Source organism: Oncorhynchus keta, chromosome 36, assembly GCF_023373465.1.
Source record: "Oncorhynchus keta strain PuntledgeMale-10-30-2019 chromosome 36, Oket_V2, whole genome shotgun sequence".
NCBI classification, from domain to species: domain Eukaryota; kingdom Metazoa; phylum Chordata; class Actinopteri; order Salmoniformes; family Salmonidae; genus Oncorhynchus; species Oncorhynchus keta.
The window spans coordinates 6,051,421-6,173,316 of NC_068456.1; the positions used below are offsets into that span (position 1 = coordinate 6,051,421).

Here is a 121,896-nt window from a genome sequence, read left to right on the forward strand (position 1 = left end):
TTGGTGCATTGGTACCACTTGCCGTAGCAGAGAGAACAGTCTGTGACTTGGGGGACTGGAGTCTTTGACAATTTTTTGGGCCTTCCAACACCTCCTAGTATAGAAGTCCTGGATGGCAGGGAGCTCGGCCCCAGTGATGTATTGGGGGTACACACTACCCTGTGTAAAGCATTGCGGTCGGATGCCAAGCAGTTGCCATACCACACAGTGATGCAGCCAGTCAAGATGCTCTTGATGGTGCAGCTGTAGGACTTTTTGAGGGCCCATGCCAAATCGTTTCAGCCTCCTTAAGAGTAAGAGGCGTTGTCTTCAGGACTGTGTTGGCGTGTTTGGACCGTGATAGATCCTTGTGATGTGGACATCAAGTAACTTGAAGCACTCGACAGCCCCATCGAAGGGGGGCGTGCTCAGCCCTCCATTTCCTGTAGTCCACGATCAGCTCCTTTGTCCTACTGACATTGAGGGAGAGGTTGTTGTCCTGGCTCCACACCTCCTCCCTATAGGCTGTCTCATCGTCATCGGTGATCAGGCCTACCAGCTTTTGTGTCGTCGGCAAACTTAATGACGGTGTTGGAGTCGTGCGCGACCACACAGCCGTGTCTGAACGGGGAGTACAGGATTCAGTTGCAGGGGGAGGTGTTCAGTCCCAGGGACCTTAGCTTGGTGGTGAGCTTCGAGGGCACTATGGTGTTGAACGCTGGACTGTAGTCAATTAACAGCATTCTCACGTTCTACCCTGCATTCTACCCTGTATGATAAGTACTTTTTTGTATCCGACACCAAGCTAACATTCTAGGAAACTGACATTCAAGGAAAATGTAAATATTACTATATTAGCTCAGACTGGTTCATACTAACCTGACTTTAATTTCATAATCAGTTCACAAAGTACATTTCCAAAACAAAGCAGTTCTGATCTCATTAGGACGTGTCTTCCATTAACTCTCATTAATCTCTCTACATAGGTCTCGTCTGTGTTTTTCTAGTAGGACAATAAAAACAATGACTGATGGCAACAGCGAAAAAAGGATCAGTGCGGACACAGCTTTCTTAGTTGACGTGTTTTCAAAAGCGCAATCATGCGGTAGAACACATTCTGTGGCTGGGCTCCCATTCTTCCCAAAGTACCAGGAGTTCAACCGGTTTCCACATACTTGCGACAAAGGTTTTTCCTCCAGTAAAACAAAAGTCTGCACGCCAATTCAGAATTCAGGGGTAAAATGCCCTTTTAGTGTGAGGATGGAGGGAGACGCCTTCACGGGCTGCTGACTACGCTTTGGCAAGGGCCTCAGGAACAGTTGGCCAGACACAAAAAAAAAAGACCACGCAGATAGAGGTACCTCTGTTAATCTGCAAAATCATTAGGATACTTCGAGCACTCATTAGCATCGTTCTCTTTTCATTAACTTGGGTAAAAATCTGGATTTATAGTCTTCTGGGAAGCTTTGAGGGCGAGCGGGGGTGTTGTGAGGGACTTTGACATGGAGTCACAGGGGTCATTCAGTCGTAATGAGGGGCCGCCGAGCGGGTGGCTTGGCCACCGACTCGTCCCAAGACTAACCTCATCTCGAATTGGAAAACAATTAACAGGATGGGCAAACCCACTTTGAAGACTGGGGCAAAAATAGAGGCAAGAGAAAGAGAGGAGCAGTTGTAGTTGCTCTGTGTGTTACAATATGAGCCTTTACATCTCCGATAACAGTGAAATGGCCTTCCAATAAGTGTGTAATTTTAACAAGCCAACATGAGTAGAAAAGTACAAAGTAAACCACGTGCAATGACGTCAGAAGTAGTTATAACTTGGTTAGATTGCTTGAGTAGGTACAGAAACACATGCATTCAACGGTGATATAGGCTACCCTAAAGGTGTATGGGAAATTCCATGAACATGAATGCAGAACATTCCTACAAGGTAATCAAGGGGGGGGGGGACATTGTTGGACATCCTTTTCCTTTTCAATGGAGCATGTGTCAAACTTCAATACAATGCCACCCCAGGTTTAAACAGCAGCATGGGGAGCTCTGCCCAACACATACGGGTTCAGAGTCCAAAACTAAATCACGTGTCAGCCTGGTCAAGACTGTTATTAAATAATCAAACCAACAAAGATACAGGTTCTGGTGCAGATCCGAGGGAAGCACTAACTAACATGTCAACGTAAGTTTCATCGCATCCATACACAGAGACATTTAACAATACCGTCAAGCTTAGCCGGCACTTACCAGACCCACGGCAAACACTTCCAGTACCTTTCCCCGGGTGGCTGCACCTTAAAACCCCCAAAAGCACCGCGTTTAAAGGAAACAGTCAGCCAAGTGAGGATTCTGAATCAATCATTCAACTAACAATGCAGAAGCGTGCACGATAAGCAATTGAGGCTTTTGTCACACCGGTGACACATGCACCAAGGAGAACATCCGCTGGGGAGAACCCCAGGGGCATCCGTTGCCTAACATTCAGGAGCCATGACATGGTCAAGCAAAAACCAATGAATCCTGTAAGCAACATCTAGCAACCTTGTCAAGAGGTTTAGATCTCTTGGTGTAATGGCTAAGGTGCTGGGTTGACAGTCGCTGGACCCAGATTCGAGTCCCGGTCCGGTTGCCCCTGAATTCGCTACAATATGTTTGCCAGTTTAGTGGGGAATGATATATACTGTATTTCATTATTTCTCACCAATAAATATTGATTGTATTCCTTAAGGCCATGTCGGCTATCCCATGCCTATTTCAACTTGCCTAAAGTGCAGGCTTTTTCAATTGCTGAGAGTAAGCCTACGACATAAGAGTATTTCGCCATGACCAGTCTCGCCAACGCAGTTGCTCAAAAGGATACAATGGCATTGTATTAACCCTGACAACTGCTGACAACGTAGCCGACCTAGCAGCAGTGTGTTTTAGGGAGGTTGTCAGCGTCGTTTCCCTTTCAGTAGACACCCCCATGATGAACTGCATGTGCGTGACAGCTCCACGGCTGTCCCCTCTGCTCTCGTCCCCCCCCCCCCCAGAAGTTCACCGCGTCGATTGAGAGATGAAGATAAGCCTTCTCTAAAGCACGGTAAAAGTGCACACCTCCCTTTCTAGGGTGCGTGTACACTTCCACTAATTACTCACATAAAATCAAAGTTAGGGCCCTTTTCTGTATTTTATTTACTAATCATGTATCTTGCTCTCTGATTCAATATAGGCTAGACCGACACCAAAACAGATTTTTATTTTGTGTGTGTGACATAAGTGACACAAGCCTATAACAAAAGCCAAGCACCTGAATATATTAACTGTATGAGATATTGACTTTTTAACCTTGTAACTTGAGGTCTTCCAGCTTAGTGTGGGTCTTGTCATTGCTTGCAGTTCCTCTGAATTCCAAGCACTCCCTCACACGCAATCTCAGCAATTGAAAGAGCGAGAAGAAGAAAAATGGACTGTCCTGCATCTGGTGACCTAGTCAGGGTGCGGGTGCTCCTTTAATGAAATGCTGACAAAAGTCAAAACAATTCCTCATAGGCATTCCTAGAGAGATCAGTCAATTTCATTTAAAGGGGCAATCTGCAGTTCAAACAATAACAAAAGTGCTGACCTGCCTCTGTTTTGGTACAGAGCTGAGAGATGGGACTGGAGAAATGCAACCGCTCTCAAATTCATAGACAGAGCTATGGATGCAAGGGAGATCGCAATTATTTAAACCATGGTTTGGGCCTATACAGCGTTTGTTTTCAATTACATCGTTTTGAAAACGATGGAGTAAAACAACCTTACATTTTGGGTTCTGATGGAGTACGACAGTTGAATAAGCTCATGAGGCATTTCTAAGATGTATTCTTGAAGAATCAATGGGTATATACTGCATATCAAAGTCAAAAAAATGGATTTAGACCCTTTGGCAATTTGTCTCTTTAATTTCAAAAGTTCTTATGTGCATTTTGTGTGTTTTGACACAAAATAAATGACCATGATAAATGATTATGAACTCACCTTCTCGTTCTATCCCAAATGAGCAGATATTAATTTGGCTTTCAAGTATGTGCAGTGAATATGAGCAGTTTTTTCTTTCAAAAAGTCACTGTCTTTGTAACAGTGTGTTAGACCGCCTGTGTATCTCTGCAGTGATTGATGTGTTCGTGTGAACACGTGGATGAGGGAAATCCTCACATGTCGTGTTGATTTACTGATGTTGATATGAAAAAGTGGAAGTCTGACTGATCTTCAAAGCCTTTCCCTAGTAGATCAGCTCAGCACCTGTGTGAAGCAGTCTGTCCGTCTGCAGTCACAAGGGGAGGGACAGACTAGCCAGCCCAGGTATGGGCCAGAGGAACCACTCAAACCGAATATCAGCTCTGCATCCGGTTCCTCTGGTCCTCTCCTCTCCCATCTCACTATCGCTTCACCAAAGGCCCGACTGTAAGTGTACCTGGTCAGTGGATTACCTGCACTTAAAGGGCAATTATGCCACTTTTCAACCTCATATTCATAATCTACAGCAGCAAAACCAGTTAAACTGCAGTACTGAAGAAAAACTGTCGAAGAGCAGTCGAAACCGTGCCTCTAGACTGCAAGCCTAGCCCCTTGATGCAGCTACCCCACTGAGGTATAATAAGAACTGGAGACTGCGTCCAAGATGTCCAACCGTTGTTTTCAAGGTTATATATACTCATGTTCACATGCGTCGATTCACGGACAGTCTACGATGCCTTCCGAAAGTATTCGGACCCCTTGACTTTTTCCTGATTTTTGAACGTTACAGCCTTATTCTAAAATGGATAAACATGTTTCAAATCCTCAGCAATCTACCTACACACAATACCCCATAATGACAAAGTAAAAACGTGTTCTTACACATTTTTGCAAATTTATAAAAGATTTTAAAAAACAGAAATACTTTATTTACATAAGTATTCAGACCATTTGCAAAGAGACATGAAATTAAGGTCAGGTGCATCCTGTTTCCATTGATCATCCTTGAGATGTTTCTACAACTTGATTGGAGTCCACCTGTGGTAAATTCAATTGATTAGACATGCTTTGGAAAGGAACACAAAAACCAAGTCACGCGGTCGAAGGAATTGTCCTTAGAGCTCCGAGACAGGATTGGGGGGAGGGTACCAAAAAACATCTGCAGCATTGAAGGTCCCCAAGGACATAGTGGCCTCCATCATTCTTAAATGGAAGAAGTTTGGAACTACCAAGACTCTTCCTAGAGCTGGCCAGGATTCTAAACAATGATATGGATTTAGCTAACGTTAGAAGCTCAGCTACACCCAAATCCAGCACCAAGAGGGCAGATGACAAATATGGTGCCTAGCAAAGGAAGTTATTTTTCCTGCAAGCAACCTAGCAAACTTTAGTTTATCTACTGAAACCCATATTGTGTGTTGCTGGAAAACAATCTACTGCGTTACAGTGGGGGGAATCTAATAAGCTTTCTGTTTGCTAATTTAGCTAGCTAGGTAACTATGTCAGCTAGCTTCACAACTACCATTATATTTTGTATCTCAATTGTAAAATCTCTTCTCTTTTTAGTCGGAGATCTGGCTAGCTACTAAACAGCAAACTACAACGTTACAACCAGCCACCTAAAGCTAGGTTTACCAGCAAATTTTAGCACATGTGTGGAGTTGGCTGGCTCATTAGCCTGGCACCTGCTAAATTGTTATGTGCCACGCCTCACATTTGTAACTTGCTAGCAAATGTGTCGCATTAGCAACTGTAAATAATTTACTAGCTAGCTATGTAACGTAATTGACGAGGGTTGACATCGGTTATGATTATGACCTAGGATGCATTTCAATCACAAAATCATAGACATGATGCAATATAGGATTCTAAACAGATGTAAATAACAAGTATTGCATAGCCAGCAAGCTAGCTAGATACAATAATACAACAATTTACTGTTGTAAATCTCTAAAACTGAACCTGGTTTTACTATACAAATATTTGCCTAAGCATGCCTGTAGGTAGATACTGTCTGCTTACCTACTTATGCTCGTTTGTACAGTCTGGTCACTGTGCAAAGGTTGAGGGTTATGCCCTATTTCTTTCTATATAGATAATCTATGTGCCTGTGCACATGCATGCATGTTCAACTAGTCTATCCTAATGTTGATGTTATGCTGGCATGGTTTAACTGTTGTTCAAACAGTACAACAGAATATTATGTTGTTTATTTTTTGGCTAACAGACAATACCATGGGTGCCTGGGCTTCTTCCTGGAGTGGATTCCAGATCCAGACACTGAATTCCTTTGCCTGTGAGTGTCATTGTAGTAGAACTGTATCCCTTAAACTGTATCCCTTTCATGGGATTAGACATTATGCTCGATTTCAAGCAGATGACTCATGTGGAACTGAATGGCTGTATGATCATAACACTTCTCCCACAGCTCCCAAGTACTCCCTGAACTGTCTTTGGAATGGCAGTTTCATCATGACCACCTCTCCCATCATCTGCTGATCACCATATTTTTGGTATCTATTACTGGGAGTTACAGGATATGTACTGTTTGGTGTAGCACAGATCATTTTTAATCATGGTGTTACATGTTTTGTTTTTTCCATTTATATTTTGAGGTTGCATTTTAGCACGTTAGCATGTAGGGCGCACCGATTGGTGTCACCTCATTAGTCAGTATGTGTTATACCTGTGCTGGTTGCCATCTCGTAAGTTCTAGAAAACCCAGAGTAGAGGAGCTCTGGGTCTTATGCCAGGGTTTCCAAACTTGGTCCTGGGGACCCCAAGGGGTGCACATTTTGGTTTTTGCCCTAGCACTACACAGCAGATTCAAATAAACAATTAATCAAGCTTTGATTTTTTTTTTAATCAGCTGTGTAGTGCTAGGGCAAAAATCTAAATGTGCACCCCCTGGGTATTTTTTATCTGTGTTTTCTGTCTGTCTGTGCCAGTTTGTCTTGTTTTGTCAAGTCAAATCCGTGATCCTGCTTTTTCCTTTTCTATGTTTTTTGCAAGTCCTCCCGGTTTTGACCCTTGCCTGCCTTGACTCCGAACCTGCCTGCCTGACCATACTGCCTGCCACTCTGTATCAGGATTCGCTATGAATTTTGTGGTTCACTATGAGCAGACGAATACACAGGGAGTCGACACTTCCCGATTCTACCAGTGAAATGAAAATGTGCTAGTTCTAGCCTGTGGTTTGGAAAATTGTGATGTTTATGATAAAAAAAACGTAATATTGTTAATATATATGCTGTGGCAGAGCCAGAGTGAAATTCCACTTTAAACTGTTAGAGTTTTACGGGGCATTTTTTATTGTGCTAATTAGATTTCCGCGGGGCGCAGAAATCGACTCTTGGGGTGTCTCCTACTCTTCATCTGCACTGACTGAAGTGGATTTAACAGGTGACATCAATAAGGGATCGTAACTTTCACCTGGATTCACCTGGTCAGTCTATGTCATGGAAAGAGCAGGTGTTCCTAATATTTTGTACACTCAGTGTATATCGGCATAATATTTTTAAGGTGGTTTGGCCTTTTGACATATTCACTAACATTGGTATGGCAGAAGCTCACTTTTGAGAACAGCCATAATGATGACACAACGCTGTCATTGTAATTATGCATGCATTGAGATAAATATGAGCTCTTGCATAGAATGACATGAATGCGCTATAGATATGTTATGGATACATTTCATTAACCTTTAATAATGTGGTTGGGACCGTTATAAATGCTTATAGATGTGTAATACATTATTTATGGATATGTAGTCAAAGTAAATCCTTAGTGAACTGGTGAACTTTCTTTTTTTTTCTACAAAACTTTTTTCACATATGTTGACATTGGTTTTGTGCTGGAGATGTTGAAAATGCGGTTGAAAATTAGTTGCCCTTTAACTTTTTCGCAACACAAGCTCCAAAGAAGATGCCATCCCTCTCAACAATAGAGATATGACATGGCTGGCCGTTTTAATTATGGCATGTGGGGCCGTTTGTGCTGCTGTCTGTAGATTTATGGAGTTTAATTATGACGTATGGTTTATATTGACGTATGTTAGCTGTCAGTCAAACTGCGTAAAAGTGAAACAGATATTTACCTTGATTGTTAAGTTTACATTTTTGTAAAATGTTGTTAACAGGGTTAACCTTAGGAATTTATTCCAAATGGTTATGATAAGGGTTCATGTTTAGGGATTCAACTGGGATTCAACCCGCGATCCTCAGAGCTGTAGCTAGCGGGTCGCATAGTACTGCGATTGAACCCGCGATCCCATTTTATGGTGTGTGGGGCCGTCTGTGGTGCTGTCTGTAGATTATGGACTTTGTGGCCGTTTTAATTACGCATATTTTGATATATGTTAGCTGTCAGTCAAACTGTGCAAAACTGAAACTGAAACAGTTTTTGGTTAAATTTAGGCAACAGGGCATTAATTCTGAGTGGTTAAGGTAAGGGTTTGGGATAGGGTTAAAAAACAACAAGTGCCTAGCACTGCTATTGAATCAGCAATCCTCTGAGTCGTAGCTCATGGTAATAGGTGCTCGCGATGCGGCTTGTGGACGGTAGGAAATTGTGTTGGAAATAAAATGACTCAAGAGGCCATCATTTTACCATTGAGAATTTGACTAGAGTTTGGCCTGCTATTTCACCTATTCAGAACTACTCAGCTCATAGCAGTCAGTTCACTAAATCAATGACATAATGATGATGACATAAATTGGTTGAGTTCATTGAGTTTGAGTCCTTGAGTTTACTCAGTTAAAGGTCAATAAGATCAGGGGGGGGGTTCTGGGTTGTTGTATTTTACCTTGTGAATAGATTCTACTTCACCTCATGCAGCCCTCTCTGAAGCTCCGGCTTTCCACCCCTCTCACCAATTACACAGAATAACCGTAAATATCCCAAGCCTGTTAGAATAGACACACGCACACTGTTTCTCATGACCAGGGATATTCAGGATCACCAGTTTGACCGCTGACTGGGCTTTGCGGGCTCAGTAGTCTCAGCAGTCACACACCTCTCTGAGCCAAACACACACACACACTCACACACACACACACACGCACACACACACACACACACACACACACACACACACACACACACACACACACACACACACACACACACACACACACACACACACACACACACACACACACACACACACACACACACACACACACACACGCTTCTGTCATGGTACAGCTCACTTCCTGAATCTGGATATTTTATTTTCTGACGATGAGATATTTGCCTTTGAGCGTATCATTAATGTTTCATATGAATCATCATCTGAAGTACCACTTGTACCTTGCTAAGAAGAATTCCACAAAAACAGGAGAACAGAAGAACTGGAAGATCCTAATTCAGTAAGTGTTATAATTCAGTAATTATTGTTCATTCAGGATTCCCTACTAATTCAACAGAGCTCTCAAACAGCGTGTAGCAGCTGTTTACATGTAAATTGTACGTTGGGCCTAGACTTGGTGCTCTGGTACCGCTTGCCATGCGGTAGCAGAGAAAACAGTCTTTAACTTTGGTGACTGGAGTCTGAATTTTATGGGCTTTAGTCTGACACCGCCTATTATATAGGTTGTGGATGGCATGAAACTTGGCCCCAGTGAGATACTGGGCCATTCGCACTACACTCTGTAGCGCCTTACGGTCAGATGCCAAGCAGTTGTTATACCAGGAGGTGATGCAACCGGTCAGGATACTCTCAATGGTGCAGCTGTAAAATCTTTTGAGGATCTGATGACCCATGCCAAATCTTTTCAGTCTCCTGGGGGGGAAAGGTTTTGTTGTGCCCTCTTCACGACTGTCTTGGTATGTTTGGACCACGATAGTTCGTTGGTGATGTAGACACCAAGGAACTTGAAACTCCCGACCCGCTCCACTACAGCCCCGTCGATGTTAATGGCGGCCTGTTCGGCCCGCCTTTTCCCGTAGTCCACGATCAGCTCCTTTGTCTTGCTCACATTGAAGGAGAGGTTGTTGTCCTGGCACCACACTGCCAGTTCTCTGACCTCCTCCCTATAGGCCGTCTCATCGTTGTCGGTGATCAGGCCTACCACTGTTGTGTCGCCAGCAAACTTAATGATGGTGTTGGAGTCGTGTTTGGCCACGCAGTCGTGGGTGAACAGGGAATACAGGAGGGAACTAAGTACACACCTCTGTGGGGCCCCAGTGTTAAGGATTAGCGTGGCAGACATGTTGTTGACTACTCTTACCACCTGGGGGTGGCCCGTCAGGAAGTCCAGGATCCAGTTGCAGAGGGAGGTGTTTAGTCCCAGAGTTCTTAGCTTAGTGATGAGCTTCGTCGGCACTATGGTGTTGAATGCTGAGCTGTAGTCAATGAACAGCATTCTCACATAGCTGTTCCTTTTGTCCAAGTGGGAAAGGGCAGTGTGGAATGCGATTGGGATTGCGTCATCTGTGGATTTGTTGGGGCGGTATGCAAATTGGAGTGGGTCTAGAGGATAGAAGGAGGATCCGGAAGGATGCTGTGATGTGAGCCATGACCAGCTTTTCAAAGCACTTCATGGCTACCGGCGTGAGTTCCACGGGCGGTAATCATTTAGGCAGGTTACCTTTGAAAATGTGAGTGAAGAAACTTGACAATTGGTCCGTGCATGCTTTAAGTACACGTCCTTGGTAATCCGTCTGGCCCAGCGGCTTTGTGAATGTAAACCTGTTAAAAGGTTTTGTTCACACCGGCTACCGAGAGCGTTATCACACAGTCACCCAGTGTTGCTTGTCTCGAAGCGAGCATAAAAGGTATCGTCGTTTCCCTTTGTAGTCCGTAATAGTTTTCAAGCCCTGCCACATCCGACGAGCGTCAGAGCCGGTGTAGTAGGATTCAATATTAATCCTGCATTGACGCTTTGCTTGTTTGATGGTTTGTCTGAGGGCATAGCGGGATTTCTTCTAAGCATCCGGATTAGCCTCCCGCTCCTTGAAAGTGGCAGCTCTAGTCTTTAGCTCGATGTGGATGTTGCCTGTAATCCATGGCTTCTGGTTGGGATATGTACGTACAGTCACTGTGGGGACGACATCGTCAGCAATGCACTTATTGATGAAGCTGATGACTGAGGTGGTGTATTCTTCAATGCCTTTGGATGAATCCCGGAACATATTACAGTCTGTGCTAGAAAAACAGTCCTGTAGTGTAGCATCCGCGTCATCTTACCACTTCCATATTGAGCGAGTCACTGGTAATCCTGCTTTAGTTTTAGCTTGTAAACAGGAATCAGGAGGATAGAATAATGGTCAGATTTGCCAAATGGAGGGTGGGGGAGAGATTTGTATGCATCTCTGTGCGTGGAGTAAAGGTGGTCTAGGATTTTTTTCCCTGGTTGCACATGTGACATGCTGGTAAAAATGTGGTAAAACTGATTTGAATTTGCCTGCATTAAAGTCCACTAGGAGCGCCGCTTCTGGGTGAGCATTTTCTTCTTTGCTTATGCCTTATAGAGTTGGTTGAGAGCAGTCTTTGTGCCAGCTTCGCTTTGTGGTGGTAAATAGACGGCTACAAATAATACAGATGACAACTCTCTTGGTACATAGTGCGGTTATCATAAGGTACTCTACCTCAGGCGAGCGATACCTCGAGACTTCCTTAATATTAGACATCGCGCACCAGCTGTTATTGACAAAAAGACACACAGCCCCACCCTTCGTCTTACCAGAGGTAGCGTCTCTGTTCTGCAGGTGCGTGGAAAATCCCTCCACCTCTATATTGTCCGCTTCTTCGTTCAGCCATGTCTCGGTGAAACATAAGATGTTACAGTTGTTAATGTCCCGTTGGTAGGATAATCTAAATAGTAGGTAGGCATTGGGAGTTTGCTCGCTCGTCTCAAAATTATCCCCGATCTGCGTCCCCATGTCTGGCTTCTTTTTTTCACGGAAAAGGCTTGGATCTGGGCCTGTTCCAGTGAAAGCAGGATATCCTTCTCGTCAGACTCAGTAACTTATTATGGCTTTGGGCAGTATTGAGTAGCTTGGATGAATAAGGTGCCCAGAGGTGCCCAGAGTAAACTGCCTGCTACTCAGTCCCAGTTGCTAATATATGCATATTATTAGTATATGTTGATAGAAAACACTCGGAAGTTTATAAAACTGTTTGAATGATGTCTGTGAGTATAACATTACTCATATGGCAGGCAGAAACCTGAGACAAAATCCAACCAGGAAGTGGGAAATCTGAGGTTGGTCATTTTTCAACTCATTCCCTATTGAAGATACAGTGGGATATTGGTCATGTTGCACTTCCTAAGGCTTCCACTAGATGTCAACAGTCTTTAGAACATTGTTTCAGGCTTCTACTGTAAAGGAGGGGCTCAGAAGGGCTCTTTGACTCAGTCGTCTGGCAGAGCTCGTGACGCTCGTGACGCTCGTTCACGTGAGAGTTAGCTCGCGTTCCATTGCATTTCTGAAGACAAAGGAATTCTCCGATTGGAACATTATTGAAGATTTATGTTAAAAACATCCTAAAGATTGATTCTGTACATCGTGACATGTTTCTACGGACTGTAACGGAACTTTTTAACATTTTGTCTGCTCCAAGTGAACGTGCTTCGTGAGTTTGGATTTGTTTACAAAACGTGCTAACAAAAGTAGCTATTTGGACATAAATGATGGACATCATCGAACAAATCAAACATTTATTGTGGACCTGGGATTCCTGGGAGTGCATTCTGATGAAGATCATCAAAGGTAAGTGAATATTTATAATGTTATTTCTGACTTCTGTTGACTGCACAATATGGCGGTTATCTTTTTGGCTTGTTTGGGCTCTGACCTAACATAATCGTTTGTGGTGCATTCGCTGTAAAGCCTATTTGAAATCGGACACTGTGGTGGGATTAACAAGAAGTGTATTTTTAAAATGGTGTGAAATACTTCTATGTTTGAAGAATTTTAATTATGGGATTTCTGTTGTTTTGAATTTGGCGCCCTGCACTTTCACTGGCTGTTGTCATATCGATGCCGTTAGCGGGATCTCAGCCCTAAGAAGTTTTAAAGGAAAAGGTTTCTTCCAGTCCGGGGTGAGTAAACACTTTTCTGATGTCAGAAGATATTTTTGTCCATAACAGACGGTAGCAGCAACATTACGTACACAATAAGTTAAAAAATAAGTTACCACAAAATGCCCCCCCCACACAAAAAAAATGCACAATTGGTTGGGGGAATGTAAAACGTCAGCCATGTCCTTCGGCGCCATCTTCAAAGTGTGCAAACTATTTAATATAAATTGATGGAAAATGTGCTGACCATTGAATATTTAATATATGTTTCATATTTATTTTATTTATCAGCATTTAATAACAGGTGTTGACATTTAGGTAAAGAGTCAATTTTGAGAGTAAAATTATGTAGGCATGTTAAAATAAAAAATAGAAAGATATTTTCTAGAAGGAGATACAGTACATGGCCAAAAGTATGTGGACACGTGCTTGTCGAACATCTCATTCCAAAATCATGGGCATTAATATGGAGTTGGTCCCCCCTTTGCTTCCATAACACCCTGCACTCTTCTGGGAAGGCTTTCCATTAGATGTTGGAACTTTGCTGTGGGGACTTGCTTTTGTGAGGTTCGGCAATGATGCTGGGCGATTAGACCTGGCCTGCAGTTGGCGTTCCAATTCATCCAAATGGTGTTCGATGGGGTTGAGGTGAGGGCTCTGTGCAGGCCAGTCAAGTTCTTCCACACCGATCTCAAAAAAAAAAATTCTGCATGGACGTCACTTTGTGCAAGGGTGCATTGTCATGCTGAAATAGGAAAGGCCTTCCCCAAACTGTTGCCACAAAGTTGGAAGCACAGAATTGTCTATAATGGCATTGCATGCTGTAGCGTTAAGATCTCCCTTCACTGGAACTAAGGGGCCTATCCCAAACCATGAAAAACAGCCCCAGACCATTATTCCACTTCCACCAAACTTTACAGTTGGCACTATGCATTCGGGCAGGAAGCGTTCTCCTGGCTACTGTCAACCCCAGATTCGTCCGTCGGACTGCCAGATGGTGAAGCACGATCCATCACTCCAGAGACAGCATTTCCATTGCTCCAGAGTCCAATGGCGGCGAGCTTTACACCACTCCAGCCGAAGCTTGGCATTGTGCATGGTGATTTTAGGCTTATGTGTGGCTGTTCGGCCATCGAAACCCATTTCATGAAGCTCCCCGAGGAGCAGTTCTTGTGCTGATGTTGTTCCCCGAGGCAGTTTGGAACTCGGTAGTGAGTGTTGCAATGATTTTTACACACATCCTATGACGGAACCACGTTGAAAGTCACTGAGCTCTTCAGTACAGGCCATGCTACTGCCAGTATTTGTCTATGAAGATTGCATGGCTGTGTTCTAGATTGTATACACCTGGCAGCAACGGGTGTGGTTGAAATAGCCGAATCCACTCATTAGAAGGGGTGTCCACATATTTTTGGTCATGTAGTGTATATTGAATAGTGAATGTATGCTTTGTATGGTATTTCAAGTGAGTGCTCATGAACAGTTATGAGAATGAAATGAAACTACCCATTTAAGTTTTCGATTGCAAACTCAAAAGCATTAGGTTATATAATTGAAATATTAGCTGTCGCAAATAAACACGGCGTTATCTTGTATGCGCTGTCCGTGGTACTGAAGTCTTAAAACTATAGACAAAGGTCCTGCACGTCACGCATCGATTATAACAGCAAGAAACAACAGACAATGCCAGCAACTTCATGTCAAAAACATGTTTTGCTCCAATAAAACAAAAAAACAAAACAAGTGACAAATCTCTTCGTTCTGACTAACACGATTGTGCTGTGTGATTTGTGAACGGTGCTGTGAGATGAGATGCTCAACAGTGAGTAGAATGGACATAAATCCACAGAAATGTAGTGATCTGTGTCATGCACTTCCCCTGGCGCCGAATACGTGGATGCCGATTATTGCAGCCCCCCCGCACCTCTCTGATTCAGAGGGGTTGGGTTAAATTCGTGAAATTAAAAAATAAAATAGGGACAGTCTCCTCCTGGTGGTATACATTGGACAAGCAGCCTAATCTATTTGTCTAATGAACAACGTTTGACAGGCCTATCATAATTGCATATGCTTTGACAAAAAATGACCAATAACCCATTAAAAAATATTAAATATATCAAACGTCAAATGTTTCTTAAGATTAAATGGACGCAAGACATGTGGGGAAACAAAAATGCCATGGAACAACTTGATATTTACATACAGTTTACTCTGTGTCCTGCCAGAATTCATGCAGATCTGCGCAATAGCCTAAATGACAAATGATATATAAATTAAGCACCTCTGTTTTACGATATAAAATGTACTTCATCAACAGTTAGTACGTGATTGCAGGTATGCTTGAAAACCCAGCTCCTGTCACGTATATCAGGCCTCGATAACGGAATAAAGCATCAGCTAATAATGAGAATAATAAGTCAAATATTTTTTATAGACCTCTCATAATTAACAATTCTTTATAATTATAAATTAAAACGGACACATTTTACTTGTTGGAAACTGTATCCCGTTAAATAAGAAATACAACTATACCAGAAACACTCGGTCAGTGTACAAAAACGTTTATTTCTATTGATGTGTATGATCCGCAGTAGCCTTTACGTAAACACATTAAAGGACATTAAAAAATGCATGTTGTTAGATCCATTTGGGGAATAATTCACGAAATATAGCATAGCACCACATAATTCTGGAAAACGTGTCCCCTACACACACATTCGTATGAATCCTTCATAAATTGCCATATCAAATCATTTGACAGTATGAATGGGTAAACACACGATTTATTTGCGTAAAAGGAACAGGAGTCGAATATAGTTCAAATGAAACAAGGCCTCTCTCATTTGCTGCATGATAAGACCCACTATATTGCATTTTAATAAACCATAGGCCTACATTTCCGCAGACACTGATCATAATTAATTAATTAAATTCAATACAATACTATATCTTGTACTTTCAAGCTGTAACCGATAATAAATTCATAGTATAATAGTATACAATTTCTAATGATAATTCGAATAATATTAGGTCAAACAAATAATAAATACAAAAAACTACTACTACTACTAATAATGTTACATTAATAGTAGTATGGTAGTTCTATCTTCTAGTATTAGGCTGCTAAAATCATATGATATTTCATTTTTGTTGATATTTCATCATGGTTGTAGTTATTGTTAGGCTATTAGCATTAAATCTAAACATATAACCATCTACATATGAGGCTAAAGCCTAGGCCCAAATCCTAGGCCCAAATAGAGGCATATTTGGTGAATGGTAACCAATTAAATAAAACAAATGAATACGTTGATTTGATTGGACATCCATAATCCCTTGACAAATCAAGCAAAGTATTGAGTTCCTAGTGGCTAGTGGTGATTGCATTCTGCCTCCAATTGCAACGAGGGAATGGACAACACAAACAGTTTGACAACAAAAAGTAGGCGCGCTACTTTTTGAGTAGGGGGAGAGGGGAGGAAGAGAGAGTGAGTGAGAGCGCGTGAGAATGTGTGTGTGTGTGTGTGTGTGTGTGTGTGTGTGTGTGTGTGTGTGTGTGTGTGTGTGTGTGTGTGTGTGTGTGTGTGTGTGTGTGTGTGTGTGTGTGTGTGTGTGTGTGTGTGTGTAAGTGTGTAAGTGTGTGAGGGGGAGGGAGGGAGGGGAGCAGACACCCCTTACAACAAACCAGGACTCAGACGCTGACGAGCTATGATGCTATTTGACACTTCTGTTTGTGATAAATCATTTAACTCAGGACAGCAGAAGGCTATTCGCATGTGGAGTGTGGAAGGTCTGCACCAAATGACAAATTAAGTTACTGGACGTATAATGGGTTACTTTCTTGTCTATTGTGCAGGTTATGAGGATTTTATTCTCCAATAATCCTTACTTTCAATCACTGGATCCGCTATATAAAGACGTGACCTATAATTACCGCGCTTCTTGCATTTATATTACAATGTAGTCTTTACCATCGGCATCGACGGGACAAAGGACAGAAGCTTATTCATCAAAACATCTATTAGTAACCGACAGACTGCAATTAACATAAGGCTGTTCTTTAGCAACGAATTGACTGCAAGGTGGTGTATTTCCATCCTCAATATTTGACCCGTTAACAATAGGATATGTTGTGCCATATTTTGTGCTGCAATAATATTACCACTATATTCTTAATTTTACTTGTGTGTTCCCCTAGAATGAGTTCATATTTTTTTCTCTCCCAGAAATAACTTATTGCTTTCTCTCAATATATTATAGGCTTCATAATGGACATGCACATTATATTCGAGGAGATGACCTGGCCATCGCCACGGAGTATATTGTTGGCGTCTTTGACTGTCGTCTTTGCCGTGCACCTGTGGCGCAGGATCAGGCGGAACTGGGACGTATGCAGCCCGCCTGGACCCTTCGCTTGGCCGGTCATTGGGAACGCAGTAGAGGTTGGCAAAACTCCTCACCTCTATTTCTCTCGCATGGCACGGAAATATGGGGACGTCTTTCGAATCAAACTTGGCTGCCGGGACGTTGTGGTGCTGAATGGCGACGCAATCAGGCAGGCACTCATCAAAAATGGATATGATTTCGCAGGCAGACCGGACTTTACTTCTTTTCAATACGTTTCCAATGGTGATGGCATTGCTTTTGGAAAATTCAGCGAATGGTGGAAAGTGCACCGAAAAGTAGCCCAATCTACTGTTCGGATGTTTTCCACCGGCAACATGAACTCCAAAAAGACCTTCGAAAACCACGTTGTCTGCGAAGTTAGGGAGCTGCTCCGTCTTTTCCTGGGAAAAACGCAAGAGCACAAATATTTCCAGCCGATGACATACTTGGTGGTATCAACAGCTAACATAATGACCGCCGTGTGCTTTGGAAAAAGGTATTCCTACGACGACGCAGAGTTTGCGCAAGTTGTGGGACGAAATGATCAATTCACCCAAACAGTAGGGGCTGGGAGCATCGTTGATGTGATGCCTTGGCTCCAGTATTTTCCCAACCCAATAAAAACAATTTTTGACAATTTTAAAGAGCTCAACCGGGAGTTCAGTCAATTTATAGTTACTAAGGTTGTCGAGCATCGAAAGACCATTCAGCCAAGCACAATCCGGGACATGACAGATGCTTTCATCATGGCATTGGACCATTCTCAGGACAGCTCGCCCGGAGTCTCACCAGGCAAAGATTATGTGCCACCTACTATTGGTGATATTTTTGGAGCAAGCCAAGACACATTGTCTACTGCACTCCAATGGATCATTCTGATACTTGTGAGGTAATAGTCTACGTCTTCATTTTGAATCAGCTAAAGTGTAATTCAAGTTCTCGTTTTCCCATAGGCTATAATATGTTCTATTAACAAGGCATTTTATATTTTACTCATTAAGCAGTCGCTCTTATCCAAAGCAACTTACACTAAGTGCATTCATCAATTCACAATAGCATATATGCTTTAAGTTGAGAAAACCTATGCTTTAAAACAGAAAAAGCAATTTTGCCTTGGGAAAATGATCCAACCTAATGTACTCGTATGCCACTGTCACACTATCAACATCAAACAACGAAAGAGAAATAAAAGTAACAAATAATTAAAAAGCAGCAGGAAAATAACAATAGCGAGGCTATATACAGGGGGGTACCGGAACAGAGTCAATGTGCGGGAGCACGGGTTAGTCAAATCAAATTGATTTTTTTTTGCTGGAAGCCTACTCCTCCTGTACGTGCTCCTGTGTCCCGCACGTCAGTAGCAGAACTAGGATGTTAGGTAATAGTTTTAAATAGCAGAAGTGCCCAGGCAGGTATTGGAAGCCTCTCATGAGGGCTCCGCTGTACTGAAATTTCGCTTGATAAAGTAATCTGAGCCGCAGAACATCATGATGTGAGTTGCCAGTTTGCGCGGGAGAAATCAAACAGGTTCGATAGTAAATTCATGTTTATTTTGTCCTGTATTTAGTATTTACTTAGGAATTCTTAGCATGTTGGCAACTGTAACCATGCTACCAAATCCCCAAATTACAAATTGCCAAATAACCTGTAGCCTATATCAACCTGCTGCTCATAGTTACCCATCAAAAAATATTAATGTATTGAGTATGCCCTCAGTGTTGAAATGGAGGTTAGCTTCCCAATAGGAAATTATTATCTCAATGAACAAAGATACCTGTGTTCTGAGTGTTCACTTTTGACCATGTCCTATATAGGTTTCCTCATATCCAGCTGCGTCTCCAAGAGGAAGTGGACAAAGTGGTCTACCGGAGCCGTCTGCCCACCATGGAAGACCAGTCTCAGTTGCCTTATGTGATGGCCTTTATCTACGAGGTGATGCGCTTCACCAGCTTTGTGCCTCTCACCATTCCCCACAGCACCATCACCGACACTACCATCATGGGCTACACCATCCTCAAGGACACAGTGATCTTCATCAACCAGTGGTCCAGCAACCACGACCCCGCCAAGTGGACACAACCAGAGACCTTTGACCCCCTGCGCTTCCTGGACCAGGACAGCTCTTTGAACAAGGACCTGGCCAGCAGGGTGCTCATCTTCTCCTTGGGAAAGAGACGGTGCATCGGAGAAGAGCTGTCCAAGATGCAGCTGTTCCTATTTACTGCATTGCTGGCACACCAGGCCCACTTTAGTCCCGACCCGGACAAGCTGCCCACCATTGACTACACCTATGGGCTGACCCTGAAGCCCAATAACTTCTCCATAGCAGTACATCTACGGGACACCATGGACGTCTTGGAGGAGGCTAGCCAAAAGCCCTTCTACGGGGAGACCCAGGAGGACACAGGCAACTCCAGATCAGACTGAGAATATAGTTGCCAAAAGCATTACAAAAACGGCAAATGAAGCTTTTAAGAAGTAGATTCATGAACTGAAATTCTTCCTCATGTGCTATCAGGTATCAGCTACTATATAGTTAAAAAATGTATTTATGAACTGAACACTCAGGCAAAATACCCTTCATATACATCTATATTTTCTTTGTTTTACAGGTAATCACTCAAATGACTATGGCTCACAAAAATGCAACTTTTAAAGATTGTTTTTAATAGGTTATTGCACTGATGTTTGTATATCTTTCACTGGAACACGCCAGAACATTTTTAAAAAGTGTGCAGTGTTCATCTTAGGGCGATGGCATGTTCTTTTACACTTGTTTGCCACTTAATTTGACTGTATTTACTGGAATATTGACCAATTGGAGTTGATTCAGTTATTTTACTTGCACCCACCACCTCAGAGAGTGTACCTTTTATGGCCCAAATGACCTCCCAACAAGGTCAATATGATCCAGGGAGAATCTTGATGTATAGGTAAGTAGGTAGATAGTAATACCAACCGTATTACTATTAAATACAATATATTTTTTTAAAGTGACATCGTGTTGGTAATTCTAATGAGCAGCCCTACCCTAAATTTGACATATACACTAAGGTTTTACAGAAAACTCAGATTGTTGTGCTTTTTTTTAAAATTGAGTCAACTTTAAAAAACAAAATATGGCAACCAGCTCTCATCAAGGCAAAGGGTGGCTACTTTGAAGAATCTCAAATCTAAAACACATTTAGATTTCTTTATCACTTTGTTTGATTACTACATGATTCCATGTGTGTTCTTTCATAGTTGCGATGTCTTCACTATTATTCTACAATGTAGACAATAGCCCTGGAATGAGTAGGGTGTGGACAAACGTTTGACTGGTACTGTACATTTGTTAAATTGACATGGTCATTTAAAAAAAATCTATATTAGAAAAGGGTTTTCTTTTTTATTGTATTTTTGTTCTCTTCGAGTGTGTGTTATGTATTCATGCGCTTGAACGTTCAAAAGGCTGCTCTGCAAAAGTTCTTCATACATACCATATCATTAAGATTCTTCATTTAAGATACCAGTTATCAAACGATTTATTCTCCATGTTGTATTGAATACAGAACATAATCATTGTGTTACTGCAACTGTGATGTTGCTCCGGTGAGAGTATGTTACGATATATATCTGAACGGATGACATTGAGTTGATGAGTAAAGGTAATATGTGTGATATTATACAGTAACACTAAATTAATAAAGGACATTTTAATTCTTGCTTGATTTGTAACTAGTGTATTTATTATACTGATATGAGTTGGAGGAACAAGAGATTGCGTTTTGTTTATTTTAACACATGCCTCAGAAAAGGAGGTATATCTAACCAGCTTTTGAGTAAGTAGGGGCTCATTCGAACCAACATAAAAAGTAACGTGGGCAGGTGGAATAAAAATAGAATGCTGATACTGCAATGTTTAGGAATACACAAAGGTTATATACAAAGTCACTCAACACTTCCATATCTCAAACTCACTATGGCTGAGATTCTCTATTTTTAAATGACCGGTTCAATTGTTCCCGAAAATAGAATAACCTTTGTGTATTTTCTGAAATGACAGAATTATTATTAGAAATACACTTTGTCTGGTTAATTTGATACAGTAGATGTCATTACTTTCTTATTTCAGCGAGCAAATGTATTGTACTGTATTACCGGCACATAGCTATGTCATGTTGCAACAAACGGGGAGAGTCCTTTCCCTGTAGTACGTTTTTATCTCGCTCACCCAGAACATCCTGTACTTCATCAGAGAGATACTTGCAGCCAGACAGCCAGCTTGGAGTGCGTGACCAATTCAGATAAAGCCAGATGATCACTGATAACGCTACTCCCTAATGCTCTCCCGTTTACCCAACAGAAAAGGAAGACAGTCAAAGAAAACGATTTGCCTCAGATCTCAGTGTGAAGGAAAAGCGTAGATAGACAAGACTCGGAAATTCGGCACGTGAAATAATGGCGGGGTTGTGAGGGTTTGATTTTTGGAAAGGCTTTTTCAAAACAAAACAAAAAACATATTCCAACGTAAAGGCAGAACTACGCATGACATGACCCTATGGATGGTCGGGGACATGTTGAAAGCACCTTCAACATCATATTTGGCATGTACATTTTAGTGGGACAAAAAAAAGGTGGTATGCATGCCTGCAAAGCCACTACACAACACAACACTAAACAATGCATTAATTGCACTATGACGGTGACAAACGGTGCCCACAAACTGTTAGGCCCTACATAAAGCTGTCCCAACAGCAGAGTCCCAACACCTTACCACTTTCAGCAGAGCCTTGTCTGTCAGCCAAACAATTTCATTTAGTGCCTTAAAAAAACAAAGCTGATATGGCAGACTTGCTTAAATAAGGGGACGACAAGCTGATAAGGGGCAATCAGTGATTTCAATTAACACATGAACGAGCAAGCGGCGACGGACTTAGTCAATATAACTATTTGTTCAGCACTTTTGAAATGTACTGTACAGCGACAGAATTCAGAACATGGGCCATTCTTAACACGGAACCCAAACCGGCTGCGCGCGTGCGCCATCGTGCGTAAATTAATTTTGTCGCCCTACACCAAACATTATCACGACAAGAAGGTTAAAATATCAAAACAAACTCTGAACCAATTACATTAATTTGGGAACAGGTCGAAAAGCATTAAACATTTATGACAAATTAGCTAGTTAGCTTGCTCTTGCTAGCTAATTCGTCCTATTTAGCTAGCTTGCTGTTGCTAGCTAATTTATCCAGGGATATAAACATTGAGTTGTTATTTTACCTGAAATGCACAAGGTCCTCTACTCCGACAATTAATCCACACATAAAAACGGTCAACCGAATCGTTTCTAGTCATCTCTCCTCCTTCCAGGCTTTTTCATCTTTGAACTTATATGGTGATTGCCATCTAAACTTTCATAGTATTACTACACCGACCGGCAACACAGTTCGTGTTTCAATCACCCACGTGGGTATAACCAATAAGGAGATGGCATGTGGGTACCTGCTTCTATAAACCTATGAGGAGATGGGAGAGGCAGGACTTGGAGCCCGATCTGCGTCAGAAATAGACAGGACTTCTATTTTAGCCATTGGCAACACGAGCGGTGTGGCCAGCCTATTACAGTGTACTCCATGTACAAGTCAGAACCGTGGGATAAATAAATGGGGCATTTAAAACATAATGAAAGCTCTTTACAATATTCGATGATTACATTTCTCTAACACAGGTTATAGGCTATTTGTGCATCCCCAAGTTAGAACAGTAGGCAAATTAAAAGGTGAAAATAGAGCAAATGATTAGGGTCAGGCACATTGGACGCCGTTTGGGTCGTTGCCTGTCAAAAAAAGATGCATGTCATATAACACTATTTGACATGTTAAATAAGCTTTTAATTTGACATGTCAAATAACACAGTTCTATTATAGAATGTTATGTGTGCTGAATTTGCACGTGCAAGCCAAGCACCACCACTACTAACCTTATGTGTTTACAATACCGCGTTGGTGAAAATAGACCAAATTATTAGGGTGAGGCACATGGGCTGCTAACAGCTTACTACACAACATACACTTAGTATTACTTTCTTGGCTACATTATACATTTATTCCTGGCATATTACATCATTAATGCAGCAGCATAAGATACATTTTTGGACCTACATTGTGAAGGTGGCGCAGGCGTCCTTTGTGGGCAAATTTTGTCATCAGACTTTGTCATCAAAGTCTAGCATTCTCTGGATTTATGGCCGGAACTCGTAAACAAAACACAGCCACTCCATTGAATAGCAGGCTAATATTAGTGGTTTCTTTGCCATCCTTGCAGTTAGCTACTGATTCCCTCCAAACAACTCATTGATGAATTTGCAACTTGTTGTGTAATCTTTATGTGCAATGGCCGATGAGCACCGATATGTTTTATCTATAATTTCTCTTCATTATTTCTCTTCATATGGCAAGGATTAAAAAGGATTTGCCAGCATATTGGCGGCTTAATGACAACTGATGGTGACTGCTTGCTAAGACTTTGAAAGTAAGATGTTGACATAATCAGTCAAATCAAAGCTACTGTAGATATAATGTGATTTGATGTCATTCTATCTATGGCCAATGACCTTGAGCCTTCTTGGATGGGCACTTCTAATAGAATTCTATGGCAGAATCCAAGGGGCAAAAATGTTCGAGCTCCAACCTTAGAATTGGGGATGATGTACTGTTCCATGAGTGACAGAAAACTGAGCCAATTATGACAGAAAACTGAGCCAATCAGGCGCAACGCTCTGTATTTTATGCTGGCTAGACCCACCACAGAAAGCACTGAGCTAGTGCTCTAAACAGTGCACAAAACAGGTGGGACTCAGCCCCACCTGCCCTGAATGATCGGTCGCTACTGTCCCTGACAATGTCAGCTTTCTGTGAGTAGGGTGGGAGTCATACAAATCACGAGAGCACATGCCTTAGGTGTGTGGGGGATAGGGCACATATGAAACAGAGTTCTACAACATGGTAAGTCCTCTCCTCCACTGCCCACCTCCAGAACAGCAGAACAGCGATTGATCATCTTAAGACTAATACTTACTTAAAGTGCTTTCATAAAGTATTCACACCCCTTGACTTTTTCCACATTTTGTTGTGTCCGGCCTGAAATTACAATGGATTAATTTGAGATTGTGTGTCACTGACCTACACACAATAACCTACGTCAAAGTGGAATTCTGTTTTTCAATGTTTGTAGAAATAAATTCAAAATGAAAAGCTGAAATGTCTTCATTCAATAAGTATTCAACCCCTTTGTTATATGGCAAGCCCAAATAAGTTCAGGAGTAAAAGTTTTGCAAAACAACTTACATAATAAGTTGCATGGACTCACTCTGTGTGCAATAATAGTGTTTAACATGATTTTTGAATGACTGCCTCATCTCTGTACCCCACACATACAAATGATCTGTAAAGTCCCTCAGTCGAGCAGTGAATTTCAAACACAGATTCAACCACAAAGACCAGAGAGGTTTTCCAAAGCCTTGCAAAAAAGGGTACCCATTGGTAGATTAGTAAAAAATAAAAAACTGACATCGAAAACCCCTTTGAGCATGGCGAAATGATTAAATACACATTGGATGGTGTATCAATACAGCAGGTCACTACAAATTGACAGGTGTCTTTCCTAACTCAGTTGCCTGAGAGAAAGGAAACAGCTCAAGGATTTCACCATGAGGCCAATGTCGACTTAAAAGAGTTACAGGGTTTAATGGGGCTGTGACAGGAAGGACCAACAACATTGTAGATATTCCACAATACCAACCTAAATGACAGAGTGAAAAGAAGGAAGCCTGTACAGAATAAAACAATTCCAAAACATCCATCCTGTTTGCATTAAGGCACTAAAGTAAAACTGCCAAAAATGTGGCAAAGAAATTCACTTTATGTCCTGAATGCAGTGTTATGTTTGGGGCAAATCCAACACAACAGATCACTAAGTACCACTCTTCATATTTTCAAACACGGTGGTGTCTGCATCATATTATGGGTATGCTTGTCATCGCAATGATTAGGGATTTTTTTTTTGCCCCAAAATAAAAGGAATAGAGCTAAGCATAGGAAAAATCCTAGTTCAGTCTGCTTTCCACTAGTCACTGGGAGACAAATTCACCTTTCAGCAGGACAATAACCTAAAACACAAAGCCCTACACTAGAGTTGCTTACCAAGACGAGGTTAAATGTTCCTGAGTGGCCTAGTTACAGTTTTTATGTAAATTGGCTTAAAAAAATATATGGCAAGACTTGAAAATGCCTGTCTAGCAATGATCAACTACCAACTTGGCAGAGCTTGACATTTTTTTAAAACAATAATGTGCAATTATTTTTCAATCCAGGTGTGGAAACCTCTTAGAGACTTACTCAGAGAAAAATCACAGCTGTCATCAAAGCCAAAGGTGATTCTAACATGTATTGCCCCAGGGGTGTGAATGCTTATGTAAATGTATATTTCTGTATTTCATTTTCAATAAATTAGCAAAAATGTCTAAAAACATGTTTTCACTTGATCATTATGGGGTATTGTGTGTAGAAGGGTGTGACAAACATAAAGGTCATCCATTTTGAATTGGCTGCAACACAACTAAATATGGAATAAATCAAAGGGTATGAATACTTTCTGAAGGCACTCACTGTATTTGCTATTTTATTCGGATAAATAATTTCATAAGGATGGATGTATATGGGTGGGGCTTTCTTGGAGCACTTGTCAAACCCTGATTTGTTTCACCTGTCCTTGTGCTTGTCTCCACCCCCCTCCATGTGTTGCCCATCTCCCCCATTATCCCCTGGGTATTTATACCTGTGTTTTCCAGGTAAACCAGCAGTTTTCTCAAAGCTCAAATTCTGTAGAATTAAAAAATATATATAACGACTGGTACCTGTACCAGACAGGGGGAGACAGGCCAGGACAGACCATGAACAGATCGGCAGGTGGAATCCAAGCAGCAGTGCAGCAGGCAGCGGGAGTAGATGTCTGACCCACTTGGGAGAAGCTTTTATTTCTGGAGGCAGCTTTCTTGTAAATAATGCCAGTGGAAGGCTTCAATGACTCCTGCCACTTGTTGGGCCCAAAGGCATTGAACACCTCTCACTTCACACCTCCGTGCCAATTGAAGTTGTATCTGGTCTGACCTAGCAAGCTCAGTTCCAGGTTGGATGGTGTCCTCAGGTCTCTGCTGTTTGTTGGCTAGAGCACACTCCATATAGCTTGGAAAAAGGAAAGCAGTAATCCCTCCAGTTAAGGCCATGCTGTGCAGGGTAGAATCCTGCAAATTTCCTTGCCAAAAAGTCTCTAGATCTAGATATATCCTTCTGTACAAAAACATATTGAAAAATGTGAGAGCTCACATGCAGCTGTGTCTCTCTCTCTGCTCCATCCCTGCAACTGAATATATAAATATTGAATTTGTACATTTAAATACATTGAAATTGAATTTTAAAACAGAATGCGATATTAATTCAACTCAATTTTAAATCATGAAATACAAGTTCAATTCATGAATTAAATTATTCCATTTGTGGATTACAAATGCAAAAATATTGACTTCAAATTCAATGTCTTAAAACATTTTTTTACATTCAAATAGTTTCTGTTGGCACTGATATCGGTCCATATAATGGCCTCAAACCCGCGCAATGACACTACAAGCTTGGCACACCTGCATTTGGGGAGTTTTATCCATTCTTCTCTACAGATCTTCTCAAGCTCTGTCAGGTTGGCTGCCCCATCTACACACAATTACCTCATAATGACAAAGTGAAAACATGTTTTTATATATTTTTGCTAATTTATTGAAAATGAAATACAGAAATATCTCATTTACATAAGTAATCACAACCCCAAGTCAATACATGTTAGAATCACCTTTGGCTGCGATTACAGCTGTGAGTCTTTCTGGGTAAGCCCCTAAGAGGTTTGCACACCTGGATTGTACAATATTTGCTCATTATTCTTTTCAAAATTCTTCAAGCTCTGTAAATTTTTTGTTGACCATTGCAAGACAACCACTCAGGAACATTCACTGTCTTCTTAGTAAGCAACTCCAGTGCACAGTAGATCTGGCCTTGTGTTTTCGGTTATTGTCCTGTTGAAAGGTGAATTAATCTCCCAGTGTCTGGTGGAAAGCAGACAACCAGGTTTTCCTCTAGGATTTTGCCTGTGCTGAGCTCCATTCTGTTTCTTTTTTATCCTCAAAAACCTCCCAGTTCTTAACGATTACAAGCATAACCATAACATGAAGCAGCCACCACTTTGCTTGAAAATATGGAGAGTGATACTCAGTAATGTGTTGTGTTGGATTTGCCTCGAACATAACATTTTGTATTCAGGACAAAAAGTTAGTTGCGTTGCCAAATATTTTGTAGTATGTCTTTAGTGCCTTGTTGCATACATGATGGATGTTTTGGATTTTTTAAATTCTGTACAGGATTCCTTCTTTTCACTCTGGCATTTAAGTTAGTATTGTGGAGTAACTACATTGTTGTTGATCCATCCTCAGTTTTCTCCTATCACAACCATTAAATTCTAACTGTTTTAAAGTCCCCCATTGGCCTCATGGTGAAATCCCTGCGCGGTTTCCTTCCTCTCCGGCAACTGAGTTAGGAAGGATGCGTTTCTTTGTAGTGACTGGGTGTATTGATACACCATCCAAAGTGTAATTAATAACTTCATAGATGTACCCATCTACCAATGTGTGCCCTTCTTTGCGAGGCATTGGAAAACCTCCCTGGTCTTTTTGGTAGAATCTGTTTGAAATTCACTGCTCGACTGAGGGACCTTACAGATACTTGTGTGTGGGGTACAGAGATGAGGTAGTCATTTAAAAATTATGTTAAACACTATTATTGCACACAGAGTGAGTCTTATGTGACTTTAAGAGCAAATGTTTACTCCTGAACTTATTTAGGCTTGCCATAACAAAGGGGTTGAATAATTATTGACTCAAGACATTTCAGCCATTAATTTTGTATTAATTTGTAAAAAAATAAATAATCTAAAAACAATTCCCACTTTGACATTATGGGGTATTGTGTGTAGGCCAGTGAGAAAAAAAATAAATGTAATCAATCTTAAGTTCAGGTTGTAAGTCAAGGGGTGTGAATACTTTCTGAAGGCACTATTTAAAAAAAAAAATGTTTACTTTCAGGCCCACAGGGAAGGGGTGGTATGGGAAAGGTTTTCTCTGGTCGCCGGGGGGGATTCATGTACGTTTTGAAAATTATAGACTGTTTGTTATTTGAACCTGTCACCCAAATAATTATAATAATAAAAAGTTGCTCACAAAATAAGAAAAATAACTGCGTGACTTTCAGATAGTTATTCCGGTTCTTCTGTTCTATTACTGTTACGGTTTTCTTCCGTTGAAGGAGAGTCGGACCAAAATGCAGCGTGGTTAGTTCGATACATCTTTAATGAAGAAAAACCACGAACAACACAAAAACAACAAACGGAATGCGAAAACCTATACAGCCTATCTGGTGACAACTAACACAGAGACAGGAACAGAATCACCCACCACAACAGGACCAAGCAGCGTGGTGACAGGCAGCGGCAGCAGGAGCTACGAAGTTTGGAGTATATGACTTGGGAGGAAATAGACAGGTGGGCGGTCGACCCAGAGAGAGTGCCAGAGCCCGCCTGGGATTCGCTGGAGCAGTGCGAAGCAGGTTATCGGAGAATGGAGTTGGCGAAGCAAGCATGGCGGCGCGGACAGAAGACCGAGAGTCAGCCCCAAAAATGTATTTGGGGGGTGGCTCACAGGGAGTATGGCTACGCCAGGTAGGAGACCTGCGCTAACTTCCTGTGCTTACCGGGGGGCTAAAGAGACCGGGCAGGCACCGTGTTATGCTATGGAACGCACGGTGTCTCCAGTGTGGGTGCATAGCCCGATGCGGTACATACCAGCTCTTCGTATTGGCCGGGCTAGAGTGGACATCGAGCCATGTAAGGTTGGGCAGGCTCGGTGCTCAAGAGCTCCAGTGCGCCTGAACGGTCCGGTCTATCCAGTGCCACCTCCACACACCAGTCCTCCGGTGGCAGCTCCTCGTACCAGGCTTCCTGTGCGTGTCCTCGGTCCAGTACCACCAGTGCCAGCACCACGCACCAGGCCTTCAGTGTGCCTCGCCTGTCTAGCGCTATCAGAGCCTTCCTCCTCTCCAGCGCTGCCGGAGTCTCCCGCCTGTTTAGCGCTGCCAGAGCCTTCCTTCTCTCCAGCGCTGCCGGAGTCTCCTGCCTGTTCAGCGCAGCCAGAGCTGCTAATCTCATGGAGAAGCCAGAGTTGCCAGTCTGCATGGAGCAGCCAGAGCCTCCACTCTGCATGGAGCAGCCAGAGCTGCCAGTCTGCATGGAGCAGCCAGAGCTGCCAGTCTGCATGGAGCAGCCAGAGCTGCCAGTCTGCATGGAGCTGCCAGAGCTGCCAGTCTGCATGGATCAGCCAGGGCTGTCAGTCTGCATGGAGCAGCCAGAGCAGCTAGAGCCGCCAGTCAGTCAGGATCCACCAGTCGGCCAGGATCCACCAGTCAGCCATGATCTTCCAGATCCGCCAGTCAGCCAGGATCTGCTAGTCAGCCAGGATCCGCCCGTCAGCCAGGATCTGCCAGAACCACCAGCTAGCCAGGATCTGCCAGAGCCAACTACCTGCCTGAGCTTCCTCTCAGTACTGGGCTTCCTCTCAGTGCTGGGCTTCCTCTCAGGGCTGAGCTTCCCCTCAGTTCCGAGCTTCCCCTCAGTTCCGAGCTTCCCATCAGTCCCGAGCTTCCCCTCAGTCCCGAGCTTCCCCTCAGTCCCGAGCTTCCCCTCAGTCCCGAGCTTCCCCTCATTCCCGAGCTTCTACCTCAGTCCCGAGCTTCTACCTCAGTCCCGAGCTGCCCCTCAGTCCAGTGGGGTCCTTGGCGAGGGTTATTAGGCCAAGGTCGGCGGCGAGGGTCGCCAATCATAGGACGCGTTACACGGGGACTAAGACTTGGTTGGAGTGGGGTCCACGTCCCGAGCCGGAGCCGCCACCGTGGACAGACACCCACCCGGACCCTCCCCTATGGGTTTAGGTGTGCGGCCGGGAGTCCAGACCTTAGGGGGGGGCTCTGTCACGCCTTGGTCTTAGTATTTTGTGTTTTCTTTATTTATTTGGTCAGGCCAGGGTGTGACATGGGTTTATTTTGTGGTGTGTTTTTGTATTGGGGTTTTAGTGGTATTGGGATTGTGGCTGAGTAGGGTTGTCTAGGAAAGTCTATGGTTGCCTGAGGCGGTTCTTTATCAGAGGCAGGTGATTTTCGTTGTCTCTGATTGGGAACCATATTTAGGCAGCCATATTCTTTGAGTATTTCATGGGTGATTGTTCCTGTCTCTGTGTTAGTTGTCACCAGATAGGCTGTATAGGTTTTCACGTTCTATTTGTTGTTTTTGTATTGTTCGTGTTTTTTCATCTATTAAAGATGTATCGATTTAACAATGCTGCATTTTGGTCCGACTCTCTTTCAACGGAAGAAAACCGTAACAATTACATTGCTAACAGTTTCGTAACTTTAATGAAGTTTACAAGAAAGCTAGAAAGCTTACGCAAATCCCAATGTTGGGAAAGTTACCACTTTGTAACAATATGTAAACAATTATGTAATTAGTAATACATTACAATATGTAATGAGTAAAAATGTTTTCATGACATTTTTTATTAGCAGGGTACCAATTTAATATGATGAGTAATAATGACATTTACTGTCACAGGTGGCAAAAAATAGCTATCTGAAAGCCACACCTACTGAAAATAACCTGTGGATTACATTAAAAAAAGACCTAACTGCTCGGTCAACTCAGTAGGAAAGTGAATATAAACCAATTGATGGTTAAATTAACCCAATATGTTGGGTTATTCATGCAACACTGGCTGGATCAAAATAACCAAACGTGTGTTCTGTCCAATATTTATCCAGCGCTGGGTTACCAAATTGTGTTGATTTTACCCAGCATTTTTTTGTGTAGGTGGTGAGGAAGATGACCTCATCCTTGATAGCATGACTGTGGGGGTCCAGTTAGATTACTTGTTGGTTATTACTGCATTGTCGGAACTAGAAGCACAAGCATTTCGCTACACTCGCATTAACATCTGCTAACCATGTGTATGTGACAAATAACATTTGATTTGAATTTGATTTGATTTGATGACAGTTCGGTTTTGTGACTCATTACGTCACATTTTCCCATTATCCAAAAAGACTGACAGTCGTGTCTGTGATGGCCAATCATAAATTCATGACAGTTCCTCAAAAGTAGGATATAGTTGACCAACCTCTCAGACAGGCAATGTGCACATTAGCAGAAGTTTTCCAGTAAACCTTACTTTCAAGATGATTAACTACCGCAAACAACATTTCCAGTTAGGACATTATGAGAAGAGAAAGGAGAACATTTCCCAATTATGTAACTATGTTGTTCAGAGAGATGTTAACCCTTAATGATTTCCCAGAGCCACTGGTATATTTGTTTGGCCTTTGAGGATCACGAGACAAGTTTTATTTATTTAATTATTATTTATTTCACCTATAACTAACCAGGTAGGCAAGTTGAGAACAAGTTCTCATTTACAACTGCGACCTGGCCAAGATAAAGCAAAGCAGTTCGACACATTAAACAACACAAAGTTACACATGGAGTAAAACAAACATACAGTCAATAATACAGTAGAAAAGTAAGTATACATACAATATGAGCAAATGAGGTGAGATAAGGGAGGTAAAGGCAATAAATAGGCCATGGTGGCGAAGTAAATACAATTTAGCAATTAAAAACACTGGAATGGTAGATTTGACAGTAGATGAGTGTGCAAAGTAGAAATACTGGGGTACAAAGGAGCAAAATAAATACATGAATACAGTAGGGGAAGAGGTAGTTTTTTGGGCTATTTATAGATGGGCTATGTACAGGTGCAGTGATCTGTGAGATGCTCTGACAGCTGGTGCTTAAAGCTAGTGAGGGAGATAAGAGTTTCAGAGATAAGAGCGTCAGAGATTTTTGTAGTTCGTTCCAGTCATTGGCAGCAGAGAACTGGAAGTAGAGGCAGCCAAAGGAGGAATTGGTTTTGGGGGTGGCAAGTGAGATATACCTGCTGGAACGCGTGCTACGGGTGGGTGCAGCTATGGTGACCAGCGAGCAGAGATAAGGTGGGACTCTACCTAGCAGGGTCTTGTAGATGACCTGGAGCCAGTGGGTTTGGCGGCGAGTATGAAGCGAGGACCAGCCAACGAGAGAGCACAGGTCGCAGTGGTGGGTAGAATATGGGGCTTTGGTGACAAAACAGGTGGCACTGTGATAGACTGCATCCAATTTGTTGAGTAGGGTGTTGGAGGCTATTTTGTAAATGACATGACCAAAGTCGAGGATCGGTAAGATGGTCAGTTTTCGGATGGTATGTTTGGCAGCATGAGTGAAGGATGCTTTGTTGCGAAATAGGAAGCCAATTCTAGATTTAACTTTGGATTGGAGATGTTTAATGTGAGTCTGGAGAGTTTACAGTCTAATCAGACACCTAGGTATTTGTAGTTGTCCACATATTCTAAGTCAGAACTGTCCAGAGTAGTGATGCTGGACGGACGGGCAGGTGCAGGCAGTGATCGTTTGAAGAGCATGCATTTAGTTTTACTTGTATTTAAGAGCAGTTGGAGGCCACGGAAGGAGAGTTGTATGGCATTGAAGCTCGTCTGGAGTGTTGTTAACACAGTGTTCAAAGAAGGGTCAGAAGTATACAGAATGGCCCTCAGACACACTGAACTCTGTCAGAGAAGTAGTTGGTGAACCAGGCGAGGCAATCATTTGAGAACCCAAGGCTGTTGAGTCTGTCGATGAGGATGTGGTGATTGACAGAGTCGAAAGCCTTGGCCAAGTCAATGAATACGGCTGCACAGTATTGTTTCTTATCGATGGCGGTTAAGATATCGTTGAGAACCTTGTGCGTGGCTGTGGTGGACCCATGACCAGCTTGGAAACCAGATTGCATAGCGGAGAAGGTACAGTAAGATTCGAAATAGTCGGTGAACTGTTTGTTAACTTGGCCTTCGAAGACCTTAGAAAGGCCGGGTAGGATAGATATAGGTCTGCAGCAGTTTGTGTCAAGAGTGTCCCCCCCTTTGAAGAGGGGGATGACCGCAGCTGCTTTCCAATATTTGGGAATCTCAGACGACACGAAAGAGAGGTTGAACAGGCTTGTAAATAGGGGTTGCAACAATTTCGGCAGATCATTTTAGAAATATAGGGTCCATATTGTCTAGCCCGGCTGATTTGTGGGGGTCCAGATTTTGCAGCTCTTTCAGAACATTAGCTGACTGGATTTGGGAGAAGGAGAAATTGGGAAGGCTTGGGCGAGTTGCTGTGGGGGGTTGCAGTGCTGTTGACCGGGGTAGGGGTGTCCAGGTGGAAAGCATGGCCAACCGTAGAAAAATGCTTATTGAAATTCTCAATTATAGTGGATTCATCGGTGGTGACAGAGTTTTCTATCCTCAGTGCAATGGGCAGCTGGGAGGAGGTGCTCTTATTCTGGATGGACTTTACATTGTCCCAGAACTTTTTAAAGTTTGTGTTGCAGGAAGCAAATTTTTGCTTGAAAAAGCTAGCCTTGGCTTTTCTAACTGCCTGTGTATATTGGTTTCTAACTTCTCTAAAAAGTTGCATTTCATGGGGGCTGTTCGATGCTAATGCAGAACGCCACGGGATGTTTTTGTGTTGGTTAAGGGCAGTCAGGTCTGGAGAGAACCAAGAGCTATATCTGTTCCTGGTTCTAAATTTCTTGAATGGAGCATGCTTATTTAAGATGGTGAGGAAAGTATTTAAAAAAAAAAAAAACAGGCATCCTCTGGCATCTTTCCAGGATACCAGGGCCAGGTCCATTAGAAAGGCCTACAAGCACAGTACGTTAGGGAGAGTTAGTGATTGTGTTATGCAGCAGGGTTGTGATTAAGACATTAACATGAACTTTTCAGTCCACTTTGGAAAATTAAGAGGTGAAACCAACTTACCAAGGATTTATTTTTGAGTTTTTTAATACTGAACAAACACCTGGAGGTAATTGAACGAGTCTATGCCATAACAATAACCTGAAACATGACCAGACTGGAGGGAAGTTGGACTGAATTTGATCCAGTGACAAATTTAAAATTGGCTCTGGAACAAACTATACAGTCTGCACAAAAAGGTGAATGGAAGGGTGGCTTACAAATAAAACACCACACTTCACCTTTGGTAATCAAGCAAGAACATTCTTTCATACCTTGCTATTCCATTACATTTGGACCCGAGACCAGGCAAAATATTTGGTTGATAATAGAATGAAAATGTCCCTATTAGATTTTAATCAAGTGTTGCGTACAAAAATAGTTGTGTGTGCATGTATTCCAGCAACACCCCCCCCATCACACACACACACACACACACACGATTCCACATATTTATTGAAAAATGGCAGACTCAAATAACATTGATCAGTAGTGTCTATAGAATAGTTTCCAGAGCCATGCATTTTAATTTCTAAATACATGGCTCGCGTAGTGTCTATAATATTTTATGTACTGTATTTAATTTACAAGATATTATAAACTGGGTGGTTAGAGCCCTGAATGCTGATTGGCTGACAGCCGTGGTATATCAGACCATATACCACAGGTATTAGAAAACACGTCTTTTTACTGCTCAAATTATTTTGGTAACCAGTTTATAATAGCAATTAGGCACCTCAGGATTTGTGGTACATGGCCAATATACCACAGCTAATGGGCAGTATCCAGGAAATCCGCATTGCGTTGTGTGTGTAAGAACAGTCCTTAGCCGTGGTATATTGGCCATATACCACACCCCCTCAGTCCTTTCACTTAAAATTTACTTCACTGCCCACTGGGCACAGACATCAATTCAACATATATTCCAAGTTGGTTCAACGTAATTTCATTTAAATGACGTGGAAATAACGATGATTCAACCAGTGTGCGCCCAGTGGGTACAATGTCTACAACCCTAGATACAACTAAAGCATACATTCATATTACTGGAACACAGACAAATCTGAGGCAAAATAAATGATACCATTCATGTATTTCACCTCTCAGATAAAGTATGCACCAGTTAATGGTTCCCAGAAGACTTGATAGGGAAGGAAACTGGACTCCTAGGGAGTATCTCAATTTCATACTCCTCGAGTCCTTCTCCCTCACCTCATTTTCAAAACCCATCGGATGAGAAAGCCAGAGGTCCCTTCCCTCTGACCTCTGCCAATTGAGAAGGAGAAGAGGACGCGATGAGTATGAAATTGAGATTCTGCCTAGGAGTCATGTTTCTTTCCCTATCAAGTCCTTCCTCCTATCTGATGGGACCATCATCTCAGTCTATGTACAGACAGTGACAGGAACACAAAACCTGCCAACCAGCAGAGCTACACTAGTGGTCCACTCAGTGCAGGTCAAAGAACACTTAAAGAAATATCCAAATCTCCATCTGAAATGGCACCATATTCCATATTTAGTGCACTACATCTGACCAGAGCCCCTATTCCCTATTTAGTGCACTACATCTGACCAGAGCCCCTATTCCATATTTAGTGGACTACGGCCCTGGTCAAATGTAGTGTACTTGATATGAAATAGGGTAACATATAGTTATAGTGCCTTCAGAAAGTAGTTAAACCCCTTGAATTGTTCCAATTAGTCATGTTATAGCCTTTTTATTTATTTATTTATTTAAATCATTTAAAAATAAAAAATGAAAATTGAAAAGCTGAAATGTCAATAACTATTCAACCCCTCCGTTATGCCAAGGCTAAATAAGTTCAGGAGTAAAAATGTGCTTAACAAGTCACATAAGACTCACTGTGGTCAATAATAGTGTTTAACATGATGTTTTGAATGACTACCTCATCTCTGTACCCCACACATACAATTATCTACAAGGTCCCTCAGTCGAACAGTGATTTTCAAACAGATTCAACCACAAAGACCACTGATGTTTTCCAATGCACTTACTGGTAGGTGGGTTAAAACAGGAAAAAAACAGGCATCAACATTTTTTTAAAGCAGTTCTTAGGCTAGGCTATTTCAGTGTAATAAAAAAAACAAATCAAGAATAATTATTGATACGTATGCAGTTTACAGGGAACCATATTCATTTCTGACACCAACAGGGTGAGTATAATTATTAAAACATTTTCTAGCTACAGTATTGCCTGGTCCTCCACACTCGACTGCAGATTGCTTCAAGATATGGGAGATAATATACATCCCATTGAACACCATTGATTGACTTACATCAAAGATGGGACCAGCCAATGAAATTGGATTCTGGGTGTGTAACTGCTTGCTGATAGGTCAAAACTGTCCCTTTTTACCACAATCTCTTTAGCAAACAGATGTCAAAGAATTTAGATATCTGCTTTTATAAGACATCAAGATGTGTCTGTGATAAACTTGTTCTCCAGAACAGTGTTCCCTAGCATGCACAGCCAATCCAGTAATCTCCAATCCCAGAGAGGATTAGCAAGAGTCCGGTATTTCAGAAATGTTGAAGCCCCCATTGAAGGTACTGTCCCATCGGTAATCAAAGAAGACATTGATTTGGATTCCATTCATAGTGTGGCTTCCAGTGAAGATGATCCTGGGTTTCTCCCTAGCGAGAGGACGTAACCATTTCGAAATGTCCTCAATAAACACCTAGCGCAGGGAGAAGGTAGTCAAGCTCCTTCTGTGCCTCCTCATCCTTGGAGAGAGAGAGAGAGAGAGAGAGAAATAAAAAGAGACAATCAATCTCTTTTTGAACCACAACAATGAGAAACGTGAGAGAACTAAGACTTTAGAGTACAAGAATAAGCCAGTGACAATACAGTCAGTACCCACCTCTTTGGAAACAGTTTCCATTGAGGCAGCAGCATCCCACATTTTCCTGGCCTGACCTTTCTGCCCCAGGTCTCTGTAACACTGACCAATCAAAAACACATTCCTCCTCCTCATCATCATCACCATCGGTGCACATACAGAGTCCGTTTGATTACGGGATATACTGTAGATTAATCTAAGACGCAAACATTACAACAACATGGGCAGTCCGACTTACCTTGGCTAAAAACACATAGTTTAATTTGGAGTACCTGGGACGGATCTCCTCCACCTGTGAAAGAGTGAAAATATTATAAAACACGAGAACACTGTACTTGCTGGTAATCAACTCTTTCTGGAGTTCAGCTTCCTGAGGCTGGAACAAAATGCCCTCTCCTTGTCCAGAATCTCTGTATTCTGAGTCATACTCTTGTGAGAAGGTAGCCCTGCATTGTAAGCACAAATCTCCCCCGCAAGCTTTGAGAATGTCTGAGTTAAGTGTTACCATAAGGCCAGAGGAGGCTGGTGGGAAGAGCTATAGGAGGAGTAGGCTCATTGCAATGGCTGGAATGGAATGAATGGAAGTGAGTCAAACGTGGTTTCCATACGTTTGATACCGTTCCATTGATTCCATTCCAGCCTTTACAATGAGCATGTCCTCCTATAGCACAATAACACGGCTGTATTCTTCCATTGGACCGGCACCAAAAACACAACCGCTGACAAAAACACTGCCTCACAGTTTACGATCTAATGGCATCAGATCAGTCCAGGACAGGTACGGGGGTTGGTACACGATTTGGGCAAATGACTGCAATTGAAACATAGAACCTGCTCAGCACACACAATTACAGAAAGGGCTAACCATAGCACTATTCTGCCTCTAGCCATAGACAATTCTATTTCACTTGACTCTACCTTAAATTCAGACCCTATATAGCCTGAGTATTAATAGTACAATTAGAAGAATACTAGGGCAACACCTGGGCACTAGGTAGTGTGTAGTTACTGTTCGTGTACTTGGTTATAGTGGCACAAGTTGTAGAACAGCAGGATGTGTTTGTTGAAGCTAAACAGCCTCTACCAGAGTCCTTGCGGCCAGAAGAAACAAGTTACAACAGAGACCACTTCAATTCTTTTGATGGGTGAGATACACAAGACGTGAGGAAGAGGCATGAAGCAAGAGAATCTTGGACAGGAGTCATTTCACATCTCTCTATATAAACATGTGAAATGTGGGAACACAGACTAAGCCTCGAAATACTTGTGGTTTGGTCTTCAAATCTTAAATCTAACAGCAAGTGCGCAGAACACAGGGAGGAGTTCTCCGAAGTTGAAATGTACAGTGATCAGAAAAGCTGAGTTAAAGAGAGAGAACTTGGGGAGGCAGGGTAGCCTTAGTGGTTAGAGAGTCGGACCAGTAACCGAAAGGTTGCTAGATCGAATCCCAGAACTGACAAGGTAAAAAGAAAAGGAAAAATCTGCTGTTCTGAACAAGGCAGGACGACTGTTCTCTGATAGGCCGTCATTGTAAATAAGAATTTGTTCTTAACTGACTTGACTAGTTAAATTAAAATAAAAAAAACTTGAAAGGACTGTATGATTCTAACAGGCTAAAGTATACAGTGCAGAACTATGAAAGTAACAGAAACAGAGTAGCTGTCCATATTCAAATCTAGCAGTCGGGCAAATGAGAAATGTACTGGTAAATTACATTTGCAAGGCCTGACATGCTTTACTCCACACTAACAGGTACTGCCAAACACACCACAATCTATGGTAGCAAGGAGAATCCCAATACCTTGAGGAAGTTCTTCAGCGCATCTTGGACCGTGGCACTTGGAGGCTCTCCAAACAATGTAGCAGCAATTTTCCTCTCGATCCAGGACAGCTGAGCCACCTGAACAGAACCAGTGTATAGAGCCCTTTCAGAACATGGTGAATCAGATAAACATTTAAAACGACATGGTGTGAATATGACTCTCATACTACAGTGCGTAAACAGTGCAAGTAGCATTTAAACAGGAGGGGGGTCATGGGAATAAAGGATCTGAAAATTACTCCCCCCATCTTAAAAAAAAAAGAAAAAAAAGAAGTCACTATGGAAAGACACTTTCAAAATAATTCCTAAAGCCCCGTCACTCAGGATGCGGTGACAATATAACCCGCTATGGAAGCAATTTCTAATCCTGACACAAACCAACCCATCATGATAAGCAGTCACACACACACATCTTTCCATAAAACTTGATTACAGGAATAAGATAATGGGCCTAATGTGATGGACTTGCTGGGTCAAACGCACGCAGTGTTCCTTCCCCGCCCCATTCATCTTAGAAATGTGCAATTGTAGGTGGAGCACTGCCTTGCCGTCCCCGTGGGCCCTTTCAAAGAGGGGCCGCTGCCTGAACGTAAACAGCGGATCAATGTTTAACATGAACACAGAGCAGAACGCCCTTTAAATTCACTCTCACAAATCATCAGGGGTGACTTTTTCTTCCTTCTTCGGAGAAATAGCCACTCATCTTTGACTGCAGCTAGCTACACATGGCAGGGTATGTGGAGGGTGCTTGTGTGTGTGTCTGTCAATGAGTGTGTGTCAATGAGTGTGTATTGCTAATGACTCCTTCTCAAAGCTCCTACATTGATCACTTTTCAGGGAGTGTTTTCCTCACTGTATGGTTGACTTGGGTTAATGTGTGTGTATGTCACATACAGCGTAGCACCAGCGGCCCAGCAGGTAGTAAGACATAGGATCCTGTGGCTTCAGCTCGATGGCCTTATCCAGATGATCCTGAACACAGAAGAGGACAGACAGCATTAAGTGTTGATTCATGATACCACACATTTCCCTCTGACCTGATCTGCTCTGCTCCACAGCTACCCACAACTATGCCACAAAAATCTCTCACACACGCACATGCATCACAAGCTCCTATTTGTCATGCAACCCTCTCCCTCCCACTGTTCTTTTCCACTCAAAAGCAAAATCCTCTCTCTCATATATATATATATATATATATGCTGCGTGCGGTTCAGCCATTATGCAACCCATGCATCTGGGTGTTTTATTTATTTAACCTTTATTTTAGCAGGTAAGTTGACTGAGAACACATTCTCATTTACAGCAACAACCTGGGGAATAGTTACAGGGGAGAGAAAACAACCAATTTTAAGCTGTGGATGATTAGGTGGCCATGATGGTATGAGGGCCAGATTGGGAATTTAGCACAGGACACCAGAGTTAACACCCCTACTCTTACTATAAGTGCCAGAGAGTCAAGACACCCGTTTAACGTCTCATCCGAAAGACAGCACCCGTCACATGGCAATGTCCCCAATCACTGCCTTGGTGCACTGGGATGTTTTTTTATAGACCAGATGAAAGAGTGCCTCCTCCGAAAGAGTGCCACTTCCAGCAGCATCTGGTCTCCCATCCAGGGACCAACCCTGTTTAGCTTCAGAGGCAAGCCAGCAGTGGGATGTAGGGTGGTATGCTGCTGGACAGTGAGGGGAGTGATCTGAATAGAGCCCACAGTCAATAAGGCTAACGCCTGTACAGCAGTCAGTGTATATAAGTACTGACAATAAACGTATGTATAGGGAAAAAAATTACATTGAATTTGAGGGATACCGGACCTAAATAAGACTGAGGGTGATTCTTCAGCTGTCAACATGTGGTTGTATGACAGGGAAGGACCCTCGACATAGCTGGGAATCAACACTGACTGAGCGAGACCACAGGGGAAGTTCTGGAAAAGCACACGCCCCGACCTCACCTCAGTTACCCTCTCTTATTATTGCTAAATTCCACCATTCCATCTGTGTGCCTGCCATCACCTCAGGTGCTGCTAATGTAGGTAAGGTCTGACATGCTTCAAGTACACACAAAACAAACACTTGAATCAGTGACTACATAAAGATATGGCTTTATGTGTAGACGGTCTGTCAAAAAAAAAATCACTTACTTTGAAGATGTAGCCATTCTTTATCCTGTTCTGCACAGTCTCGTACTCTGTCATGATTCCACACATTATAGCGTACCTAGAGAAACAGAGAATTGAGAGAATTGCTCGACAATGTTGCTTTGGCAATATGAATATATGTCATTTTTGTCATGCCAATAAAGCCTTTTGAAAGTGAGAGACACCCCTATTTCATTACTTTGTAGAAGAAGCACCTTTGGCAGCGATTACAGCTGTGGGTCTTTCTGGGTAAGTCTGTAAGAGCTTTCCACACCTGGATTGTGCAACATTTGCCTCTTTTTTTTCTCCCTGAAATTGCTTTAAGCTCTGTCAAATTGTTTGTTGATCATTGCTAGACAACCATTTTCATATAACTTGCCATAGATTTTCAAGCAGATTTAAGTTCAAACTGTAACTAAGCCACTGAGGAACATTCATGGTCTACTTGGTAAGCAGCTCCAATGTAGATTTGGCCTTGTGTTTAAGGTTATTGTTCTGATGAAAGGTGAATTAAACTCAGTGTCTGGTGGAAATCAGACTGAACCAGGTTTTCCTCAACGATTTTGTCTGTGTTTAGCTCCATTACGTTTATTTTTTATTCTGAAAAACTCCACAGTCCTTAACGATTACAAGCATACCCATAACATGATGCAGCCACCACTACGCTTGAAAATATGGAGAGTGCTACTCATGAATGTGTTGTAATGGATTTGCTCAAAACATAACACTTTGTATTCTAGACAAAAAGTGAATTGCTAAGCCAAATTTTTGGCAGTATTACTTTAGTGCCTTGTTCCAAACAGGATGCATGTTTTGGAATATTTGTATTCTGTACAGACTTCCTTCTATTCACTGTCATTTAGGTACGTATTGTGGAGTAACTACAATGCTGTTGATCCATCTTCAGTTTTCTACCATTAACTGTTTTAAAAAGTCACCATTGGCCTCATGGTGAAATCCTTGAGAAGTTTCCTTCCTCCGGCAACTGAGTTAGGAAGGACGCCTGTATCTTTTGTAGTGACTGGGTGTATTGATACTAGAGGTCGACCGATTATGATTTTTCAACGCCGATACCGATTATTGGAGGACCAAAAAAGCCGATACCGGTTAAAAAAATATACAGTGGGGCAAAAAATAATTTAGTCAGCCACCAATTGTGCAAGTTCACCCAATTAAAAAGATGAGAGAGGCCTGTAATTTTCATCATAGGTACCAGAAAATCACATTTTTAATGAATTTATTTGCAAATTATGGTGGAAAATAAGTATTTGGTCAATAACAAACTATGCTTACTTTTTTGTTCCACTGTATTTGTAATAGTGACAATTACAACAATACTGAATGAACACTTATTTTAACTTAATATAATACATCAATAAAATAAATTGAACCTCAAGTAAATAATGAAACATGTTCAATTTGGTTTAAATAATGCAAAAACAAAGTGTTGGAGAAGAAAGTAAAAGTGCAATATGTGCCATGTAAGAAAGCTAACATTTCAGTTCCTTGCTCAGATGAGAACATATGAAAGCTGGTGGTTCCTTTTAACATGAGTCTTATTCCCAGGTAAGAAGTTTTAGGTTGTAGTTATTATAGGAATTATAGGACTATTTCCCTCTATACCATTTGTATTTCATTAACCATTTGACTATTGGATGTTCTTATAGGCACTTTAGTATTGCCAGTGTAACAGTATAGCTGCCGTCCCTCTCGTTAGCGCGCGCTAACTAGCTAACCATTTCACTTCGGTTACACCAGCCTCATCTCGGGAGTTGATAGGCTTGAAGTCATAATCAGCGCAATGCTTGACGCACAACGAAGAGCTGCTGGCAAAACGCATGAAAGTGCTGTTTGAATGAATGTTTAGCGCGTGCTTCTGCCTACCACCGCTCAGTCAGATACTTGTATGCTCAGTCAGGCATTGGAAACCTCCCTGGTCTTTGTGGTTGAATCTGTGTTTGAAATTCCCTGCTGGACTGGGGGACCTTACAGATAATTGTATGTGTGGGGTACAGAGATGAGGTAGTCATTCAAAAAAATCATGTTAAACACTATTATTGCACACAGAGTGAGTCCATGCAACTTATTATGTGACTTGTTAAGCACATGTTTACTCCTGAACTAATTTAGGCTTTCCATAACAAAGAGAGAAATTTGGAGGTGCTTATATTTGTCCTGTTACACACAAGTGTGCAATTGAAATGCGTTTCTTTGCATATCTCAACTTGCCCTGAGACACCTGTAGGGAGTGGGGTCACGGCCAGTGTTGCCATTTTACAGCACCCATGGAGCAATTAGGGCAAAGTGCGTTGCTCAAATCAAAAATACCTATTTAAATGAAAAAATGTATAATAACAAATAAAGAGCAGCAGTAAAATAACAATATCGAGGCTATATACAGGGGGTACAGGTACAGAGTCAATGTGCGGGGGCACCGGTTAGTCGAGGTAATATGTACATGTAGCTAGAGTTTTTAAAGTGACTATGCATAGATAATAACAGAGTAGCAGCAGCGTAAGAGGGGGGCAGGGGCAATGCAAATAGTCTGGGTAGTCATTTGATTAGATGTTCAGGAGTCTTATGGTTTGGGGGCAGAAGCTGTTTAGAAGCCTCTTGGACCTAGACTTGGCGCTCCCGTACCGCTTGCTGTGCAGTAGCAGAGAGAACCGTCTATGACTAGGGTGGCTGGAGTCTTTGACCATTTTTAGGGCCTTCCTCTGACACTACCTGGTATAAAGGTCCTGGATGGCAGGAAGCTTGGCCCCAGTGACGTAATGGGCCGTACGCACTATTCTCTGTAGTACCTTGATGTAGGAGCACAAACAGTTGCCATACCAGGCAGAGATATAACCCATCAGGATGCTCCCGATGGTGCAGCTGTAGAACCTTGAGGATCTGAGGACCCATGCCAAATTTTAGTCTCCTGAAAATGTTTTGTCGTGCCCTCTTCACAACTATCTTGGTGTGCTTGGACCATGTTAGTTTGTTGGTGATGTGGACACCCCGTTGACAGCCCCGTTGATGAGAATGGGGGCCTGCTCGGTCCTCCTTTTCCTGTAGTACACAATCATCTCCTTTGTCTTGATCATGTTGAGGGAGAGGTTGTTTTCCTTGCACCACACGATCAGGTGTCTGATCTCCTCCCTATAGAGCAGGATTTTTTATAAGATTCCGGGTTAGAGTTTCACTCCTGGAAAGCGGCAGCTCTACCCTTTAGCTCAGTGTGAATGTTGCCTGTAATCCATGGCTTCTAGTTTGGGTATGTACGTACAGCCACTGTGGGGACGATGTCGTCAATGCACTTATTAATGAAGCCAGTGACTGATGTGTTGTACTCCTCAATGCAATCGGAGGAATCCTAGAATATCCATATCCAGTCTGTGCTAGCAAAACAGTTCTGTTTTGCTAGCACAGACTGGATATGGATCTGCTTCATCTGACCACTTTTTTTATTGACCGAGTCACTGGTGCTTCCTGCTTTAATTTTTGCTTGTATGCAGGAATCAAGAGGATAGAATTATGGTCAGATTTGCCAAATGGAGGGTGAGGGAGAGCTTTGTACACGTCTCTGTGTGTTGATTAAAGGTGGTCTAGAGTTTTTTTCCCCCTCTGGTTGCACATTTTGCGCAGCAGGAAATGAGGTCAAACGGATTTAAGTTTCCCTGCATTAAAGTCACCGGCCACTAGGAGCGCCACCTTTGGATGAGTGTTTCCTTATGGCTGTATACAACTCATTGAGTGCGGTCTGAGTGCCAGCATCGGTTTGTGGTGGTAAATAGACAGCTACGAAGAATATAGATGAAAACTCTCTCGGTAGATAGTGAGGTCTACAGCTTATCATGAGGTATTCTACCTCAGGCGAGCAAAACCTTGAGACTTCCTTGGATATCGTGCACCAGCTGTTGTTTACAAATATAAATAGACCGTCACCCCTTGTCTTACCAGAGGCTGCAGTTCTATCCTGCCGATACAGTGTATAACCCGCCAGCTGTATGTTATTCATTTCGTCATTCAGCCACGACTCAGTGAAACAAAATCCCTCTCATCACACCTTGTTGGCTCTGGTATTTGAACCAGCAACCTTTCGGTTACTGGCCCAACACTCTAAATTCGAGGCTACCTTCCACCCCTGACTCACACCACTCATTCCCTGGGTCACTAGCCACCACTCCACCCAGGAAGGGCTGGAAGCCAACCAATCAAATTGTACACATTCAGACAAGCTCCTCATTAAACAACTTGAGAAGGAGAGATAAGATCAGCTGCTTTCCCTCTTTTCCATTGTTCTCTATCCCAATTAAAGCTCCAATCTGTACTTTGGGAAGCTGTTCAATGTCATTTCAATTCTAGAATGGTTTCCAGGGTATAGCTCCAAAATATGGTCAGAATAATCTCTTGGATTGTTAGTCCAAAACAAGTAAAGTATTGTGTTTAGTTGTTTTTTGAATCCCAGAATGCAGATTTAATATACAAGGGATACTGGGAACAAGGAAGGGGCTAAATAAAACCATGGAAGATGGTGTGTGTTTTATCCCCAGCCTGTAGCTGTGGGTTCTGAGAAAAGTGTGTTGCACCAACTGCCAATGCTCAAATTCTGTTGCCTGATTAGCAGGAAAGTATTAGAATTGTGTGTATGCTCTGTGCATATGCTCCATGTGATTCATACGTGCTTTAAAATGTATACCACCTATACAGTGGGTGTTGCAAAATAAGACAGCGAGAAATCAAGTGCCACCCACACCACACTCACAAAAGCATCTTTATCTATTATCTGCCAAAGCATTGGCGGGTGAATTGTATATAACTGTAACAAAACGGTAATTGTTTATTTTCTTATGGCAGCGCGATGAGATAGCGGAGATGCTATCTGCAGCTTTTAGCCGACTGGCTTCCAATGAAAACATTGGTGTGTGATGATATGTTTTCTCAAGTCCTACACCACTGACCGACTTGCTACCTGTTAATGAATAAATACGGCCGGTGGATGGATGATAAAATGGTTTGCTTCTCCGCTATCTGAATAGATAGATAGATATTAGGCACATGTATACACTGAGTAAACCAAAGATTAGGAACACCTTCCTAATAGAGTGGCACGCCCCTTCTTTTGCTCTAATTCGTCAGGGCATGTGGACTCCACACTCCCCATGTTGACTGCAATGCTTCCCACAGTTGTGCCAAGTTGGCTGGATGTCCTTTGGGTGCTGTAGAGCGTGAAAAACCCAGCAGCGTTGCCGTTCTTGTCACAAACCGGTGTGCCTGGCACCTACTACCATACTCCATTCAAAAGGCACTTAAATCTTGCCACACATACACACAATGCATGTCTCAATTGTCTCAAGGATTAGAAACCCTTCTTTAAACTGGTCTACGCCCCTTCATTTACGCTGACTGAAGTAGACTTAACAAGTGACATCAATAAGGGATCACAGCTTTCACCTGGTCAGTCTGTCACAGACAGAGCAGGTGTTCTTGATGTTTTGTGGACTCAGTGTATGTATTGACATGTGGGTAACGGTCAGTGATGTGGGTAACTGTCAGTGATGTGGGTAACTGTCAGTAATGTGGGTAACTGTCAGTAATGTGGGTAACTGTCAGTGATGTGGGTAACTGTCAGTGATGTGGGTAACTGTCAGTGATGTGGGTAACTGTCAGTGATGTGGGTAACTGTCAGTGATGTGAGTCACTGTCAGTGATGTGGGTAACTGTCAGTGATGTGGGTAACTGTCAGTGATGTGAGTAACTGTCAGTGATGTGAGTAACTGTCAGTGATGTGGGTAACTGTCAGTGATGTGAGTAACTGTCAGTGATGTGAGTAACTGTCAGTGATGTGGGTAACTGTCAGTGATGTGGGTAACTGTCAGTGATGTGGGTAACTGTCAGTGATGTGGGTAACTGTCAGTGATGTGGGTAACTGTCAGTGATGTGAGTAACTGTCAGTGATGTGAGTAACTGTCAGTGAGTGATGTCAGTGGTAGTCACTGTCAGTAACTGTCAGTGATGTAGTCACTGTCAGTGATGTGGGTAACTGTCAGTGATGTGGGTAACTGTCAGTGATGTGGGTAACTGTCAGTGATGTGGGTAACTGTCAGTGATGTGACTGTCAGTGATGTGAGTCACTGTCAGTGATGTGGGTAACTGTCAGTGATGTGGGTAACTGTCAGTGAGTGTCAGTGATGTGAGTAACTGTCAGTGAGTAACTGTCAGTGATGTGAGTAACTGTCAGTGATGTGAGTAACTGTCAGTGATGTGGGTAACTGTCAGTGATGTGGGTAACTGTCAGTGATGTGGGTAACTGTCAGTGATGTGGGTAACTGTCAGTGATGTGAGTAACTGTCAGTGATGTGAGTAACTGTCAGTGATGTGGGTAACTGTAGGTAGGACTTTATTCTTATTTTAAATGTGTGCAGTTCTGTCTTTGAGACCTTGTCTATTGGTGTTCTGCATAATTTCATGTTTTATGTATTGTGTGGACCCCAGGAAGAGTAGCTGCTGCTTCTGCAACATCTAATCCAAAATAAAATACTGACTATTAAGGTTAAGGGAGGTAGTCTGCCAGATGACCTAAAAGGTCCCAACAGTTAGTATCTAGGGAGCCTTGAGGGTAACACCTTTCAGAGCCAACATGCCCCAAAACCCTATAACCCTATTTACCCATACTTAACACATTTATAACCACAACTTGAAGGAGTGACAGTGAATAACAAGCCTGTAAAGAAGCAGTGTCTAACCGCGTAGAATAAACTGTACAAATTATAGTTTTAGTCGAGGAACATTAGTGATTGTCAGGAGTGCAAACACTCTAGGGAAAAACAACAACTCTTTAATTTGTTTTTATGTAGTCCTATTCAATATAATATGATTAACAGCTATAAATCTAAAGTGAAGTCATGGGAGTGGAGTTGAGAAACACAGTAGCATAACAGAGGTGTGTACTAATCACAGTTCATATGGAACATCTCACAGGTGAGGGCTGTGAAGGAGCATGGTGGATTTCTCAATATTAACCGCAGGAATTTTTCCCGTCTCTCAGTGGTTAGGCCAAGTTAAGTATTATTATTCAGCATGTAACTCTGCTCTGGCATAGCCAACTAAACTCAACTCCATGATTTTCGATGGAGTAGCGACAAGCGTGGGCGGACTGGAGCTCTGACGTCACATAAAATGAAGTTAGCAAAAACTACTGATTTCACCTCCCGAGTGGCGCAGCGGTCTAAGGCACTGCATCGCAGTGCTAGAGGCGTCACTACAGATCCCGGGTTAGATCCTGGGCTGTGTCACAGCCGGCCGCGACCGGGAGACCCATGAGGTGGCGCACAATTGGCCCAGAGTCATCCGGGTTAGGGGAGGGTGTGGCCGGCCGGGATGCCCTTTGACCCATCGCGCACTAGCAACTCCTGTGGCGGGCGGTCGCCAGTGGGACAGTGTTTCCTTCGACACACTGGTACGGCTGGCTTACGGGTTAAGCGAGCAGTGTGTCAAGGAGCAGTGCGGCTTGGCAGGGTGGTGTTTCAGAGGACGCATGGCTCTCGAACTTCGCCTCTCCCGAGTACATACGGGAGTTGCAGAGATAAGACCAGACTACACTTACCAATTGGATACCACGAAATTGGGGAGAAAAAAAGGGTTACAAATTGAAATACTGATTTCAGCGCCCAAAGAAAAGCCAGCAATTACACAGATCAATGTCGTGCTAATTTGATGTGACGTCGGAGCTCCACACTAGTTGCCGCACAACTCCCATCGTAAATGGTGGAGAAGAGTTTAAATCAGAGAGTTCTGGCAGTGCATAACGAGAAGTACGTGAATCTGGAGGTGCCAGTACAAAACGGCAAAGCTGCTCATCATCGGCCGAGCACATAACGGTGTTGGCTCACCAACCCATTCTGGAGATTTCCTCCACAGGGGGAACTTTCATTTTGGATGGAAGAGATCCAGAAAGGTGGGGCGACACCAGCAATTGCTACATTTCATGGTCTGTTTATTTTTGCAAATCAATTCATCCATGTAGCACAGGCTAAAAGGTCCATCCTGGTGTAGAGCAGCCACCTAAACAGTTCTAATCCTACCTTTAGATCTCAGATCAAGATCTGACCCCAATAGACTTCACCTACACTCTGTGCTAATCAACAGCTCATATTGAAAATGCTTGGTAAACTCAGAGCATGTTGCTACTTACGCAGTGTTTTCCCTGGATTCATTTAGCAGTGGTGCACCGAATCTGCCAAACTGTTGTCGCACAACCCAAAGAATATGGAACAGCCCACATGGACTTTTCCTCTGAAAAGAGCCTGTGTGACATCTTAGAATTTCCCTTACATATTTGTTGTCGTAGTCTACGGATTACCATTTCTTGAGTGTCTCCTCACAAACAAGCGCAATTGTGGGAAAAACACTTTTGAAAGCAGTTATGGTGGTTTTTCAAATGGGAGGGCATCCCAGCTTTCCATTACTACTCCATGTATTGCTCAACTTCCTAATATTAGGTTTAAATGCATTTAGCACTCGACAATTCACAAGGGAGACTAGGGCTATTTGGAACAAGGGAAGTTATCAAAAACTGCTGATTTCGCCTCCCGAGTGGCGCAGCGGTCGAAGGAACTGCATCGCGCCACTGATGACAATGCTTCATCGAGACACTTCACAGTGAGTCTTTCTGGATATGACTGTCCGATAAAGGTCTCTAGGAAGTAGGTAAGAATGTGTCAAAGAAGGGTATTTGCACCTGCCATTTGAGATTTTTGAATTTTTTTATGAGTCTGGCAGCAGCTCTAACTTAAGCCAATTTCCCAACACCTTGACTCTAGAGGCAGAGAGAGGGGGGGGAGTGGATGCAAGGGTGAAAAGTGGTGTGCCTGGACCCAGGGGCTTACCCCATGTTGTTGTTTTTTTCTCTCCCCCTGCCCAAACAATATCTCCCATAACTTTTTACAGAAAGGAAGCGAGGGAGGGAGAGATCAAGAGAGGTAGAGGGCGTCACAGGAAACAGAGAAAAGCACTGTCATCGCCAGGACATTGCCCAAGCTTATTACAATCCACTTCTTACTTGAAATCCCCCACTCCACTGGCCAAAGACAAGGGGGGGGCAAGTGTCAACTGCTTGGCGGCAGCAGCAGATTCATTTCAGCCATCAGATCCAAACATAGAACACTCATTGAAAGAGAGAGGACCAGCAGGCAGACAGCACCCCAGGCTAAACCTAAAAAGCACAGGGGTGGATGAACTCTGAATCCTGGGCAACCTGTGTGTGGGAGTAGATGAGCTAATGTTCTTAGAAAAGAGCAATGGAACAAGTGGATAGTGTTTCTGTATTTTTTTTTGGGGGGGGGACAACACGATGACAGTCGTTTTATAGTGTGAGGAAATGTAAATCATAATTAACAAGCATAAATCAACACCTGCCAAGGGGAAAGTTTGAGAAGTCTGAGGAAATGACAATATGTTCTCACGGAAATGCTAAGTAGAATAAACATTGTTAACCCAGATTTATAAACTCTCTTGCAACACCGGAACTGTTTGGCCCCAATTGCCCGTCCCCCACACTTACGCACGCACTCCAACCTCAAACTGGGAGCTTTATCTAATTTCCCATCTGGCCATTAAACCCGGACATGGATCTAAACTGCTTTAAGTTTCTTACAAACTCCATTAGTGGATATAGGATTAAGCATAAAGCTGTTGTTCTTAATTAACTAAACAAACCCGGAAATGTCTCCCTCTTACTTGACAACAGTGCGCTGTGGTATGTGTGAATGAGCTAACGCTAATGATTTCCCAACGAGCAAGGCAAACAGGACTGCTGGCTCACAGAGCAGGCACAAGGCACCCTGTGACACTTTTCCATGGGAAAAATACACACAGCAATTTATAGAGGCCAATAACATTCACCGAAGATAGGTTTGGTTCACAAATGACAATTTCACTGGTAAATCCTAGAAAATGCACGCACTGGGGAAAAGATTAGCCTTCGTAAAACAATGTGTTTGCAAGTACACATAACATACTGCAAGGTATAGTCCTCGCCATATGCATTTGGACAGTGAAGCGCACATTTTTTGTTTTGTCTCTGCTCACGCATTTTTGATTTGAGATCGAACGATTAACAAGGGAATAATAAAGTATTTTCATACATATCTTCTTTAGACATAAAAACACTTTATGTATTGTGGTAAACCGTGGGGTGTTTGGTTTGAGTGCACAGAGATGGACACAGAGACAGGGAGGCTCTTAGTCAGGAAAAACGCCTTTACTGGGAAACATCAAATAAACGTAACAAAATAACGTGTCCCCCCTGGTCCGACTCGGGCCCACAGTGGAGACCTCTCGCGGCTGGGCATGGGTTGCACAGGCGACAGTGCGCGGAGGGCATGGACTCCTCCCGTCCAGGGCAGCTCCACGCAAGCTTCACGGCCACGGCTGGTTCCATCTGGGCCCCATTCAGCCCCTCATCTCTCTCGGTACCTTTCTTCCCCCTCACCGCGTCTGCTCTCTCTACCTGGGGCCCTTTCAGCAGGTCCTGGGTGTTCTGGTGAGTTTCCACCTCAGTCAGCAAATCCTCCACGCTTTGGGGGTCCTGCATGCTCGTAGGAGAGGGCCCCGAACATACCGATCCAGGACAACCTTATTGATTATTGGGAGGGACAGTACGTCAGTCAGTAGACAGCCCTTGGGTAAGGTGACTCAGGATCTCATGTTTGAGTCCCTCATAATTCTCTGCCTGGTCAGCGTTCAAGTCGAAGTAGGTCTTCTGGGCCTTCCCGGAGAGGTAGGGTGCCAAAAGGCCTTCCTGCTTGGGCCACCCTTCACCCTGCGCTGTCCTTTCGAAGGTGCACAAATAAGTCTCCACGTCATCTTCTTCCATTAACTTGACCAGGAACTGAGTCGGGCTCGACTCCTGGGACGTGCCACCTTTCAGCTGGGCTACGTCCGCCACCAAATCGGAGGTTTTGTATTGGTTGACAATCTCCCTTAATTGGTGCCGTCAGCATCGGGGTGCCCAGCACAGTTACTCCCAGCAGAGGGAGCCAATGTCGTCGCACGTACCTCCCCGCTATCAGCCAACCTCCGGGGATAGACCTCCCGGGATAGACCTCCCGGGATAGACCTCCCGGGATAGACCTCCCGGGATAGACCTCCCGGGATAGACCTCCCGGGATAGACCTCCCGGGATACCACAGTATCTACTCCCCTTGTTTGACGAAATCATAAGTATTTGGACAAATTAGTGTATTAAAGTAGTCAAAATGTGAGTATATGCCATGCATTCAATGACTACATCACGCTTGCAACTCTACAAACCCGTTTAGGTTACTTTGCCGTTTGTTTAGGGTCATGACATTAAAACTGGTGAGGACCGTATAGCAGGTTTGATCGGTTCCTTATGCTATATGTGAGGGAGATGAATAAATAGCAATATGCAGGTCAACAAAATATGATTAACATGTATAGCACAAACCATTTATATTGGTGGCAATTTGTATATTTCAGCAGTGCATTATGGGAAATAACATTTCAGTTTCAGGAGAATCAGAGGGCTTAATCTAGTACAATCTACTATAGCTGTATTCCATTTGTTGGTCTATGATGAGCAGGCAAGTCCGGACAGGCCCCAGTGTTTCAGATGAGGAATGCAGCATTGGGGCCTCCACAAACACAAACAGGATCCATGTGGTTACTTTCTACTCCAGAGAACTAATTAAAAGCAAGGGGATTTTTCTCTAATCACCAAGCAAGGTGGTACACTTTTTTAATCAAAACCAGGTGGGGGTTTATGTCTACTTTAGCTTTTCAGGAAGTGCTGTGCCACAGAGGTGATATAAGGAGAGGTGGTTGAATTTACAAAACTAATTGTGGAGTGCTCAATATGAATATCAAACTTTGCTTGAGAAGGACTCTTTGAGAAGAAGGTAGATGACATGGGAGCCACTATGAGGAACCAATACAAGTTTCACCAAAACAACAAGTATAACCACACAACATTAAATCTATTTAGTCAATGCCTTCTGAAACTGCTCATACCTCTTGACTTATTCCACATTACAGCCCGAATTCAAAATGGGTTTGATATATTTTGCTCCTCACCCATCTACACACAGTACCCCATTATGACAAAATTAAAACATGTTTTTAGAAATGTTAGCAAATATATATACAAACGTATGTGGACACCCCTTAAATTTGTGGTTTCGGGTATTTCTGCCACACCCGTTGCTGACAGGTGTTCAAAAATCGAGCACACAGCCATTCAATCTCCGTAGACAAACATTGGCAGTAGAATGGCTTTACAGAAGAGCTCAGTGACTTCCAACGTAGGACCGTCATATGATGCCACCTTTCCAAGATGCTTCAGTTCATCAAATGTATGCCCTGCTAGAGCTGCCCTGGTCAAAGTGCTATTATTGTGAAGTGGAAACGTCTAGGTGCAACAACGGCTCAGCCGCGAAGTGGTAGGCTACACAAGCTCACAGAACGGGACCCGCAAGCACTGAAGCGTGTTAAAATCGTCTGTCCTCGGTTGCAATAACGAGTTCTAAACAGCCTCTGGAAACAATGTCAGCACAATAAACACTTCATCAGGAGCTTCATGAAATGGGTTTTCCATGGCCAAGCAGCCGCACACAAGCCTGAGATCACCATGCGTAATTCCGGCTGGAGTGGTGTAAAGGTCGCCCCATTGGATTGGAAATGCGTTCTCTGGAGTGATGAATCACACTTAACCATCTGGCAGTCCTACAGACGAATCTGGGTTTGGCGGATGCAAGCTTCCTGCCCCAATGCATAGTGCCAACTGTAATGTTTGGTGGATGAGGAATAATGGTCTGCGGCTGTTATCCATGGTTTAGGCTAGGCCCCTTAGCTCCAGTGAAGGGAAATCTTAACTATATAGTGTACAATGACATTCTAGACGATTCTGTGCTTCCAACTTTGTGGCAACAGTTTGGGGAAGGCCCTGTCCTGTTTCAGCATGACAATGCCCCCATGCACAAAGCGAGGTCAATACAGAAATGGCTTGTCGAGATCGATGTGGAAGAATGTGACTGGCCTGCACAGAGCCCTGACCTCAACCCCATCGAACACCGTTGGGATGAATTGGAACGCAGACTGCGAGCCAGACCTAATTGCCCAACATCAGTGCCCGACTTCGCTAATACTCTTGTGGCTGAATGGAAGCAAGTCCACGCAGCAAATGTTCCAACATCTAGTGGAAAGCCTTCCCAGAAGAGTGGAGACTGTTATAGCAGCAAAGGTGGGACCAACTCTATATTAATGCCCATGATTTTGGAATGTGATGTCCGACGAGCAGGTATCTACATACACTACATGACCAAAAGTATCACATTCACATAAATACTCACAACTTTGAGTCAATAAATGTTAGAATCGCCTTTGGCAGTGATTACAGCTGTGATTATTTATGGGTCTAAGAGCTTTGCATTACAGTTGAAGTAGGAAGTTTACATACACTTAGGTTAGAGGCATTTAAACTCATTTTTCAACCACTCCACAAATTTCTTGTTAACAAACTATAGTTTTGGTAAGTTGGTTAGGACATCTACTTTGTGCATGACACAAGTAATGTTTCCAAAAATTGTTTACAGACAGAGTATTTCACTTATAATTCACTGAATCACAATTCCAGTGGGCCAGAAGTTTACATATACTAAAGTTGACTGTGCCTTTAAACAGCTTGGAAAATTCCAGAAAATGATGACATGGCTTAAGAAGCTTCTGATAGGCTAATTAATATCATTTGAGTCAATTGAAGGTCAATTGAAGCATACTCCCTAAGTTTGCTTTATTCAATGCATTAGCACATTCTGCCAACCCGGATGCCTTAGCCGTGTCTGAATCCTGGCTTAGGAAAACCACCAAAACCCCTGAAAGTTCCATCCCTAACTATAACATTTTCCGCCAAGATAGAACTGCCAGAGGGGGCGGTGTTGCAATCTACTGCAGAGATAGCCTGCAGAGTTCTGTCTTACTATCCAGGTCTGTACCAAAACAATTGAAGCTTCTACTTCTAAAGATTCACCTTTCCAGAAACAAGTCTCTCACCATTGCCGCTTGCTATAGACCACCCTCTGCCACCAGCTGTGCCCTGGACACCATATGTGAATTGATTGCCCCCCCATCCATCTTCTGAGCTTGTGCTGCTAGGTGACCTAAACTGGGACATGCTTAACACCCCAGCCATCCTACAGTCTAAGCTGGATGCCCTCATTCTCACAAAAATGATCAATGAACCTACCAGATACAACCCCAAATCGGTAAACACGGGTACCCTCATAGATATCATCCTAAATAACTCACCCTCCAAATACACCTCTGCTGTTTTCAACCAAGATCTCAGCAATCACTGCCTCATTGCCTGCATCCGTAATGGGTCTGCGGTCAAACGCTCCCTAAAATACTTCAGCGAACAGGCCTTTCTCATCGACCTGGCCGGGGTATGCTGGAATGACATTGACCTCATCCCGTCAGTAGAGGATGTCTGGTTATTCTTTAAAAGTGCCTTCCTCTCCATCTTAAATAAGCATGCTCCATTAAAAAAAGTGGAACCAGGAACAGATATAGCCCTTGGTTCACTCCAGACCTGTCTGCCCTTGACCAGCACAAAAACATCCCGTGGTGTTCTGCATTAGCATCGAATAGCCCCTGTGATATGCAACTTTTCAGGGAAGTTATATACACAGGTAGTTAGGAAAGCTAAGGTTAGCTTTTTTAAACAGAAATTTGCATCCTGTCGTACAAACTCAAAAAAGTTCTGGGACACTAAAGTCCATGGAGAATAAGAGCACCTCCTCCCGGCTGCCCACTGCACTGAGGCTAGGAAACACTGTCACTACTGATAAATCCACAATAATTGAGAATTTCAATAAGCATTTTTCTACGGCTGGCCAAGCTTTCCACCTGGCTACCGCTACCCTGGTCAACAGCCCTGCGCTCACCACAGCAACTCGCTCAAACCTCCCCCACTTCTCCTTCACCCAAATCCAGATAGTTGATGTTCTGAAAGAACTGCAAAATCTGGACACCTACAAATCAGCCGGGCAAGACAATCTGGACCCTCTCTTTCTAAAATGATCTGCCGAAATTGTTGCAACCCCTATTACTAGCCTGTTCAACCTCTCTTTTGTGTCATCTGAGATTCCCATAGATTGGAAAGCTGCCGCGGTCATCCCCCTCTTTAAAGGGGGAGACACTCTAGACCAGGGGTGTCAAACTCATTTCGCATCGTGGGCCACATACGGCCTAGGGAGATGTCAAGTGGGCCGGACCATTAAAATTATACCATACTCTGCTATAAATAACCAAAATATCATGTCTTTCCTTTGTTTTGGTGTAAAGAAGCACAAGAACATTAGGAAAATATTGAAATTTAATGAACTATCCTTTTACAAAACATTTCATGAAACACCTCATATTTCCTTAGACAAATGTGGCATTGCAACTGATCCCACTGATTGTACAAAGGCACAAAACTTTAATTGGTACTGAAAAAAGTAATGCATAAGATTAAATGAGACTTTAAAGAAAGGAATTTTAAACCACTTACACATCCTTTTACAAACTAAGGAGAGTGATTTTAAAACATTTCTGAAAAAATGATGACTTTTCCCCTTCACAAATATGCATTGCAACTGACATACTTTAATTGGTACTGAAAAAATATAGTAATGCACTTTAAGATTAAATGAGACTTTTTAAATCATCCGGGAAACATACAGACATACAATACATACTGAAAATTTATGGAGTTGTATGAACAGTAGAATTCCATCACACAACTTTTGTTTTGAAGCTGCTGACTAACATTATGTTCATCTTCACAGAGCTATTCTTTCCCAGTATCTAAGGCAGCATTTTAAAGGTGTTAGTCTAGTTTTCGCCGTGATGAGTCTTTGCAAACACACCAAGCACAAGGTTTTCCGTGCATCTCTGTAAATAAATAACGTGGTCCATTTTTTCTTTGAAAATTCTACACTCCTTATCTACTTTTCTCCGTTTGGATAACGACATTTTGGCTAATGAGGGTGTAGCGGAGAGGTAGAGACCAAGGTATTAACAACGTCGTACAAGCAGCAGATGGCGCATTGATACCGTCTGCTGTTTTCAGTCTGTCTCAGTGATGCGGCTTGTCTTCTACTCTGATGGAAAGAGTGCGCCCCTTAGCGGATAATCCATGAATTGCAGCGAATTAAAAATATTAATTCCATGTCTTTTATGCATTTTTTCCACTTTCAAATTATCCTGCGGGCCTGATCGAACCTCCTTGGGGGCCGGTTCCGGCCCGCGGGCCGTATGTTTGACACCCCTGCTCTAGACCCATCATTATGTTTATTCTACCCTGCCTTTCTAAGGTCTTTGAAAGCCAAGTTAACAGATTACCGACCATTTCGAAACTCACCGTACCTTCTCCGCTATGCAATCAGGTTTCAGAGCTGGTCATGGGTGCACCTCAGCCACGCTCAAGGTCCTAAACGATATCATAACCGCTATTGATAAGAGACATTACTGTGCAGCCGTATTCATCGACCTGGCTAAGGCTTTCGACTCTGTCAATCACAACATTCTTATTGGCAGACTCAACAGCCTTGATTTCTCAAATGATTGCCTCGCTTGGTTCACCAACTACTTCTCCGAAAGAGTTCAGTATGTTCAGTACCTGTTGTCCGGACCTCTGGCAGTCTCTATGGGGGTGCCACAGGGTTCAATTCTCGGGCAGACTCTCTTCTCTGTATATATCAATGATGTCGCTCTCGCTACTGGTGATCTTTGATCCAACTATACGCAGACGACACCATTTTGTATACCTCTGGCCCTTCTTTGGACACTGTGTTAACTAGCCTCCAGATGAGCTTCAATGCCATACAACTCTCCTTCCATGGCCTCCAACTACTTAAATGCAAGTAAAACTAAATGCATGTTCTACAACCGTTCACTGCCTGCACCTGCCCGCCCGTCCAGCATCACTACTCTGGACAGTTCTGACTTAGAATATGTGGACAACTACAAATACCTAGGTGTCTGGTTAGACTGTAAACTCTCCTTCTAGACTCTCCAATACAAAATTAAATCTAGAATTGGCTTCCTATTTCGCAACAAATCATCCTTCACTCATGCTGCCAAACATACCCTCGTAAAACTGACCATATTACCAATCGTCGACTTCGGCGATGTCATTTACAAAATAGTCTCCAACACTCTACTCAACAAATTGGATGCAGTCTATCACAGTGCCATCCGTTTTGTCACCAAAGCCCCATATACTACCCACCACTGCGACCTGGATGCTTTTGTTGGCTGGCCCTCGCTTCATATTCATCACCAAACACACTGGCTCCAGGTCATCTACAAGTCTCTGCTAGGTAAAGCCCAGCCTTATCTCAGCTCACTGGTCACCATAGCAGCACCCACCCATAGCAGGCGCTTCAGCAGGTATATCTGGTCACCCCCAAAGCCAATTCCTCATTTGGCCGCCTCTCCTTCCAGTTCTCTGCTGCCAATGACTGGAACGAACTGCAAAAATCTCTGAAGCTGGAGACTTACCTCCCTCACTAGCTTTAAGCACCAGCTGTCAGAGCAGCTCAATGATCACTGCACCTGTACATAGCCCATCCACTCCACCTTATCCCCATGCTGTATTTATTTAGTTATTTATCTTGCTCCTTTGCACCCCAGTATCTCTACTTGCAATCATCTTCCTACCATTCCAGTGTTTAATTGCTATATTGTAATTACTTCGCCACCATGGCCTATTTATTGCCTTACCTCTCTTATCCTACCTCATTTGCACATGCTGTTAAAATATTTGTCTACTGTATTATTGATTGTGTTTGTTTAATCCATGTTTAACTCTGTGGTTTTGTATGTGTCAAACTGCTTTGCTTCTTCTTGGCCAGGTCGCAGTTGCAAATGAGAACTTGTTCTCAACTAGCCTACCTGGTTAAATAAAGGGGGAAAAATAATAATAATTCTCGACTATTATTCTGACATTTCACATTGGTAAAATAAAGTGGTGATCCTAACTGACCTAAGACAGGGAATTTCTTTCTAGGATTAAATGTCAGGAATTGTGAAAAACGTAGTTTAAACGTATTTGGCAAAGGTGTATGTAAACTTCAACTGTATATACCGATTATTCTTCTAAAATACTTCAAGCTCTGTCAAATTGGTTATTGTTCATTGCTATACAACCATTTCCATGTCAAGCCATAGCTTTTCAAGCAGATTTAATTCAAAACTAACTTGGCCACTTAGGAAAATTCACTATCTACTTGGTAAGCAACTCCAGTGTAGATTTGGCCTTGTGTTTCAGGTTATTGTCCTACTGAAAGGTGAATTCCTCTCCCAGTGTCTGGTAAAAAGCCGACTGTAGCAGTTTTTCCTCTATGACTTTGACTGTGCTCAGCTCCATTCAGTTTATTTTCCATCATGAAAAACTCCCCATTCTTTATTGATTACAATGCAGGGTTCATACATATTTTGACAGATTAAATTTCAGGACTTTTCCATTACTTTTAACCAAATTTCTATGACCAATCATTGGTGGCATCTCTATGTGCTCATAAAAAAATATATGGTATTGACACTAGTCAATGACTGTCAAATGATGCAAGGCCTATTTCTAACAGCTTGATTAAAATAATAAACACTTGTAAATGATTTGTGGACAGGAATACCTTAACAGATACAACAGGAAAAACTGGAGACATAAAAAAAAGTACATAAGTGCTTTCTTTTTGTGGTCTGACAGTTGGATTTAAAAAACACACACGCAAACCTGAAGTTGTTTCACATTTAAACTTAACTTACTATTAACATTTTTTGACTGTCCCAGATAGCGCAGGAGATATTTTTTACACGCACGAATGCTGATGACACAGCAGGGGGTAGGGTTATGAAAAACCTCATGCTCCTGGAACACACACACACACACACACACACACACACGCTGAGGACACAGCAAGGATAGGGTTAGGACAACCCTCATGCCCCTGGAAAACACACATAACTTTCAGTCTGATAAACTGAACACACACACACTCCATAAGTGCGTTTTTCTTCTTGAATGTCCAGAGATAAACTGAACTGTATTTGGCAGCTTAGTTTTTCATTGAAAAACAGATCAAAGAGAAACTTGTAGCAATCTCCAGCAGAGATGCCTTCTCTTTTGCAGTGTGCGTTAGAAACGGATGGATTTTGCGATGCAAGTCTGTTTGCTTGTAGCATCTGCCTTCTCTGCATATTCCTCAACTGATTTTTCAAGCGCACTCCCACCCTGGCCCTCTTCTTCTTCAAGTCGTCCAGCTCATCAATGAGACCCTTTCTCTTCAGGTCGATGACTTCTCTCCTTCAGTCTTTTCTGCTCATCCAAGCACCCATGGTACCTCAGCCTTGCTCCTGCGGCCGACATCAACAGCTCTTTGGTGATCTGTAGATTACTTTGTCTGTTTACAGAAACGTACTCTGTGTACAGAAAATGGCCACGTCAAAAGAGACATGGCATAAACAGTTGAAACAGACAAACAATTCATGAAAACGACAGCTTACCTGTAACTAGGTTACACCCCCAACATCTCTGACGTGATCAACAATGAGCCTCAGAGCCACCAGTGTGTTCTCCTTCTGATTCTCTACCACAACCTCCTTATAGTTTGAGAGTCACCTCTCCACACTAGCCTGTCCATGAGACAGGACAAACAGCATCTGAACGACATCCCACAGCCTGGAGAAGGCATCTTTTGATCCCATGGTCTCCTGCAGGAGTGTGTCCACCCGGTTTGTCTTGGGGTCAAAATCTCTGAAGCTGGCTTGGAGTGCAGCAGTGTCACAAATCTCTCTGACCGCTCTCAGAACATCGTCACACACGGGCTCCTCCACATGGTTGGCAGTAAGGAGTGTAAGCAGTATTCTCTTTATCTGTGGTAGGCACAGCTGTTTGGATATTGCCATCCGTCTTGGCTCAAAGCACTGCATGCTTCTCACCATATGGTGGTGCACTGGAGCCTTCTTCATGACCTTCTCCAGCAGTGTGATCACGAGTCTCCTGCAGTCCATCTTGATCTCCAGCACATGCCTCTCTGTAATCTTTCTGGAAGATTTGAATTGATTGAGGGTTGTTTCTGGTGCAAATCCAGTGTTAATCATTGAACTGTCCTTGCGCTGCTGGCCTCAAATGGAACTTGGAGGAGCTTCTGTGTTGAGGTGGCTTCCTTCAAGGTGTTTTCCTTCACAAGCGTTCCATGAGCTGTGAGCTATTGAATATTGTTCTTTAGTTTAAGCTCGGATAGGAAACTTGGATTCTAGATTTCATTTTAACAGTTTTAATTCCATTAATGTACACATAAAACAGCCCAAAGAAATCACAATGTGACGATTGTTTGATTAATACTTTATTTTAGTAAACAGCACTAGGAATGATCCTTTCTGTCCCATGTATTTGGAAGACAAAGCACCGTAAATACTGTATCAATCGTATCACACGCACATACAAATTGTGGTCAACTTATCAATAATTATCCATATTTCTTTACCTTTCATCATTTTTAACATGTCCTTACTCAGGAAGGGCAGTTTGGGTTTGTACATGGTGAGGAAGGGGGTGATTTGTCTGGCAACGCCATTGAAGATGCCTACTTTCACAGGGAAAGCAGCACAGCTGTTTGGCTGCTAGCACTTCATTCTTGTTTACCACTATCGATATTTGCTTGGTAGCAGAGGTGGTGGTGGATACGGCGGCTGATCCTGCTGCTAACCCCGGGTTGAAGAAGCTATTGATGGGGGGGGTCAGTGTCGAGCTCGTCATCTTGCGCATCTTGATGAAAATGACAGGCCTCTCATCTTTTTAAGTGGGAGAACTTGCACAATTGGTGGCTGAACTAAATACTTTTTTGCCCCACTGTATAGACAGGTGTGTGCCTTTGCAAATCATGTCCAAACAATTGAATTAACCACAGGTGGACTCTTATCAAGTTGATCAATGGAAACAGGATGCACCGGAGCTCAATTTGAGTCTCATAGCAAAGGGTCTGAATACTTATGTAAATAAAAGGTATTTCTTATTTTTTTTATACATTCGCAAAAATATCAAAAAACATGTTTTTGCTTTATCATTATGGGGTATTGTGTGTAGATTGATGAGGGAAACAAATTATTTAATACATTTTAGAAAATAAGACTGTAACTTAACAAAATGTGGAAAAAGGGAAGGAGTATGAAAAGTATGAACTTTCCAAATGTACTGCATGTTATGTTGAGATAAACACATCACTATTATTATTATCGTGGCAAAACATGTCAGCTGTATTAAAATTGGCCCTCATTCGCAAGATGTAATTTTTAAGTCTTTATTAAATACTACACAGAGTGCACCAGTTTCACTAGCATGGGGTTAACACAACATAAATGAGGTTATCATCAAGATTAGCTCATACAAATCAGACAATCTCCTGCCATGGCTTGGTGTGCTTTGGCAGCATAACGAAGACATGCACGCATACACAATCTTAAATCAATCTGTCTGGGGAATATTTTCCTGAATCTGTGATGATTGGCCTTGTCCTATTTTAACTGGCAGAGATTGCAATGCACTCTAAACCCAGATGCTTGTAAGGACAAGATTCCGGACACACATTACAACGCAAAAGGCCTGAGTCACTATTCTAGGGACCGCAGGACAACTCTGTCACTCACCCAAAACTATAGGCTTCTGAACTTCTGTCCCGAGGCAACTCAAGCTGCATGTTTTCACTCTGTCTCAGGCCCTTAATTAACATAGGCCTTTCCACTCACAGCCTCGTCAGAGCTCGGTTTCTCCGCTTCACAGCGCGGCATGGTTTTTGACTGACAGACGTTTTAAACATGAGCACCGCACATGACGAGATGCCCCTATCCCTCCCACTAATTGGGCTACTTTTGCACATTTGTTGTTGACAGAGGGAAATGCTGTAAATTGAGAGGAGTCAATGGGTTCTGAAAGACGAGATGTTGATTATAATAAATACGACTTTGACGTCATACAAGCAAAACCCAACACCCTTGAGTCCAAATGTGCACTTAATATTTCCAAACGTGTCATTTACAGTATCAACGTTCATGATCATTATATTTGATTCACAGTTACAAGGATAAAATGCATTATAGACAAACCTTATTGGTCACATACACATATTTAGCAGATGTTATTGCAGGTGTAGCGAAATGCTTGTGTTCTTATGTCCAACAGTGCAGTAGTATCTAACAATTCACATCTAAAAGTAAAAGAACGGAATTAGGAAATATCAATATTAGGACGAGCAATGTTTGAGTGGCATTGACTAAAATACAGTAGAATACAGTATATACATATGAAATGAGTAAAGCAGTATGTAAACATTATTAAAGTGACCATTAATGTCTATGTACATAGGGAAGCAGCCTCTAAGGCGCAGGGTTGAGTAACCGGGTGGTAGCCGCCTAGTTATGGATATTTAACAGTCTGATGACCTTGAGATAGAAGCTGTTTTTCAGACTGGCTGCATCACCACTTGGTATGGAAACTGCATGGCGCTATAGAGGGTAATGCGCAGTGGTGTAAAGTACTTCAGTAAAAATACTTTAAAGTACTACTTATGCAGTTTTTTTTGTAGTTGTAGTTCACTATTTTTGGCAACTTTACCTTTTATTTAACTACATTCCTAAAGCAAATTATGTACTTTTTACTACATACATATTCCCTGACCCCCAAACGTACTTGTTACATTTTGAATGAGTAGCAACACAGGAAAATGGTCCAATTCATACACTTATAAAGAAAACATCCTTGGTCATCCCTACTACCTGATCTGGTGGATTCACTAAATATATGTCTGAGCGTTGGAGTGTGCCCCTGCTATCTGTAAATTTAAAAAACAAGAAAACTGTGCTGTCTAGTTTGCTTAATATAAGGAATATGAAATGATTTATACTTTTACTTTTGATACTTAAGTATATTTAAAACATAATACTTTTAGACTTTTACTCAAGTAGTATTTTACTGGGTGACTTTCACTCGAGTCATTTTCTATTAACGTATCTTTACTTTAACTCAAGTATGATAATTGGGTACTTCTTCCACCACTGGTACTGTGTATGGCCAAGTACATCACTGGGGGGCATTTCCTGTAGTCAACCACCCACTCCACGGTTTTGACTGTTGAGTTCCAGGTTGTTGTGATTGCACCAGACAGTCAACCTGCCATCCAGGACCTCTATACCAGGCGGGGTCAGAGGAAGGCCATAAAAATTGTCAAAGACTCCAGGCACCCAAGTCATAGATTGTTCCGTCTGCTACTGCACGGCAAGAGGTACCGATACACCAAGTCCGGAACCAACAGGACCCTGAACCGCTTCTAAGACTGCTAAATCGTTAGTTAATTAGCTAACCTGAACATTCTGCATTGACCCTTTTTGCTCTTTTAACACATCACATATGCTGCTCCTGTTTATAATATATCCTGTTGACCACTCATTGGTTATTTATTCCTCATGTTATTTTTGTAAAAAAAAATAAAAAATGTATTCTCGCTGCAGTAAGTAAGGATTTCCACGGCTAGCTGAAACCTTTGCTTGAAAAAAGTAGCAATAGTACCGTTTGTCCATTTTGAGATGCCATAGCCAGTATACACTTCCTTAAAATTCTGAATTAATCTAAGATAACCAAAGAAATCTGTCACTCATTTTGACGTTTTTGCCAAAGCAATCTTAGTTGCACAATTTTACATGAACTATTATAAGATGTTTGGCCAAATATTTTTCAAATGAAAAAAAATGTGCCTGCAAACGAGTTGTCTCTTGTTGAACGACAACGAAGACTTTAATGAAGAATCCCTACTGTTGGCCAATCACCGACGAAGAGGCGTAGACTTCGGCTCCGAACTTCAGCTTGCCTCCAGAAAAAAATGTAGTGTGCTCGAACATCTCCGAAGTCCCAAATATTTTTTAGAATCTAAACGTTGTCATAATATATGCATGAACTCTACTAAACTGTTTCGGCTGGGAAGAAAGCATACACCTTAAGTCTACACTTGTTGTTGACGAAGCATGTGACAAATAACTATTTTATTTGGAGAAAGTTCCAGGGACACACAGTTGTTCAAGGGAGAAGGAAGTCACACAAACACTTCACAAACCATGCTTCAAATAGATCGTAACACTAGCCTCCGTTTACCCATTTCTGCAAGGGTGGGTGTGTGTGCACAGTACACACACCACACAGCCAATGTGGTCATGGATGGGTGTTGGGAGGAAGTGAGGGCCTGGTAGTCTGTCGCCTCATACGGACACAACATCGAGGCAACAACAACGCATGGAGTCAGTGGAGCGGACATCCAAGGAGAGGTAACAATGTTCACTCTTTGGCATTTAAGTGGCTAGACTGACATGGCACCTAGCCATAAATGACATAACCGAATGGCTACAAACTAATTGAGTTGCCAAACTAGGACTGCAACATATGTTACACATACATCCTCTTAAACCTATGGCTATTAGCAAAAAAGACTCACCACTGATGACTTTCGGCACACATAGGGTCCATCTTCACGGCTTCCTCTCCAACTTTCTTCCCTGAGGGGAGTGAAGAGGGAGGACATGAATAGAGCTACTGCACTGAAACGCGAGCTCAGTATACACAATACTGGCAGCACGTTTGTTCACGTCATACAGTATACACAAACATATAGGAATGTACCTACATTTAATAGAAGAGGAGATTCAACAGAACCAGACGGATAACGTGGACATCATTCAGTAACACACATCAAACGAAAAACAAAAAGACGCCACACAAAACGCGAGAAGAGACTGGGCATGAGATGATGAACAAATAAAAATCAACAGTGTTATGAAAGATAATCCAGGAAGACAACAGGGCCATAAAACTTGATGTCTTTGTTGCTTTAAAATAGCCAACACTGCATCGCCCTGTTTCTGTCTGTGCTTCCAAACCACTTGACAATGGTGCCTTTTGCGGAAAGCACCTGGCCAGCCTTGATTAGAGGCCCATTAATGAGGAAGGATTACTGTATGAAGAAACGGGTCAAGCCAGTCTGTACTGTTCAGCACAAATCACACAACAGTCTCAGTTGAGAAAAAGAGAAAGACTCTAGTCTAGATGGTAAATGGTATAGTTCTGCACGTAATAAGCCGAGGCTCATGGCCAACATATTGCTACAGTTACACGAGACATGCAAAGAGTGTCGTGAGTTAATTGTAACTCTGCTTACAAGCACTGCAGGGGATGGGAGTATGTGAAAAAGGCAGGGAGAAAATAAAAACATGCAAGCTGAAAGTTTTTTTTTTAAACGAAGCGATTTGAGTGAACACCTACACTACCGTTCAAAAGTTTGGGGTCACTTAGAAATGTCCTTGAAAGTAAAGCACATTTTTTTGTCCAGTAAAATAACATCAAATTGATCAGAAATACAGTGTAGACATTGTTAATGTTGGAAATGACTAATGTAACTGGAAATGGTTGACTTTTAATGGAATATCTACATACAGAGGCCTATTATCAACAACCATCACTCCGGTGTGCCAATGGCACGTTGTTAGCTAATCCAAGTTTATCATTTTAAAAAATTGATCATTAGAAAACCCTTTTTCAATTATGTTAGCACAGCTGAAAACTGTTGTTCTGATTGAAGAAGCAATACAACTGGCCTTCTTAGACTAGTTGAGTATTGGGATGGGAGCATCAGCATTTGTGGGTTCGATTAAAGGCTCAAAATGGATAGAAACAAATAACTTTCTTCTGAAACTCATCAGTCTATTCTTGTTCTGAGAAATGGAGGCTATTCCATGCGAAAAATTGCCAAGAAACTGAAGATCTCGTACAACGCTGTGTACTACTCCCTTCACGGAACAGCACAAACTGGCTTTAACCAGAATAGAAAGAGTGGGAGGCCCCGGTGCACAACTGAGCAAGAGGTCAAGTACATTATAGTGTCTAGTTTGAGAAACAGATGCCTCACAAGTCCTCAACTGATAGCTTCATTATCTAGTACCCGCAAAACACCAGTCTCAACATCAACAGTGAAGAGGTGACTCCAGGATGCTGGCCTTCTAGGCAGAGTTGCAAAGAAACAGCCATATCTCAGACTGGTCAATAAAATTAAAAGATTAAGATGGGCAAAAGAACACAAACACTGGACAGAGGAACTCTGCCTAGAAGGCCAGCATCCTGGAGTCGCCTCTTCACTGTTGATGTTGAGACTGGTGTTTTGCGGGTACTAGATAATGAAGCTGCCAGTTGAGGACTTGTGAGGCAATAGGCTATGCAATTGCGTGAGAAAACAGTGACTGGGCTCTATTAAAAAGAGGATCCCATCAACGTTAATAGGCTTACAATATTTATTTCTCAACTTTCCTAACATTAAGCACATTGCTTCTCTTTACAACAGGATTATTAGTCTACCTGGCTGGCAGGAAAATGAACCACAGGGAATATTAGCCTATCACTTGTGAATGATATCATCACCAGCTTGTGTGCAGTAAGGCAAGAAATGCATACCCTTTTTTAACGATAAAAAAAAATAAAAAAAATCATAGTTGCACACCTCATGTAGGCCCATAGACCTATATGTTTTGATACGGTTTGTATCACAAATAAAGTTGCCAAATATGCTAGTGGTTGTAATACTTTGGGATCTATCCCATCCCATAACTGTCCCAGACTATGTTTGTAATATTTATTTCTCGCACAGAATAGGTCAACTTTTGTACTATGGGGGATAGTAGATTGACATAGGCTAGTGCTTTTGCTGTTCGTTAGGCCTACTGAACATGTTGGCTGACGAAAGAATAAACATGGACAGTTGTTCCAATTATCTTTAATATGCGCAAATTGGATATTCAATTGATATTGAGGGCTATATTACATGGATTTATTAGACTTTTTGTTCCAAAGGTCTGCAGTAGTGGCTTGTAGGCTATGCGTGGAAGCCAGGAGATACTAAGTGTGTATGTTAATTAGCGGTGAATTATCGTGAGACTGGCAGTTATTTGATTGACAATCACCGGCTGATGAAATTTCATGACCGCCACAACCCTATATGCCACCACAGCTGTATGGTACAAACATTATGGGCAAAGGGAGTATAATGCAGATGACTATTTCAGGTCATTGATGACAATGTGCAGTAATCAGTCTAATGCAGTCACTTAATCCCTATGTGCCCAATAGCCAGCTGATGAGGGCCACAGCATGGGGGAAGAAAAGGTTAAAGTGGTGGACCTAAACCGTCTGCCAGTCTTTGAAAGACGGGGTATTTCGGGTGGGCAGGGTCGGCAATGGTCTTGTACTGGAGGTGTGCAAGTCCTTCATGGAGGGAAGGTGACAGCCGATGACCTTCTCCGCAGACCGGACGATGCGCTGCAGTTTGCCCTTTATAACAAGCAGACCCAAACCAGACGGTGATAGCCTCTGTTGAGCCTTCTTGGTCACCACTGATGTTGTCCGCCCTCTTGAGGCTGTGAGAGATGATGGTCCGGCAGGAACTTGAATGACTCGGCAGTGCTGACGGCTGAGCCATCAATCTCGAGGGAGAAAGATGGTGGGGGGGAATGTCCTGTATTCAACCACCATTTCCATGGTTTTGACTGTGTTGAGTTCCAGGTTGTTGCGATTGCACCAGGCGGTCAACCTCTCCATGGTACTTGGATTTTTGTCGTCAGAAATTAGACCGACCAGGTTGGTGTCATCAGCAAACTTGAGTGGTTTGGCGGATGTGTCGTTGGAGGAGCAGTCATTCGTGTAGTTAGAAGAGGAAGGGAGAGAGCATGCAAACCTGTGGCGCCCCCGTGTTGAGAGATGTTTTCCCATCTTAACGTGCTGTGTCCTGTTGGTCAGAAGAAAGTCAGTGATTCACCGGCAGATGGAGTCAGATACGTTCAGCTGTGTGAGTTCATGCTGTAGCAGGTCCGGAATGATGGTGTTGAGGTGTTGAAGGATGTAGTGAAGGCCCATGTTGACGCCATCATCCACAGGCCAATTGGCTCTGTCGGCGAACTACATGTGGTCAAGGAGGGCGTCGGTGGTGGTTTTGAGATGGGACAGAACCAGATGTTCAAAGTTTTTCATGATGACAAGGTGGGTGCTAAAGGTCTATAGTCATGTCGGCCGGTCGCCTTTTGTTTCTTCTTGCCAACAGCATTACGTCATTCTAGACATGTGAAGAGCGTGAAAAGTTAACTGTTATATGTAGTGTTTTGGCCAAATGGGCCATTGTGCTAGGTTGCATGTGGGAAATAACCGGGTCTTACTGACAACTTAATGTGGCGCAATAGACCCTGTGAATGGCTCATTGTGCATTATTGCTAATGCACATATAGCTAGCTGTAAGTAGAGTACTTCATCATAAGCCTACGGATGACAGAATACAGCTGTGCTCACAAACTTCGCATAAGCTCACCACAGATCCTGCTAGTTATCTTTGTGGCCAGATTTGAAATTGGCTTACTGAGGTCATATTATCAATACTAGAGGTTCATGCCAACTGGTTGGTTTTCCAGGTGTCATTCAGTTGCTGATTAACACCAGGACTACTTCCAGGCCACTCCGAGATGTGGACACTGCCAACAAGTGGGTGGCCTGCAGAACCAGTTGTGCAAATGAACATACATTTCTCCAATACCAGGAACTGGTATGGTTGCATATTTCTAGACACTCTGAAAAACCTGGGCATTTTGGGGAATAGAAACCGTGACATTTTGGGAAATTTTGGGAATGGTATAACCCTAATCTTTGGTGCATGCTGTGAATACTGGAGATCAAGGGTTCCGTATGTGGTTTATTACCAGTCTCTGCATGAGTCTTCTTCTGCTCTAGGTTGGTAGTGATGTCGTGGACATCCACATAGGCCCGAACTAGTCGCCATAAGAAAGTAGTGTTCTGTCCAAACTGTGAAGAAAAGAGGAGTGTCAATAAATTTCACATATTGACTTCCATTTGGAGGCAGGCTTCACCGAGGAACTTCACTGCTCAGACTTGGATTCAAATAGTATTTGTTTTGCTATTTTGGAAAAATATAGATTTCTATGCAATATCCCATCTAATTATTGTCAGCATGGAGCAAATTTTAAGGTCTCTTGAGTGGAAAGTTGAACGTTGTGAGAATTCCGTGCAACTTCCAGCATGTGCTTACTTTGAACACTGAGGCTGTAACCCTTTATGTTAGAGACATAACATGTTTTATGAAGGGCTTGATGTTAACCTTTTGACAAGTAGGAGAGATTTTTTTACTTGGTCTGTAACATGGGCCAAATAGGTGACTGGGAATTGCATTGTATTACGCCGTATGATGCAAGAAACCACTTTACAAAATAAAAGTCATTATTATTATTATTACCATACAGCGAATCAGAGAAAAATGTAGGCTACCCTCTCTGCCTATTGGCTTCTTTGCATATTCAAGCCTGTCTCAAAATACAACACTGCCCCTTTAAGACATATAAAAGCCATTTACCTGACTTGCTTTCCAAAGACAGCTAGAAATATGGAAGTTTTGTGCTCTTGTAGGAAGCAGTCACTCCACCATTTCTGACCAATAATTAGCTACAGCCTAACTGGGCAAATAACTCGCTAACTAGCAAAGAATATTAACAAATGTGCATGTGGCTCTGCACTTTGACCTGAAAAGCGCATCAACTTGCAAACTCGGGTGATGGAAAGACGGCTCGTAGGCTACCGGTTAGTAGAATTCTACTCTGTTGCCTTCAGCAAAGTCACCAACTCAATCTTGCAAAAATTCGTTTTGGTTGATGCATTTAAAAAGGGGGATAATATTATGTTGATTCACAAGTCTCACAGTGAAATGTTGATCTAAGTATAGTGTAAAATAATGGGGCGAACTCTAATAAATTCAGAACTGTTTCAATATTGTGCATTTCTGGCTGCGCGGGCTGGCATTTCTTCTGTGCGGCAGTCTTGGACATTGCTTCTAGGCCTAGGACATCCAAACTAAAGACTAGGACTGTTGGTTGAAGAAGCCCACCTCTGTCCTCTTATCCAGCATGGTGCGGAGGCACTCCCTCTTGTCTCCATCCGTGCCATTGTGTAGAGCATCCATCCTCTCCAGGAGGGCTGAGAACTCGTCCAGAGGCTCGATCACGGTTACTTCCTCTTGACTCTCATCAGCCTCACTCTTCTCTTCTTCCTCAGAGTCTGTCAGAGCCGTAATGTACCTGAAACACATGGGGAAGCATTCATTAGGGTCACAGCCTAAAATCTCAGTTTCCTTGGCATGTTTTCATAGTTAAGTTAAGTGCTAGGAAGATAAACTTAAAGTGTGAAAGTGTGGGTGGTTAAAATGTAAAATTCTTTGTGTGGTTGCTTCAATTCTACACCTAGCATTGCACTTGGTCTGAGTGGGAACCAGTGATCCTAAGCAATGACTGGGTTACCATATAAAATGTAGCCTATAGGCTACGCCTTAGTGTGCAAAGACAGTACAAAGTGTACTGGCATCAGGCTATTCATAAATAGTGAAGAGGGGTAGGAGTATCTCCAGAATGGGATCCCTCTGGTAATGTCTCAGAGCGTGAGTCTTAGTTAACAAGTGCCTTTAATTACCCCCTCTCTGCCAGATGCTGTCAATAACAGATGAACATTCCCTGTTGGTTTACACGCAAACAGCAACACGTTTGATTACACAAGTGGGTTACTTAATTGTGTATAAACGCTGCCTAGTTAAGAAGTCTTGACACAGATACCTGAAGGGTTTCCAGTACCGAACACCAGTTTGTCTCCGTCATGGCGTGGCACATAATGTCCCCGTATTAGCCCCGGTTTACCGCTTCCAAAAAAGTCCCCTTTCAATTACTGTAAGTACACACTAACACCCTCAGCAAACACTTGAGCAGGGGAGGTGAAAATGGTGTGTATTAATGACATAGGTAGAAATTCAAGGAAATGGAAGACAAAGTGAAAAGGTTTAAACATGAAAGGCCTCCATTAAGTGCTGGCAACAGCTACATCATCGGTGGTTAAGGAAACGTTTGGGTCTGCGAGCGATGGTTCTGGACTAGGGGGAGGTGTGTTGGAGTGGGCCACTGACCGGCACATCGTGGGCCCACAACAAGTGGTGGAAGCCCCATCTTAGATACCTCCCAACTCACAAAACTTATGTCAGGCCCGAATAGATGATTACTTAAAGATGCACTACGCAGAAATCGCTCCGCCATTTCCTGGTTGCTACATATTTTAAAATAGTTTGCATAATTTCAGTTTGTGAGAAAACAAGCAAGCATAGTGCAGAGAATCATTGTACAATCTAAACCGCTGTGAACTAGATTTTCCTTAACCAAAAATGTTGTAATTTCAGCTGTTTGAAGCTAGTGTATAAAAAGAAAGTTAAAAAATTAACTTAACAGGAAAAATAAAGTGCACATAGAACATATCTACCGCTTCTTAGAATTGCTTTCAATGAGAATGACAGACCTAACTCACATTTCTATGCACAAAAGTTGCATATTGCAGCTTTAAGTCTGTGCCAGAGGAGACTAAAGTACAGTATATGCAGGAAAACAGCAACATTGCTTCTCCGCGGGGCAGGCAGTAAAACCCAATGACGTTGTAACAACATGACTAAGCAATGAGGGAATGCTTCGGTCTCTTACTTAGGCTGCCTATAACAACCTTCTCAAACAATGCCTCCCCAAATGCCTCAGAAAAGTTAAGAAAATCCAACACCTAAAACTTCAGGGATAGTGTGTCACTTATTGTCTTGAAATAGACAACCGAAAGTCTATGCAACACAAGAATATCATGGCTATAGGCCTATTTTCCCCCATTTTCCAATCTAATTGGACCACTCAGTAAAAATGGAAACACACCCAGTCATGGAAGTGCTTTATGTAGGGATTATGCTGCTGTCTATCTCTCCTCTGCCATTTGTGTGGCCAAGGAGCCCAGCATGTTAGCTCAGATTCCCTCTGCTTATTGCTTTAATGCCGCTGTTTGCTCGAGACCACAGCTCTTAATCTGTCCACACACACCGCTCAGCAGAAGAAAGAAAACACACTGCGGCCCTCGCCAAGAATCTGGCCCACTCACTCACTCACTCATACAACACACAGTGAAAAGCCTGGCCGATTGATTCACAAGACATTCATTCTAAAATGAATTATCTTGCGTTACCAAAATAGGGTAAGACTTGTTAAATACAACATTTAAAAATTCTAACAAAAATGTGGGGGCAACACATGGACAGGGAATCAATGAATCTGACAAGAAAGACAATCCATGATCTTTATCCTAAAAAGAAACGCAGATTACAACATTTTAATGAATAGACATAGAACCGTTGTACCACAGGGTACAGTTCACTGGCTATTGGCGTTCCTGGGATCTGGAGCTGTGGCCTTGTTTACAAACCCAGATTCCTAATCTCTGCACAGTGACCTCGGAGTAAGCTCCTGCAGGCTGGTGCTGAACCCTTTTACAGAGCATTCAGAAAGTATACAGAGCTCTTGACTTTTTCCAAATTGTATTACGTTTCAGCCTTCGTCTAAAATGTATTAAATACATGTCTCTCATCAAATCTACACATAATACCCCACAATGACAAAGCAAAAACAGAAATACCTTTAGATAAGTATTCAGACCCTTTGCCACGAGACCCGAAATTGAGCTCAGGTGCATCCTGTTTCCATTGATCATCCTTGACATGCATCTACAACTTTATTGGATTCCACCTGTGGTAAATTCAATTGATTGGACATGATTTGGAATGGTACACACCTGTCTATATAAGGTCCCACTGTTGACAGTGCATGTCAGAGCAAAAACCAAGCCAAGAGGTCAAAGAAATTGTCCGTAGAGCTCCAAGACAGGATTGTTTTGTGGCACAGATCTGGGGAAGGGTACCAAAACATGTCTGCAACATTTAAGGTCCCCAAGAACAGATTAGCCTCCATCATTCTTAAATGGAAGAAGTTTGGAACCACCAAGACTCTTCCTAGAGCTGGCTGCCTTGGAAAACTAAGCAATCGGGGGAGAAGGGCCTTGGCAATAGAGGTGATCAAGAACCCGATGGTCACTCTAACAGAGTTCCAGTAACAGAAGTACAATCATCTCTGCAGCACTCCACCAATCAGGCCTTTATGGTAGGCACATGACAGCCCACTTGGAGTTAGCCAAAAAAAGGCACCTCAAGACCGTTGGGAAACAAGATTCTCAGACCGTGATTGAACACTTTGACCTGAATGCCAAGGGTCACATCTGGAGGAAACCTGGCACCATCCCTTCAGTGAAACATGGTGATGGTAGCATCATGCTGTGGGGATGTTTTTCAGCAGCAGGGACTGGTAGACTAGTCAGGATCGAGGCAAAGATGAACAAAGCAAAGTACAGAGAGATCCTTGATGAAAACCTGCTCCAGGACCTCAGACTGTGGCGAAGGCTCACCTTCCAACAGGACAGCGACCTTAAGCACACAGCCAAGACAACGCAGGAATTTGTATGTCTCTGTATGTCCTTGAGTGTCCCAGCCAAAGCCCGGACTTGAACCCGATCTAACATCTCTGGAGAGACCTGAAAATAGCTGTGCAGCGATGCTCCCCATCCAGCCTAGCAGAGCTTGAGGTTCTGCAGAGAAGAATGGGAGAAACTCCCCAAATACAGGTGTGCCAAGATTGTAGCGTCATACCCAGGAAGACTCGAGGCTGTAATCGCTGCCAAGGTGCTTCAACAAAGTACTGAGTAAACGGTCTGAATCCATGTAAATGTGATATTTCCGTTTTTGCTTTGTCATTATGGGGCAGTGTGTGTAGATTGATGGAGGGGGAAAACATGTTTTAATACATTTTTGAATAAGGCTGAAACGTAACAAAATGTGGCAAAAGTGAAGGGTCTGAATACTTTACGAATGCACTGTACGGGCCAATACAGGACTTAACATTCTGAATGGACGGCCATTCTCCAAATTGTTGTGCATCATTTATTTTTTTGCACCTGCACACAATGTACTAGTACAGGGTTCGATACTGCGACCAAAACAGTCGTATTTGCGACAGGTTAACTTTGCAGTGCGACACTGATTTTAAGTGGTCACAAGAGTGCCCTTGAACATTTTCCCTGGTCACGTTTGTTTTTAGTTCACAATTTGCTTTTTTTTATGGTCATGATTTATTCAAACAGTAAAATGTGCAAACGACCAAAAATAAACCAACTTTATGAAGAGGCAACAACAGTACGGGAATGCCAGACTGTGCTCAACACGGGATGTTTTAGAAACCCTCCGGGTCATCCCGTCAGTGGCCAGCTTGGGCCAGTGAAAATAATATTGTAATAATGTTATTTTTAATCTAGGCTACATTTAAAAATATATATTTTTATTTTTAATATGGATTCCCAAATCTGTTCATTCATGCGCGTTGCACATATATAGCCTATAGATAATCTATTGGGCAGAGAGAGCGCGCAGCTCTCAAACAGCTGGTTGTTGCGTGGAGCGAAGACAGTAGGGGTAGGAAAGCAGTAAGAAATATGTTGCAAGTTATATCTACCAGTAAATGCTATGGTAAGAATGGGTACGCAAACAAGGTATTTAAAAAGTTAAGTCTTGGTTGAATATTTGCGATACGCAATTCAGTCATCATGGATAGCCTTGATAATCACACATCTCCTCTAGGCTCTTTGGTCCTTGAAAAGTCATTGTAGCTTATTTATAAGTTCTCCTGCTCCAATATAATTTTCTGATATTTCATTTCTAATCAGTGTTAATGAGTGTCTGTTTCCTGTCGCTTCTGTTGCGGTTGTCTATTACGCTTGTTGTGTAAAACCATGTGCGGATATTATGGGCAAGACAACATTGAATGTTGGCTTCAACTTGTTTTTTTCCCCTATAAATTATTGATACTATTGCTGTGTGCGTAGGGCCTATATGTCTATCACTTTCTGTAGCCGTTAGCAATGCTAATGATGGATAGCCAATTAAAAAGGTAACCACAAAGGAGCCAATGCCTACCTGGCACAATGACGATTATTTGCATCAATCCAGTGGACATTTGTTTTGAAAACTCCATTACAAATGCGCTGCAGAAACACAGCTAGACAAACTCAACTGTCTGGCTGGTGCGCACCTGAATTAAAAAGTTAACGACACAACAAAACAAAAAATTGAAATTTCTCAGATATTCTAACAACTAGTCCCCTGATGTGGTTTAAGCATTGCTATGGCCTTGAAACATCCAATTTAGTTGTTTTTATATTTTAAAAAGTGTGTTTCTGAAATTAGACATGTAAAAAAAAAAAATCTAAAAAAAAAATCTGTCCTTCCCCCATTTTTTGTTGTTGTTGCTGTGGTATCGTTTTGGTATTAAAAGTATAATTTTTTCCAAATCCTGCCCCCTAGAGGATTTCACAGAAAATAACACATGGCACTTTGAAATCCGCAATAAACACATGTTGCACTTTATTTTAAGTATATTGTCTTTGCTGTTACAGTATCCAAATCAATGTAAGAAGACAAGGGCATGCTCCCTTGAAAGACAGCTAGTCATTATTAGCTTGGATCTGTATGGAATGCAGGCACATTATGGGCTACAGGCCAGGTCATGATCAACTATTTTATTTGAAGAAAATTGGTGCGACCAAAATCATGTGCAGGTGCCACCAACTGAAAAAGGTTAGTGTAGAACCCTGTAGTACATTGAGTGATTATCAACATGTATCTAGATGCTTAGGGCAGAGAACCCCAATGCATCGTCTTACATTAATTCGTTCGTATACTGATTGATCCGTTTATACTTCCATTCATTCAGCCCTCTCTTTTGCCTCCCTGGGCTTGTTTACTCAATGAAAAGTGGTGAGAGAGAAGCAGCAACGGGTAGTACTGAGTGATCAGTGCATTCCTGTAACGCCATTCCATGGCCCATGAATCACTGGAGTTGAGACAGAAAAAAAAAAAAAACAGGATGCATTTATGTGTGTTTATATACCATCATTATCCGCCCATCATTTACAGATACAGAACAAACATCACAGGGCCTGTGGTCCTATTTCAACACTGTGTTAAAAAAAAACAAATACAATTTAAAAAACACACTCTAACTTGACTGTGTGCCGTGCCAGTTTGATTCAGGTCTAGTTAGGGGACGAGGAGAAAGGGTAAGGCAACATGTGACCGCTAAAATCTTCAAGGGGCCAACTGGCCATTTTCAGCACTGGCTCCATAGATTGATATGTACTGTGAATACATAGAACATTCTAGTAATATTGTCATGCCATCACAGTGGTTGTGGAGCATATTTGCGATGAAGGATGAAATAAATTTGCTCTAACTACTTTGATGAAACAGTGACAGTACTTAACACCTTTAGGGCCACCAAGATCCTCTGGGTCCAATGTTTTTAACATTTACATTTACATTTAAGTCATTTAGCAGACGCTCTTATCCAGAGCGACTTACAAATTGGTGCATTCACCTTGGAACAGCCACTTTACAATAGTGCATCTAAATCTTTTAAGGGGGGTGAGAAGGATTACTTTGTCCTATCCTACGTATTCCTTAAAGAGGTGGGGTTTCAGGTGTCTCCGGAAGGTGGTGATTGACTCCGCTGTCCTGGCGTCGTGAGGGAGTGTGTTCCACCATTGGGGAGCCAGAGCAGCGAACAGTTTTGACTGGGCTGAGCGGGAACTGTACTTCCTCAGTGGTAGGGAGGCGAGCAGGCCAGAGGTGGTTGAACGCAGTGCCCTTGTTTGGGTGTAGGGCCTGATCAGAGCCTGGAGGTACTGAGGTGCCGTTCCCCTCACAGCTCCGTAGGCAAGCACCATGGTCTTGTAGCGGATGCGAGCTTCAACTGGAAGCCAGTGGAGAGAGCGGAGGAGCGGGGTGACGTGAGAGAACTTGGGAAGGTTGAACACCAGACGGGCTGCGGCATTCTGGATGAGTTGTAGGGGTTTAATGGCACAGGCAGGGAGCCCAGCCAACAGCGAGTTGCAGTAATCCAGACGGGAGATGACAAGTGCCTGGATTAGGACCTGCGCCGCTTCCTGTGTGAGGCAGGGTCGTACTTTAACCACACTGTATGTGTAGAGCACACACAAATTAGTGTAATACAGGCCTAAACTTGATGCAAAAATTGGCCTGTACTTTGATGTAATGCTACATTATCATCTGCACCAAATGGATGCATTTGTAAATGCCATAATCAAAAGTCTTACCAAGACCGAATATATGACTGGTATCAGGAAACTAGGCATGTCACTACTTCACAGATGAGCCACTTGAACAAACTTTTATTTTATTTCATTTATTATTATTTTTTAAGTGTTGCGCTCCACTTTCTGGAGGACCGACTTTTGAAATCAGTGGATCGAGATGGTGGAATAAGAGTATGATAGCTAAGGAGATGGAGAAAATTCTGGCCTTTGATTGCAAATATGCAGAGGAAGTTGAAAAGAGAACAGACAGAAGGGTGTAAAAAAACACCCGTCTCATTTTCAAGGATAAGAGTCTAGCTAGCTACATTTTCAGATATTACACGTTTCAAATGGTCAGAAAGCAGTTTACATTTCAAGTTTAAGCGTACTGTTAGGTAGCTAGCTAACGTTAGCTGGCTGGCTTGCTATCTAACGTTATGTGTATGTACTGTATCTCAGAGCCATTTGCATTGCTAGTTATAGCCTAATGTTAGCAAGCTAGCTAACATTGAACCTGGTTGGTTAGCCACCTGCAGATTCATGCAGGGTAGTAATGTTATGAATGGGGATTAGGGTTAATTATTTAGCTAGCTAACTACAGGTCTAAACAAAACAAAAAAGACTGCACTATGCAAGTAACCATTTCAATACAACGTTCATGATGCCACTGCGACAACTGTCAATAGACTTCTCCGATTTCAGCGCACTCGTCTGAGTGTACCAGAGCGCAGAATAACTGACACAATTATGAACGCTCAACACCCGTTTAATATGGCCAGTGTCAGTAAACGATGGCAAAGAAAAGCATAATTAAATTGTTGCCAGCAATACAGTTACAGTCACCGACGCTCTGGATAACTTAAAAACAGCCTAACCAGCACTGCTAGGGTGAGTGAAATGGTCAGTGAGCTTTTCTCATTTTGGGCAGCCTGGCTCATTGCAAACTAATTTGCCAGAATTTTACATAAGTATGACATAACATTGAAGATTGTGCAATGTAACAAGAATATTTATACTTAGGGATGCCACCCGTTAGATAAAATACCGAACAATTCCGTATTTCACTGAAAGAATAAATGCTTTGTTTTCGAAATTATATTTTCTGGAGTCGACCATATTAATGACCAAAGGCTCGTATTTCTGTGTGTTATGTTATAATTAAGTCTATGATTTGATAGAGCAGTCTGACTGAGCGATGGTAGGCAGCAACAGGCTCATAAGCATTCATTCAAACAGCACTTTCATTGCGTTTTGCCAGCTGCTCTTCGCAAGCACAGTGCTGTTTATGACTTCAAGCCTATCAGCATAATGGCTGGTGTAACAGATGTGAAATGGCTAGCTAGTTAGCGGGGTGCACGCTAATAGCGTTTCAAACGTCACTCGCTCTGAGACTTGGAGTGGTTATTCCCCTTGCTCTGCAAGGGCCGTGGCTTTTGTGGAGCGATGGGTAACGCTGCTTCATGTGTGGCTGTTGTCGATGTGTTCCTGGTTCGAGCCCAGGTAGGGGCGAGGAGAGGGACGGAAGATATGTTACACTGGCAATACTATAGTGCCTATAAGAACATCCAATAGTCAAAGGTATATGGAATACAAACGGTATTGAGACAAATTGTCCTATAAATACTATATTAACTACAACCTAAAAACCTCTTACCTTGGAATATTGAAGTCTCATGTTAAAAAGAACCACCAACTTTTATATGTTCTCATGTTCTGAGCAAGGAACTCAAACATTAGCTTTTTTTTTTACATGGCACATATTACACTTTTACTTCCCCAACACTTTGTTTTTTTTAAACCAAATTGAACATGTTTCATTATTTATTTGAGGCTAAATTGATTTTTATTGATGTATTATATTAAGTTAAAATAAGTGTTCATTCAGTATTGTTGTAATTGTCATTATTACAAATAAATAAATCAAATCAGCCGATTAATCGTTATCGGCTTTTTCTGGTCCTCCAATAATCGGTATCGGCGTTCAGCTACTCTCAACTCCCTTTCAAGTGAAGCCACTTTCCCTGAGATCAGGCCAAAATGTGCCAAATCATGCCCTCTTGCTGTGGCACAGAACCTGGCCAATACAACAAATGTATGACCGCATTACAGTAACAAGGAAGTTAAATTGTTATGTGCAGGCTACTGTACGTAGGCCATTAATAATGCTGTGCCTTTTCTTTCACTTTTATGTTAATACTAGGCTATATTGAGAATCACAACTAAAGGCTGTTCTCTTTAATGGAGCTCCAGCATGCTTGTAAATTGATAAGTAATTTGTCCCTTCAGCCTTTCCATTGCAACTACAGGCAGTTTTCGCATACGGTTGGCAGGCATTCCTTGGGGTTAGAATGTTTGGCCAATAACCAAAAGGTCGTGGGTTTGAATCCCAGAGCCAACAATGTGAAAAATATGCCCCTGTGCCCTTGAGCAAGGCACTTAACCGATTTTGCTCCAGATGACGTTAATAATGGCTGCCCCCGGCTCTGACCCCAACTTTCCACAGGTGTCTCAGGGAGAGTGGGGATATGCAAAAAGCATATTTCTAATTCACATAAGTACACACTTGTACACGTGTAAAATAGGACAAATAAGCACCCACCAAATTATTATTATTCTATTCAATGGAGCAGCAACAGGATTGTTGAATTGATTAGTGATTTGTCACCCTTTAGTCTAAAATAGCCTTAACCTTCGATCACCTTTACAAAAGGAACTTTGTATTAAAAGGAAACCTCACTCTCATAAAGAGGCTTCCCAAAAGGCCTTAAGGCAAGAGCTTCTTTCCAACAATACAAACAAAGAGGGGCGGGGGAGGGGAGTAAAATAACACCTGCAACTTGATTACTGCACGTGCAATGATGGCAAAAAAAGACAGACGACAAAGTGAAACAACTAACAAAGGCTTTTCCCCTCTAAGCAATGCCATTGCTTTGCAGGGACCACGTGAGAGTACAATCGAACTATGCCAATTAAAGCAATAGTAGAAACGGGCTCATGACCAGTCCCTGCTATTTTGTGTGTATTTTTGAGCTGATCTTAAAAAATGTTTTACATAAATGTTTCCACCCACCGAAAAGAGCTTCTGGACATCAGAACCTCGATTTGGATGAATATTTCTACTTCAACGGGTCGAGATGGATGGATTACAGGCAACATCTGCACTGTGTGTGTCTCTTTGTAACAACAACTGGTGCACACAATCTCCAATATTAAGGAAGTCTTGAGGTTCTGCTCGCCGGAGTTAGAATAGCTCATGATAAGCTGTAGATCATAATATTTACCAAGAGTTTCCATCTATATTGAAAACTCTATATAGGGCCAAACGCAAACAAGAAAATGCTCATCCAGATATGATGCTCCTAGTGGCCTGTGACTTAAACGCAGTAAAACTGAACTTAGTCTTACCTAATTTCTACCGGCATGACACCTGTGCAACTATAGATCACCTTTACTCCATACACAGAGATGACGACAAAGCTCTCCCTTGCACTCCATTTAGCAAATATGACCATAACTCTATCCTCCTGATTCCTGCTTACAAGCACAAACAAGAAGTACCAGTGACACACAATATGGAACTGGTCCGATGAAACGAATGCTAAGCTACAGGACTTTCTCTAGCACAGACTGCAATATGGTGACTCGTTTAAGGGAACTATGCATGTCACAGGAGAGGCATTTGAACATGAACTTTTTTATTCAGAAATGCCTTCTGGGGCCTCCCGGGTGGCGGAGCTAGTTGTGCCACCAGAGACTCTGGGTTCGCAGCCAGCCGCGACCGGGAGGTCCGTGGGGTAACACACAATTGGCAAAGCATTGTCCGGGTTAGGGAGGGTTTGGCCGGTAGGGATGTCCTTGTCTCATCGCGCACTTGCGACTCCTGTGGCGGGCCGGGCGCAGTGCACGCTAACCAGGTCGCTAAGTGCACGGTGTTTCCTCCGACACATTGGTGCGGCTGGCTTCCGGGTTGAATGCGCGCTGTGTTAAGAAGCAGTGCGGCTTGGTTGGGTTGTGTTTCAGAGGACGCTTGGCTTTCGACCTTCGTCTCTCCCGAGCCCGTACGGGAGTTGTAGCGATGAGACATGATAGTAACTACTAACAATTGGATACTACGAAATTGGGGAGAAAAGGGGGTAAAAAAAAGAAAGAAATGTCTTCTGGAACATGTGAACTTTTATGTGCCTTAATAACAAACGTGTATGCAACCTGAAAATAAGTAAGAATTGTTCAATTACGAGCCTAGTTGTTTTAGCCATGGAAAAAAGAAGGAACCTTACCACTAGCCATGATTGGCTGAGATAATGGATGGGCTGGCCATGCCGAGAGATTAGTTCAGATTGGTCTGCCAGGTAGCACGCTTCTGTCGATAACATGAGCTGGTCAGTATGTGTAGGTAATCCTTTCTAACATGTATTTTTTGAAAGATATCATGTACAACAGCAAAAGCGTTGCTCTCCACTTTCTGGAAGACTAAGATTTGAAGGCAGTGGAATGCCCCGTGAATTGGAATATGATAGCTACGGAGATGGAGAAAATTTTGTCATTTGATTGTAAATATGCAGAAGTCGAAAAGACAACACACAGAAGGCTTTTGTACACCTGTCTCCGGATTACATCTTCAAACTAAGGGCAACCATGGCATCCGTGACAGAGAGAAAGAAGCATCCATCCATGTGTACGGGTAAGAGAGTCTAGCTAGCTACATTTTGAGATATTATAAGTCTCTAATTTAGTCAGAAAGTCATTTTAATTTCACGTTAAAGCGTACTGTCAGCTAGCTAATATTCTGTGTATCTCAGAGCCATTGGCATCGCTCGTAGCTAGCTAGCTAACATTGCACCTGGTTGGTTGGTTGGTTAGCTACCTGCAGGCAATGTAGTAACGTTATGGGTTGGGATTGTGGTTCATTGTTTAGATAGCTAGCTACATATCTAAACAAGACTTCACTATGCAAGTAACAATTTCCCTAATGTTTACACCTTCGGTATCCTGTGCATGTGACAAATAAATGTTGACTTTATTTGATATAGTATGTGTTTACCAGAGATGGTAATGTAAAGAACATGAACTGCACCAAAGTCAAATTAGGATATAACGTCAGGCCAATGAGACTTGTGTCCAAGTTCTAAAATTCTCCGGTAGAATGCCCTGCTTTTATTTTGTCACTCACAAACGTAAAATATTTTCTGTAATTGGCTCGCCATTAACTTGTGGATAATGATCTTGTTGTGAGTTTATTTTCCTGTAACAATGACTACAAACGAGCTAAAGAGAAAACGTTGTCAGCTATATGATCATTATTTGAACTGGCTAGCCAGCTAAATTAACATTAGCTAGCTAACATGCTAGAAACTAACCAAAACATTGTTTAGAAAGTTGCTTTTTTTGTACAAAATTCATTTTAAAAAAAAGGTGGGTTTATTGGTGTTAAAATACACCAGTTCTGCTATTTTGGACCACCAGGCTGCTGATGTCATGCAGCCTGTAGTTTGTGTTTATACTTCTTCATAACGACAACGAGAAGTTTGATATTGGATGACAACAGAATGCTCATGATGTTTTTGCGACAACTGTCGATAGACGTAGTATGAACCAACCTTTAGTCTTGAAATCTTTGGTTGTTTAGTACATGGCCTCACATGTGAATCCTTGAAGAGATGGACAGGGCTAAGGCTTAACAGGGAGTGAACTATGCTGAATAGGGTGTAAACAAAGAGCTCTCCAGTAGGTTTACCAAAACATTCAAGTGCCATTTTCTCAAAAGTGGGATTACAAGTTTATCAACTTTCAAAGCAGAATTACTTTCCCATTGTTCCTTAACTGTAGTGTTTGATATACAATCTTCTAGCTCTGAATCTATACTTTTATCCAATGTAGAAAAAACACAATTTCAAATGTTGCTAAATAAGACTGAATCGAGCTGGTTGGTGACATATGTTCCGGGACACAGCCGATGGCATTGAGGAGTTTACAACATCAGTAATAGGCTTCATTAATAAGTGCCTCGATGACTTCATCCCCACAGTGACCGTACGTACATATCGCAACCAGAAGCCATGAATTACAGCCAACATTCGCACTGAGCGAAAGGCTGGATGCTTATAAGAAATCCTGCTAAGCCCTCCAACGAACCATCAAACAGGCAAAGCGACTATACTGGACTAAGATCGAGTCCTACGACACCGGCTCTGATGCTCTCGGATGTGTCAGGGCTTGCAAACTAATCAAATATTATTGGTCACATACACATGGTTAGCAAATGTTAATGTGAGTGTAGCTTCTATGCTTGTGCTTCTAGTTCCGACAGTGTAGCAATATCTAACAAGTTAACAATTCCCCACAACAACTACCTAATACACCCAAATCTGAAAGGGTGAATGAGAATATGTACATATAAGTAAATGGATGAGCGATAGCCGAGCGGCATAGGCAAGGTGCAATATATGTATAAAATAAAGTATATACATGTGATATGAGTAATGTAATAACGTAAACATTATTAAAGGGGCAGTATTTAAAGTGGCATTGTTTCCAGTGATTGGGTCTCAATGTAGGCAGCAGCCTCTCTGAGTTAGTGATTGCTGTTTAGCAGTCTGATTGTGATTGAAACTGTTTTTCAATCTCTCGGTCTCAGCTTTGATGACCCTGTACTGACCTTGCCTTCTGGATGATAGCGGTGTGAACAAGAAGTAGCTTGGATGGTTGATGTCCTTGATGATCTTTTTGGCCTTCCTGTGACATCGGGTGCAGTAGGTGACATGGAGGGCATGTAGTTTGCCCCGAGTGATGCGTTGTGCAGACCGCACCACCCTCTGGACAGCATTGCGGTTGAGGGAGGTGCAGTTGCAGTACCAGGCTGTGACACAGCCGGACAGGATGCGCTCGATTGTGCATCTGTAGAAGATAGTCAGGGTTTTGGGTGACAAGCCAAATTTCTTCAGCCTCCTGAGGTTGAAGAGGCGCTGTTGCTTCTTCACAACACTGTCTGTGTGGGTGGACCAATTCAGTTTGTCTGTGATGTGTACGCCGAGGAACTTTCCACCTTCTCCACTGCAGTCCCTTCAATGTGGATAGGGGGATGCTCCCTCTGCTGTTTCCAGAAGTCCACAATCATCTCCTTTGTTTTGTTGACGTTGAGTGAGCGGTGCCCTCACCTCCTACCTGTAGGCTGTCTCATCGTTGGTGATCAAGCCCACTCCTGTCGTCTGCAAACTTGATGATTGAGTTGGAGACGTGCATGGCCATGCAGTCGTGGGTGAACAGAGAGTACAGGAGAGGGCTGAGCACACACCCTTGTGGGTTCCCAGTGTTGAGGGTCAGCGGGGTGGAGATGTTGTTTTCTACCTTCACCACCTGGGGGCGGCCCGTCAGAAAGTCCAGGACCCAGTTGCACAGGAAGGGGTTGAGACCCAGGCCTCCAGCTTGATGATGAGCTTGGAGGGTACTATGATGTTGAATGCTGAGCTGTAGTCAATGAACAGCATTCTTACATAGGTATTCTTTTTGTGCAGATGGGATAGGGCAGTGTGCAGTGTGATGGCGATTGCGTCATCTGTGGACCTGTTGGGGCGGTATGCAAACTGAAGTGGGTCTAGGGTGGCAGGTAAGGTGGTGGTGATATGATCCTTTAACTAGCCTCTCAAAGCTCTTCATGATGACAGAACTTAGGTAGCCTTGTTCACAAATTTGCTTTGCTAAAATCCCCAGCTACAAATGTAGATTCCAGGTATATAGTATCCTGGATACTATATAGTATCCAGAGTCCAGTGAAGTTCCTTGAGGGCCGTTTTGGTGTTCGCTTGAGGGGGAATGTACACAGCTGTGACTATAACTGCCGAGAATTCTCTTGGTAGGTAAAATAGTCAGCATTTGATTATGATTACACCATGAGTCGTTAATCATAAAGCATACAGCCACGTGCTTCCTCTTCTCAGAGGTGTTTCTCTCTGTCGGCGCAATCACAGATTACAAAAGGGAATAGGCACGAGCCTACCAGACAAGCTTAATGCTTTCTATGCTTGGTTGGAGGCAAGCAGCACTGAACCATGCGGGAGAGCACCAGCTCCTCCCGACGACTGTGATCACGCTCTGCCTAGTTGATGTGTGTAAGACCATTAACAAATCAACATTCACAAGGCCACAGGGCGGCAGGGTAGCCTAGTGGTTAGAGCATTGGACTAGTAACCGGAAGGTTGTGAGTTCAAACCCCCCAGCTGACAAGGTACAAATCTGTCGTTCTGCCCCTGAACAGGCAGTTAACCCACTGTTCCCAGGCCGTCATTGAAAATAAGAATTTGTTTTTAACTGACTTGCCTGGTTAAATAAAGGTTAAAAAAAAAATGTAAAACTATTTTTTTTAAATAAATAAAATACAGATTACCAGGACACATACTTTGAGCATGGGCTGACCAGCTGGCAAGTGTCTTCACTAACATTTTCAACCTCTCCTTGACCCAGTCTGTAATACCTACACGCTTCAAGCAGACCACCACAGTCCCAGTGCTCAAGACAAATTACCTTTGTAGCACTCACATCTGTAGCCATGAAGTGCTTTGAAAGGCTGGTCATTGCTCACATCAACACCATCATCTCAGACACCCTGGACCCACTCCAATTTGCATACCGCCCCAACAGATCCACAGTTGACGCAATCTATATTGCACTCCACACCACCCTTTCCTAGAATGCTGTTTATTGCAACTCAAAGTTCAACACCATAGTGCCCTCCAAGCTCATCACTAAGCTCAGGACCCTGTGATTGAACAACTCCCTCTGTAACCGGATCCTTGACATCCTGACAGGACTCCTTGTTCACCCACGACAGAGTGGCCGCACACGTCTCCAACACCATCATTAATTTTGCAGAAGACATGACGGGGGCCTATAGGGAAGTGGTCAGAGACCTGACAGTGTGATGCCAGGACAACAACCTCTCCCTCAACGTCAGCAAGATAAAGGGGATGATTGTGGGCTACAGGAAACAGAGGGTCAAGTACGCCCCCAGTCACATCGATGGAGCTGAAGTGGAGCGGGTCAAGAGCTTCAAGTTGGTTGGTGTCCACACCACCAAGGATCTATCATGGTTCAAGCACACCAACACAGTCATGCAGAGGGCACAAGAACACCTCTTCCACCTCAGGAGGCTGAAATGATTTGACATGGGCCCTCAGAACCCCAAAGGATTCTACAGCTGCACAATTGAGAGTATCTTGATTGGCTGCTTAAACGCTTGTTATGGAAACCACTTGAGAACAAAGGAATTTCTTCCACCTCACAGCACTGGAGATCCGAACAGTATTTATGTTCTGGAGAATGTATAAAAGATCGGTGAAGAATCCAGCTACGAACTGGTTCGTTTGGTACAATTTTGTGAAACTCATGAGACAATATGGCCACATTACCATAACGCTGTTTATACAATAGCCTCAGTTATGAGGCTTACATTAATTGTTGTATAAAATGAATGAGTAAAGATTATACTATTTGTGAAATGACGTGATGATGTTAATGTGAGAGAATTGTATTTCTGTTTAAAGTTTAACTAAGTCATTGGCACGCCCCGAGGAGCACAGGCAGGACCTGGCATCATGATAGCCCTTTCTATGTTCCAAAAAAAATGTCACTCTGAACTATCCATTCTAACCACGACAGAGAGAAAGAGAGGGCGGACAAACTCTCCAACAGAAACAAACTTTTCAACAGAGATCCCGACGACACACTGAGCGTAAATATATATATTGATTGCAATTATTCCCGAATGAGTGAACGTTCATGTGCAAAGGATTAGCATTTCAATTGTTATAATTATCAACTTTGTAGTGTCTCATCTCAATTGACCCCCACTTCCCTTTTTGTCCACCAAGCCGCGATACCGGTTTATCCCACTAGGGAAACGCCGTTATTTCCTTGTAACTATCGACTGTTTGTTTATGCATTTCTGTAAATTACTTAGTTACTAAATAAATTATTTAAGACAATTGATATATGGATGACTCAGTGAAGACAATAATAATTCATTAATTCGAAGACTAATTGATCAGATATTAAAATATCTAAAAGTTATATTAGGAAAATTATTAATATTTTCCTTGGTCCCGACTTCCTAGTTAATTACATTTAAATGATTAATCAGTTTAATCGCGTAATAATAAGAGAGAGTTATTTGATAAATACGTCTTCAGTTTTAATGATGCCAAAGACACAACAGTGTCCTTTAGTAATGGTTTCTTTGCAGTAATTTGACCATGAAGGCCTGAGTCACACAGTCTCCTCTGAACAGTTAGTTTGAGATGTGTCTGTTACTTGAACTCTGTGAAGCATTTATTTGGGCTGCAATTTCTGAGGCTGTTAAGTCTAATGAACTTGTCCTCTGCAGCAGAGGTAACTCTGGGTCTTCCATTCCTGTGGCGGTCCTTGTGAGAGCCAGTTTCATCATTGAAGAAACTTTCAATGTTCTTGACATTTTCTGTATTGACTGACCTTCATGTCTTAAAGTAATGATGCACTCATTTCTCTTTGCTTATTTGAGCTCTTCTTGCCATGATATGGACTTGGTCTTTTACCAAATAGGGCTATCCTCTGTATACACACCTACCTTGTCACAACATAACTGGTTGGCTCAAACACATTAAGGAAAGAAATTCCACAAATTAACTTTTAAGAAAGCACACCTATTTGAAATGCATGAAGCTGGTTGAGAGAATGCCAAGAGTGTGCAAAGCTGTCATCAAGGCAAAGGGTGGCTATTCAAATAAATATATATTTTGATTTATTAAACACTTTTTTGGTTACTACATGATTTCATATTGCGTTATTTCATAGTTTTGATGTCTTCACTATTATTCAAAAATGTAAAAAACAGTACAAAATTAAGTAAAATCGTTGAATGAGCAGGTGTTCTAAAACATTTGACCAGTAGTGTATATACAGTATTCAGAAAGTATTCAGACCCATTCACTTTTTCCACATCTTGTTATGTTACAGCCTTATTCAAATGGATTAAATACATGTTTTTCCTCATCAATCTACACCCAACACCCCATAATGACAAAGCAAATACTGGTTAAGACATTTTTGCAAATGTATTCAAAATAAAAAAAAACAGTAATACCTTATTTACATAAGTATTCAGACTTTGCTAGGAGACTCGAAATTGAGCTCAGGTGCATCCGGTTTCCATTGATCATCCTTGAGATGTTTCTACAACCTGTGGTAAATATGATTGATTGGATATGATTTGTAAAGGCCCACACCTGTCGAAGGAATTGTTCATAGAGCTTCGAGACAGGATTATGTCAAGGCACAGATCTGGGCAATCGGGGGAAAAGGGCCTTGGTCAGGGAAGTGACCAAAAACCTGATGGTCACTGACAGAGCTCTAGAGTTCTTCTGTGGAGATGGGAGAACTATCTTTGCAGCAATCCACCAATCAGGCCGTCATGGTAAAGTGACCAGAAAGAAATCCACACCCTAAGGTAAAGACACATGACAGCCCACTTGGGAGTTTGTCAAAAGTCACCAAAAGGACTCTGACCATGGCAAATAAGATTCTCTGGTCTGATGAAACCAAGATTGAAATCTTTGGCATGAATGCCAAACATCAAGTCTGGAGGAAACCATGCACCGCTCAACATCTGGCTAATAACATCCGTTCGGTGAAGCATGGTGGTAGCAGAGTCATGCTGTAGGTTTGTATTCAGCGGCAGAGACTAGGAGACTAGTCAGGAGAGGCAAAGATGAATGGAGCAAAATACAGATGTCCTGAGCACTCTGGAGCGGGTTCTCAGACTGGGGTGAAGATTCACCTTCCAAGAGCACAAGTCTCAATGTCCTTGGGTGGCCCAGCCAGAGCCTGGACTTGAACCTGATCAAACATCTCTGGAGAGATCTGAAAATAGCTGTGCAGCGACGCTCCCCATCTAACCTGACAGATCTTGCGAGGATCTGCGGAGAACAGTGTGATAAACTAAAGTAAAGTTATCGTTCGTTACTCATTGTGTATCCATTATTACTTACGTGTTTTACTTTTCTAATCTTTTATTTTCTTTCTCTCTGCATTGTTGGGAAGGGTACGTCACTAAGCATTTCACGGTTAGTCCACACCGGTTGTACACAAAGCATGTGACAAATAAAATGTGATACTAAGGGAGCATAAATAGGGAAGCCTGGAGCCAAGCACGTTAGTGTTACGCTAGAAGAAAACTGAAAGGAAACTGTGACAGTCCAAGTGGTACAGTATGCAGGTGGAGGGGTCTACCATGCCCTGTAGACAGACATACTATACGTAGACGGTAAACTGCCGGAAATTCACAGGAATGGGGGTATCAGAAAGTCAACAGTGCTTTGGTTGCAAGATTTTTATTTAATAAAATGTAGGCCCTACTTTCTAGGACAAAAATACTGTATAATAGTGCCTTCCATGAAGTTCAGAATGCGAAAGACAGAGAGACACAAAATGTGACTGGCCTGGACACCCATCACTAAATCATGACACTTTTTACATTTAAGCTTTTAAATTACAAAAGACAGACAAGGTCATTTTTCCCTTGAATAAAAACCTCTGTGTGATCAGACATGCCCGGTACTAAATAAACAAAAGTCTTCTCCTTAAAATCAGCAACTATCCAATGCCAAACGCTATCATTTTAAACACAAAACATTATAATGCCCTCTAGCTACGGGTAAACAGCATGACATGGATAAACGGCAGTGGGAACTGTTTGAGTAATGACAAGTTCCGACATGACACTTTACAATGAGACCTTTGACAGCTCGGCATACAGACTGGGAGATTGATGGGCCTGCTCGGGTGAGGTGGGAAGTTCGAGGAAGCGATTTTGACAAATGAAAAGTGAACAGTGCAAACTGTTTGAGCTTATCTACCTTGCGAGTGTGTGTTGCTAAACTGAGCAAACACAATCATTATCAACTTTGACCTGCTCCATAATTGATCCTTCTTTGCGGTCCTTTGTAGCTCAGTTGGAAGAGCATGGTGCTTGTAATGCCAGGGTAGTGGGTTCGAATCCCAGTACCCCCCATATGTAAAATGTATACATGCATGACTGTTAGGAGATTCGGGAAGAAAATGTCTGCTAAATGGCATGTATATTGTCGCACGTCTGTGCGGTACGCCGTATTGTCTGTACCCCATTACAGCAACTTTCTGTTTCAGCAAGACCCAACACAACCTGCAAATATATCACCGCTGGTCATTGTCTGAATATATTCTTTTTTTTTACCCTGTTTTTGCTCCCCAATTTCATGGTATCCAATTTGTAGTTACAATCCTGTCCAATCGCTGCAACTCCCGTACAGACTCGGGAGAGGTGAAGGTTGAGAGTCGTGCGTCCTCTGAAACACAACCCAACCAAGCCGCCCAAGGGTATCCCTGCCGCACAAACCCTCCCCTGATTTTAGTTTTTTTTTTTTTTAACGAAAAACAAATGATATATATATTACTTTGAGGGGGGATTTGGGGGGGGCTCCGCTGTAGGACATGCCTCTAAACTACATAAATCATTGCATTCTAAACTCCATAATTCATTGCCTCAATTTTTTTTTTTTTTTAAATCAGCGAGAATGCTAAAAAGCATGAAGCCTGCCACAACCACCATAGCGTGGTTTTCTAATAAAGATATCTCAGCAGTGAAGGATATAGTCAAGTGCTGTTATTGCCTACAGTTCCAAGCGACGGTGCAACAGACAACCAAAGCTCTTTAAATGTAGGTGATGTGAGGTCTATGGGTGTAGCTGGCAACTCTGGGTGACTGCCAAGCATTCCCTAAGGGCTAGAATTTGTCCATTGCACCTTTACCCCCCTTCCCGCTCTAACAAATCACAGGTGAGAGGGAAAGGCGCTTTAATTACGGTAGGTGTGTGCGTGATTTGATTTCTTTCAAACCATAATAACCCGGGACGTAATTTAGAACATTTGATGGGGCCGACAGCTGCCACTCAAAGCAAGTTGCTGGATCTGCTGGAGGGCAGGCTGTGGCACCATACTTCGGTCTGCATCTCTTTCTCCAACAGGGAGGAGGATAAACGAATCTCCATTGATTACAGAGGTGGGAGAACCAATGACCTGATATAACCTAGTCCTCATGTACAGTAATTTATACCCCATGAAACTTATATTAGGCCTAAACTTCCAGTCTAGGAGCTTTTTCACTACAAAGATAGGAGAGTAGTACGCTTTACCATAGACTACCTGATTATTGTATCACTCAAGTATGGCCTGATTCCATCAGTCGAACTACAACAACATACAGTAAATTATGGCCTGAGTAAGAATGCAAACTAAGGACCTCAAAGTCTGTAAACTGAGAGGCAAAGCCAAAGAGACCGATACACTGAAGACAGCAAAACACAAACAGTAATTAACTACCCAGAGTGTCCTGGCTGGCTGTTGGCCTGCTTGTTATGCTGTTACAACTAGACTTGCTCCCAGGCGACTGCTGCAAGATTTCTGCCAGGATACAAATCTGGAGCTAACCTAACTGGGGGTGGGGTGCCATGATCCAGCTCTGATCTGCAGCCCGTTAAACTCCTCTGCCCCGCCCACTTTCTTTGGGTTTGGATGCCAGACCAGGTAGGGTGCGTGTTTTTCTTGGAACACTACATTATGCATGCTTAGCGAAAGTACGGGGAAAGTCAATCCAGGTGATGCTCCCATAGTCAGAGCAATGTCCTGCGACGCTATAACAAGTTATTAATACACAGCATTGTGAACAGAAACGTGCATAAATGCAAGATTCCTCATTCTAGGTTTTTCTAAATCGCAAGAGATTCAAAAACAGACTGCAACATCTTTCAAAAGTAATAAGCCACAGTAGACTAAAAACAAACAAAATATAACTATTGTAGAAATAGATTGTGTCCGTAAAATGTATATAAACTTGGCAACAAAAAAAAGAAACAGGGAAGTCTCAGGAACATCATTATCACCACTAGAAAACATCAGACACGCTTTCATATGTTTTTTTTAGAGAACAAAGACCATTCTGCAAATACGCGTAACAGAATAGCCTCACTCATCTTTTCTGTTTTGTGTAAATGGGACATAGTACCATAATTGCAGTCTTCCACTAGAAACCATCTGGTGTTGGCTTGTAGTTACAAAGATCATGTATGTTTATTGGACATGAAAAAGGGAAAGCCATAACTTGGATGGCCGTTAGGTCATTCTTGTCGCAACGTCAGAGTAATCCTCAACGGATGGGAGACTGTGCTGGAAGTGGTATTGGAGAGCCAGTAGGAGGCACTCTTTCCTTTGGTCTCAAAAATATATACCAATGACCCAGGGCAGAGATTGGGGTCATTGCCCTGTGTGGGGTACAGTCTTTCAGATAGGACGTTAAACGGGTCTTCTGACTCTGTGGTCACTAAAGATCCCATGGCAATTATAGTAAGAGTAGGGGTGTTAACCCTGGTGTCCTAGCTAAATTCCCAATCTGGCCCTCATACCATCATGGCTACCTAATCATCCACAGCTTCCAATTGGGTCATTCAGTCCCCTATAATTATTCCCCAGGTCGATGGTGTAAATGAGAATGTGTTCAGTCAATTCACCCTGGTAAAATAAATGAATAAAAATGCAACATTCATGTGCATAAATGTACACTTCCACCAAGGCACCTGCAAGTTCCCGGACATTTTTCGGGGTAATGGCCCTAGCCCTCACCCTCCGATCCAACAGGTCCCAGATGGGCTCAATGAGAATGAGATCAGGGCTCTTCACTGGCCATGGCAGAACACTGACATTCCTGTCTTGCAGGAAATCACACACAGGACAAGCAGTATGGCTGGTGGCATTGTCATGCTGGAGGGTCATGTCAGGATGAGCCTGCAGGAAGGGTATCACGTGAGGGAGGAGAATGTCTTCCCTGTAACGCACAGTCTTGAGATTGCCTGCAATGACAACAAGCTCAGTCTGATGATGCAGTGACACACCACCCCAGACCATGACGGACCCTCCACCTCCAAATCGATCCCGCTCCAGGCCTCGGTGTAACGCTTATTCCTTCGACAATAAACGTGAATCCGACCATCACCCATGGTGAGACAAAACCGCGACACGTCAGTGAAGAGCACCTTTTGCCAGTCCTGTCTGGTTCAGCGACGGGCGGGTTTGTGCCCATAACGACATTGTTGCCAGTGATGTTTGGTGAGGACCATCCTTACAACAGGTGAACAAGCCCTCTGTCCAGCCGCTCTCAGACTATTGCGGACAGCGTGAGGACTAATCGAGGGATTGTGTGTTCTAGTAAAAATTCCCTGTCTTAGGTCAGTTAGGATCACCACTTCATTTCAAGAATGTGAAATGTCAGAATAATAGTAGAGAGAGATTTACTTCAGGTTTAATTTATTTCACCACATTCCCAATAGGTCAGAAATTTACATACACTCAATTAGTATTTGGTAGCATTGCCCTTAAATTGTTTAACTTTGGTCAAACGTTTCAGGTAGCCTTCCACAAGCTTCCCACAATAAGTTGGGTGAATTTTGGCCCATTCCTCCTGACAGCTGGTGTAACCGAGTCAGGTTTGTAGGCCTCCTTGCTCGCACACACCTTCTCTGTTCTGCCCACAGATTTTCTATAGGATTGAGGTCGGGGCTTTGTGATTGCCACTCCAATACCTTGACTTTGTTGTCCTTAAGCCATTTTGCCACAACTTTGGAAATATGCTTGGGGTCATTGTCCATTTGGAAGACCCATTTGTGACCAAGCTTTAACTTCCTGACTGATGTCTTGAGATGTTGCTTCAATATATCCACATAATTTTCCTACCTCATGATGCCATCTACTTTGTGAAGGGCACCAGTCCATCCTGCAGCAAAGCACCCCCACAACATGATGCTGCCACACCGAGCTTCACGTTTGGGATGGTGTTCTTCGGCTTGCAAGCCTCCCCCTTTCTCCTCCAAACATAAAGATGGTTATTATGGCCAAACAGTTCTATTTTCTTTCTCCAAAAAGTACGATCTTTGTCCCAATGTGCAGTTGCAAACCGTAGTCTGGCTTTTTTATTGCGGTTTTGGAGCAGTGGCTTCTTCATTGCTGAGCGGCCTTTCAGGTTATGTCGATATAGGACTTGTTTTACTGTGGCTATAGATACTTTTGTACCGGTTTCTTCTAGCATCTTCACAAGTTCCTTTGTTGTTGTCTTGGGATTGATTTGCACTTTTCGCACCAAAGCACATTCATCTCTAGGAGACAGAACACATCTCCTTCCTCAGCGGTATGATAGCTGCGTGGTCCCATGGTGTTTATACTTGCGTACTATTGTTTTCACAAATGAACATGGTACCTTCAGGCATTTAAAAATTGCTCCCAAGGATGAACCAGACTTGTGGAGGTCCACAATTTTTTCCTGAGGTATTGGCTGATTTCTTTTCATTTTCCCATGATGTCAAGCAAACTGAGTTTGACGGTAGGCCTTGAAATACATCCACAAGTACACCCCCAATTGACTCAAATGATGTCAATTAGCCTATCAGAAGCTTCTAAAGCAAATTACATAATTTTCTGGAATTTTCCAAGCTGTTTAAAGGCCCAGTCAACTTAGTGTATGTAAACTTCTGACACAATGGAATTGTGATAGTGAATTATAAGTGAAATAATCTGTCTGTAAACAATTGTTGGAAAAATGACTTACAAAGTAGATGTCCTAACCGACTTGCCAAAACTATAATTTTTAACAAGACATTTGTGGAGTGGCTGAAAAGTTAATGACTCCAACCTAAGTGTATGTAAACTTCCGACATACATAACTCAAAAATAGATGGGGGATTAGAAATTATTCAGACAATTACATTGATGGAAGCTACAATCTATCTGCAATATTAATGCTGATCCAGCCACTAAAAAAGTCCAGTAGCCTATGTGAATAATATGGATATCAAGCAATAAGCAGGAAATGTCCCACAAAGCTTTGAGACAAGACATTCTGAATGCATTCATGCTCAAGAAAAGCTGTGTAAGTTAAGCCTGACTGTTAACACAAGTGCCTTGTTTTAATAGCCACGACTTACCCGTTAATATATTGTTTTCATAAAGAGGAATTTTAAGAGGCAGTGCATTTAAAAGCAGACATCTGTTGTTTATGTTATTCAAGCCTGTCGTGTGATCAAGCTATTTGGCTGTAGATGGAGGATGACTGGGCGTGTGGCGCTAGATTCCACTCTCTGACACCCTAGGCAAATTCACATACAGTACTTCTTATTTTACCACATATAATGACTGAGCAAATCAAAAAGTCTGGTGATGCAGGGTGAGCATGCGACTTTGGCTTATTAAGATATTGATCAAGTACAGGTGGGATAGTTAAGGTGGTGCAGCTGGCAGAGAGGAAACCAGAATTTGAGTATAAAAGGCCAAAGGGTGTGGTGGATGCTTGGACAGAGAAGATTATGTAGCAAACTGTAATCATATCATTGTAGGACATTTTAAATGAGATCTCATGCCAAAACAAGTTGCAAATACTGTGAACATTTCCTTGTTTTTTTCTATGAAATCATTGTGATGTGTGGATTTCACCCCCATGTATCTGAAACAACCAACATGTGACAATGCCAGAGAGAAAGACGGGACTCACCCTCCTTCACTCTCAGCCCCCTCCTCTGAGCTTTGGCCTTCAGCTCTGGTTACTCTCCTCCTGCGTGTGGGTATAGTGCGGTTTGGTGGGCCTGCCCTGATGCGAGCCACGCCCCCCTCGCCCCCGCGTCCTCTCAGCTCATCCCTCACGTGGTCCTGCAGCTTTGGGATGGCACTCTTGAGCGCCCGCACCTCATCTTTCAGCTCTGACACACACTGGATCAGGGCTCCGAGACGATCTAGAACCTCAGCCTGACCCAGCATCCCCCCCACCACCATACTGGATCCAGCCGTCCGCTGGTCATTACTGCTGAGGTACTGCTGACTGTGTCCACTCTGTGGCATGGCCCTCCGGCTGTTGTACAATGCCACGGCACCCAGGCTGAGGCCAGCCGCTCCAGCCAACACACCCAGGACCAGAACCTTGTTGTCTGATGACTGGGCCATCGTGCCAACCTGAAGAGAAAGAGAAATGAAAATGACGCATATTAATAATGAATTTGCTCTGTTGTGCAGTGACAACTTCTGATTTTAGGAATTGTTTACTTGAGTATCCCGCAGCAGAGAAAGTAGCGTTGCAAAAAGTTCATCAGAGTTGACTGAGCAAGGAGCTGAGTTGGTCAACCCTTAGCTCTTGTTACTTGTAGAGTTTGACCTCTGATCTTAACCCAATCTGCACCTCCATTCTAATCATTAACACGTCCAATGTCCATTTCCTACCAGTCTACATGCCAACTGATTTGATAGTTCCTGTCACACGAGCAGCTAAATTCTCTGTGCCTATTAAATAATACAATTTAGGCCACTTGGCTAAGCTCTTAACGGTTTCCACAAACACTGGGAAAAGACCTGCTGATAAAGCCTACAGCTAAGAGGACCACAAGCCAATTAAGGACACTTAATCAACAGACAAATCAGGGCATTGTTTAGGACAGCATAGTAAAAGTGATCGATTGGGTTAGCTGTCAAATGTGGAGAACCTCAGCTGAAAAGTCAAGCAAACTAGTTCGGGGTATAGAAATGTAGCAAAGCAAAAAGCCACTTAACTTCTGAAACCCACCAGCCAGTGACAGTTTGAGAAAGTGACCTAGTGACTAGTAGCAAGCTGTCAAGGTAAAGCTGGCAACGTCATGGGGAGGGATTAGTCACTCTTCTGTTGGGTCCTCCCATTCACCTCAGTGTTAGACTAGCTAGTTAACGTTAACAGGATTAGCTAGCTAGCTAACACTTGAACCAGTACCTGGGCTTGAAGAGACGAGATCTCATCTGACACCCAGGGATCCTTCAATTCAAAGTCACATCAACCAGCTCTGCAAGCGTTACGTAAAAATACGTTCGGTACTCACCAGAATATTGAGTTTTGCACAGCAGCTATCGTCCTTAACGCCGTTCCGTACTTCGGAAAAAAAAAAAGTCGAAATAAAAATTAAATCAATATCCTTTCGGGATAGTGTACATTGAGCCTTAGATTTGGCGCATGCGCATTTGGCCAAAAACAATCATTTTAATTTAGACATTTTTTGGAAGTAACGGCAGTATTGACAATAGGAAAGTCTGTCTTTTGTTGAGTACCGATCGTATTTTCACGTCAGAACGTTTGCACAGCTGAATTTAAGGATCCTGGATCTCGTCTCCTCAAGCCTACTGGTTCAGCTAACACTCAAGCTAGTCAGTTAGCGGAACAGAATCATGTCAAAGAAAGGGCATGGACAGAGCCACCGAGCTTGCGAACTAATGCCTGGCAATGGTGTTCACGATGTGTTGTTTACTATAACCACACAGAGAAAATAGATCGCTAGCTTAAGTAGCTTTAGCTCAACATAAAGCAGTGCATTTGAGTGTGGCACCCTTATTTTATCGCATAGTTGTGGACTTGACTACAGTTAAATGTAAAACACTTTAATTAAGGTTCAATAATATTAATTCAACTCCAAAAAAATGTAGAAATTGTAGCTGTCATTGACCTTCCTGCGGAGAAGCGAGCAGTCTCTGTACACCTGTAGTTTGAGTATTATTTATGTGCAACAACCAAATATTCCGTCTTATCAGGAGAGGTTGATACACCATCGAAATGTTCCGACCTCAACCGCAATGACTGTGTCAGTTTACCGATCAAGGTAGGGTGATACTTTCTAACGCATCAAACCTGTCAAGTCCTTTGATGATTATGGCATTTGCAATGTAACAACCTGAAAACCGTACTACATGTGTTCCTCTACAACTCAGATAGAAGCAAGTAGCCACACCATTTTTATTATTGTTCACTCCCCATCACGGCCGATCGTGATACAACACGGGGATAGAGGAATCGAACCAGGGTCTGAAGTGACGCCTTAGACCACTGTGCCAATTCTGTAAAAAACAAACATTGATTGGGTAATCATTGGGAGTAAGCTATCGCTGATATTAAATGTGTTTATATTTAGCTGTCTACTACATACATTTTCTGGATATTATTAACCCCAGATATCTCAAATAATTATTGTATAATGTCATTCAACCCACTGGACAGTGGGCACATATGCCAGTTCAACGTCTCGTTTTGATTGAGTTACTAACTAACGCGAATGAAACTTAAAATCAACCAAATATTTCCCCATATCATTTGAATTTGGTTAAAAGTTTGTTGAAAAAAAATACTAAATTCCCCTACATTGATGGCTATTTGAAAATCCAATCCGTTTTCCACAGTACATCATCACTTCATTATTTTTGTCGAAATGATGTGGAAACCTTGATTCAAACAGTTTTTGCTCAGTGGGTACATGTGGCGTTTAAACTAACAATACTATTGTAGTCTTTGATCCTACAATGATGGACTACTGCGTTTCCAAAACAGTTCAGAGGTTGAGGTTTAAAGATCTGCTGGAAAACAGAGACTGTCATAATAGACTTGAGCAAAAGACTAATCCAGCGGCTCAACTGAATGGCCAAAGTACACTCCAACAACAACCCCACCCCCATGTACCTCTGTGTTAACTAGGTGAATACCAGACTGCACCCTGAGAACAGTCAATGAGATCAGTCTCTGAATCCATTGACAAATCAGTGTCATATTATCTTAATGAAAATAGCATTTTTACAGAATAAAGTTCATTCAGAATATAGGTTCAAGGAAGCCTACAGCTGAAATTCCATAATCATAAAAATCAGTCCCCATTAGGCCATGCATTTTTATGTTATTGATCAACTTGGAAAACACCCCTTATTCATTTAAAATGGATAAGAAGATGAATACATTGCAAAAAACAATGGCAACTCACCTCCAAAATGTATTTTTGTCTCTCTGTGGGAGCTGTTCTCACACTGTGCCCAGGCAGAGTGTGTACGAGTGAGGATCACAAATGCACTTAATCTGATCAACTTTGAACCTGCAGTCAGTTCAAGCCGCGCTGTCCTCGTCAGCTTTTCCTTTCAGGGTTATAAAAGAGTGTTTAATTTGTACCTTTATTTAACTAGGCAAGTCAGTTACGAACAAATTCTGATTTTCAATTACGGCCTTGGAACAGTGGGTTCTGCCTCTGCTTTGTTCAGAACGACATATTTTTTACCTTGTCAACTCGGGGATTTAATCTGGCAACCTTTCAGTTACAAATCCAACGCTCTAACCATTAGGCTACCTATGCGACGCTATGGTATCAAAATTGAAATGTTGATATTTCAAACAGACAGTTCTTGGAACATTCTGCACTGTGAAACATCAGAAACAAGAGTGGTAGGATCAGATTGTAAAAAGTGTACTATTTAAAAATTAAATATATATATTTATTTATTTTTGGTGCAAAATAGCCCACACAATTGTTTTTTGTCTGTCACAACATCACTTCAGTTTGCTTATCTCCTGGATAATCTGCCCACCATATTTACATCTCAACTGCACCACAGTAATGCTGCTACAGGGCTCAAAGTACTCATTGGAAGATTTCAATCAAGCCCCTTTAAAATTGTATTTACATAATACATACTGCCTGTCTCAATTTGATGACATAGCCTTTTTTTTAAATAATTTGAATAACATGGATTTCATAACCATAACCTTGAAAGATAATGTGCTTTTATAATTAACCAACCCCAAATTATTTTGGAGGTTGTGTGATTCTACAGATGTGGTGCAAAATTTTTGTTATACCCTTCCCCAGTTATATGTCTATTTTAAAAAACAGTTAAGTCTCTCAACTTAGGACATGTATTTACATGCTAGGTTCTAATTCAATCCAAGGCAATAACAAATATATATTTTAATTAATATAGTACAAAATCGTTGTTTATACATCTATTTCTATTGAGAGGTGAGTGTCCTAAACCCCGACTCTTCATGTTAATAAAAAATAAATAAAGCAATTCATGATTTTTGAAGAAAATATAAAATGTAATATTATTTCAATAGACCATCTTGAGCTGTTCTGTTATTACATTCAAAGATACTGATCTATTTAGTAGTTTTGTTAATCTTTCAAACCTCTTTCTCCAAAAAATGCTGTCCCACCTTTTGATGTCATTACCGAAACACACACATTAAAAGACTATAGAATGAATGTGCCACACCCTTACAAATGTCACCAGGTAATGGGATTGCACCCCTTTCCAGCATGGCCACATGTTGAGTAGCCTGTCTGCATACATGTTGGAGAAAATTAGTGAACAATTTGGTCAATCTTCATATATTTTTAAGAACTGTCACGACTGAACATTTAATTTATCAAGAAATATGTAAAGTACGTTGTCAGGACTAAAATATATGTTTTCTGGGATGTACAGTGCCTTGCAAAAGTATTCATCCCCTCTGGATTTTTTTCCTATTTTGTTGCATTACAACCTGTAATTTAAATAGATTTTTATTTGGATTTCATGTAATGGACATACATGAAATTGGTGAAGCGAAAAAATAAATTATAAACTTCTTTCAATTTTAAAAAAAAAATTAAAATACGGAAAAGTGGTGTGTGCATATGTATTCACCCCCTTTGCTTTGAAGCCCCTAAATAAGATCTGGTGCAACCAATTACTTTCAGAAGTCACATAATTAGTTAAATAATGTCCCCCTGTGTGCAATCTAAGTGTCACATGATCTCAGTATATATACACCTGTTCTGAAAGGCCCCAGGGTCTGCAACACCACTAAGCAAGTGGCACCACCAAGCAAGTGGCACCACCAAGCAAGTGGCATCACCAAGCAAGTGGCACCACCAAGCAAGCGGCACCATGAAGACCAAGGAACTCTCCAAACAGGTCAGGGACAAAGTTGTGTAGAAGTACAGATCAGGGTTGAGTTATGAAAAAATATCAGAAACTTTGAACATTCTATGGAGCACCATTAAATCCATTATTTAAAAAATGGAAAGAATATGCATCACAAACCTGCCAAGAGAGGGCCGTCCACCAAAACTCACAGACCAGACAAAGAGGACATTAATCAGAGAAGCAACAAAGAGACTAAAGATAACCCTGAAGGAGCTGCAAAGCTCCACAGTGGAGATTGGAATATCTGTCCATAGGACCACTTTAAGCCGTACACTCCACAGAGCTGGGCTTTATGGAAGAAAAAAAGCCATTGCTTAAAGAAAAAAAAATAAGCAAACCCATTTGGTGTTCGCCAAAAGGCATGCGGAGACTCCCCAAACAAATGGAAGAAGGTACTCTTGTCAGATGAGACTACAATTGAGCTTTTTGGCCATCAAGAAAAACGCTATGTCTGGCGCAAACCCAACACCTCTCATCACCCCGAGAACAACATGGTGGCAGCACCATACTGTGGGGATGTTTTTCCATCGGCAGGGACTGGGAAACTGGTCAGAATTGAAGGAATGATGGATGGTGCTAAATACAGGGAAACTCTTGAAGGAAACCTGTTTCAGTATTCCGGAGATTTGAGACTGGGACAGAGGTTCACCTTCCAGCAGGACAATAACCCTAAGCATACTGCTAAAGGAACACTTGAGTGGTTTAAGGGGAAACATTTAAATGTCTTGGAATGACCTAGTCAAAGCCCAGACCTCAATCCAATTGAGAATCTGTGGTATGTCTTAAAGATTGCTGTACAACAGTGGAACCCATCCAACTTGAAGGATCTGGAGGAGCCTTGAAGAATGGGCAAAAATCCCAGTGGCTGGATGTGCCAAGTTTATAGAGACATACCCCAAGAGAATGCAGCTGTAATTGCTCCAAAAGGTGGCTCAACAAACTATTGACTTTGTATAGTGAATAGTTATGCATGCTGAAAGTGGAAGGAATATTGTGTAAAAAAAAAAAAAAACTATTTTAATTCGAGGTTTTAAGGCAACAAAATAGGAAAAATGCCAAGGGAATTAATACTTTCACAAGCCACTGTACATTTGTCCAAATGAAAGAGATCCAGTCATGTGTTAGGTATGGGGATTCTTTTAAAGTAAAAAGAGTCAAAATTGTCCAAACCAAAACGGTCACAACGGAAACAATTTACAGCATAGAGATATATAGTGGCCTCATCTTTGTATCTGTGCCATTATGGCATCTGTAACAGCTCGGCAGCACCATTGAGGCTATCTCCATTTAAAAGTTGCATGCGCCTTGCTCTACCAACTGAGCTTATCACGTGGGTAGCGGACAAGTGCACACTTCAGGAAAAAGTGTAGATATTGAGATGCATAGCCAGCAGGGGGGCTCAAACCCTTCAAGAACCCAATCTATTTGGCCATAACATAGACGTGTATAATGTCCTGGACTGTAACGTACTGTGTGCTACTGAACTATACTCCTACAATACTATACGTTTATTGATCAGGTACACAGATTAGCATATGTTATTGCAGGTACAGCGAAAATGCTTTCGTTTGTAGTTCCGAAAGTGCCTTAATATGTAGCAATATAAACAAAACACACATATTTAAAAAAGAAAGAAATCCCCACCCAGTTGACTACTTTTAAATGGTGGAAGCCCTCAATGGCAATGTCTATACTAGAGTCCTCCATTTATCTCTATGATTGATAACGAAACACCTGTTATTTTGTCAAAATAAAATAGGTAATGTGATAATTTAAACATCAAACATAATTAATTAGATGCATAAGTAAATCAGTCAACAAGTTCCAGAATCATACAATCAACATTGAACATTTTACAGAGAACAATAGCGATGAACAACGTAGTAAAAACGTGGATTTTTAACACTTTTTAAAAATATATAATTTGGAATGCAAATACAATTTCTACAAGTATTCTGTAATAGAAGGTTAATCACAATGATCACTGCTGTGTATGGTTCATTGCATTGGTTCATTGCATTGAAATACTGAAATACCTCATTTACATACAGTACCAGTCAAAAGTTTGTGCACACCTACTCATTCAAGGGGTTTTCTTTATTTGAACTAATTGAGGCTTTGATCAAAAGTGTGCACTAGTGGCACCTGCTGGTAAAAATAATTTAGAGCATTATTATTAGCAGTATTATTATTGTTGATGTCCCACACTCCATAGCGCATGCGCAGCATAGCTTTTTTGTCTTACACCAAACCAATACCTAACCAATCAGGTGGTTGTTTGACGAAACAAAGCTTCAGACATCATTGATCACGTGCTTCTGATAAAATGATACAGGCATCAGCACACTGCTTCAGAGTACACTGCTTAGCGATTTCGACGCACGCCTCGGAGCTAAGGTATCAAATGTAACATCACTAGTAGATCTCCGAGAGTTGTGTTTAGGAATATATCTGGGGAAGGGTATAAAGCTGTCCGTCAGAACAAATTGAGCAACCGGGCAAGAAAAACCATGGTCAGGGAGGTGACCAAGAATCCAATGACCACTCTGACAGAACTACAGATTTCCTTGGCTGAGATGGGAGAACCTGCCAAAAGGACAATGATCTCTACAGCACTTCAACAATCTTGGCTTTATTGGAGAGTGGCCAGATGGAAGTCGCCCCTAAGAAAAAGGCACAACAGCACGCCAGGAGTTTGCAAAAAGGCATGTGAAAGACTCTGAGATTGTAAGTCAACAGATTCTGTGGTCTGATGAGACAATAATTTAATTATTTGGCCTGAATGCAAAGCGCTATGTCTGGAGAACTTGAATCCCATTGAAAATCTGTGGAAAGACTTGAAGATTGCTGTTCAACGCTGCTCCCCAAATCCAGATGTTGCAAAGCAGACATACCCAAGATGACTTAAAGCTGTAATTGCTGCCAAACGTGCTTCTACAAAGTATTGACTCATGGTGTGTTTTTAAAAAAAACACATTATGGGGTATTGTGTGTAGTGAGGAAAAAAATGGATTTAATCCATTTTGAATTCAGGCTGTAACACAACAAAATGTGGAATAAGTCAAGGGGTATGATCATTTTCTGAAGGCACTGAACATCTGTCTACCTGATATATGTTGGACGTGTGCTGAAAGTTTTGGGAAAATAGAAAACAAATTAGATTTATTTTACGCGCAATGCAGTCGGGCCAAATACACATGTGATTCACATTTATACATATTCTTCACCTTTTTAAACAGTTTATTTATATTTTTGTAAAGGTAAGGTTAAGCTATCAATGGAATGAGCGTGAGCATGCTTTCTCCCAAACACAGAGAGGGGGAAATATAGATCATACAATGTCTGTAGTATTACAACACCTGCCTGGCACATCCTTATGGTTAAATGAATACCTCCAGTACATGGCAGGCAAGTGATGCTGAAGTGATTGGTCAACTGAGGTAACCCACCTAATGTAAGTTGGTGAAACCCCAATATGTGATTCTGAGGCGAGATTTTCAACCTGAAAGTTTGTGGTCTCTCACCAGGTGACTGATAGCAATGGCTAAATTCATCCTCTTACATGTATATCGTTTGACAACAGTTATGAGCCTATTTCTGTGCATGAGGCGAATCCGACTGCTTTCTCTCCCCCTCAGTGGCATGAGGCCTTGGCCAGCTGCCTGCCGTGGATGGATTATAGATGTCTGTTGACGATGGCCCCTTATCTGCAGACTTTGACCCGATGGAGACGAGGCCACGGCTGGATGCCTCTCTTCTTATCGGTCCATCTGCGTCTGTGGGGCAAGTCCAAGGCCAGGCTTTTTTTTTTGTTACGCCATGCCTCTGAGTTTCAGGTGGGGGTTTTGTTCCCTCAGGCTGGAAGAAATCAGGCTGTGGGCCTGGAACAAAACTCTAGTGCAGTCGTTCCCTGACTTTTTATAGTCCCGTACCCCTTCAAACATTCAACCTCCAGCTGTCACGATCGTCGTATGAAGCGGACCAAAGCGCAGCGTGGTATGAATGCATTCCTTTTATTGAATGACAAAAAAACACGAAGTAAACTGTACGGCGGCTCTGGCGGCTCATGACAGACGGGAGACTCTAGCAGCTCTGGACAGACGGGAGACTCTAGCAGCTCTGGACAGACGGGAGACTCTAGCAGCTCTGGACAGACGGGAGACTCTATCAGCTCTGGACAGACAGGAGACTCTAGCAGCTCTGGACAGACTCCCTCACGACGCCAGGACAGCGGAGTCAATCACCACCTTCCGGAGACACCTGAAACCCCACCTCTTCAAGGAATACCTAGGATAGGGTAAGTAAGGGTAAGTAATCCTTCTCACCCCCCTTCTCCCCCCCAACAAGATTTAGATGCAAGTGGCTGTTCCACTGGTTGTCATAAGGTGTATGCACCAATTTGTAAGTCGCTCTGGATAAGAGCGTCTGCTAAATGACTTAAATGTAAATGTAAATGAGACTCTAGCAGCTCTGGACAGACGGGGAGACTCTAGCAGCTCTGGACAGACGGGAGACTCTAGCAGCTCTGGACAGACGGGAGACTCTAGCAGCTCTGGACAGACGGGAGACTAGCAGCTCTGGACAGACGGGAGACTCTTGCAGCTCTGGACAGACAGGAGACTCTTGCAGCTCTGGACAGATGGGAGACTCTAGCAGCTCTGGACAGACGGGAGAATCTAGCAGCTCTGGACAGACGGGAGACTCTGACTGCGCTGGGCAGACGGGCAGTTCAGGCGGCACTGGGCAGACGGCCAGCTCAGACGGCGCTGGGCAGAATGGAGACTCTAGCAGATCTGGACAGACGGGAGACTCTAGCAGCTCTGGACAGACGGGAGACTCTAGCAGCTCTGGACAGACGGGAGACTCTGATGGCACTGGGCAGACGGGCAGTTCAGGCGGCGCTGGGCAGACGGGCAGTTCAGGCGGCGCTGGGCAGACGGGCAGTTCAGGCGGCGCTGGGCAGACGGGCAGTTCAGGCGGCGCTGGGCAGAATGGAGACTCCGGCAGCGCTGGAGAGTAGGAAAGCTCTGGCAGCGCTGGACGGAGGAGCTCTGGCGCCTCTGGACTGAGGGGTTCTGGTGCCTCTGGACTGAGGGACGGAAGCTCTGGCAACGCCAGACAGCCGGGAGACTCCGGCAGCGTTGGAGAGGAGGAAGGCTCTGGCAGCACTGGACAGGCGGGAGCACCTGTAGGGATGAGACGGAGAGACAGCCTGGTGCGGGGTGCTGCCACCGGAGGGCTGGTGCGTGGAGGTGGTACTGGATAGACCGGTCCGTGCAGGCGCAGTGGAGCTCTTGAGCACCGAGCCTGCCCAACCTTACCTGGTTGAATGCTCCCAGTCGCCCTGCCAGTGCGGTGAAGTGGAATAGCCCGCACTGGGCTGTGCTGGCGAACCGGGGACACCATGTGTAAGACATTTTTGGGGCTGACTCTCGGGCTTCCATCCGCACCGCCGTTCTGCCTCCTCATACCAGCGCCTCTCCGCCTTCGCTGCCTCCAGCTCTTCCTTGGGGCGGCGATATTCTCCTGGCTGTGCCCAGGGTCCTTTACCGTCCAACTCGTCCTCCCATGTCCATTCCTCCTTGCGCTGCTCCTGCTGCCGCTGCCTGTCACCACGCCACTTGGTCCTTGGTTGGTGGGTGATTCTGTCACGATCGTCGTATGAAGCGGACCAAAGCGCAGCGTGGTATGAATGCATTCCTTTTATTGAATGACGAAAAACACGAAGTAAACTGTACAAAACCAATAAACAAAATAACGACGTGAAGCTATAATAAGAACTGTGAAGACACAAGTAACTAACATAGACAATCAGTCACAAACAAACAGTGAAACCCAGGCTACCTAAGTATGATTCTCAATCAGAGACAACTAATGACACCTGCCTCTGATTGAGAACCATACTAGGCCGAAACATAGAAATCCCCAAATCATAGAAAAACAAACATAGACTGCCCACCCCAACTCACGCCCTGACCATACTAAATAAAGGTCAAAACGTGACACCAGCTCCATACCCCCTCTAACCAGGGTCAGCGCACTCTCAAACACTGTTTTGTTTGGCATCATTGTAAGCCTGCCACACACTATACGATACATTTATTAAACATAAGTTTGAGTGTGAGTTTTTGTCACAACCCGGCTTGTGGGAAGTGACAAAGAGGAAGGCTCCGGCAGCACTGGACAGGCGGGAGCACCTGTAGGGATGAGACGGAGAGACAGCCTGGTGTGGGCGGCTGCCACCGGAGGGCTGGTGCGTGTAGGTGGTAATGGACAGACCGGTCCGTGCAGGCGCACTGGAGCTCAATAATTTATCTCTTTATTTAGCCATCTTACATATAAAACCGTATTTGTTCATCGAAAATTGTGACTAACTCACCACAGGTTAATGGGAAGGGTGTGCTTGAAAGGATGCACATAACTACAATTTTGGGTTGTATTGGAGAGAGTCTCAGTCTTAAATCAATTTTCCCACACACAGTCTGTGCCTGTATTTAGTTTTCATGCTAGTGAGGGCCGAGAATCCACTCTCAAATAGGTATGTGGTTGCAAAGGGCATCAGTGTCTTAAAAAACTTGATGATCTTAGCCTTACTTTAAAGCCGCATGTTGGGTACAGTTGCTAGATCAACCATTACCAAAACAAAAATCAGCATACATAAACCCCTTGATTTTAAATGTCATATACAGTATGTATCTAAGCAGCAGAAACATTAACTTTAGCACAAAGGCAAAGGAGGTGACCGTTTTAGCATTACATTGACGTTTGATGGTCTCTTGATTGATGGATCTGTGATCTTTTTTTTTTTTTTTTTTTTACAGATGTAGGAACTTCATTTGATTACTCTTTTGTTGCTGAGAATTGTCCTGCAGGGCATGAAATGCAAACTTGTAGCATATAATAGGTTTAAAAAGGCTTCTAAAGTTTGTTATTTACCCTTTCAAATGACAAACTTGATTTTCCCTAATGAATAATGTATCAAACCCGACAAAAAATGTCCATTCATTAATGAAAAGAATCTGGGTTTGGCGTATGCAAAGATCTTACCTATGGCAAAATGCTTGGTTTGCCATCATATTTATTCACATAGATGTAGGAGTTCACACAGAGCACAGTGGGTCCAATGTCTATGATCTTGTTTTAACTGCCACACCAGACACTACAGTAGATTTGCCTTGCCCCTGACCAACGACTGCATAAATTAGGGGCCCTGATTGTTTATTTGCCATCTCTCCATTACCGGGGCACATCATGCGTGTAATCCCGACCCTCTCGCCCACTGCACAGCTTGGGACAGCTTGGCGTGGCAGGTCGCCCCATGCCACCCCTGCCTATGTTATGACGTGATTCATCAGACTTTTTCAGCCCCCGTGTGTCACAGGGCTGCATGGTGTATTACTCAAGCATCAACCTATGGAACACTGTTAGCTTCTACATGAAAAATGTGTTATTAAATATTAGTGTGTATGTCACAACTACATGTCAATCAAACTATAGACCATCGAGCTTGTGTCAATAACATAGGTCCGACATGATGAAGCAGAAATGGCACGTTACAATAGCATGTTGTCAGAGTCGTGTGTATAGGTGGCAGGGAAGTCAGGCTCAGGAGAGTCAAACGGAGTGTAAAATGGAGTGTTTTAATGAATGTCCACGTAACATGCTCCATAACTAAAAAGAACAGAATATAAACAAACATGGGTACGAGGACCCGTTACGCACCTATACAATTAACACAACACTGACAATAAACAATCTCTGACAAAGACATGAGGGGAAACAGAGGGTTAAATACACAACAGGTAATGAATGGGATTGAAAACAGGTGTGTGGGAAGACGAGACAAAACCAAATGGAGAATGAAAAATGGATCAATGATGGCTAGAAGACCGGTGACGTCGACCGCCGAGCACCGCCCGAACAAGGAGAGGCAACGACTTTGGCAGAAGTCATGTTTGGCAGTACATTCCTCTGACAGCTCCTGACAAGTGTTTGATGTCTCTGGAGTGTCCTGAGAAAGCGAATTCAATGCTGTGACTAAAGACAACACTGCCCCTCAGTGTCTATGGCTGCATGTGGCATTGCATCTATGTATCTGTCTCATGCACGCACGCACACACACAAACACACATATACATGTACACAGAAAGCTTTATTTTTGCACTACCTTAAACGTCTGCCAGTGCCAATCTCCCGTTTTCTCTTGGCAGACAGTTACTGTTAACACGTGACACGCGGAGAGATGCAACGAAAAGGAAAACGGGTTGACTTGTTATCAGGCAGATGGTGCGGCTGACCGAGAAGTAGAGTTTATACACTGTCTACTCTTATCACACTACATGCCAACGAGTGGTCATAAAGGTAACCTCAGACAATGTCATTGTGAATCGCTGAGGTGGCTATTTCAGCGGCAGCTGCTGAAGGTTATGTATTGTAACTTCACTGGGCACACGTTTGTCGTCTATTGGTATTAGTAGCAATGCGTTTAATTGAAGTACCGAATGAACGGTGGTTAATGTAGGGCAGCCAGATGGCATCAGAGTCCTCACCGTGACTTGTACATGCGAGTGGCCTTACGCTGACATCACTAGACATAGACAAGGGACTGAATCCTGTTGGCAGCAGGCCTTTAGGGGAATGAAGAGTCTTATATTTCCCTTTTCTCCAATGGGTCAGGGACGATGGCCTTGCATTTCTCTTGCAGCATTGAACATCAATTACGTATGCCACACTTTTGATTTTGTGAGCTCCCCATGACTGTCTCTCTCGCTCTGTCTGTCCGTCTGTCTGTCTCTGTGTGTGTAAATCACACATACATGGATATACACACAGAGAGAGAAGCAGCAGCACTTGGTTGTGGTAATTTGTGCAGGTTTGCATTGTTTTTTTAAGAGGTTTTAAACACAATAAGAGATTTTGTTTAACATAATCTTCCATGCTAACACATTGCTAGCCATACAACGGAAAGCATGTGTTTCATACTGGCCCTTTGGACCAGCCAGACCAGCTCTGTAATTCATTTCTAAATTAATATGGACTTTACACCCAGAGCATGCACAGATCAGCTGGCTGGTGTGTTTACGGACATATTCAATCTCTCCCTATCCCAGTCTGCTGTCCCCACATGCTTCAAGATGGTCACCATTGTTCCTGTACCCAAGTAGGCAAAGGTAACTGAACTAAATGACTATCGTTTTGAGAGGCTAGTCAAGGATCATATCATATCACCTCCACCTTACCTGACACCCTAGACCCACTTCAATTTGCATACCGTCCCAAGAGGTCCACTGCACACTGCCCTATCCCATCTGGACAAGAGGAATACCTATGTAAGAATGCTGTTCATTGTCTACAGCTCAGCATTCAACACCATAGTACACTCCAAGCTCATCATTAAGCTTGAGGCCCTGGGTCTCAACCCCGCCCTGTGCAATTGGGTCCTGGACTTCCTGACGGGACACCTCCAGGTGGTGAAGGTAGGAAACCATATCTCCACTCCACTGATCCTCAACACTGGGGCCCCACAAGGGTACGTGCTCAGCCCCCTCCTGTGCTCCCTGATCACCCATGACTGCGTGGCCATGCATGCCTCCAACTCAATCATCAAGTTTGCAGACGACACAACAGTAGTAGGCCTGATTACAAACAATAACGAGACAGCCTACGTGGAGGAGGTGAGGGCCCTAGCAGAGTGGGGCCAGGACAATAACCTCTCATTCAATGTCAACAAAACAAAGGACATGATCGTCGACTTCAGGAAACAGCAGAGGGAGCACCCCCCTATCCACAACGATGGGACAGTAGTGGAGAAGGTGGAACGTTTTAAGTTCCTCAGCATACACATCACGAACAAACTGAAATGGTCCACCCACACAGACAGTGTTGTGAATAAGGTCCAGGAGGCTGAAGACATTTGGCTTGTCACCTAAAACCCTCACAAACCTTTACAGATGCACAAATGAGAGCATCCTGTCAGGCTGTATCACCGCCTGGTACGACAACTGCACCGCCCACAACCGCAAGGCCCTCCGTAGGGTGATGCAGTCTGCACAACGCATCACAGAGGGAAAACTACCTGCCCTCCAGAACATCAAGGACAACATCCACCCAAGCCACTGCCTGTTCATCCCGCTACCATCCAGATGGCGAGGTCAGTACAGGTGCATTAAAACTGGGACCGAGAGACAGAAGCTATTTTTTAATCTCAAGGCCATCACTAACACAGTGAGGCTGCTGCCTACATACAGACTTTAAATCATTGGCCACTTTAATAAATGGATCACTAGTCACTTCAGTAATGCCCCTTTAATAATGTTTACATATCTTGCATTACTCATCTCATACAGGGGAAAGACAAAGTATGTGAACCCTTTGAAATGACCTGGATTTCTGCATAAATCAGTCCTAAAATTTGATCTGATAGTCATCTTAGTCACAACAATGGACAAACAACAGTGTGCTTAAACTAATAACATATAATTTATTGTATGTTTCTTGTCTATATTGAATATATCATTTAAACATTCACAGTGTAGGTTGTAAAAAGTATGTGAACCTCTAGGCTATTGAGTCCAATCAATGAGAAAAGATTGGAGATGTTGATTAGAGCTGCCCTGCCCTATAAAAACTCACACAATTTGAGTTTGCTATTCACAAGAAGCATTGCCTGATGTGAACAATTCCTCGAACAAAAGAGATTTCAGAAGACCTACGATTAAGAATTGTTGACTTGCATAAAGCTGGAAAGGGTTACAAAACTCTCTAACAGTCTTGATGTTCATCAGTCCATGGTTAGACAAATTGTCTATAAATGGAGAAAGTTCAGTACTGTTGCTACTCTCCCTAGGAGTGGCCGTCCTGCAAAGATGACTGCATTAGCACAGTGCAGAATGCTCAATGAGGTTAAGAAGAATCCTAGAGTGTCAGCTAAAGACTTACAGAAATCTCTGGAACATGCTAACATCTCTGTTGACGAGTCTACGATACGTAAAACACTAAACAAGTATGGTGTTCATGGGAGTACACCACGGAAGAAGCCACTGCTGTTAAAAAAAAACATTGCTGAACATCTGAATTTCGCAAAAGAGCGCTTCTGGCAAAGTATTCTGTGGACAAATTAAACTGAAGTTGAGTTGTTTGGAAGGAACACACAAAACTATGTGTGGAGAAAAAAAGGCACAGCACACCAACATCAAAAACTCATCAAAACTGTAAAGTATGGTGGAGGGAGCATCATGGTTTGAGGCTGCTTTGCTGCCTCAGGCCTGGATATCTTGCTATTATTGCCTGAAAAATGAATTCCCAAGTTTATCAAGGCATTTTGCAGGAGAAGGTAAGGCTATCTGTCTGCCAATTGAAGCTCAACAGAAGTTGGGTGATGCAACAGGACAACGACCCAAAACACAGAAGTAAATCAAAAACAGAATGGCTTCAACAGAGGAAAATACGCCTTCCGGAATGGCCCAGTCAGAGTCCTGACCTCAACCCGATTTAAAATGCTGTGGCATGACCTCGGGAGCGGTTCACACCAGACATCCTAAGAATATTGCTGAACTGAAACAGTTTTGTAAAGATGAATGTTCCAAAATTCCTCCTGACCGTTGTGCAGGTCTGATCCGCAACTACAGAAAACGTTTGGCTGAGGTTATAGCTGCCAAAGGAGTGACAACTAGTTATTAAATCCAAGGGTTCACATACTTTCCCACCTTGCACTGTGAATGTTTACGCGGTGTGTTCAATAAAGACATGAAAACGTGTAATTGTTTTTTGTGTTATTAGTTGAAGCAGACTGTGTTTGTTTGTTGTTGTGACTTAGATGAAGATCAGATTCAATTTTATGACCTATTCAGGTAATTCCAAAGGGTTCACATACTTTTTCTTGCCACTGTATGTATATACTGTATTTTATACCATCTATTGCATCTTGCCTATACCGCCCTGTCATTGCTCATCCATTTATTTATATGTATTTACTCTTTGTCCATTCCTTTACTTAGATTTGTGTGTATTAGGTAGTTGTTGTGGAATTGTTAGATTTCATGTTAGATATTGCTGCACTGTCGGAACTAGAAGCATAAGCATTTCGCTGCACTCGCAATAACATCTGCTAAGCATGTGTATGTGACCAACACAATTTGATTAGACTTTTCAGCATTTTGCTGAACAATACATCTTTAAATTGCATTATTTTAATATTTTTGGGGTCTTTTTTATTTCTAAAATAATTTATGTCGGAATAATCTACTCACAATTCCTCAGAAATATTTCTACATTATAGTCTACATTATTTTAGCCACATTTTTGTTCTTCACCTACTGTACACTCACGAAACGTAAGTGACAAGTCAAGTTGACAAGGGGTGCTTTTCGTTGTCGTCCAAACTTTACCACCAGGTGGCGCCTACAGAACTGACTTGAGAAAGCTCACCTGCTGGGACCACTGTCGCAGAGTGCATGTCTTTCAAAAGATCATCATTTTGTGATCACCATTTCTCAGATCAGCCCCTAATTTGACACCGTTACGCTATGTCTGGGTGCAAGGTAAGACAACAATTATGGTATTCTGATATTACACACAAAGCAGATAGGCAACTTGTTAGGTTTCTACATATCCTTCTTAGCATCTCTGTATTGTCTCATTTTGGTCCAAAATGAGAAATATCTGTCTGCCTGTGTGGATTAAGAAGACCTGAGTCATCTGATCTCAGAGGGTTGTTATGTCTCCATTCATCAGGTAGATAGGACTAAATGAGACATTACAGAACAGCAGGGTCATATTCATTTGGCAACAAACAGAAGAAAACCAACTGAAACGGGGAGGAACTACCTACACCTGTCCAATTACAAATGCTCTTCCATTTTCTGTTGCACGACACTTTGAAACATTTTGCTATGGTGCGCCCTAATGAATACGACCCAGACAAAGCCTTGCCTGAATGAAGGAGAAGGGGCTGTCATAAACACTAGAGCAGCTTTGTGTCACCATAATTCGTTAACTGCTGTGGAACACCTGCAGTCCAAGGTGAAGTCATGTCTACCCACAACCCAAACTGCTCCACGTAGCGTTGTGAAGACATGTAATAAATAAGAAGAAGAATGACTTGAGCTAATTGTCTGACACTAAGCAAAACATCTTCCAAATAAAAAAAATTTCAGCTTGAAGTGTCAATGGTTAAAAGTGTCCCGATGCCTACACACATAACATAATTTAGTGTACCCATGTGAATTGAGAAAATAATGTTCTTTCCGCAAATTATTTCTGGTAATTCTGTTACATCTAGTTCATGTTTCTCTCACTCGCTCTCTTTCTGTGGTTGCTGACTAGAACTACCCCAGTGGCAGCGTGGCCCAGGATAGCAGAAGGTGGGGAAGGGCTGTATACTTGCATGTGGGCCACTGACTTGGTTCTCTTTAGTGTTTCTCAACCGTACTCTGACCAGTGGAATGGAGGCTGCTGCTTCCTCATGCATGCCAGTGGTCAGTGCCCTGCCTACACACCCTCCGCTATTTCTGTCTCTTCCTCTCTCTCCAAGTTCAGCTGCACTCGCTCCACACAGATAAAGAACTGGTAAGACATTTCGTGGACCTTAATGTTCCTGATAACACAGTCACAAAGTGATTTAAGACTAGTCTGACCAATAAGCCCAGGAAGAACAGAGCAGAGAGCCACATCATTTCAAAGAAATGTAAAGCATTCCTTTTGTTTAAACGTGGAAGTGGCTCATTGAATCAAACCAAATGGAACATATTAATTCACAATCAGGCAAAGAGAGCAGATTGGTAAGTGGTTGAACTTTGCACAGAGCAGTATTGTTTGAACTGAGAGAACATTTGTATAATACTCAAGCATTCCTGAGTGAGTTAAATGTGTTGTATGGTTCTGAAAAGGACGGCGAGAACATTAGAGTGAATTTTTCTGCTTCATGTCCACTCAGATAAACTCCAGACTTCCAATGACGCACATACACAGACACACAAGATTTACAGGCACGCATCTACAGTATGTACACACTTTGAAACACACACATACATACACACACCCACAGCCACTGGTACCCTGTGTATATAGCCTAGTTATCTTTATTCATTATGTATTTATTTTTCTATAATTTCTTTCTTTTTCTCTCCATTGTTGGGGAGGGCCCGTAGGTAAGTACTTCACTATTCGTCTACATCTGTTGTTTACTAGGCATGTGCCAAATGAGATTTGATTATGATTTGATTTAAAAGTCTCACCCCCCCCCACCTTAAAACCCCTTAATAACACACACACACACGCACACATTCTCACAGTCTTGAAATGAAACTCTCTCTGTATAAAATACATTTCCAGAGATCCCTTTCCTTGTGTCAGTGGTGACGGTGTTGACTGACAGCATCTCTAGGATCCAGAGTTCCAGATAACCAGGTCCAGATGGAGCAGGTCGGATGTGTCTGCCCCACTGATTTACTCCCGGACCTTGGACAGGGCAGGGCGAGGGGACTAGACCGGCACCCATAGCGCCACACCCCAACCCCCAGCCCAGGGCAAATCCAAACCACATGGGAGAGGTTTAGATGTCCTTTTGATCTGTCCTGTGGGAGAATCAGGATATCCCATCTAGCGGCTCCCTTCCTGCCTGGGCTGTGGCAGATTCTATGAACAGTCAGCTTATGAGGTTGTGATAGTTTACACTGTAATAAACCCATAATGGGACTTCCAGACATGATCTGTTTATAATAAGACAGATGGAAACTGAGTCATGGATGACTGGGCATTTTATAAGGCATCTCTACATATGGACTGTAGCTGACTGACTAACAAAGTATCCAGATGGTAGCTGAATGACATACACTATATATACAAAAGTATGAGGACACCCCTTCAAATGAGTGGATTCGGCTATTTCTGCCACACCCGTTGTTGACAGGTGTATAAAATCGAGCACACCAGCCATGCAATCTCCATAGTCAAACATTGGCAGTAGAATGGCCTGTACTGAAGGGCTCAGTGACTTTCAACCTGGCACGGTCATAGGATTCCGCCTTTCCAACAAGTCAGTTGTTCATATTTCTGCCCTGCTACAGCTGCCCCGGTCAACTGCAAGTGCTGTAATTGTAAAGTATTGAACGTCTAGGAGCAACAGCGGCCACACAAGTTTACAGAACTGGGCCGCAGAGTGCTGAAATGCATAGCGCGTAAAAATCGTCTGTTCTCGGTTGAAACACTCACTACCGAGTTAGAAACTGCCTTTGGAAACAACGTCAGCACAAGAACTGTTCCTCGGGAGCTTTGTGAAATGGGTTTCCATGGCTGAGCAGCCGCACACAAGCCTAAGATCACCATGCGCAATGCGAAGCGTTGGCTGGAGTGGTGTAAAGCACGCCGCCATTGGACTCTGGAGCAGTGGAAACGCGTTCTCTGGAGTGATGAATCATGCTTCACCATCTGTCAGTCCGATGGACCAATCTGGGTTTGGCAGATGCCAGGAAAACGCAACCTGGCCCAATGCATAGTGCCAAGTGTAAAGTTTGGTGGAGGAGGAATAATGGTCTGGGGCTGTTTTTCATGGTTCGGGCTAGGCCCCTTCGTTCCATTGAAGGGAAATCTTAATGCTACAGCATACAATGACATTCTAGATGATTTTGTGCTTCCAAACTTGTCCCAACAGTTTCAGCATGTGCATAAAGCGAGGTCCATACAGAAATTGTTTGTCGATATCGGTGTGGAAGAACTTCACCGGCCTGCAAAGAGCCCTGACCTCAACCCCATCAAACACCTTTGTTCCACACTGACTAGGCCTAATCGCCCAGCATGGGTCCCCGTCGCTCTATTACTCTTGTGGCTGAATGGAAGCAAGTCCCCGCAGCAATGTTCCAACATCTAGTGGAAAGCCTTTCCAGAAGAGTGTAGTCTGTTAAATAATGCCCATGATTTTGGAAAGAGAAGTTCAACAAGCAGGTGTCCACATACTTTTGTGTAAATGGGTGTGTGAATACTGTAGAATAAACCTGTAGTTCTCAACTGGTTTTGCCTCGGGACACCAATTGAACCAGGTTGTCCCAGTTGCGATCCAAATTCGTATCGCAATTTTTTATTGTTGACAAAGTGCAGTCTGTAAAACGTTTTAATGCTATATTGATAATATGACATGTACCAATTATATGACAAGGGAACAACAGTCTGACCTTTTTCCTTGTCAATCATGAAATTTTGCCCATTTTCTTGGTGAAGAATGTTATGCTCATAAATCAACAAAATCCGCTAAATAGCGTTCCTAATAACTGTATACTGAAAATACTGTGATTGAAGAAAAATAGTTAATAGATTAAATAATTAAATATATACTGTACAGTACCAGTCAAAGGTTTTAGAACACCTACTCATTCAAGGGTTTTTCTTTATTTTACTATTTTATACATTGTAGAATAATAATGAAGACATAAACACTATGAAATAACACATATGGAATCATGTAGTAACCAAAAAATATATTTTTTATTTGAGATTCTTCTAATAGCCACCCTTTGCCTTGACAGCTTTGCACACTCTTGGCATTCTCTCAATCAGCTTCATGAAGGAGTTCCCACAAATGCTGAGCCCTTATGGGCTGCTTTTCATTCATTCTGTGGTCCAACTCATCCCCAACCATCTCAATTTGGTTGAGGTCGGGGGACTGTGGAGGCCTGGTCATCTGATGCAGCACACCATCACTCTCCTTCTTGGTAAATTAGCCCTTACACAGCCTGGAGGTGTATTGGGTCATTATCCTGTTGAAAAACAAACGATAGTCCCACTAAGCCCAAACCAGATGGGATGGAGTATCGCTGCAGAATGCTGTAGTAGCCATGCTGTTTAAGTCTGCCTTGAATTCTAAATAAATCACAGACAATGTCACCAGGAAAGCACCCCCACACCATAACACCTCCTCCTCCATGCTTCACGGTGGGAAATACACATGCGGAGATCCTCCGTTCACCAACACTACGTTTCACAAAGACACAGTGGTTGGAACCAAAAATCTCCAGTTTGGACTTCAGACCAAAGGACAAATATCCATCGGTCTAATGTCCATTGCCCGTGTTTCTTGGCCAAAGCAAGTCTCTTCTTATTATTGGTGTCCTTTAGTAGTGGTTTCTTTGCAGTAATTCAAACAAATGCTATAATTTAATTGCTATATTGTAATTACTTTCGCCACCATGGCCTATTTATTGCCTTACCTCCCTTATCCTACCTCATTTGCACACACTGTATAAAGACTTTGTTCTGCTGTATTATTGACTGTAAGTTTGCTTATTCCATGTGTAACTCTGTGTTGTTGTTTGTGCCGAACTGCTTTGCTTTATCTTGGCCAGGTCGCAGTTGTAAATGAGAACTTGTTCTCAACTAGCCTACCTGGTTAAATAAAGGTGAATTAAAGGCCTGATTCACACAGTCTCTTCTGAACAGTTGATTTTGAGATGTGTCTCTTACTTGAACTCTGTGAAGCATTTATTTGGAATGCAATTTCTGAGGCTGGTAAGTCTAATGAACTTATCCTCTGCAGCATAGGTAACTCTGGGTCTTCCATTGCAGTGGTGGTCCTCATGAGAGCCAGTTTCATCATAGCGCTTGATGGTTTTTGCGACTGCACTTGATGAAACTTTCAAAGTTCTTGAAATGTTCCGTATTGACTGACCTTCATGTTTTAAAGTAATGATGGACTGTTGTTTCTCTTTGCTTATTTGAGCTCTTCTTGCGATAATATGGACTTGGTCTTTTACCAAATAGGGCTATCTTCTGTATACCCCCCTACCTTGTCACAACAAAACTGATTGGCTCAAACCCATTAACCTGGGGTGGCAGGGTAGCCTAGTGGTTAGAGCATTGGACTAATAACCAGAAGTGTGTAAGTTCAAATCCCCAAGGTACATATCAGTTGTTCTGCCCCTGAACAGGCAGTTAACCCACTGTTCCTAGGATGTCATTAAAAATACGAATTTGTTAACTTAATTTCTTAACTGACTTGCCTGGTTAAATAAAGGTAAAAAATGAATTAAGAAGGAAAGAAATTCCACAAAATAACTTTTAAGAAAGCACACCTGTTAATTGAAATGCATTCTAGGTGACTACATCATGAAGCTGGTTGAGAGGTTGCTTGATGACAAAGCTGTCATGAAGGCAAAGGGTGGATATTTGAAGAATCTGAAATCTAAAATATATTTTGATTTGTTTTTTGGTTACTACATGATTCCATATGTGTTATTTTATAGTTTTGATGTCTTAACTATTATTCTTCAATGTACAAAATAGTAATCATAAAGAAAAACCCTTGAATGAGTTTAAAAAAAAAATAAGAACAAATTCTTATTTACAATGAAGGCCTACACCGGCTGAACCCGGATGACGCTGGGCTAATTGTGCACCGACCTATGGGACTCACAATCACGGCCGGTTGTAATACAGCCTGGATTCAAACCAGGGTGTCTGTATTAACACCTCTAGCACTGAGATGCAGTGCCTTAGACCGTTATGCCACTCGGGAGTAGGTCTTCAAAACCTTTTGACCGGTAGAGTAGATGTATATGATTGGATTAGATTTGGTCCGGACCAGACCATGTCTGAACCAATCATAGACGTCTGTGTTTGGGCCAAATATGGGCCGGTCCGGACTGAATCAAGTCCGGGCAGAACCAAAAAAAGACGTAGCCGTCGGGAAATGCTTAGTGGGTTACCTGTCTGACACCTAACATCAGTTCGCTTGCACTGAGGTGTAAGAATTGGCAAAATATTAAAAACAAACGCAAAAGTGACAATTTCATGGACCACTAATGGGAAGTTTTAAGACCCACAAAACACAGATCTTAACGAAAACGCAGTTGATAAGGGCTTGGATTTTGAGAGCAGAAGCGCAGCCTATCCAGCCGTGACGCACAGTACCCATGAACGAGAGATCATGGAGGTGAATCTCGTATTTAGAAACATTTAAAAAAGATTGGGTTCCCACCATTAAAAAGAAACAAGTATAACCTACCTTCCCCTTAATCTCATAGGTGTATATTTTTCCCTGGTCATATCCAATTAGCATATGAATAAAGGGGTTTTAAATAGTCAACTGAGACTGCTTTGAAATATTTTGAAGGTTTTGGCCCTCGTGCTTTTTCATTATTCACAATTCACATACCTGTATACTTCATTTCATAGGCAAGTAGGATCTCCAACCCAATTTCATAGAGTGCCCCTCATCTGATTACCAAAGGCACGCTACTCCAAACCATTCAGTCCTCCTATAATGCCATATCAACAACAGATTTCTTTGGGAGAATCTACCTAGCACATAGGCTGCGATACAATTGACAGGAGCCTAGTATTTTGCAGAGATGTGTGAATGTTATGTGTAAAGACATTTAGGCCTACATGTGCACACAGTGCCATGGAACGAGAAAAGCGAGTATGAAATCATGCTTTTGACTCCATTTAGAAATGGGCCTATTCTTCTTGTTTAAAAAAAACAGATTGCTTGTTTTCCGTAATACCATGAAACGTGACACTTTTATAACCTAAATGTCAGTGCTTAAAACTTAAACGTTAGGTATTTTGATTTGCCAAGAAGTGTTCTCATCTTAAACACAGGGGTTTAGAATGCAAGATTAAACATGATTAGTCCATTTTTCCAGTCAGTTTCCAACCAGGAGAACACCTATATCACCTAAGTGTTCAGATTTTGTGTTGACTTTTTTTGTGTTTTGTGTTTA

At 42.6% G+C, this 121,896-nt stretch overlaps 2 protein-coding genes across 7 annotated transcripts; one reads left to right on the top strand and one right to left on the bottom strand.

The window, feature by feature from the left end:
- Nucleotides 1-16,678: 16,678 nt before the first annotated feature.
- On the top strand, nucleotides 16,679-21,071 carry LOC118369530 (cytochrome P450 1B1-like). Its single transcript, XM_035753970.2, has 3 exons — nucleotides 16,679-17,062; nucleotides 17,241-18,255; nucleotides 19,181-21,071. Exons 2-3 carry the CDS (start codon nucleotides 17,249-17,251, stop codon nucleotides 19,791-19,793), a joined length of 1,620 nt encoding a protein of 539 aa, XP_035609863.1. The 5' UTR covers nucleotides 16,679-17,062; nucleotides 17,241-17,248; the 3' UTR covers nucleotides 19,794-21,071.
- Nucleotides 21,072-34,798: 13,727 nt separating this feature from the next.
- LOC118369531 (regulator of microtubule dynamics protein 2-like) lies at nucleotides 34,799-100,371 on the bottom strand. Of its 6 annotated transcripts, none has more exons than XM_035753972.2 (11): nucleotides 100,207-100,371; nucleotides 96,945-97,399; nucleotides 71,202-71,391; nucleotides 70,006-70,108; nucleotides 65,715-65,775; nucleotides 41,191-41,266; nucleotides 39,939-40,016; nucleotides 39,024-39,122; nucleotides 37,461-37,514; nucleotides 37,244-37,324; nucleotides 34,799-37,106 (listed from the first exon to the last, which is right to left on the bottom strand). In XM_035753972.2, the coding sequence occupies exons 2-11, from the start codon at nucleotides 97,388-97,390 to the stop codon at nucleotides 37,050-37,052; spliced, it is 1,245 nt and encodes a 414-aa protein (XP_035609865.1). In that variant the 5' UTR covers nucleotides 97,391-97,399; nucleotides 100,207-100,371; the 3' UTR covers nucleotides 34,799-37,049. The 6 variants fall into 6 exon arrangements, with proteins under 6 accessions (XP_035609865.1, XP_035609870.1, XP_035609864.1 ...); XM_035753977.2 differs by lacking the exon at nucleotides 100,207-100,371 and adding an exon at nucleotides 98,908-99,064 and having other exon boundaries at nucleotides 37,244-37,316; XM_035753971.2 differs by lacking the exon at nucleotides 100,207-100,371 and adding an exon at nucleotides 98,908-99,064.
- Between the last annotated feature and the right edge of the window lie 21,525 nt (nucleotides 100,372-121,896).

Bases quoted from the DNA above. Each gene is read 5' to 3' on its own strand.
- LOC118369530 (XM_035753970.2), top strand. From the start codon at position 17,249: ATGGACATGCACATTATATTCGAGGAGATGACCTGGCCATCGCCACGG. The intron at 18,256-19,180 runs GTAATAGTCTAC...TGTCCTATATAG, and splicing joins ATCATTCTGATACTTGTGAG to GTTTCCTCATATCCAGCTGC.
- LOC118369531 (XM_035753972.2), bottom strand. From the start codon at position 97,390: ATGGCCCAGTCATCAGACAACAAGGTTCTGGTCCTGGGTGTGTTGGCT. The intron at 41,267-65,714 runs GTGAGTCTTTTT...CTGTTTCTCTAG, and splicing joins TGTGCCGAAAGTCATCAGTG to GTACGCTATAATGTGTGGAA. The intron at 39,123-39,938 runs GTATGTGACATA...GGTTCTGTTCAG, and splicing joins TGGGCCGCTGGTGCTACGCT to GTGGCTCAGCTGTCCTGGAT.